We start from the raw sequence: 102,375 nt of genomic DNA, 5'->3' as shown, positions 1-102,375 counted from the left end.
TTGCTTGCTGAGACTTCATTGCCTTGCTGCTCACTGGGACTGTCTATGTTCACTTTAGAAAACTTAGAAACTTGTGTCAGGCTTATTATTATTATTTTAAATATATATATATATATTTACCTTTCTTATCTCATTAGCATTACCCAAGTCTTATATTCCAGACTCAAGTTAAGCCCACATAACCCACATCAGCAACTGCATTTTCTGTTCCAGAAAGCTTACAGAAAGCTTTAACTTCTGCAGCCATGAAGAATCTTCATTTAAGGACTTTGACAGAAGGGCGAGTGGCAAGCTGAAATACCTTGCTGACCCAGCCCCAAGGTTCACAGCTGCATGCAGAACTTTCATCACTAAAGACAACTTTTTAAAAATCATTTTTATTATTTATTTATCTCACGATGAGCAAGAAGTTAGAGGTGACCCACAAGGATCATCAAATCCAACTCCTGGCTCCACGCAACCAAAAAATTGGACCATGTGTCTGATAGCATTGTCCAAACACTTCTTGAACTCCTTCAGGCTCTGTGATGTGACCACTGCACTGGGGAGCCTGTCCCAGTGCCTGACCACCCTCTGGGTGCAGAACCTTTACCTAACCCCTAGCCTGACCCTCCCCTGTCCCAGCTCCATGTGGTTCCCTCGGGTCCTATCGCTGTCCCCAGAGAGCAGAGCTCAGCGCCTGCCCTTCTGCTCCCCTCATGAGGGAGTTGCAGGCTGCCATGAAGCCTCCCCTCAGCCTGCTCTGCTCTGGGATGAACAAACCAAGGGACCCTAGCTATTGCTCATATGTCTTGCCCTCCACACTCTTCACCATCTTCATTTGGACACTATTCTACCTCCTTTGGACACTAATTTGTGTCCTTAAATTGTGGCACCCAAAACTGCACACAGTACTTGAGGTGAGGCTGCACCAGCACAGAGTAGGGTTCACTTTTCAAAGCCTTGTTATCAGTCATTCACACACAGTAGCACTGAAGCGTCAACTAGCATTCAGATCCATTGCTTTATGCACTGCATGCCTGGTAGAAGAAAGTCTCAGATCTCCCCAGCTTAGAAAATACAGACTCAAAAGGGTGTGAAAATAATGAGGGCAAACATCTCATAGTACAATGAAGAGAATCACAGGGTGTTGCAAGGAAAGTTATTTCCTCCTTTGACCTCCCCACTCCCTTTATAGTTCTTCCTTCAGGAGTGATATTAAACCCCAAAGGGAGTTAGACATAGACCCCAAACACAAACAAAAGAAAGAAAGAAAGAAAGAAAGAAAGAAAGAAAGAAAGAAAGAAAGAAAGAAAGAAAGAAAGAAAGAAAGAAAGAAAGAAAGAAAGAAAGAAAGAAAGAAGCAAACAAACAAACAAAACCCTTACCAACCACAACAATCAACCAACCAGATAAGGAGTAGCCTCTTAGCAAGAACCTTCATCCAGTCTACTGAGCAACATGGACTCCTTCCTCACTGAAGTATAAAAACAGTAAAATACTCTTTGTTTCAATCAAAAATAAGTCAGCATAATTTGCCTTTTTTTTTTTTTTTTTCCAGAAGCAGAAGTTCCGCACTAAAATCTGCAGATGTCAAGGATAAAATAGTCCAGTTTATAGAGAATGGCAAGGAAGTAATGCAAGAGCTGGCAGTTTGTAGTAATGCCTCTGTAACTTTTTTGGGGACTGGTACAATAAAATATCATATGTGATTTGGAGGTGAAATACTGTTTTCTGTTTTATCCAAAAATATTTTTTTAACTTCAGAAAACACCTGCTACATCTGAAAAACTCCCTTCTAATCAAAACAGAGTGTATGATTCTATGCATTTGGTTGATATGTCCAGAACAGCTAGTAACAGGAATTGAAGGAATAAACACAATCAAGTAGCATTAATTAATACCTTCCATAACTGAATTAACTAGAAGAGATACCTACTCTGAAGATCTATTAATCAGAATCACAGCATAATTAAAAACAAATAGAAAAACAAAACAACACCAAAAATTGCCCCAAAGCACAGGCTGGAAACAAGAATTAATGTCTTTAGCAAAACAGTAGTACTAATGAGAATGCAATGCATGGTATGTGAAAGCAGAAGACACCCAATTTTACTGGAACACCTCCTCAAAATAATAATCAAACAGAAAGAAGGTGTATTGCATTTTACAAGCATTGTAACAACTTATTGCTTTTCAACTTTTGCAACAGCCCAGAAGAACATCAGTAAGACACCCCCTCTGCACCCATGAGCTGCATATGGTCAGTCATGGGTGGTATTTGATTCATTACCTTAATTGTAGCTGATCTCTTACCCCTCCTATGTAGCTGGGTCATAATTAGCAGGATGGAGCTATAAAAGGCTTTATCTTTCCTTACTGCTATTTGGAATAGTTGTTTTGTGATTCTTGCATCTTTGTTATGCCTGTGATTCAGCCAGAAAAGACTTGCCATAGTCAATTAAAATATATATTTATATTTTATATATTTATATACATATATATATGATATAATATTATATAAATATATACACACATATATATGAGATATAATATTATATAAATATATACATATTTATATAATGTATATAGATATTAAATATATTTATATACATTTTTATATATAAAAATAAATCTGTTTTCATTCTTATTTCTCAGAAATATGACTAAAATGGAATGCATGATGATGCAGGTACTTTAGGCTTTATGGATTAGTCACAATCAACTCCCACATTTCTACAGCAGTACAGAGGAACTCTAATTGTTCTCATGTTCAACAGTAATATTATTAATAACCAGTAGTAATAGTTGTAATCATGTCACAGTACTTGCAGCCTCACTCTGGAACAAGATCATATTTTGGTGAGCATATAAAGAATAGCTCATTATTCCTAAACTTTTCTCTGAATTCACTGGGTAATACATTATTTATTTTGGCTGTTAGGGTTATGAATATGGAACGTAAGAGTATATCCTACATAGTTAACTTTTGTCAATGTATGTGAAAATTAACATAAAGAATCTGTGTAATCTTAATTTAAGTCTTCAGAGGGAAGGTATCATTTTCTGTGTCACCATCTGACGGATCGAGGTTGTTCTGTACAAACCTGCAGTACCAAATACCCACAGAAATGAAAAGGACTCTGTTGTGGAGCATTTCTGGGCTTCTGTGTCTTTTAGAGGATGCCCTTTTTTCCCCCATTCTCTGTTACTGTGGTCCATACTAAACCTAGCTGGGGTAGTACAAAACAGAAAGCCCACCGTTTAATACCAGCTTGGGCAAAGAGTTGGGGTAAAGTCTGTTGACTAAGATAAACTTTAAGCTTAGTAAAGTTAAACTAGTTAAGCTTAAGCTGGTTTAAGCTAGTTAACTATGGTTATAAATACAAAAGGAAAGCCTCACCTCTTGACAGCACTTTGATTACTTCATTATTTTTCTGTTGCCATGAAATGTTCTATAATGACTGAATGTATGAGGTAGTCCTGTAGCTGCATTGCTACCAAGTTGCTCCTAAATATTAAATCAAAAGGTTTGGGGATATTTATCACATTTGAAAACTGAAAGTTAAGAAGTTTTCTTTATACGGAGCAGCTGATTAAAATGCTACAATTGTCCAAACCAAAACCAAGCCTTACATATACTCTTACGGTATTTGCAACTGCAAAGCTCTCAGGTTTGATGCAATGAATGGAGGGACATAGAAAGTCTAAGTACAGGTGAGTGTTGGAGAAAGAAAAAATCAGGTAGAGTAGAGGTAGGAAATAGGTCACAACACTTCCTGAATGTTCTGAAAAAGACTGAGCTATGTTGTCCAAAAGTCATAATGCCGTGACAAAGGAAAACAATCATTTGTGGTGTTTCTGGAACTGGGGAGTGGGAACATATCTGATTGTTTTAGCTAAATAGAGTTATGCCAAAGATGTCTCTTTTATCACAATTTCTTTTAACTAGACCAACTTGCAAGAAGTTCAAGGAAAGGTTGGACCTGTTGCTTAGGGACATGGTTTAGTGGGTGATATTGGTAGTAGGGTGACAGTTGGACCAGGTGATCTTGGAGGTCTTTTCCAACCTTAATGATTCTATGATTCTGAGGAAGAAAATTTAGATGAAAGTGATGATGAAATAATGAAGTTCATGATTTTTTAGGGAAAAAAAAAAAGTGGAATGACAACAGAATAATGAAAATAGATTGGAGTATAGGAAGATTATTGCTATTCATCTAAAGGCAGTCTAAGGGCAAAGGGGATAAAAAGAGGAGTTGGCAATTAATACAAACTTGTTATGGAGGTGAAATACAACTGAGAGGCCATTATTTCAAGCAGAAGCAAAGAATAGTATCCATGTATAGGAGTAATCTATCAATAATTAAAGTTAGGGAATGACTATAGGAATTTTTTCTGCACACCAGTATTTAGGAGGTTTATAGGATGAAAACTAAATAGAAGCCAACAATTTCTGTGAAAATAAATAAATAAATAAATAAATAAATAAATCACAGAAGCACAAGAGTCCCATGTGAAACAAATGGAGTAATGTTTGCTCTGCTTAGCAGTGTTAAGCCCTCAGATGGAGTGCTGTGTATAATTTCAGTTATTTAAAGAAAATATGAGTGAAAGGAATTAAGGAAGAAAGCAAAATTAAAGGGGTGTAAAAGACAAGACCAATGAGGAAAGACAGGTGGAATTGGTTTTGATGTAGTGGAAAAAACATGTTACTTTAAAAAGAGAGAAAGAGAAGGAGTATTGCAAAAGCAATGTAATATGGTATCTTCCATATCTACTGTGGTACTGAATTACAGTAAGGAAGTCAAAAGACAGATACTAGGAAAATGTCATTAAATCTATGGATAGTTAAGCACTAGGCCAGATTACTGAGGGAGTTGTTAGAGTCTAGACTGTTTTTTGTTTATTGTAGTTGTTGTTGTTGTTTGTTTGTTTGTTTTTTCAGGTCTAATCAAGCAATTATCTACAAGGAAAAGTTTGGTATAGATGATTTTGCCTTGCGGCTCGAGGAAAGATTAGATCATCTTCTGAGATCCTCATCAGCTCTATTTTCTCTGTTGTGCTGATAAGCATAACAAAGGGCAAAATGGAACAAAGCTGGTACATCTTGTGTTTCAGTGAAGGACGCAAGGTCAGATGTAAAAAGTCTGCTAGCAACAGTCTTGACAAAGGTATCTGCTGGTGAGAGATGTGAAATTGGACAAATGTCAGAGCACTTAGAAAAAGTGATAAAGAGCCCTCAGAGGACATATGGGCCACTGGTGACTTTCAAGAGCAGATTTATAACATCTCTGCACCTTCTTGTAAGCTACATCCTGCTGGTTCCATCTCAAATACTGCTAAATGTCTTAACTTCCTACTCTATACACTGGGGTAGGTCATTGACTTGGCATGCATATTAGATAACTTCCAGGCTTCTTTTTGGAATGAACTAACTCATTTTCAGATGAAGTTGGGGTTTGGTTTTGAGAATAGTTTATTCCTGAGTATGCTGTCAAAACCTAGTTTATGCAGGACAATGTTGGTTCTTTCCATCTTCTGTTGTTCTTGGACATGATCTTTGTGCCCTCATTTCTGCACACTGTCATGCCATATCCTGGAACATGCAATGCATATACTTAATTTTGGACTCTAAAAATATCTCTTGGTGTTTTTGCTTTCTGTGTAACATCACTGTGACACAGCTCAGTCCACAGCACTCTGAACTGTTAAAACACAAAAAAGAATTAATATGTTTTAGGTACACCACATGAGGCACAAAGGAAAACCGATCTATGGTAGACCATAGATATGATATGTTGCTAGTCCTCCCCAGAAGGAAGGTTTTTTTTTTTTTTTTTTTTTTTTGAGCAGAGAGGATAAAAGCTGTTGAAATCTGTAACTTTAGGGCCATAGACCTCTCCTCATGCTGGATGCTTTTATCAGTGTAGACATAACCACTGAAAGGGTTTGTTCACTGGCAGAATTGCTTAGTGTTTTTCTAACATAACCCTGGGTGAATGAAGTCCTGTGGGTAGAAACCACATATCCTGTTTCTGAAAAATCTTTTTCGGGGAATTGGTCCTATCTCACATTAAAAAATTAGGTGATGTAGAATTATCAACACTACACATCTGAAAACGTGGAGGAAATATCAGATGCTTTTATTGCAAGTTTAGCACTAGCCAAGCCTCTTGTTTTGATCTTAAAAACATTCTGAATGTGCTGCAAAGCCCTAGCCAGGGTGCAGGCAACACAGAGAATTTCGGTTCGCTTATTACTTAGTCCCTACTTTTATTAGTTTAGGGACCTACTAAATGACAATTACTTTTCTTTAAATACTTGTATTTCTTAATACAAATCTTTTCAAATCTTGAGAGCAAGGACCTCTCTCTTTTGGTCTAGTTTCTCCTCTAATAATCCACAGTTTTGTAAATTGTGTGTGTGTGTATATATATATAACATTACTGAATCAAGCAGGTGTTATTCGTATAAGTAGAGCATGTTTATGACTGAATAACATTCTGATGGATTGTTTACATGCTCCCAAGGCTCAATGAATGCTGTCCCTTTCTTCTAAACCAGTATAAAAGTTCCTGCTCACTGAGGTTATTTCCATGCACCTCGTGACTTTTATGAGCACATCACTGAATGTTTTCATTGCCAGGACAGACCACAGTGAAAATGGAAATCCAATTTCAAATATTCTTCTATTAAGAAGACAAATAAAAATGAGCTCCCTATTTAAATAACATCAATGGATGCCACGTGGTACAGTAGCACAGCTGTTTCTTAAATCACCTTCTACAGCCCCCCCAAGCAAGTGCTCCAAGCCATAGTTGTCCCCACTCCTGAGAGCTGCAGCACCTCCAAGTTAAATGATTCCTGAGGGCATGAACAGGGAAAGACATCCTAGTATTAATGAGAAATTATCTTGAAACAGGGGGGATGGAGCAAGTTACTGAAAGTAGCTGCCTTCTTCTAAGATGTACAAAGTACTATGGATCAGCAGAAGAAATTAACCTGGTTGTAAACCTTGCTTAAATCTTGAGTTGGAAAAGTTGCTTCTGCTTGTATTGTTGCATTATGTTATCACAGTATTGTTTTCCCTTGGGGTAGCTGTTTTTTTTCTGTGGCAGCCTATTCTCATGTACTTGGCTTTATTCTCCTCTGAAGAAATGTGTTTTGGCACTACAGGCAACAGCTGTAGGATTTCTGCCAATCTGCTGTTTGTGCTTTTCAGACTTCTGTGCTCGTGGTGGTTAATCCTGATCCTGAGTTCTGTGGGACCAAATTCTGGTTAGGATGGAACAGAACTGATTGCCAGGGCTGAGGGGCGGTTTGAAGTATTACTTTTGTTACTGATAGCTTGTGATGAGACGTAGATCAAGAATGCCATGGTCCAAAGCAGATTTATTCAAACCCCAGTGATTAAAAGGAAGACACAGGCATCTTCTAATTATCCACCCCTTTTTATTACTGTGTGGTAGGCCCTCAGTTCCCACTACAGTCTCCTTTTTCTACTTCCTCCTCATTTCATTTGAGTAGTAACAGTATTCACTGACCTTTGTTTCTGATGTCTTCTGCATACTCTTCAGATTGATATCTAACACTGCCTCCTTTTCCCATAAGTTCACAATCCAGTTCTTCAGCTGAGAGGTGAGCAGAGTTTAGAAACAAGTTTTGTCCAGTGTAGTCTTAAATGTATCAGTAATAATTTACCATCAGAGTAGTGAAAGAAGCCCTTCACATGGAATAGGGATTGCTGAGGCAACTCAGGGGGCTGGTGAGATCCAGATCCTGTTTTTTGTCTTGTTCCTGTAAACTCTAGATCAGGACTGTCTGTACAGTTTTCATGCAGTGCTGAACTTTTAGCTCTAAATGTGTTTGCAATATTAAACAAGTTATGTAACTTTGCATTTTTGTATGCATCACTGCACAGTCATGCTTAGGCTTTTACAAAACTTTCCTTCTGTTGTGCTACTTTCTTAACAGATAATGAGAACTCTAAACTACTTCTAGTTGGACCTAAATTAACATAGGCATCATGAAGGTCTAATGAAGGATATTTCCTTTTAAAGAGAAGCTAGTGCTGCCAAGGTATGCACAAGAATATACCTTAAGTTATTTCTTACAAGAAATAACTTTAAAACGACTGTAAGTGGTGCCATATACTTTAAAAAATCTTCTTTATTATTAAAAAAAAAAAAAAAAAAAAAAGATGCCAAATTATCGGGGCTATATGACCAAAATCTATTTGAAGCTTCTAAATCATCTGATAATTGTCTAATGAATGATTTACAGAGGAATGAATCCAAATAGCACATCAGTTAATTAACTGGCCCACAGTAAACTTGTGTTCAGAGAAGCAACAGTCTGTTTTCAGGGATCTTTAGCTGCATTGCAGAATGATGGGAAAATAGAGCTTCTAAAAATAACAATTTGGCATCAGTTACAACAAAAATAAAGAAAAAGAAACAATTCTGTTTTAAAAGTATTGTTGCTCAAATTTTGTTTTGATATATTAATGGGTACAAATTTATTTAGGTCAATAAAAAAGCAGAAGAAAATAAAAGATATTTTTCCTCCTCATTGTCCCTACTACACTCTAAGTTATTCACTAGGACCTACTTGTACTATTCTAATGAACTGATTCTTATGGAAATAATTAGAAAATCCCATCTGCACTAGTCATTACTAGACATCCTTGAAGTCAATATGCACTATTTCCCCTTTTGATGTCATTCAGAAAAAACTTTTAATGAATTACAAGTAAATTCATACCATATGTCCAAGAAAGCAATCAGAAGAAGAGCTTTCAGACAGTATCACTGCATTGGGATTTTTAAAAAACTTTGTTTAAATTGGATGCTGCCTTATACCCAATAAGAAGACACGATCTGAACATTTATCATTTACTTTGCAAGTCAAGCCCATTTGTATAGTAATGCTGTAGAACAGAAACATTCTGCAGTGTTCCTCTACTTATAAACCTAGCAAAAATGAATATAGGCTCAGAACCCAGTTATTTCCCCCGAGAGCTGGAAGATTTATTCATTCTTTAATCAAGAAAGCTATTATTGCCTTTCTTCCAGCCCCAGATTCCAGTGTAAGTTTATGATAACTTTCAGCAGAATCCAAAAGGGAACAATCCCTCCCCAAAAGTACATAAAAGTGCTGCCACGGAATAGGATAAAGCCAAAATACTAAGTGCTTAAAAGGATAGAGAGGGAGAGAAACACTTCTCTGCTGCTAGCTCAGAAGTCACAGCACTCTGACACTGCGGAACACACACCATTTAAATTCATTCTCTGCTGGGCATAGTTCTGGCTCTGAGCCTCCACCAAGAGAAGCATACTGCAGTGCCAGAACACAGGTTCCCTTGTAGCAGGAGAGAGGAGACGAGGTCTTGCTGATGGGATGCCTAGTAGCTGGTAGGGTATTTGAGTCCTGCTTTTCATTCAATTAATGCTGAGTTATGTACACAGCATGAAGTGGTTTTACAGGCAAGATTAGATAACTTGTGATTAGCAAATTCTCTTTGTTAATGGGGTGGTATTAAAATTCTCTCTGGAAAATTATGGAACTGCACTTAACTCTTCTACAGCTTCCACTGGGAAGGGGGTTGAGCTGACAGACTCAGATATCAACCTTTAAATGACTAAGTGTCAATGCTTGCAATTAGCTGTGTGTCCAAATTCCGATTACAGACAAAAGAAATTTAATCAATACTTTAGATATCTACTTTAGGGTGAGCTGACCAGATTTCTACAATCTGGATATCTCATTTATTAGGTCTCCACTGGCAGTGATATGAGTTGAACATCTTGACATGCAGATATCTAAAATGATGTGTCTGAACACGGGAACTGTATCCCACATTAAATGTAACATCATGGCGTTTTCGCAAATGTGAACCCATTTTTTTCTCAGGTGAAGGCCTATAAAGAAGATGGTTCAGAACAATCAAAATGTTCAGTAATCATGTTATTTGCTTAAATAAATCAAACCCAGAATCCACTGAGCTCTAGCACCCTCTTGAAATGATGCACTGGAGGAATCGTAATTGATGTTCTTGTGAAGACCAAAAATTATGTGGACTTCAGATTAACTGCTTCTTGCTGTCTGAGACTCAGCACATAAGGCTCAATGATTCTAAATAAATAAATAAAAAGCATCCAACATGATTAAACCCTGAATGGTGAAAACCTGTACATGCAGTTTTTTCCTTCTGATTACTTTCATTTCACTTGCCAACATGTGTTTTGAAAATATGATAAGAATTTACAGTAAACAGTAATGCTGAAGAAGGGTGGTGACTGGTAAATCCCATATGCTAACATTTATTGATTTGAGTATTTACAAGCAGAGAAATCATGCACTTTACTGTGTCAATGGTCACACACATGAAAATAGTTTAACTAAAACATCCAGTTTTTAAACCATATATATTATTTTATCTTGCTTTCTGGTCTATTTTATATGTATTTGAAGCCAAGAATATTACTGTGGTAGATAAAATACTGCTTTTATTGAAGTCCTTATTAAAATGTCTTCATTGGAGAAGAAAGGCTGCAGTATCATGGGTAAGACCTAACCTACTAATTAAGGCTCATTTAATACAAGAAAATAAAAATGAAATTTATTTATTCCGGTGTTGCATAATTCTACTTTGTTAACTAGCAGGAAAGAGTTACAAGAGAGAAGGAGAGGGAGTCAAAGAGAGACATATATCTTGTTTTCCTTTGCTTTATTTGTAAATGTCACAGTGATGGAACAGGTTGCACGGAGAAGCTGTGGATGCCTCTTCTCTGGAAATGTTCAAGGCCAGGTTGGATGGGGCTTTAAGGAACATGGTCTAGTAGGAAGTGTCCCTGCCATGGAACAGAGGTTGATCTTTAGATCTTTAGATCTGAGATGATCTTTAAGGTCCCTTCCAACCCAAACCATTCCATAATTTGATGATTCTCTGTTGGAAAGGATATGTTTTATTTTTAAAATTCCATATGAATGAATAATAGGAGGGAGAAACCATGAAGTATTTCTAAAATACTGATCTTATGATAGCCTCAGTGTTTCTGTGGTGTTGGATAGAGCTGAGGTTATTTACTGGTGGTTGTCAACTCTATGAAGAAGGAATCTCTTCCCATGGATTTCAGCAGAAAGAGCACTCGACATTAAATATTGCAGTCAGAGGAGTTTTCAAAATGTATTTGAAACTGTTTTGCAGGCAAATTAATATTTTAAATATCTACAAAAAGACAATGGATTTTCATATATAATTTTATTACATAATATTCTCAAAAGAGATAAATTATTTTTATACTCTTCAAAGTATTAAACTCCAAAAGCTTTCTTAAAAATATTACAAAATGAAGGCTCAAAGTAGCTTTCTTAACATATTATTTGAAATTTTAAGTACAGGGGACTTAAATTAAAATAATTTAATTACAGGAATAAATTAAATTTATTCCTGTAATTATGTCACTCCCCTGGGCTTTTAACAATGGGAACTTTGCTATGAATCTTTAGGCTTGTATTCTGCCTTTTTTAAAAATAAATATTACAGATGAGATCTAGAAAGCTAAGATTCATTTTTTTTTTTAAACTCTCATCACTAAATGAATGACCTCGGACAGTTCATTTTCTTCCAAAAAAGAAAAAAAAAAAAAAGTACTTTATTGGAAATATTAAATATTTACCTATTTATGAACTTAAATTTAGACAATTCACCTTTCCTAATCCACAGAGATGCTGTGAGAATACAAAGAAAAGGTGAAATGCTCGAATCTCTCAGGCAGGAAAGTCAGATACATACCTGATACTGAACAGGTCCTCAGGTTCTAAGCATGATCACTTTAAAGACTACAAAGCTGTATGAAGGAAATTCAATGCAGAACAGAGAAAAAAGAAAGAATAGGAAGGAAGGAAGGAAGGAAGGAAGGAAGGAAGGAAGGAAGGAAGGAAGGAAGGAAGGAAGGAAGGAAGGAAGGAAGGAAGACATGAAAATCTAGTAAAAAAATCCAGTAAAGTTTTCTTCTCTTCTGAGAGGGCAAATGTGTGGGTTAAAGGTCTGAAATAAAAATTTTTAATCAAGAATGTCGGTTGACCACAAGAAATAATCCAGCATTTCTGTGATGTTAGCAGACATGTTGAAGCCAAAGTTAACTTTCCCATTGAGCAAAAGAACTTGTTAATATGATGTTACACTTGTTCAGATCTTGCTGATGTTACAGTGTATGGAAGGAGCAGCTGACCTCTCCCATGAAAGCATGGAACCGTAAATGGGCAGGCCAAGAAAATCCTGGGAAATCTAGAAGATTACAGCAGGGTATGTTTTCTGTTAAAGTCTGAGGCATTTTATAAGTCTTGTGTTTACTGTAAATTCCACAAGAGTGACTGTCTATTGCATTTTATGGAAAAGTCACTTTCAATCCTTCACGCGCTTTCTTGTATATTGAATTATTTATTCGAAAGAAAGAGAAAAAATCACAAAAGCTGAAACCGAAAGTGTTTCTACTATAGTAATAACAGTGTCACAATAGTGAAATAGTAAGGACACACCAGTGCAAGCACTGTAAGAAAAACATGAACAAGTTGGTGAATTATCAGTATGCAAGGAGACATGCATATAAGAGCACACTCAGCCTGATGCTGTAGCAGCCAGAATTTCAGTCTGGGCTGTAGCTGAAACATGATAGCAATGTGAAATGTAATCTAATTAAAAAACTCAAAACACTGCACAGAGGTCATTCCTGTTTACCTCCCCACCATAAAAGACTGTCCTTCTGACGCATACTATATAGCAATAAACAACTCTATAGAAAGGCACTGTAGCAAACAGGAGACTTCCTATTCTAATTTCCAGGGCAACTGTTCCTTTCTGCCACCACCAGCCTCTCCAGCTTCCCAGGGCAGCTTGGGGCCAGGCTCAGCTGTGCTTGTCCCTGCTTCATGCCTCCCAAAGGTCAGTGAGGACAGGTGCCCATACTGCTGCTCTGTATGCTGTCAGCGAAGGAGAAGCTGTCGGAGGCCAAATCTTTGCTGTGTAAAAACTTGCAGAACAAACAGAAACATCCCTGGGTGTCAAAGGAAAATCCATTTTCCTTCCCTTGCTGATCACACTCAGTGTTCACTCACTAACTTCTCACAATAGGAATTTTGTTCTTGGAGCTGCTGTTACTTAGCATGCCAAAATTAGTAATATCTCACATTTTGATAATACCTTCATCAAGAAACTGAGGAACAGCATCTGAGTAGACTAACAGTTAGGTCAATCATAATAAGCAAACCTAATTGAGATACAATGAGCCCTAGCATTGAGCTCCAGCTACAAAACCAGACATTAAAATCCAGAAAATTATGGTAAAAATATAACTTGAAATAGACAAGCAAAATTTTGGGATGTCTTGCTCACCACAAGGCCCTTGAGTTTATGGGCTAGGGTGGGATATGCAGATGAGACATATTTGATGGCTGGTTTGACCAATGCTTAGTCTGAACTTTGCTACTAAACCTTGTCTCTATTTAATGTGTTAGATGTTATCAAAATCAAATTACACATGAAACTTTGGATAACAAACTACTAGCAAGAGACTGGGAGTTTACACAGTAGCAGACATAACTGGATAAAACTAGCAACAGAAAGAGAGATAAAATGCCTTCCTCCAATAAAGGGGCCATAAATAGGCAGGAGGAGTCCTACTGACTTGTTAGAGGAGTCAGAAGATTCAAAGAAGACACAATTCCTGTTTCTTCTTATAATTTAGAATTCATAATTATTACACAAGATATGGTACCTCACACTTTTTATTATCTCTCCTATAAACTAATTTTTTATACACGGAGCAGGAACTTCCCACGAGTCAGAGAGAAAAGTTGAAGTCAGGTTTCTTAACTCTTATCTGTTCTATAACTCTCTTGCAAAATGCACTCTCTCCGCTTATCAGAGGGTGGTTTATGTTTAACATTTTCAAGAGGTAAAAAGGTTATGAACCAGGAACCTGGCTGTGACATTCACACGAGATCTCAGAAACAGGAGAAGTGAATTTCAGCTTACCTTTCATTATAGAAAAGATACCTTTTGCTTTCCATGTTGTACAACAATAAGCAGTCATAGCGAGGTATCAGGATGAGTAGGACACTTCACTTTCTCATGTTAACTCACTAATCCAAGCAAATAGCATTGGCATAGAAACCAGTCAAGCTTTTGTGCAGAAGGTGGAAGAGTCACCCTGATGCACAAGATGAATATCTAAACTGGTAATTACTGGGTAAAGGTCAGCAGATCTTGTATTTTACGAGGTTGATGTATACTAACAAGCAAAAAACTCAGAACAGTCTGAAGACTGTTTTTACATCATATTTGATTTTGCTATATTGTAAGTCATCTGTTTATCTTGTATGCCACAAGGAAGTATGCTATAGCTTTGTAAGCAGAACAAGGTCTAAAACATCATAAAAAGATGTCTTAAGAGGATTTGCTATGACATAAGGATGTCATAAATTGAGAGGTATAATTCTGTCTGTCCCAGTTATTTTCTTTCTAAAAGCACTTTTCTAAGTTTGTGCTCATCTTAGTCCACAGTTTTAGCTGACACAAGCACACTCTTGTCCAGGAGCAAGCATGGGTAGGGGCTTTGGGAAGTGGTGAAATCAACATTTCAATTTTTATTCTGGAATGATGTCTAATTTCTTGAAAGTTAAAAGAAAAGAAAAGAAAACAAAACTTCCTAAGGTAACTCTGAAAGACGATGATTTTCTTCTTACCAAAATTATACTGCTTTCAAGGGAGGTCATAAATAAAATTGGTAAGTTGCCATGCATTTCATACCAAAAAATATTTATTATTCCCTATAGAATATGGATCATTTTCAGCCTGAGTGATAGCTTTTTTTCTGGGGGTAGAAAAACACTGTAAGTTATAAATTACTCTCCGATTAATTGACCCGCCACAACAATTAACTTTGCCAGATGTTTTAATATCTATAAAGATAATGATTCTTATTTACTTCTTCATGAACAAATATTCTATATGTTCCTATTTGATTGTGCTCAAGAAATGGGAGTCTGAAATACATAATAAATACAAGTTCTCTATGATTTCCTAAAACCTGGGGATCCAAGGCCAGAAAAGTTGGAATTGTTCTGTGTTGGCCTAGAAGGGATCCAAAAAGCTGTCTTCCACTCCTTAAAAAAATAAAAAGTCAGTTTCTCTAGTAGTCCTTCTGACCTATCTTCACTGATAGAAAATCAGTGATCTTCTATCTCTACCAGATTCCAGCCAAATTTGACGTCTGCTTTATAACATTCAAAACATTTTTCCTATCAGTGTAGCATTTCTGTTGGAGTTTTCCAAAAAATGTTAACATTCCTTTCTCAAATTATCCCAATGGCTAATCTCCTTGTAATTTCAAGTGTCTGTGTTGGCAGGTTCTTACCTGTAAGACAGTAATTTTGACCTCGCTGTCAAAACAACTCTTAAACAATATGATTGATAAACAGAGGGTTTCTGAGATGCATGTTGCTTCTTGAAAAAGCAGATATCAACAAAGGCAGGTTTATTATTTTCACCTCATAAAACAGAAAGACATCTTTTTAAAGTTCATGGCTTTTCTCAGCTGGACTACTGATTTCTTATGTGAGGAAGATGTATTAGTTCCAGAGTACCCCTTATCGCTTAATGCATTTGCTAAGACACTACATGGAGAAATACAAGTCAGACTGATTCAGATTTGCACAAATGTTTTGAAGCAGTAACTGTGCAAGCAAAGGGGATCAGCGTGAGGTTTTGTTGAAAGGAGAAAGTTTACTGTGAAGTGAAAATATTCTCTGGGATCAGTTTTGCTTTACGGAAGCAGCTGTTCCCCAAAACTACCACCCTGACCTAAACATGGCTGAATTACATATTGACTTTACGTCATGTGTAGTTTGGGTGAATGTTTGCTTGCTGGTCAGCAACTTGCTGTTGCTTTAACATCCTTTTCTAGGTATCTCTTTAAGAAAAATATATATATATATTTATGGAAGAGTATGGCTTTAGCTATAACTTTTAACTGTACTTATCAGAAGTACTGTAACAGCTCTAAATACCAGTGAAACTCAGCAAGTACCCAATATCTGCTGAGTCCAGCTTGCTGGACTAATGGAGGTAGTCTTGATGTGTAAGTGAAACAGAATGGTCCACCTTTTAAAATAAGCTTGAAACTAACATATTTGACTTTAAGTAGAAAAGGACTGTAAGTCTTTTTCTTTCCCAAACATGTAGTTTGAAGTTTTGTAAGCTGTTATCAGCAATTGGCATTAGTGTATTTATCATTTTCAGCATAGAAACCAAAATAATAAAATATTCATGTACCCTTAGGAAAACAAAGCAGAACCATTCATATAAAGCATTAAAACATGGTTTGCTTCATTTACCGCGTACAGTTCCTGTCTCGTGGAACATTTGTTTCTTAGGGTTTTGTGCACTGCTCAGCAGGTTAATCACATGAGAGTTCACTGGCACTGAAAACAAAACAAAACAAAACAAAACAAAAAAACAACCACATACCTTTCTAATTTTGTATTTATTGTATGTGTAATATCCAAAAGAAGATAACAACCATAGAAAATAGTCTCAACTGTGTATGTCATATGAAGGAGAGATAGACAATTCAGAGAACTTTCAGACACACTGCACACTTTCAGGAAACTAATAAAAAACTTACGTAATCATAGGAGGGAAAAAAGAAATAAATAAAGGGAAACAAATCAAAACCAATGGTCCAGAAATGCAGAAATGCTAAAGCAGATAGTGCTTTTCCTGAAAGTTAACTATTTACTGCTGTTGCCTTCACTAAAATGCTGTTTTTTTTTTTTTGTTGTTTGTTTGTTTTCTTTTTTTCTTTTTCTGATACACCATTCAAATGTCACATAATAAAACTGGCTGACATAAAAGAATGGTTTTGTCCCAGACTCAGTTTCCAGCATCTTTGGAGGTTTTTTCAAGTTGGCTCAAGTTAACAAAGTTTATTTTTCATATCTGCTTATCTCAGAATTGAAGGACCCAGCTGGGACTGCAAGTAGAAAAGCCAAAATTCTGTCCGAAAAAATTATGCTCATAGTATTTCAAAATCAGGGAGTACAATTAAACCTCTAAAGAAAGATTGATTTGGAAAAGTATAGCCTCCATTTCTGTCTTGAAGATACGCAGTTAGAAGTGAACAACTGAACAGGAACAGAAAAAAATATAAAATATTCTTAAAAAATGAAAAGGCTTTTCTTCCTTCTTCAAATTTTCCAAGCCATTATAGTTCCTGCTGGGCTTCTCGTTACATATTTCTGAAAGGAAGAGAAAACCAGCTCTGCTATCCCCAGGAAGCACCTTGCTAAAAGTTCCTGGGTAGCTCAGTCTAGCAATCCTGCCATAGGAGTTGCACCTGAAGAGACAACTGAATCCAAATCACATTTTTATCTTTTTTTTAATTAAATCAAATTAACAAATAAAATGGCATAGTACATTTCAGCCAAATGCCAGTGTTGCCTCTGTTACTGTAGAAAAAATGATAAACCTACTTGCACTTGCACAGTGGTCCATCTGAGAGCAATAGGGGTATTGAAGGATACTGTACGCTATATGATCAATAAAAAGTTATTAATACTATTGGAAAATATTTTGTTAGTCAATGAGCATTTATGAATATTTCATAAGCACATTGTCTAGACTTCTGCTTCTGTAATTTTTTTTTTTTTTTAAGGAAACCACTTAATCCAACAAACATGTAGGGAGCTAGTACCATGTCTAGGTGGGCATTGCAGCTGAAAGGGAGAGGAGAGGAGCACTACTTCTGTGCAGAGAGAAGAACTACGTAGTTTCCAGGACAGTGGCAGAAGGTCAGTATAGCAGCTGTGCTGGGGCAGCCTTTTGATAGTCTTGTCAAGTTATGCATTTTGTTTTACAGACAGAAGATGCTTGGGTACTCTACCTTATTTAGTGTAGCTTGAGTCTTTCCAAATGCATGCTTCATAAATTTTTCCTTATATTTATGAAACCTCATTAAGTTGACCAAAAATGTACAAAATGCTGTGATCTGATGGCTTTCAGAGCTTGCTCAGCCCAAGATATTATTTAGTCCATGCTATCTGATCTGATACAGATCTTTTGATCAAATCAGTTTGTCTAGTACCTACTGAAAGGTTCCTGGAGGATCCCCAGAAATATAGGAGAAAAATAAGGTTTGCCATAATAGAAGGTTTATCTTTTCATGTTGAGTTAAGAACTCAAGAAATACAGACTACATAGTATGTACAAAATATAGAATTAACTAGTTTCTCATGTTGACTAGACCTTAGCTTGTAAAAAATTGTCCTATAATTCACTGAAAAAGCGTACAGAGTATTACAGAAATAGGCAGGCTGCTTAATGTAGCTTGTGCTAGATGAATAAGATAGTAAAAAAATGGAAGGTCTTGGGAGAAATTGTCCAGCACACTCACTGTGTAAAGTTCAGAAAGCAAACATATTTTCAGTCGGGATTTCCAGTGCTGTATGAATAAACCCACTGCAATAACCAGGCACTGTGACTTGAAAAGGTGAATGGGACTACATTTGAAAAGGAGCAACACAACTTTTTACCTGTTGTGGTCATTTGTACTTTTGCATGGAGTGAATATTCATGGCATGAAGCTTGGAGTTTTCCCAAAGCCTGCCCTTTCCTCCAATCCATGTCAGGCCTTGTTCTCTTTGATGGATTTGTTTCAAAAGCACAGCTGAGACTTGAGAGGAGAAAGCCTTGAGTAGGTCAGGACTGGGTGCTAGGTGGCACTGAAGCACTGGAGTTTTGCTGTTTCAGTGTCTTCCTATATTTCATCTATTGATTGAACTTAAAGTACAAATGCAGTGCTGAAAGTAGAGCATATCCTCTAAGACTCTCTTCTTATATACCCTGGTGGTACAGCTGGAGATGATGGTCTTGTTGCAAGCTGTAGTTCACATGTTCCTCTTACCAGCAGGGCTGGCCAGGCAGCTCCCTCAGCTGGGATCACATCCAGATTGAAAACAACCTTACCCTTCCAGGGAAAAATGTAGCTTCTTGCTGGCCAGTTTGCAAGCTTTTAACAAAAACTATGCATACTTCTGACAAAAGAAAAAGAAAGAGAAAAAGAAAGAGAAAAATAAGACCAGAAGGGGAAGGGGAAAGAACAAAGAAGAAGAAAAGTTCCACCACTTTGTGGATTCGTTCTAAAATAACTTATCAACAGTTTATTCACTAGTTGTGGAGAGCAAGGATGGGAATCAATTTGTTGTTGAATAAAGCATTTATTTATTTATTCGTTTTTTTATTTTGAAGTGCCCTTTGACTACTAGGGTGATGAATGTTTGAGAACCTGACCTTATATTTGTGAGCAGACACATTTATCAACATTGTCATTAGTACCTGCAAATGCACAATAAACTGTACTGGTGTGTATGGCTGAAGTTTTTTTTAGAGTTCATAAATTCAGTGTTGGTGGGGCAGGAGGACAGGGCTTCTTGCAGGGCAGGGTTTCTATTCCTACAAAATGAAGCACTTTCAACTCTGCAAATATCTGCAATAAGAAACATCAGTGATGTGGGAATAAGCTCCATGTCCACTTGCACTCAGCATTTTGCAAAGTCATAAATCATAGAATGATTTGGATTGGAAGGGACGTTAAAAGTAATCTAATTCCAACCCCCTCCCATGGACAGAGACACCTCCCACCAGACCAGGTTGCTCAAAACCCCATCCAGCCTGGCCTTGAGCACCTCCAGGGATGGGTCAGCCACCACTTTTATGAGCAACCTGTTCCAGTGCCTCACTGAGTGTCCCATTCTTTACCCTCTGAGTAAAGAGTTTCTTCCTGATATTTAATTTAAATCTACCTTCTTTTAGTTTAAAGCCATTACTCCTTGTCCTATCCGTACACCCCCCGACAAAGAGTCCCTCCCCATCTTTCCTGTAGGCCTTTAGGTACTGGAAGGCCACTATAAGGTCTCCCCAGAGCCTTCTCTTCTCCAGTCTGAACAACCCCAGATCCCTCTGCCTGTCTTCAAAGGAGAGATGCTTCAGCCCTTTGATCATCTTTGTGGCTCTCTTCTGGACTGGTTCTAATACATTCTTTTCTTTCTTGTGCTGGGGGTCCCAGAGCTGAATGCAGCACTCCAGGTGGGGTCTCACAAGACCAGAGGGGGAGAATAACCTTCCTCACCCTGCTGACCACACTTGTTTTGACACAGCTGAGGATAGAGTTGGCTTTCTGCACTGCAAGTGCACATGTTGGCTCATGTTGAGCTACTTGTCAACCGACACCCCCAGGCCCTTCTCCTCAGGGCTGCCCTCAGTAAATTATTATAGAAAACTTAAATCTAAATAAATATTTTAACTCACCTTGAGGCAGGCAGGAACACATCTAGTCACTGCCAGCAAAGCCACATCCATGAAGCTAAGCTTAGAGAAGTGTTAGTTCTTGAGTACATTTCCATTGCTCAAGTCACAACTTCATTGCTGCCTTGCCCTAATTTCCGTATATCCTCTCCCTAAAATTAAGCATATCCTTTTCCTACCCTTTGTTGACAGAATTATTTAAGCCATACAGCTTCATGCATTACATCTGACATAAAAGGCTGGATGTCAGCTAAGGCTTCTTGGTGCCACTTGAAGAGAAATAAAGAAAATACAGTAACACAATTCTATTGTCCTCAACAAAAGACAACTGGATTGCTAAGCAGCAGCATTTGATCTGGTGCTGCCAGTTTCTAGAGGCTGCCAGCAAACACTCAGCAGAAGCCTTTGTTCTAGATTTTTGGAAAGAAATTAAGGCAGCCTGTTAAAAAATAATAAAAAAAAAGTAAATGAATGACCAATAAAGTCGCCACAAGTTTCTAAGTATGAGATTTTATCTTGGAAAAATCTGGCAATGGTTTTATGACTATTTTATTTTCAAAAAGGAATTTGGAATTAAAAACTCCTTTAGAATTTACACAATTGATTTGTGCGGGGAGCAAGCTTTCAGCCAAATTTTGTGCAACCTACTCATGCACGTGCATTTTGTTCATGCTAACAGCTCCAAGAAATCACATGCAAACTGAACCCATAATGCTGCTATGCCCTGAAGCTTTGTTTTACTGTCCCAGTGCTGGCCACGAGGTCATGGCTAGCAATTTGACTGTGGCCAATGTTAATTTACAGGGTCAGGGTGAAAAGTCTATCTGGACAGAGGAGCTCCCTGTGATTTAGAAGGGAGTTGCAGAGAGTGTGGCCTCTCTTTCCCACCAGTAATCCAGCTTGCACAGCCACCACCTGGCTCCATTCACAGTGGCTCGTGCCAGTGCACATCTGCTCTACAGCTGGGCTCTGTCCCAGCACGCTGCTGCCCACCACGAACCACACCACTTGCCTGTGGTTTTCCTATTTCTTGGTGCTTTTATGCTCTTCCTTTCTCAAACTGCCATTGGCATATGCCTTGTCCTTCCCTCATTCTTGATTTTATTTCCCAAAACCTCAGGGGAAAGGGACTGCAAGTAACATGCTCATTTTCATGTCGTCACTTCCATTTTAACAGGGTACAGCCCTAGGAACTGCTACTTTACAGGGAGAGAGTGACACCAACTACTCTTTGTCACTGGACACCAGCCAGAGGAAAATACCCTCTCCTCACCTCTATTTTGAGTACCCAGTTGCCTTGGTGCTGACACATTTTTGCTGCCAGGCATTCAGTTCACTGAGCCCATGACTCTGCTCCCAGGTGGCCACAGAAACCCCATGTCCACTTTGCTCATCTGAGCACAGGGGCCTTGTGGAAGGTCATCTCCAAGTGGGACAAACTGTTTCCACACAGCTCTCCCATAAGAATCATATGAAATTGTAGAAACTCCCTGAGAACAAAAGACAAGTCACACCCACCTAAATCAGTATTTATTCATTAAATCAACCAACATCAGGCTGAAGGGAACTCTGTGCGCTTTCAGCTGGAGGAGTTCTTTCAGAAGGCATGAATGCTACAGCAGAGCTGGAGCTACTCTGATCTGTAATTTGCACAATGTGCAGTTGTTATTAACATTGACTTAGCATGATCTCTTCCAATTAGATTTTATGCCTCTTGCAATCTTTTATAATCGGTTGCCTTATTAGTAACACCACTTGTAACAAGGAAATGTATATTTATGACGCACTGTGGTTAGATATGTACAAATACACGCCCTGAGCCAACACTTACACACCAGAGGTTATCAGGAACAGAAGAAGAATTTTAAGGAAAACCATTTTAAAATCTCCTTCTCATGCCAGAAGAATGCCAATGATGCCAGAAGTGATGGAAAAAAGCCTATACCTTTCAACACTCTTAATATTTTAATAGTTCACAGGTTGTCTACTTAATCATTCTGCTTCCCCACCAGAACGTTAGTGATACTGCAGATGTGGATGAAGACAAAGAGTGAGTGAACATTAAGTTACAGAAGCAAATTCATGAAAGATTGCAGTTGGGCAGCCTCTTACAAATTAGGACTGTCCTGCAGGTAGTCTGCTTTTCTTCATGGTTACAATGCACGATAAATTAGCAATCACAATGAGAGAAATAATTCTAAGAAAATAGGAACATTGGAAAGAATCTGAGGAGCTGTGACATCTGTGAGTCCACACCAGCACTGAAAGTGGGCAGTAATGCTGACTGGCTCCTGAGTTTTGGATGCAACATATTACTGAAGACATTTAAAGTAAAACCATAACTTTTCTAAAAATGAACATCAATTCCTATGGCAAGGTAGTTAGATATGAAAAGTCCACTGGAAAACACAGTGGAAAACTGACACATAGGACCACAGTACTACAGAGGAGGAAAAAATCTGTTTACCGTAACCTCAAGTGATGAGAAAAGATGAGCGCACACAGGTTACCAAGTAGTTGTAGGTCTGGATGTGGACATGAAACAGCACAGCCAAAAGTAAACTTGTTGCCGGATTCTGGTAGTTTATTCCTGATGCTGCCACTGTGCCTGAAGTTTCAGAAATTGGAGTTGCAATTTCTACATGTGCTCATTACTTGTGACTAATGAGACAGCAGAAAAGGAGGTTGGACACCCTCCTCTGGGTGGTAACCACTCAGGCTAAGAGTGGAATTAATTATCGAGAGCAATTAGTGTCAGAGTAGCTCACAAATACTACTGCTGCAGAAGGATTTGTAGCCAGAATGCAGAGAATCTTCTCCGACAATTTCGTTTAACAGAGTTTTCCTTACAAACTCGATATCACAGTGATTGTTTTTCCTAATAAATGAAAATGCTGTACTAATAAATGTGTCCTAAGAAAAGGTGAGGCTTGGTTGTTTTCTTTTGCTATAGATAAGCCATTGGTGGGACAAACATACAGTCCTGCAAGGCATGACTCATTCTTTCTGCTTTTACAAAGCAGATTCTGAAAGATGGCCAGGACATACAAAAACTATCAGAGTTTAACTTTAACAGGAGTTCATGCCTGCATGGCCCAGAGTGCCCTGGGGAGAGCAGAGGAGCTGCCAGGAGCAGAGGAGTTGTATATTTTATGTCTGAACTGACATCTATCATAGGTGCTGTTGCCTCAAATCTGGCTCTGTACACACGTTGCAGTGTGGCAGGATGTATCTTGCCATGGTCTTGCCATGAAAAGTGCTGGGTTTCTGGGGTGTGGGTGGCTTGTTCCTATGAAATGGAGCAAAAGACTTACCACAGATGGTTTGCAATCACTAGGCGTTGACCGATGTTAAGGAACTGAATTGAATGAACTGCTCTGGAGGTGTAAGGCTTTGAAAACCACCAACTATCACTGAGGGACCAGCTTTGAGTTTCTTCTGTTTAGCAGATACCATAGGGAAATTTCCCAAACTCCAAAACCCCTCATATGCCTTTGAAAAAATCTTCCCCACCAAATCTACTGCTCAGGAGTTTATGCGAATTGGAAAGCTACTGTAACAGCCTCTGGGATGGAGACCTGATCTATCATAACTCATCATGGCCTGTTCTCCTTCCTGCTCAGATTTGATTCAAAAAGCTGTGATAACACCCCTGGCGATATACTGAGAACAGAAAATCCCTACCATCACCTCTCTTCATTTGGCTCAGTAGTAACTACATGGCCAGAGTATTAACATTGCTAACTACTGCATGTTAAAATACTAATACTGCTTTCTTCTCTTAGTGTTAAATATGAGGACTGCAGCTTACTACAAACTCCAAAAATATCCATTTAGGCTGTAAGAGAGAGTTAAGCTTTCCCAGAACACATTAGGTAATCTATCCACTAAAAATTCTTCAGTAAAAAATCAAAATTGTTTCTCCAAGAGGGCTCAAACTGATCACTTTTCTCCTTTGATCAGAACCATGGCCATCTTAGCACCACTGATCTCAGCCACAAATTTGTATCCACACCTGCCCCCAACTTCAGATGGATTCAGTCAATACGACCTCTGCAGGAGGGCTGGTAGAGATTTACCAGGCAGATATATGTTCTGTGGGAGTGAAATAAAGATGATGGTTAGCACTTCCCTTCTTCAGAGAGCCTCAGGACACTGTATTCTTGATCTGGCTTGGGCATCTGGGTCTTGCTCTTGGGGGGGAATTATCTGTCACTCATCCTCAAAAGTCTCATTTGTGCTCCTTGAGATAGAATTTTGCTGCAGAGGAAGTGAGAGAAATTTGGCTTGGGAAGTCCTTGCTTCTCTATCCTTGATCTCTTGATGCCAGGCTTTGTTTGCTTCTTTTGGAAATGCATTATTTTTTTATAAAATATTTCAGAAAGAAAAGAAATCAACTAGCAGAATTCTTCTGCATTTAGCTGTAATTCATCTCTATTCTAAGAACTAATTTATCTATATAATAAATATAATAACGTATAATACATAACAGTACATTATAATATTTGATACATTTGGTATATAATAATATACTCTGTATAGAGAATTTTTGAAGAGATGATGGTACCTTAGATAAAAATAGTGTGAATGGTCTTTCCAGGCATGAAGGCATAGCGTGGACTAACATTATTTTGTGAATGTGAGCTGTGTACACCATGGACAAAATATCTCAACCAACATTTTCAGATGTGACCAGTGATTTTGCTGCCTTGATTATAAGTTTGCAAAATGTTGGATTTTTTCCAGGTGAAATACTGTTTTAGGTCCCCCTGAGACTGGCCTCTAGGAATCGAGACACTCTCTAAATCTTTAGCCACCTTCTAAACTTCAGGCCAAGATACAATTTAATTTAGATCAAAGAGTTTCCTTATGTGAGAGCCTTCCTCTGTCTCTGTAGCAAAAGGATTGTCAGTGTGCTAACCAGTCCCTCATATCACAACATGACCCAGAACGTAAGGCAACAGTGTGCAGTGATTTACCTCCCTGAAAGGCAGTGCAGAATTTCAGAGATTTCCCGGGAAGCCCTACTTGGCATAGGGGAAGTTGCTGCCTGTGTTCAAGAAAATATCTATTAAATTGCCTGGGAAATTCTCCTCAAGGAATACCACTGAGATATAGTCAGTAACACACATGTTGGGAATGCAGGGCAGAAGGGAGATGGAGAAGGCATGCCAGGATGGGAGCTGCGTTGGCTGCTTTACCTGCAGGAGAGTTCTCTATGTGGGATAACAGTGTATGGCTATGCTCCTGGAAAGGCTCTGTAGCTGGACTGTGTGCAGAACCTAAGAAGATGAAAAGCTGTAATTAAACCCAAGTGAAAATAAACAGATGGTCTTTCTGTTAAGAGTGAGGCTGTTGGGCATTCCCCTCTCACTTATTGCCAGGGTCATGAGAGTGCAGGGCTCTTGTACAATAAATAACCAGGCTATAACTGTAAGATGGGATTGTGAGATTTCCCTCAGTGAGCCATACCCACAGCACAAGGCCCTGAGCCTAACAATGCACTTTATCTCCAGGTGACAGTCCCTTGGATATGGAACTTCATCTGCATCTGGATCGTGTCTCAGTTCTCAAACCACAGAAATAGGCAAAAGAGCTAGAATAGTCCATGAAAATTAGTTGTTCCATTTCCTCAAGAATGGATTTTAATAACTGTATTAAGCATATATGGGCCTCTTCCCTTGCATTGCTTCTCCCCTGAGCACCTTCTATTTGAATTGTTTTTGTCCAAACTGGAGACTTGGATTCCAGAAACTTAATCGGTGTTGTGAAGCTTTCCCTAAAGGACATTTGTGATTCAACAATAAATGTTGCTCTTGGGAAAATGTTTCTTCCTCAGAAGTGATCACAGTTGGATGTTGGTCTGGAGATGAGGAGACCTTCTTATTCTGAAGGTCTCATTTCCCATTCTGCTCAGCATGCAAGGAAGACCAGATCTCATGTTGTGTTCCAGAGCATTACTGTAGAAATTATAGTGGTGAAAGTAATGAGACTAGTTATAAAAGAATGTAATCATACTGTATGATTTTAAAAAATCATTCAGTCTATCCCTTCTGAAAAAGAATAAATATATATATATATATAACATATATATATAATAAATATATATTCAATCACAGAGATGTTTCAGAAACCAATTTATAAACTTAATTCCAGTTGTTATTAGACAAAGTTATATTAGGGACGCTTCTTCAAATCCTCTGCCATGGTTCATGGGCATGTAGGCAAACTGAGATCAAGAGCTATGTTTTTTTTGGGGCACCATAGTCAAAGGTGTCATGGAAACAGTAACAGAAGCCAACTAAACAGTAAAGTAAAGCTGAAAGCAGAAATCAGTCCAGCATATGTTGTAAAATAATTGCCTAGGACCATTGTTTCAAAAAGATTGGACTGCTGATTAATGACATGACAGATGATGATAGGATGTGCAGTAACCTGTAATTTATCTGTAATTAATCCATAATGATTTATCTGTGGAACACCTTTCTTCTTTTGTGTGCCTCCTGTTTGAATACAATATCAGAAAAAAAGTTTTGAACTGCATTAACATTTATTACATGTATTAATGGGATATAGTAATGGAATAAACACTGAACATTACAATAATTACATATTTTAAAATAAGAAACAAAAAATACCCAAATGATCATATGGAAAGAGAAAAGATAACCTAGCTAGCCACTGGATGGCAGAATTGCTCTATTTAACTATAGCATAAATAGGTTCTTTATTCTTCAGATGCAAGAGAATAAACAAATCAATCTGGATGAAAAGTAGCTACCTTATATGCAGTCTAGTAAACACAAGTAATCAAAATCTTACACCAAATAGGAAGCATGGTTTATTGTTACATAATTTATGACATCCCTCAACCACTGCTAATTAAACAGATCAAATAACCAAAACAATTATTTGAGAAATTACCACAATAACAAACTTTGCTTTCATTTCTGTTTATGCAGCTCCATTATCTTTAAATTCATAAAAAAATATAATAAAAAAAAATAAAAACACCTGAGAAAGTAGAAAAATAAAGGTCTAACAAAATGAAATTAAGCTTCTTGCCGAAATGCTTTCAGTTTTTTTAAAATAAGTAATAGCTCCAAACAGTCAAGTTTTTCAGAAATTTTGCTCAGTTTGCTTTGAGGTCTCTGGTTCATGGCACATGGCATCAAATGTATTTAATTACTTGATATTTTTTTTCTGATGTTTTTTGGGTCTGTGCTTTTTCTCTTCCATTGGGGGAAAATTGGGAAAGTTTTAATGCCACAGCCCAGAAGGCTATGACATATAATGTTTGCCTCCAATGAGGTACAGTTATGGAAGTATTCAAAGGAAAGAGACATCATATAAGGCTGATATACAACCTTGGTAGTACCATAATAATACAGCAACAGCAGCAGTATCCTTTTGATAGGCTTTACTGTTTGCTTATTAGTGACCTCTGATCAGGACTCAATTTTCAGCTGTGATTTTGACTTGTTTTTCAGGGACAGATATACACCCAGTGACAGCTGCAAAGTGGGTGGTCACCATTGTTTGCCCAAATCAAAGAAGGAAGAAAGCTTAAGAACTGCTGATTTAACTTATTGCGGTTTCTTAAAACAAACAAACAAAAAACAACCAACCTACCACCACCACCACCAACAAAAAAAACAACAAACAAAACAACGACAACAATATTAGTAATAAAAACACAATAACAGGAAGAGAGATTTGCTCAATCACATTGTTTTACAGTTGGCCACTTGGCTTTAATAACTCTGAAAGATGACAGCAGCCTACAGTTCTTAAACAAAGACATTTCTCCAAGTTTTAGGTGGAATAAAACAGTATGTGGGTTCACAGGACATGGAAAGAGTGGTGTCCTGTTGCCCTGTCCAAAAGCTGCCTGTTGCTGTTTGGGACACCAGTCTGCCGATGTGCACATGCATTGCTTCAGCCTCTGATCTGCCAACCAGCCACACGGGGACATAAGAGAGGGTTTGTCACAGAAATATTGGGAGGCTTGAGGGGGATGGAGAGCAATAGTCTGCAGACAACCAGACTTCATCAGATCCATGACTCCTTTTTTTTTTTTTTTTTTTTTAAATTTTCTTTAAAGTCTGAAAGGTGCAATCATTTTTCAGACATACACAAAAAAAAAAAAAAAAAAAAAAAAAAGGATTGTAAAACTAAATAAATAATGATGCCCATGTAGGCTGTAGAAACCTAGAGCCCATAGAGCCATGATGGAAAGGCTGACAGCAGTAGATCCAGGGATTTGCATGTGGAAAAAGTGGCAAAGGGCCAGTACCGAATCCCAGAGATGCTGCTCTCCCAGCAAAGCAAATTCTTTAATAGGCATAATTCAAAAACAGAGGAATAAACAGTATTTGTATGAATAGCTGACCAGTTCATGTGTGGAGGAGGGATCCCCTTGATGGGGAAAAGCAGTAGTACCCTTGAGACCTAAAACCACTGGATGAAACTGAAAAAATGCATGTACTTAATGTTACCAAAGACTCCTACACACACACAAGGCAAGAGCACAAAGAAAGAGCTTGCTTTTTTGTTAGGAGATGAGAAATCCTGGCACACCACTGGTAACTAGAAGACATTTAGGGGATCCTAATTTTTTTCTCCTCTAAGTGGTGAGAAAGAGGTAAAGGAGAGTATGATTCACTGACAGAGAAGGCTGCAGCTGCGCCATGTGAACCCCAGTACCATAGAGCAGAGGGCTGCGATGTTGGGGCACAGGACACAATGCCCAAATCCTGAGTAGGATCTGGGCTCATCCTGAGCTGGCCCCAGCTTGCCCTGGCTCCCAGGGATGGTGGCCCCACAGGAGTTTTGTTTGGGGCTTTCCTTGCCTGTGGCACAATGGGTGAGTAAATTCTGGCTACTTTTGCAGGGTAACAAATAACCCCGTTTTGAACCCAGTTACAGATACATGTGGGATTACTTGGATCTATTGAATCCACAGGCAAAATCAGAAAATTTTTGGTGTCTCTGAAATAAAAGCTTTGAGGATAAAAGCCTTCCATTCTGTACATTTAGGGCTTATTTCTCATAAAGAATGTAAAGCAATTGTCAAGAGAATAGAGCACATAGAATAAATATACTGTAGGCCTCTAATTTATTCTCAGAGCTTTATTGATGCCACAAAACCACAAACAGCAACAGATCCCTTCGTGTGAATTAAAGCTTATATTCAGTTACAACCATCTGTTCACAATGCATAGTTTTGAGGCCAGATTCATTATGGCCTAACTCCAAAGTTATAAATGGCATTTACATTAGAGTAACGTTAGAACAATGCTTGGATGAATCTGGCTGTTTAATGTTTTAAAAGTTTATTTTTCTTTAACTATCTGCGTTATTACCTGTTGGAAAAGTAAGAGTTGAATGCAACTCTCACTGCCATGACTCCACTAGAGGTAATGTGCTGTACAGCTGTCTAAGGAAAAGACTGTGACTGTGGGCTAACAATTGGAGTATGTTATAAAATACTACTGTTGGGCAACATATTTAGGGGGAATTAATGTTTTTCTTGGTGTGCTAATCTGTCATGTGAAAACTCAACCATGTGGTAGCTTTGTGGGATGTAAATATGGCATGTGTAGGAAATTTATGTGTACATCTCTACTGGCAAGCTTGTGTCTTTCATGTTTGGCTCTCAAGTTTTATTCTTCTGGTCACCCAGAGGGCACATGCCCACCTAAAACAAGCCATGGAGCTCACCGGGAGGGGAGACAGAGCCTTGCTCATTGTACACTTTTTTTGTCCTTCCTGCAGCACCAAAAGGTCTGTGCTACACGTTTTATGCACTAGTGACCCTCATGTCTTGGGCTGAAGGGCAAAGGGCTCTTCTGACATGGACAAGGACAACAAAACAGAGTAAAGGAAAACAGTCTGAGCTGTCCTTAAGGTGGCTGCCTGCCTGGGTTGCAACATTGACCAAGTTTCCTGTAACCATGATGAAAGCACAGTGTTATTGATATAAGCAATCTGCTATTGATTTAAGGCCTTCCAGATTTTGCCTACCCCTTTTATTATTCTGATGCAAAATGAACAGTGCAAATAGCAGAACCTTGCTAATGCAAAGAATGCTGGCCTCAGGAACCTGTTGTTCCCATGTTAGTACATAACCTACAACAGAATTAAGTTGTAAGTATTCTTTTTTCATTTATCTTTTATACATGTATATATACCATCCTATCTCCAAGTATTTCTTGCAATCTTGCTGATAACAGACTGTGAGCATGTGGCTTGCCATCCTCATGACCTGCTGGGAAAGATGTAGGCCACTGTTTAGCTATCTAAGTCTCATACCTGTGGACCTTGCCCAAGAAAGCATACATTGATTCAGTAGCCAGGAGCAAAAAAGACTGAGTTCTTGTTGCAAAGAGACTGAGCTCTTTAAGATGTAGCTGTTTCACTCATGCTTGAAAATGTGGGAAGACATAAGTCAGTAAGTGAATAATATGCTTCTATAAATATATAACTCATAAAGTAACTGAAAGCAATTCTGTTTATTTTAGCTTTAAACATTGTAAAGTTAATTGTAACTCTAATTGTAACTCTATTTTTTTTTTAATTATTATTTTATTTTGTTTGCTTGATTAAGTTCCTACAGGTATATACTGTACTGTACCTTGAATTTCAAGGAAGTTTAAATGCTTATGCTTATGCTTATGTTTTAGAATTTATTTTAAAGATTCAAATAACACTTTTTTTTTTTTTTTTTTTTTTTTTTTTTTTTTTTCTCAGAGCCATAGAAATACATCCTTTACTAATCAAACTAATAAGGAATATATTTGGAACACATTCAGCTTCTGTCTAAATCTTGGTTTTCAACCTTTCTCTTTGTTTATTAAGCAAGTTAAAAAGCAATCTAAAGCCATCAGAGAAGGCACAGATGAAAAAGCTAAGTTAAACTCAGCTCATTCTTGATATTTTTGGTACATAAAATAGCAAATTAACATCAGATTGAGGAACCTTTTTTTCTTCTATATATCAAAATTAGTGCAGTCTCACTTTAGACTGTCAAATGGCCCATTTTTTGGGGGGGCTGGAAAAGAAAACCATTAATAAAAATGTACATATATTGTCTTTTTTACTTTTTTTTTTTTTTCTTCTCCTATGAAATCAATCTACCTTCACTGCTGTAGAAAGAGTCTGCCTTCCTAAAGTTACTGTGAGTGGCATTATATTCAACCTTGTTTATATAATCCCTTTGTTATATTCTTTTGTTAATATTTAAAATAGCTTCAAGCCTGCAATTTGATTCTGAAATGTAATAAAATATTTGACAGTGGATTAAGCTTTCTCATAACGATATTTTTCCCTGCCAAACTCTATTTTTTTTTATAAACTATCAGTCAGTAGTTAAGGGTTCAAGCCTCTCCCTTGGTTATAGCTATCCATGCAGTTGTTTTCACCTCAAAAATTTATGAGAAGGGTTTTCCCTTCAGGATTCCAGTTTAATAAGAAAAATGTTACTGCTCCATCACCATAGTTTAGGCGATATTATAGAAACCCAGAAGGGGAAAATCAAAGAAAACAAAAGCAAAAACATTTTTGCATGACCTTGAGCAACACGCATACCCGGTTTATGGTTTCTATTGTGTTGGTTCAAGGTTTTTGCATGAAAAACTAAACTGCTTTTTTTCCTGGTCTGCTCAGTGCGTGTTAGTAACAGCTTGTGGCCATACAACTCCAGGCTACTTTCTCATAATATCTTAATGGGTTCATGCCTGCTCAGTGCGTCAGTGTGAAACTTACAAGGAAAATGAGGATTTGGGAGGAGGTGGCCCTGGGGTTGGTGCAGCCTGGTCCCATCCCTGGCTAAGCAACAGGGACAGTGCAGAGAGGACATGAACTAAGCATTTGTCACTGGCGCTGGGTCACCTTGTCCTCTGCTTGGTTTTTAAAGCTGGCATGTCTAGCTTCATATGGTGGACATCAGTCAGTTGTGATGTTTTTCACACGTGCAGTAAATCCCCCTTTAAATTTACTCTGAATTAACAATAGCCTACACCGTATTCTAAAGTACAGTGAACCAAGTTATGTTTTACAGCTTTGTGGACATAAATGATTGCCCTGGTGTGATGGACAGACTTCAGCTTAATAGGGGAAAGGGAAGAGAAGGGACATTTTCCATAGGAAATGTGAATATAAACTATACGAGGAACATTTGACACTTCTCTAATATGTCATATATGTTCCCCAAACTTTTCAAATCCAATTCTTGAGTGGAAAGAGAGCATGAATTACAGTAAAAATGCGTAATATTTGCTCTATTATTGCTGCGTGACACTTTTGGCCTGAAGTGATCTTGTGAATTTCTATTTCAGATTACTATGGTCTTTCTCAAGAAATCTAATTAGACTTCAAAGATGTTCCCACTAAAGTAAATGAAGTCTATAATTGCAGCAGCAGGAATGACATCAGAACCTTTGGAAAGGAAAAAGATGAATACTACAAGGAAAAAAATGCAGGGAAAAAAAATAGGAGAATGTTGACCATGGGCCAAACCATGCCCTCAGCTGTGTGTATTATTCCCAGCTAGGGGATCTGTACATGCCTCAGAGCAGGATATAGTCCCTTGCTTTAGATGGCAAAACTCTTCCATGGCCATATAAGAAAGACACTTTCAAAAATCAAGGTCTGCAATAAATTTCACTGTACTGAATTTCTGTATATAGCTATTTGTTTAGTGAAGAAGATCCATCTGCTTTGTATAGCAGCTTGAAAATGGCAGCTTTTCCTTCCCAGCAGACTCTAAGCAGATTCGTTGCTAGCAGTACAGTTTTTCCCTTGCATACAGCAGGCCTCTTGAAGTAAACGCAGGTAATATGGAAGAAGAGAAGAACCAGGTTCCACATTTATAACAGACTCACAGACCTATTAAGGTTGGAAGAGATCTTGCAAAGTGTCTAGTACAACCTCCTGCTCAAAAGAGGGTCAACGTTGTATCAGATAGGGTTGCTCAGAAACTTGTCCATCTGTATTTTGAAAACACTGAAGAACAGAGATCCAACGGGAAACTTCCTTCAAAGCTTAATTACCCTCAGAATGAATATTTTTACTTATATCCAGATTGAAACTCTCATTTCAACTTATGTCCATTATCCACCATGCACTATGGAGTGCTTGTGCTCTTGATAACCTCCCAATAGGCCATTGCAAGCTACTTTTCAGCCCCCTGAAGCCTTTTCTAAGCTGAAGAAACCCTCATCCCTCAGTCCCTCCTCCCTAAGCAAATGCTCTGGTCCCAACAATCTTGGTGGCTCTTCACTGAACTTGCTTCAGGTTATCAGTCTTTCTTGTACAGAGGCCCCCAGACTGGATGCAGTGTCTAGATGTGGTCTAATGGGTGCCAATTAAAGAGGTGCAATCACTTCCATCATTTTCCCAGCTATGTTCCTGTTACTACAGCAAAGAATGCTACTGGCTTTCCTTGATGCCAGGGCTCACAGCTGGCTCACTCTCAAATTGTGTCCACCAGGACTCCCATATCCTATCCAACAGAGCTGCTCCCTAACAGGGAAGACCCCAGCCTGGATCAGTGCAAGGGTTTAGTCCACCTCAGGTGTGGGACTTGGCATTTGTCCTTGACAAATTTCACAAGGTTCCTGTTGGCCCATTCCTCCAGCCTGTCAAGATGTCTTCCTTAATCCAAATACTTACCCCATGTGGAAAAGCCTGAGAGATTCATGCTGTGGAAAATATCTTAATAGATTTCTGCTGTGCTGAGTCTTACTTTCAGAGCTATCCCTATAGTCTTTTCTTGTTTTTAAAATTTCCACTTCTTAGGATTCAACAAACGTAGGAGTGCATTTGGGCCTGCCCTGTGCCAAAAGGAATCTCTTCCAAAATTTTTAAGTTCAGAACTTCAGACCTTGAATGAAGTTTAGGAGTAAAATCATGATTTCCTACCCCAAAAGACCATTTTTAAGGTGTTCCTATAGCAGAGAACATGATAACGAGGACATGGTAATCTTTTTATAACTGTTTTCAGGTATACTCTTGTTTCTGTCTCTTTTTAATTTTTGTCTTAGAAACAATCCTTTTCTTTGTTATAGCTGCATCTAATTAAAAAATCAGTTTATTTATAATTCTGAGATCTTCATCTACCAAATGACCTGGTTATCAGATTATATCTTTGGCAGTAGGAAAGCATAGGGACCTAATACAACAGCTTCATCTTTTGTGTGACTCAAGCATACTCCCTTAACTCTGGCCCCCAAACTTTGAAATCACCTCAGATTTCTAGGCCCTTTATAAGTTACCCAACCACAGAATCAGGTGTTTATTTATTTATTTATTTGACCTCCTAAAAATACTTTTTCAGAAGCTCTGAAGATAGGAAGGTACAAAACCTTAATGAAGCAGAGACTGTATGTATGAATCCAGGTTTAGATACTGAAGAAACTCTCCTGTGAAGCACAGGGAATGGAAAGAAATTTAGTGAAGACATAGCAGATTTTCTGAGAAACTGTTGGGATGCTGTAGGTACCTTTCCCACTGTGGGAAGTTGTGGATTAGCTGGTAGGCAGAAAAGCTAAAATGAAACAGGAGGCTAAGCAAGGAGCTGAGCTTTCTGTTATAGGAAAATTAAAAGCATTACAGTTCTTTCAGTTATAAATTTTATCATCTCCTTAAACATCTGTTCCCATATCCATCTTATATCCCATTTACAATGTTTTTTCCCTTTTCTAGGACCCTCTATATACAGCCAAGATGCTAATTAGCCAATCAAGTAACCAAACAAGGGCATTCAAGGACAACAACCCATCTGGGAAGAGTTTGGGGTGGGACGAGTGGGAGGAGGCCACCCACCCACAGGTATAAAACCAGGGGCAAGGGAATGATGCCTTTCTTAATTAAGGCCAGCTCTAGCATGGAGTGAGTAGGAGTCTAGAAGTAAATAGCTAGGCAAGATTTTTTGCTCTTATAGACAAGACAGTAACAGGAGTTGGTGACTCTATTTTTATGCCTATTTTGTGGTGTACACACTTAGGGAGACTAATGGGAGAAAGAGCAGCTGACAAAAGGGACTGCTTTAGGAATTGCTCTTGCTCCTGTTCAAAAGGATGAAAGGAAGAAAGAACTCTAGAAATGCTGTTCTTGGGGGTAGAGAGGGACGCTTATGAGTACCCACCTTGTGGGGAAACCAGTGTCTGCATGTAAGGATGTTATGGTAAGTTGGCTGAACCAGAGAAGACAGACTGATGGAGATGTTCACTGAGGAAACCTTATGTAGCTGAGCAGTTTGGTCTTCTAAAAAGCAACTTACTGCTTTTTAAACTCTCTCTGCTGAGAGCTAGGCTTACAGAGGAAATCTCTAAGGATGTAATATTAACAAGTGAAAGGAGATCACAGAATCACAGAATTTCTAGGTTGGAAGAGACCTCAAGATCATCGAGTCCAACCTCTAACCTAACAATAACAGTCCCTGCTAAACCATATCCCTAAGCTCTACATCTAAACGTCTTTTAAAGACTTCCAGGGATGGTGACTCCACCACCTCCCTGGGCAGCCTGTTCCAGTGCCTCACAACCCTTTCAGTAAAGAAGTTCTTCCTAACATCTAACCTAAAACTCCCCTGGCGCAACTTTAGCCCATTCCCCCTCGTCCTGTCACCAGGCACGTGGGAGAACAGGCCAACCCCCACCTCACTACAGCCTCCTTTAAGGTATCTGTAGAGAGTGATAAGGTCGCCCCTGAGCCTCCTCTTCTCCAGGCTGAACAAGCCCAGCTCCTTCAGCCGCTCCTCGTAGGACTTGTTCTCCAGGCCCCTCACCAGCTTCGTCGCCCTTCTCTGGACCCGCTCAAGCATCTCCATGTCCTTCTTGTAGAGAGGGGCCCAAAACTGAACACAGTACTCAAGGTGCGGCCTCACCAGAGCCGAGTACAGGGGGACGATCACCTCCCTAGCCCTGCTGGTCACAGTGTTTCTGATACAAGCCAGGATGCCGTTGGCCTTCTTGGCCACCTGAGCACACTGCTGGCTCATATTCAGCCGACTGTCCACCATCACTCCCAGGTCCTTCTCTGCCTGGCAGCTCTCCAGCCACTCATCTCCCAGCCTGTAGCTCTGCTTGGGGTTGTTGCGTCCCAGGTGCAGGACCCGGCACTTGGCCTTGTTGAACTTCGTACAGTTGACCTTAGCCCATCGGTGCAGCCTATCCAGATCCTCCTGCAGAGCCTTCCTACCCTCGAGCAGATCGACACACACACCTAACTTGGTGTCATCTGAGAACTTACTGAGGGTGCACTCAATGCCCTCGTCCAGATCATTGATGAAGATATTAAAGAGGACCGGCCCCAGCACCGAGCCCTGGGGGATGCCACTAGTGACTGGCCTCCAACTGGACTTGGCTCCATTTACCACGACTCTTTGGGCCTGGCTATCCAGCCAGTTTCTAACCCAACGAAGCGTGCGCCAGTCCAAAAAAGATGTGACTATAGCATCGGGTTTCCCTCAACTAGATTATAAGTATGTGTCCTTTCTTAATGAGGATGTCGTTCTGGGTGTAGAATGTAGAGAAAGGAAGATGCTCTCATCCAGAAAAACAGACTTCTTCCTCTGGGGGGGAAAAAAACAAAACAAAACAAAAAAAACCAAATAACAAAAATCAAACAAACAAAACAAACAAACAAACAAAAAAAAAAAACAAAAAACAAAAAACACCACAGATGGAGACCTGGACTCTGGGAACTTTCTCTGAAAGTCTCTGAAACATTCACTGAACCCTATGCAGAACTGAAGACAGAAGAAAGGCAAAGTTGTAGTGGTAGGAGGGTAAGATCTAGAGAAAATTTCTGATTCTCTGAACCATGGATACGTGCAGACTAAGCAGAAACTATGAAGGAAAGAGATTGCTTCAAGGAATATTTCAACAGAATTCAAATCTCAGGAAAAAAATTGTTATAATAACCCTTAATTAGCAAGATTTCAGGTATGTAGCTGCATATGAATGTTGCTATAAATTTATATCCTATAAAACTGCAATAATGCAGGTGATGGTATTATAATTCTGCTATGATTACAACCTCTTTGCCGAAGCTTGCTCAAGAATAACATTTCCCTTATCTTGTTAGTTTAAAGGACATTGCAGACTTAATTTTGTTGGCAAGCACCTGCATTGGCCTGGAGAAGCAGTAGTAATGGGGAACTAACCAAGTAGGGAGTAAAATTTGGCAAGATAAAAGTACATGAATTCCATATGAACTAGGTCACCAAATGTATCAAATAGCTTAAATGATAGCAATTATTCAGTAACACATTTTCCTTCAAGGTATTTCAAATAATGGTGACAGCCATTTGTTATTTTTTTCTTTATGAAATAACAGTAAACTTTTCATTTACATATTTGACAAAAAGCCAGCTACCTAGACAAAATTTCTGGGCAGTACAGTGAATTCTACATTGCATGCTTTTTCATGTAGTGGAAATCTGAATAACTTTTTCAGTCAGTGGAAAGTAACGGAAGAAGTAAGAATACAATAGTTGTTTGCATAAATACTCTGTGATCTGACAGGGAACATCAACTAAGACAAAAGCTTTTTATGTTCTGGCTAACAAAACGTCCTGTAAAATACCAGGTTTTGAAGAAGGGAGACATGTTACAAACATTAACTGTCTTGATCTGTTATACCTGATAAGCTCACAGGGGAGCTTAAGGAGTTGATATTCAAGTATGCACTAACACATTCTTTGGCTGAAGCACGTGGGCCCAGCAATTTCACAGTATTGAACCTCAGAAAAAAACATTCCTTATATATATTTTTGTCTGGAAATTAACCTGATTGCTTTTCATTTTAAACAACATGAAGCATTCTTTGTCATATGACATGAATTGTCCTTTGGAGACTGACACTATTTTTGTTTTGCAAAATTATTTGTTATGTTATCTTTTTTTTTTTGACCTAATGATTCTGTTCTTATTTAAAGTCAAGACCTTACTCTCATAAGCAAGGAATAAAGTGGATAGAGAAATATGATGTTACAAATGTAGGTGAATGATTAGAACCCAGTTATCAACCAAGAGTTCACTGTGTAAAAGGTGCTCTGTCTGTCTTCCATGATGTAGTTTTAATGTGTAGGACAGCAGCTAAAAAATATAACCAGGAAAACACAAGGAGTCAAGGAGATTAATATTGGGGAATACTTCAAGTCACATTTTCAGCATGATAGCAGCCTAGTCATCAAGGGAAATTTGGATAAGTATAGGAATTTTTAAAGGAAGACCCTGCTATGCATGAGAAACTAGGGGAGAAATCCCATTTCAAATGTATGTATATAAAGAAGTATGTGAGACTGTTCTGTATTTATAGTTCATCCATTTGTATAGCATATATATGTATGGTCTTGTCTGACAGGATATTGAGCAATCAGAAATGAACTTGATACTGAAGAAACTTGATTTCAATGGAATTTTCAGTCATATAAAGGTATACATGAATAAATATTTACAAATAGTTAATGTAATAAAAATGATGGTACTTAAAGGAAAATGACTGTGTGTGTGTTATTTATAGCTTTAAACCTTGTCAGGTTTAAAGGTTATAGTTAGAGAATGTGTGATTATTTTGGGACTGGCTAGTTCACTGAGGAACAGACCTGACTTCCTAGCACTGGAAAGGAGCAGAGGAATGTGAGTGCATCTGATCAGGTTGAGAGGTGCTCTGTTTAGTTTTGCTCTACAGACTAGAACTTGTTCCTGTCTGCCCAAAAAAGCTTTCCTCATGATATATCAGCTGCTTGCTGATGAAGCCCTATGATTTAGTGTCTGCAATTTTCAAGGAAGGCATGGTGAGGAAAATTTTTCAGCCCAATTTAGAGAGAAGTCTGGGAAGTATTTTTTCTGGCTTTTTTTTTTTTTTTTTTCTCCCCACAGGAGCCTGAGCACAGATGCAGGACAATTCAAGGACAGGAGACAACCACAAGCTGTACACCTTAAACATGAAGATAAGGATGATCTTGGTAGAAAGAACCATGTTTAAATTGGAGAAGTCTTTAAAATTCCTGTTTCTCATAAAGGAGAGTAAAGCAAAGATGTGTCTAAAAATTCCACAGAAAACTTATCTGTTGGCTTGTCCCCTGTCTCCACAGCTGTTAAACCACATATCATGCACCCTCAGTGATATTCTCAAGAATGGATGTGTTAAGGCCATGGCAAAAGAGTCAGAAGAGGATTTTTAGGGAATGGCTGCTCCTGTGAGCAGTTTTGGGAGCACAGGAATCCCAGCCAGGAGCAGGTCTTGCACTCTCCAGATTGCGGAGGCATAAACAGAGTTTTGGGATGAAATGTTGGTTAGGGGCTTAAAAGGGGAACTTGGCAAGCTGAATAGCTGAAAGAAATACATCACATGCCTTGATTTCAATAAACATAATGTGACATAACTTGGCAATACTGTGTTTCTGTGGTTAATCATTTAGTTTTATCAGCTTGCATACACGTCGTCTTTATTAAACAGTAACTGTCCTTCATGAATCATCCCGTTCAAGGCCAAGAAAATAGCCAGAGGCCATGCTATGCTCTGGGCTGAGCAGATGATGAATGGTATGAAGAAAGGAACGCTGCTTTCTGCCACCCAACACCACTTCCTCAGAAGGAAGGACAAGGAGATGATAATGTTGGGCCTCTCTAGAACTAATAAATCGGACTTGCATCCCTCTAGAGCAATCAGACTTACCTAAGTCTATGTCATGTGAATTCTGAACAGTCAGAATTGACCAACCCAAGACTTCCAAGCATAAGACAAGCAGTCAGAAACCCATGAACTGCAGTGAGCATACCCGTGCTTTAAACACAGCTCCAGACAATTTTGGTTTCTGTAAAACTAGTTTTTTTATTTAATTCATACAATATATTTAAACTCTTTGGTTTTAAACCCAGGGTAGCAGGAATGTGTTTCCAAGGTTCTTGTCTTTGTTGTAGACCTAGAAGGAGAACAAACCACCCACATTAACTCCTCACTAGTTAAAATCTCTATTAACAAAGTTTTTATTCATGATATTAATAGTTGACTTTGGCTTTCATCATGCATATTCAGATCTTCACTCAATCCTCTGTGCTGAGCAGATAACTTACAGCAGTCCCTAACCCAGAACTTTCTTCCTCCCATCCTCTCTGTATATTACATCAAATTCTGCACCTACCACAATGGGAAGCATGCAGGCAGAGAAATTTTGTAATAGTGTGCACCTACATGACTGGTGTCAAAAAAGTGGCTGAAATCAGGATCTCTGTCCTCCTCCGGCTTTAGAGGCTGTAACTTAGGTTTCTTTCCTCTTTGAAGTGCTTGAGCAGCAAGCCTTTTTCTTGCCAATGGTATCTGCAACAAAATAGCAGTTGCATTACATTACAGCCAAACTAGAGCACTGTCATGCCCTGACTGACAGCTTCATGGACGTGAATGGAAATTGGATAAATACAACGAGGCCTGTGTCAAAACCCTACCGTTACCTGGATGTTTTAAAATATACAGGTATGTTTTGATTACCAGATTTCACAGGAAGGAAGACTTCATACAGATCACTTAGCAGCATTCCACAATATATAAGGTGTGCAGCACTGTTTGGTGCCAATCTATCAGAGACTTAAGGTTGGTGTTAACACTGACTTTGAGCTTACATATCAAATGGAAAAAACGAACACCATGTCTGTAGCTCAAGATACGTGCTTAAATTCTATGTCTGATATAGGCTGATGTTCACTGCAAGTTGCTGACAGCATTCATTCCTTCCATAAAGAGCTGCTGTGGAAAATGTGTATTTCTCTGTGGGACTGCTTGCTCTTTGTGTTAGGAAATGCTTATGTATCTCTTTCCTCTGTGAAAGGAAATTCCTTAGCCTTCATCTCATCAGGTCTATATTGGGATTATGTTCGTTGCTTCAACAGAAAAAGTAACCAAGATGCACAGATTGCCATCTATCTATCATATAGATATATGTGTGTATATAATATATACGTATCTATCTATTTTTTCTTTCTAGGTTTGCTGTACACCTTTTCCCAATGTTTTCTGTTCTATTGTATATTATGGTGTGGCCACTAAGTGGCTTAATGACTGGGAACATATCAGTCATCTCTTGATTCCACTTCTCTCTTGCTCTCCAGAGCAAAACCTGGGTCTTCTTAGAAGCATGAGCTTTCCTTCACATGAGAGAAGTCCTACAACTGGTTTTACCAGTGGTGTTGTCAGGTGGTTTAGTGTCACAGCTGTCTCTGATGCATCATATATCTTGCAGCACAAATTTTGATTGTCAGAATGTCTGAAGTTCTTTTTATTAGAAATTTTATGGCATTGTGTAAAGCATACACTATTACCAATTCCGCAGAAGAACAGAAGGTGTGTAACCCTTCCAAAACTTAAGCGTTTTCACCAGTACTCGTAAAGCAACTTAGGTCTGTAGTGAGTGGCATAGATGAGGCATCTACAAGAAACTGCCATTTCTATGGCAGTAACACCTCTACCACCAAGGCACTGCAAAGCAGAAGGATGCTGTAACTGTCTACTAATAACATATAGATCACATTTCTCCATGCAGTATTTTCTTGTCTCCAATAGGCTGGAAACACCTCCTGGTAAATTCATATTTCAGTTGAGTGGGGCAAGGCAAACCAGCTGCACTCCCAAACTGCTGACTCCCCAGATTCTCAAAGCCCATCCCAATTGTGCATTCATCTGTTTGTCTGCAACTGATAAACTGGTATTCCTTGTATTTAGACTGATCTCTCCTGACCCAGTATTATTCCATTTAAAAACACTGTAATCATATAATTCCTCTTCTGGACATGTACATACATCTTAATGAAAATGCTTTACTTCTTAAAGAGGTGAGGATCTCTTTCTTATCACAAATATCCTAGGCATTAAAAATATGAAAATTCTGTATGGATTAAATATTGATTTTATTTTTTAGAGAGCAAGTACAATGATGTTGCATTAAAATAATGCTATGTCATAGTTGTTACAGCTCTGATAGAAAAATAAACATCTCAATATACTACAGTGTCAACTCATTAATAAATATCAAAATAGAAGTTAGTAGTCAACTGAAATTAATAAACAGCTATAAAAGTATACTATTTTAAATAATAAAATATTCAGTATATTTCCAGACAAACAAAAGTAGTGATTTAAAGTATCATTTAAAAGTATCATTTAAAATGGAAAATGGACAGTAAGAAGTTACAAATTTATTTAAAACCTTTTCCCTTACTAACATTCTCTATGCATAAAATCTAGAGAAACATTATTTATCTGTATATATTTTTTACAAAAGGTAGTATATGTTAAATAGAAAGTTTAAAACTGTAGTATTTTTAATAGTTGTCACACCATTGCTAAATAAGACACTTTAACATATCTTTAGGTTCTGAAGCAGTAGTAGGTAAAAGTGAAGATGTTAGCACACTGAATTCTTCTAACACAAATGACTTTCCAAACAAATCTCTCATCTTTCAACGTCTCCCTTCAAAATATAACTGGAACAGCTCAAACACAGTATAGGTATAAGGATGAGAAGTTAGCATTTGGATAGAGATATCATTTTAATGAATGCCAGATTTCAAAACTTTTTTCTTTTAAAGGAGGTATACTTTTTTTTTAACAGTACGTGCAGAAAAGGAAACAGAGAAAATGCATTCCAGAGCAGCATTTCTTAAACTGAAGAATTTACTACTTTTATGTATTTATTTTGTTTCAACTTTTATTTACATATTTGTTTTCAGAAAGACCAATCATTCTGAGCTGGCTTGCACTCAGTGAAATCCCACTGATTTGATTCACTATAAAATACATTCACATTGGCTACTTTTAACTGTTTTTTCCTCTCCGTGAATTTCAACTCTGTGCTATCCATGAGATTCTGTGCACTGAGCAGTGTCAAGATCATCATTGAAAAGTAGTGTTGTTCTTAACTATTGCTCCATTCCTGCTTAAATAAATCTTGCTCTTCTGTTTCAAGTGGACAGCGAGAACACTGGCACTATGTTTCCCTCATAGAGCAGAGTAAACATCACCCAGCACTCATTCAGCATTAATGTCTCTATGAGAAGTGCCCTTTCCTGGCTACAGAAAACTTGACTTAAGGCTGGCAAGTGCAGATCTTGGGGCTGGGCTGAAGTCAACGGGTAGATGCCCAAAGCATTCTCAGAAGCTCTCAAGGAGGCCTGAAGCATCCATGTTTACAGTACTTACTGGTACCAGTTGTCTCTTTCTAGATTAAATGCAAGCATTTTTTGATGAGTAAAGATGTAAAAAGCCTGTAGAGCTGAGGATTGCAGACTGTACACTATGTATTTCCAATGCGTGGACAAGCGTTGGAAATACAGGACAGAAACAGTGTCACCCCTGCCCAGCCAGCCTGCTCTGAAAAGGCTTCCTGCCGTGACATGTGGAGCAGCGTGGTCTCAGAGCACCATCTCTGTAGGGATGCTATGGGAAACTGTAAGGTGCCTTGTGTCTGCTTGGGATGCCCACTGCAAAAGCAGTAGGACCTCTCTGTCCTGGGCTTCACTATTCCTTATGGACTAAGGGTTGCTTGAAGCTGCTTCACATGTTCACTCCCCGTTTGCAACACGTGTGCATTTAAGTATGCACACTAAACAGGAAACAAATATATATGATCAGACTGGGAAAATAATTTTTTCCACTGCAGTCTGAAGAATACTTTACATAGCAGGTTTTCATGACACCATAGAGAGGAAAAAATAAATCCAGTTGATTATAATGGATAAAATGTAAACTATGCCTATACAAATGTCCTTCCTTTTTAAGGTCCACTTGAAACACTGCTTGTGAACGTAAGGGAATTTCAGCTGGGCACAATGAAAATTCCTCACATACCATATGCACGTTTTCTGGATGAAACAGCTATTTTCCCACACACATCTACAGTGATGTTACTAACATGCTCATGATGCTTGGAAATAATGCATAGTATTTCTTCATTTTAGAGTCTAAAAAAAATCTGAAGATGCATGTTTTAATTGCATAATAGTGTCACTTCTAAAATGTTATACAATTGATAAACGGTAAAAATAATGTGGAATTATAATTAAAAATTATACACACAGATTTTTACCATTAACAAATCTGCTTTGAAGAGTCACGCAGATGCTCTGTCTCAGAGGAAATCTAAAAGCAATCGTGCTAACCAGTTATGAGGTGCCACAGTATCTGTCTGTATATTTTTGGGTATAGGCATGCGGTCAAATCATTTGACCTTTTTTTCATTTTTTAAAGCATTGTAGTATATGAAGTTTTATTTAAAAAGTTTGAAATGTGCTATTCTGAGGATAGATTTTTCCCACCTATTTTTACTAGCATCTTTGATGCACAATACATTGAAAACTAATCTGAATTAATTTGTCTGTAATATCTAAGCACTATAGGAAGCACAGGCCTTCTGCAATTGCTGAGGAAATTCCTTGTGAATTACAGGCTGCTTTCTCATTTAAGGTCATGTGCTGAGGGAACACAGCTCCCTAAATAGTGAGGCTTTTGTTGGGCTATTCATCTCCCGCAGCAGCTCTTCTGAAAAACATGGTCAAAGGCAGAGCGAAACAAGTACCAAGTAAAGCCAGAGTTTCTCATGGATAGATTCCATCCCCAGAAACAAAGCCTCCTCCCAAGGATCCTGCTCTATATAGGCTCCCCATGGGCTTTATAAAAGCCTTGACCTGTCACATTAGCAGCAGCTTATTCTTTTTCACTAGCTCCCTCCACAATACAGCAAAACACTGAGTGAGATGCAAGAAAAGGCCTTAAAAATTATATATATTCAATATATATATATTTTTTGCCTTAGGACAGCAAGCAGTTTACATTGCAATTTTGTCTTGCAAGCCTGCTCAATGCAACCAGAGCACATGAAACATTCAGGCAGGTGTGTGATAAGGAAATACTGGCCATGCCCCTTCACAGGCAGCACTGCAATGCCAACAAAGTGCTACAGGAGAAGACTGGCAGCTATGTGACGTCTGGATGATGGGTGATACAGATCAGATCTTTCTACCCCAAAGACCCCAGTTCCATTGTCCCCTACCCACACAATTAACTCCCTCTAACAGAGAAAAAATAATTTCTAGAGAAAAAAAACAAAACAATAGCTAACACTTCAGTAAGTAGCTTAAGAGCTGTAATGAGAAACGTATGCTGAGGAATCTTTTCTGTTCAAAAAAACTGTATCACATTGTTTAAAGAACATAACCATGTTAGCCTTTTGTTAAACACTCAGATATTCCTGAGTGAGGTTGTATTTCTTTGCTTTTTTTTGCTAAGTGAAACAGAAAATCAGAGATTTTGTTTCTTACTTGCCTAAAAATACTACCAAATTGTGACAAGGACAATAGTAAGCAAACCTTTGCAGATCTTTTATCTTAATTCCACTGATACCAATGGCTCAGAGTCTGTTAACTTACATGGGAGGAAAATGGTTCTATGCATTTTAAAAAGAAAAGGAAAGTTCAAGGTATAGTTAATACATTACAGAGCAAATCTTCAGACAGAATTAATTTATAACTAAGATGTTACAATGAAGCAATCAGTAAAACCAGGGTCAGTGTAAGGATGACCTTTACTTTTAGCTGAATGGTCGGAAGTTCGGGGACTACTTTGGGGATTGCTTCAGAAACATCAGAAACATTTCATATGTTAGTTCACAACTATTAAAAAAAAAAAAAACAAAAAAAAACAACCTAAAATCTAAACCTTTTATGACAGTTTAATTGAAAGACCACTGCTCTTGTTTTTATTTTTCTCAGTCCCTCACTTGACACATGACCCAAGAAATTCATTGTGAACACTCACATAATATTAATTTGTTTTGCATCCTACCCTCCTGTCACCTCTATATTACTCAGATTTCAGTAGGAATTTAAGAAATATTGAATATGAAATATTAATACATACTAATTTCTACCAAACTGCATAGAAAGTGGTCCTGTTTTGTTTGTGTTACTCTTATCTATGGCGATTACAGATTAATATTTCAGTAATTAATATTGCTAAAATGACTGCATAATACCTTATGAGATGATTTTTTTTTTTCTTTCCAGCAAGATTTTAGTGCACATTTCACAGACAATGACCAGAATTTCTTAGGGTCTTGGAGAGTAATTAAGGCAAGTAAAGGTTAGCTGACTCTTCCAATTAGCATACAGCCATAACGCGTTTTCTACTGCTACAGCCAGTTTCAAGGGTAAGAAAATGCTTCAGTTTGACCTTGTAGCTCAAATTCTGCACTCAGATCAGCTTATATTGGTCCCACTATGTTTAGAAGAGTTTTGCCCATCTCTGAAGGCAGAATCTAATCATACATTTATTAAGTCAATTAATGTGTTCTCTTGAGAAAATGACTCCTGTCTTCCTCACCTTCTTTCAAACTGCAGATTATTTTTCACATCACACTGGACACATTTCTCAATGCACAGTCACAAAAATTGAAGTGGTTAAGTAAGAATTCAAGAAAACTAATCCCGCCAACTAATTTACTTAGAAAAAAGAGCACGTATGTAAAATCAGACTTATGTCTGACATACAAAAAGAACAAAGCCCTCATTTGGCAAAACACTGACATGTAGCTAGCAAACCAAACACATCTCTGGTGCAGTTTATCTGATTGCAATGGAGTTGATGCTGCTGACTCCAAAGGCCAAGTGAGGCCATCAGTGATGCCATGTAGGCATCACTGTAGCATGACACTGGTGGACAGAGGAGCTCTCATTTTCTGTATCCACTTAGTTTTTCAAATATCTTAAAATTCATACAAAAGTTTTTATGTTGAAACAAATAAAAAAGCTAAAAATTTCTCTCTATCAGATATAAATTATCTTTAAGTGACATAATGCATAAAAAACTATATATATATATTTATCTGTGTGTGCACGTGTGTATACACACACAACTATGCACACACACCAGTAACTAAGCACTCATTTAATCCAGTCATTTTTATTAAGTAACGAGGAAAAGCTAAGAGGCTAAAGCAGACAAATCAGTGGAATTTAGTCAACTGAGAGAACTATAAAAGTACCATTTACTCTATTTAAGAGCATTTGAATAGTTTCACCTATTGCTATAACATACAGCAATGTTAATATTTCAGTCACAGCTTTGTCCATTCTTACAGAGCATATCAGTACTAGCTACATGTACAGCGAGATCAGTGCTTTGTCAGACCTGTTCATATCTACATTCTATGCCAGAACTAAATAAATTAGAATACATTAAAGTGCTACATCAACACTAATGTTCCTGAACAGTAGTAACGCACATTCCTCTTCCAAAAAATAAAAAAATAAAAAAATACAGCAGCTATAGTTCAAACATAGTCACATTATGTGAATATGCTTACATGTCACTTTGTTACAGTATCCAACAAAATGCATGACACAAAAACAAACAGCAACAGTCAAGACTCTGACAGAGTGGTAACTTTTAAAAAATAAAGAATGATGAAAATAGAAATTTGCAGAAAACACACAGTCTTCAGAATTCACACTTGAAAGTTTCGTTTAATCGTAACTTGCTGATGTCGATATTTATTTCCTCTGGTTTGTCTCGTCTGTATGTTACTGTTCTTGTACAAACAGTAGGCAAAAACATCTTATCCTTGAAGGAGAAGATACAATTTTTATCAACAATTAGCTAACTTTTATGTGCAAGAAAATATTACTGAATAGGATGGCTCGGAAATCAATTACCTTCTTTGTTGCAGACACTCTGTAATCAGCTGAAGATTTAACTTTATTGCTATTCCCCTGCAGAATTATCTGCCTGATGATAAGTACAACAAGCAACCCAATCAGAAATGTAACTATAAAGATTATGGAAAACACTCTGAAGTAGCTTCGTCCAGAGAAACATTCTGCAATGAAAGGAAAACACAAGTGAAAAGCCAAGCACAAGGAATCTGCACATTCCTCAAGCACGTTTATGCCTGCTGCATATTAAAAGGGCATAAATGTAACACAAGTCTGATAAAAAGTAAAGGGAAAATAAGTTGCCATACACAAACTATTAAAACAAAGCACATCAAGACCAAATGGTCAAGTATTATTTTTTGAATCTATAAAAGTAAGAGTAAGGCTTCACTGTGTTGGCCACCATAAATTCTCTGCCAACTGATGAGTTTACAGCTGAAACAGAGAAGATGAATTTGTGGAGGCGTGCGATGCCAAAACAGTTTAATTTTCACAAGATTAGAGCACATATAATCGGCAAAATATGAAAGAAAACACAGTTTCTTGATTACTTGTCCAGTACTCTTTTCACTGGCCAACTTCTCTCACACAGTTGGCTTTCTTCTAATTAATATGAAGCCCAAGAGAAAAGTGTTCTCAATTAGTTTTCTCATTTATGAACCTTAAAAGAGAAAAATGTGAAGTGACAAAATAGCCATTTATATCCTTTTTTCTTGCAGTGTGGACCGTTTAAGCTTTACAATATTTTATCAAAAAATATTTTAGTCTTTCAAAGTCCTCATAACTATATATATATATTTTGTACTTGAACACATTTTCTTGAACAATAAAAATACTTGAACAGTATTTAAACATTGCTGAAAGTGAGGTAGGCATTATTTAATTATTCTTAATTTCTGGTAATTTCAAATTATGTATACATATCTGAAGTAATAAAACACCCAAATGCCATTATGGATATTTATAAATATTTCTTTAAGCATTACTCAGGCAGGATTCGTTATTATTAGATGTAACTTCTCATGGAGTTGGGAAGTCTATTTAGCAATGCTTGCCAGTTACATTTCCTGTTATTATTTATCTTTTATTTTCCCTGAAGCTAGGAGTGATTGCTCCCTTTTTCCTGCTTTGTTATTACAATAATACTGACACACTTTTGAAAGACATTGTAACAGTGGTGAATTCAATTATTAATCCTGACAGATTTTCATCTCTTACCAAAATTACCTAGAAAATACCACATACCTGAAGTTTGGTCAATGTAATGCAACAGGTAAGCACATGAGGTTTTACACTGGTCAAGTTTAGCTTGAGATGCATTGTTAGAATGATGGCACTGAACACAATTCCTATGAAAGAGAAATATCATTAAAACCTATGTCTTCCTCTGCATTCCCCTTACAGAGATTGTATCAACAAGCTGATGCATCACTTGCACATAATGTTTCCCTGTTGTTAGTAAAAACATTGCGACATTTACTATTATTTTTTTGAAATGTGATGATGCATTTTATCCCTGTGATACTTCTCAGAACTGACCAGACAGATGTAATTAAGTAAAGCATCTCACTGGCCTCAAGCCACTTCCATCCGGCCCCTGCTCTGCACTTTGTGATGTGTGTTCTTCAGGAGGGTAGCTGAGGGTCTAGCACCATCTCTTCCCATTACAGACTCTAGTTCAGTCTTAGTCTTTCTTACCTATCAGTCTCATTGGGACACATGCTTGACTTTGGACAAATTTCAGCCAGCAGGGCTAACTGCATTTTACCTAGCAGTCACCTTTTCACACATGGCTCAGCTTGTCCCTCCAGCTGAGCTATTATTCAAATGAACGTACATACACAATCATTTCTACTGCATTTCCCTTTCCAACAGAGGCCTACGGGTCACTTTCTTATCCACTGTGGGATGCAGCATGGTTACATGTGCTAACAGGAGAGCCTAAGGACAGGGTTTAATTTACTCTTTAAGTCAGCCCCAGTCTGTGTGTCACCAACAGGATGGTCTAAATTCTTCCCTCCTCTGGCTGCTGATTTTGACTTCCTTCCCTTCCTTAAATGGATAGGGAAAAATGACATGGCTTAGAATTAGCACACCAAAACCAAGCGTAGTGGGGAATGCCGTTCTCTGGGTAAGACCAGCCCTGCTCTGCTGAGCGATGATGGTGACAGTGCACAGGTACAGCTCTTTTTCCACACCTCTATCCTTCATCAGGGAAGCACAAGGATTTCTGATTGAGTTTCCTACAGCCTAACATCTAAGAAAAACAGCACACATCTAGCCAAGCAAAAATATTCCTCCTGGTTTCAACGTTACAGTTAAACATCAAGTCTAGCATAAGAGACGTACCAGTTTTCTTCACAGGCTTTGTTACAAGCAGGGCAATATTCACAGAAACGGCCAAAGCTTCTTGGGTCAGTGCACTCACACTTTCCACATACACAATTTCCTCTTCCACTGCAAATCTGGCCCTTTGAATTCAGGCACTGTTTTGCTGATTGTAATGAACACTGGCAACGGTCCCCTTCCCAGCCAGCAAAGCATTTACATTTACCAGCTTCACATTCACCATTACCTACAACATCAGATAATCTTGAGTCATACACTTTTATGAAAACAGAAAGTCAGTTTTTACATGCATACGTTTGTATTGCTGATGCCTTGCTGATAAGTTTTTTAAGTTAACAAATCCGGCTGAAATTGTCACCATGATATGTATTTATGACTGTTGTTTGTTGCTTATTTGAGAAAAATATTATTTCTACCTTCATCTCATCCTAAAATATTTTACTAGGATTTTCCCTGTTGCCTTGGATGAAAGCAGCAGTGATTAAAAATTACACAACTTTCAGGAACGTAGTCTTCAAGCCAAATAAATAAACTTCTCTGTAGCAATAAAGCATTCAATTCATATAAAGGGCAAGCTTTTGGGAGGAAGGAATATCAAGTTCATGTGCACATGCCATTATTTTTTACTTTTTCTTTTCAGAAGCATCCATTACAACAATGCTTTTCTGACTTTCTAGAGGACAGATGACTGAGCAGGAGAGGTGGCTATGCTCTATTTATGAACTGTGGGTTGTGTAATAAGAACTTAAAATGCACACCCTCAAGGACTCAAAGGCTACAAAGAACCTCTGGTGGCCTTTATAATTTTCCAGGCAAAGAAGTGAGAGCTTTAGGGCAAAATCTACATGTTTTTCATGTTGCAATACACTTAGGCAGGTGTACAATTGACACGCTGGCAATGTTTAGTCACAGTTTTACAGTGTGGGAAAACACCTTTACGAAATACAGAAACAGCACATAAAGCACTTGCAGGTCTAGCAAATCTCTTGAGATCTCCCCAGCTATGCCTCAGCAGTATGTGTTTCACACACACTGCAATAGCCTTTCTTGTGATCCAGGGACCCATACACACAAGCTACGGGGAGATGGTTGCATGGGATCCCCAAAGAGGCAGTGAGGATAGAGGATAGACTGCCCCTTCATCTGCCTGGGCTGGGCAAAAGGCAGGTAAAGGAATCATAGGGCATCTCAGTGCAAGGCTTTGCATTCCAGCAAGGGGCATACTCCTTGGACAGGAGACTCCATCACACATGAGAGACCCCAACACCTCTTAGATAAAAATTTCCCTGTTTCTTCTTCCACCACATCTCAGGCTTTGTGAGCTCACAAATTTGAGAGGTCTGCTTAGGTTAAGAAATAAATTCACAAAGTTTTTGGGCTACAGAAGAAGGTTGAGAACACGAACCATAATTCTTTGTGTTGAAATGAAGTATTTAAAGAATTAGGTAACATTATTTCTCTCCATTTTATGTAAAGTTCACAGTCACCAACAGAGCAAAACCAAAGAAACTGTGCCAAAGCCCCTAGTATTTCTCTCTATTTATCCTACCGTAGCAGAAAAAATTGGTCCCTCAGTTCACAAATTGGTCAGCATAGAGTGAAATGAAAGGAGGCAGGACAGCAGAACAGATTTAAAAATACTTCAAAAATTACTTTTGAGGGGAAATAATATATTCTGGTAGAGACAGTGATACTGATTAAATCACATTTTTCCATAATAAGATTAACTTAAATGTCTCAGAAAACAAAACAAAAGAGAAACAAAGCACAGACTTAAATTCAACAGCTTACCAGAACATAAGTTTCCCTGGTGATACGGGCAGGAAAAGTCATCCATTTCGCAGTACTTGCCATACACCTTGCCTAGCTTGTTTTTGTAGCAGAAACATTTTCCATCTATGCAATTTCCTTGACCACTGCAGATTGGCTGGTTCGGGTGTTGCCTGCACCTCTCAGAATGAACCGTATCCCCATGAGAGCTACAGTCGTTGTCACTGCAATCGGGCTGTCTGCCATCAGGAAAAGTTTCATCAGCCCACACTCTTTTCTGCCTTGCACTATCTCCACTCTGACACGCACAGCTTTTCTGTACATGAATGATGGTGGTTTCATTGAAACCAATAGGCTTAAGTATTGCATATTTTCTTCCTCCGGTTGTGTCACATCCTTTCATTGTAACTGATACATTGAAAAGAACCTAAGAAGAAATACAGATATATTTTACATCATTACAATTTCCTATAAACTGCTTACATTTTTTAACAAACAAATAAAGCAGAATCTCACATTATATGTGCACTAGCTGGTAATAAGAAAAGATACAGTGCCCATTTGTGAAATATATTAGCAAAGATAGGCATCACAAATACAGTTAAACCATAGCAGCAGTCTACTTCTCCTACTGCAGAAGACAAGTTTAATACAAGTTAAATACCCATAGAAGTACCACAGTCCTCCTTTTATTTAAAGTGTTCATTCTGTGTAAATTATAGAAACATTCAAGATAGCTTGAGCAAGATAAACACAAACAGAAACAGCGATACTCATCATAAAAACAATCTATAATAAATGTCCTTGTTGCAGAAAGTGCCTTCTGTGGAAACAGAAAATATACAGACTTTTTCTTTGGGAGGCCCTACCTACTCCAGCTAAAACACAAAAATGGCTCACACATTAGCAGCAGCTTATTTTTTCCTTTCCTGTGATGGGGATGAAACAAGAGAGTATTGCTGCTCTTGCTGTGGTCCTGGGCAGACCAAGTGCAGCTTTGGGATGGACCCAGCACCCATCTGCTGCCCATGGCATGCCCTCACCACCATGCCCTGCGTCCTTGCCTCTGGTAGAGCTCTGTGCAGCATCAGGCCCTGTGGCTTTCCAGAGCTTTGGCACAGGGCCCTGGCTCATTTTGGTGGCTGGTAACTGCCACGGAGTCGGCATCAGTGGCTACCAAATTTCTGACAGCTTTGATATCTGTGATAGTTTCACCATAGCAGTCTTTGTATTTCACAGCTACCTTTATTTTTCTTTTTTTGCCCGGTGGGCTCCTGACAGGGTATTCTCACTAAGGCTGCATAGCCTGCTGGCTGTGAACAACTCTTTCTGGCCTCCTTGCAGAGAAAGCACCACCAAGAAGACAAGGTGAAACAAGGGCCTGACAGACACAAGTACCTTTACTTTTTACCACCAAAGAACAAAGATTTCCAGCTCAAAAGAACTGAAAATGTAAGAAACTGATTACATGGGAGGCTGAAAGCATCCACAGAGACTGTGAGCATTCATTTCTTGGCGGTCCCCCTCTCCCGCTGCGCCCCCACCCTGCTTGACAATGGCAGCTTTGTGGCCAGCCAGGCTGCGGCTGCCTACACGAACAGGAGAAGAATGCAATCCAGAGCATGCACTTCTTAACTGTCCCATCCAGGGTGCATAAAGGCTTTGTCTCTCTCTTTTTGCTTTTCTTCTTCTTTTTTTTTTCAAGTGCACTATTGCGCGTGTAACCCCTCAGCTGCCTGCAGCCTCTGTGCTTGAGGCTTCTTCCATTAGAAAGTGTGGATATACCCGAAGGATTCACACGGCAGGTGCAGATTGTGTGGGGGGAGGAAAGGCTGCAGCTAGAGAACGTGCTTTGTGTTCGACACAGAGCCCTGCTGGAAAACATGATCTTCACGTACACCGCTGGAGGATCAGCGAGGAGATGGGAGGGAAGCACAAACCATGTCTGGCTTGTGAGTCATTAAATGTGATGGGTCTGAACACAGCAGCAGAAAGATTAAACTTATTACAACTAAATAATTATGGCACCGTGAACACTGACGCTCACTAATTGCCAAAGTTAGTTTTGCACCCTGAAGAGGCCATAGGATTCTTCCCAAATATAATACACTTTTGTGTTTTGGTAAGAAAAGGAAGGAAGAAGGATTAGACAATGAAAGGAATGTGAGAATTAAGGAAAAGCATTTAGCCTGTAAACAAATACTGAAAGGAGGATTTATGGTTAAAAATAAATTAATCTCTTGAGGATGGCTCATTTTCAACCGCAGTAAGCTTTAAGACCACATGCAATCTTTTACAATCAACTGGCTCAGCTTTTTATTAAAAAGAACCAGATATAAATATTTTTCTTTTCATTAAACAGAACAAATTCCAATCCTATTTCTTATGACATACACAGGGAACAACACTGTAGAGGAGTTAAGAAGAAAAACATATCATATCTCCCTTAAAGAGTAGCATCTATTCAGCAGCAAATTATTCAGACAAAATACAGAATAGTATAAAACACATTTAAATGAACATATTTAAAACTCCCATGTTTAATCTACTGTTTTGCTTTGCTATTTCTACACACAGACACAATCAAATCCCATCAGCTGAGCTGTGTGTACATTGCAAGAAGGAAAGAACTCCTTGACCCCACTCTCCAGAAACACAGACCTCTTCCTGGCAAGCTACTGGTCCAAGCAATCAAATAAATATATCAAGGCACAGAGAAGTCGTTCTCGGAAGAAAATTGTGTTCCTTATATAAGCCAGACATCTTCCCCTGCATTTTCACAATGCATGATGCTCCAGTTTTAAAAGCCATTTCATTCAGTAGGTGGCACCAATCCAAATGGGGATAAATCATTTCATTAATTTAATTTATAAAATAAACTAGTTACCCATGACTCTGAGTGTGCAAGAAGGCTAGCAGAGCAAGGAGAGGGAAAGGTGGCATCTCCTACAGATCCAAGTAGCACAAATTCCAATGATTCTTTTCCATTGGGTGATTATCTTTCAACCTCTTTAAGTACAAATTTCATCACAATGAACACAGCCATTGTGTCCAGCAAAGGACAAAGAAGGATAGTTTTAATAGACATTAGCTTTCAGGAAAAGCTTTCAGCCTTAGTCTCATGAGATTAGTGAGAATTGAAATAAGATTCAGGAAAAATAAAACCCAAGAATAATAGAGAGTCTGTGATAATTAATCAGTAAAATCCAGTTTCAGTTTGAGTAAATCGCTAGAAGATTTCACACCATTGAAACCCAACCAAACAGAAAAATAAGTATTCCAGATCGTTGAAGAAAGAGAACTATAAACATACTTCTTCATTATATCCCACATTTTTACATCCTTCCATGCCAGTTTTTTTACTTCCATCAGGACAGATTGCAGTGATATTGAAATTAAGATCCTGGATCTGGTTATCCACTTGGATTTTCACTTCAGAGATTAGTTTCTGTAACCAGAAAACAACTTTTAGTTGCATTGCATCTCAATATATAATGTGTACTAGTGACTAATACCAAGTACTGCTACTATGACTAACTAAAAATGAAGAAAGCTTGTCTGTATGAATAAAGGAATGAATTAAAGCATTGTTTCCCATATAAAGACTTGATTACGTTTTCCAGATAAAAAATGTTGTCAGCTTTTCTAAAATGGTTTTGAGGCTGTATTTTTGGCAATTTGAAAATCTATTCCAGCAACCATGTGTAACAAAAAACAATTATTTTTTGAGAGATTATTCTGTATTTTAGCTAGACATTCAAAATAAAACAATAGACATACATACAGTCATTATTATTCAGCAGAAAAAGTTACTAATGAAATTGATGCTTTAAACTTCGGATGTTTTGCGTTTGTCTCAGCAATGTTTCCTCTGAGCAAAGCTTAGGGTGATACAAAGGCTACCGGGTTTGATTTATTTGGGTCAGCTAGGTCTATGTAAGTCAACAACTGGTTGATTCCCATTAGAGCTTTTTACAATATAAAATAATGAAAAAGCCAGCTACTTCGTAACTAGTATTTACTGCAACTTCTAAAATCTTAGTAATTATAAAAAGAATATTACTTCTTTTCCCTTCTGCAATTATATTAAAACTCTATACAATTCTATGAGATTAAAATTGCACAAAAAGATTATTAAAATTCATTGCATTTTACTATTTTTAAAATAGGATATTTTATTGTTACAAATAGAAATTTAATTACATGAATATGAACATATGCTTATCTTAGTGACTTTTTGAAAATTAGTGACTCATCCTTGGCTTTTTAGACAGGGATTTTCACCCAGGGTTTTCCACAACTAAGCCTAAGGCTTCCCTGCTTAGAAAAAGAGTGCAAGAGGCTCACTGCCATCAAACATCAACACTAAATTTATTTTCTTATGTAAGTACTTTTGCTATCAAGAAAGCAAAACATTCAAGCCCTGTTCACTGTGTGTTTGTATATTACAAGCCACTAAAAACATGATAAAAAACCTCAGAAGTATCAAGTCCAATGGAGTTAGAATGCGAAGGAAAATACTGTCAAAAAAATGAAAATAAAGTAAGAACAAACTGGGGGTGGCTGGAGCAGGAAAGTCCCACAGAATCTTCTATTTAAATAAAAGGATTATTTTGTAAATTTTTATTTCCTCTCCTTGAATATTTGCCCTGTAGTATACTGTAAAAACTCTGATTCACTTTAGGATGGACAGTCTAAAAGGGGCAAAAGAACCATGAGTTTCAATACTATTTTTTTTGCCAGCAGTATTTTACAGTTTTCTGCAAGCCTTTATATTCAAAATGAAATTTCTTGATTTCATAAGAGAAAGTATAATACCAGAGAGAACTTTTATGCAATTTGATTATACTTCCTCTGCTTTTGACTGTCTTTGACTTCTGCACAACATTTCCAACATGAGACTGAAAAATGAGCACAAACCCACTCTATTGCTAGTAACAGACATGGGACTTGGCTCTTCACTAAAGCCAATGGCTGCTGAAAGCAACCAAATAGCCTAATTTACATTGTTAACCTAGTACAATGGATGATTCTATTCCATCTCCAAATAATTAATGTGATGCACATAAATACCTTGCATACAGGCTTGTAGCTGATTTTTCAGCTTTTGAATCTTGCATGTTTATGTAACTTGCACACCTTGACAGAATTCAACTGTCTAATCCATTACTTTTATTTTGCTGCTGCTCTGTGGGCTCCCTTTATTACATCAAATATATACTACATGTGTTTTTTTTTTTCAAACCTGTTTATCCCCCTTCCCACTCACTACCAAGATGACAGTCTCCACTTTCACGCTGCCATTTCCTGCCAAGCATTTATGAAAAAATAACTTAATGCTCTTTCCCATACTATGATTTCCAGCGGAGAACTCCTCCCAGAAGTTCACAAAACCATTTCCATTGTTTTCCCTCAAATCCCTATCAAAACTCTTCTTCGCTGCAATGCCTTAAAACCCTGAGTCATCACACTGCTTTGTGCAAAGCACATGCTGCTTTCCACAATACCCTGTTGTCAAACTGCATCCTTGTAAATTCCCACCTGTTGTCCATTTGCTAAGAATTCATGATGTAAAACCCCCTACATACCACTGCATCTTTTTGTTCTGAATTTATATGATGCCCAGATAGCAGTGCCAGGTTTATAACTAAAGATCTGAGATTCCAAAATGCAAATGAGACCGACTTTTCTTTTGAAGTAGCATGGCAAGAGGTGAAAAGAATCAAACATCATATTACGGAGTATCCTTAGTAAAGAAAAAGTGCCAGCCCTTGGCTTTGAGACCCAAACATCCTTTGAGATTGGAATTGTTATTGTGGGGCACTATCACCCACCACCAACCTGGACATTCAGAAAATTAGGAAACTTATCCTGGTGGACTTCAGATAGGAGTCAACATTCTGGAAATTCCAACTTTAGGCTCTAGACTCTGAAAGGTGAAAAAATCCTATACAAATACAGCATCCAACACCGTCATTCTGATCATACCTGATAGGCTTCTACCACCAAATCATTGAGATTTGCTGCTTGTGATTCTATTTGTCTTGCAACAGTACCAGGCAACAGAGGTAACAGATCCTGTGAAAAATACAATAATTTATGCACAGTTTTAACATTTAATATAAATACTGTGTTTTCAAATTTGGAAAAAGAATTTGTTTTCTAACCTACTTTATACCAATGGAACTGGCTTCCTTGAACTGCAAAAATAACATTGATGTTATTGTCAATCAATTTTTCAGAGAGTTGCCCAAGAGATGGATGCTCCTACAAAATACAACAGAAAAAAAAAAAAGAAGTTTAGTAGGGGAAACCTTACATTTTATATATGACACAATACAGGACTCCAAAGCCACTCTCATTCTTATTTCTAAATGTACAAATGAATGCTAGGCCTACAGCCAAAAGAAGGTGGGACTACCCAAATTAACAGACCGTGACAGAAAAAAACAAATCACCAGCACATCAAGTCAGCTGTGACAGGCTTCTCTGTTGTCAGCTAGGCAGTGGTGCTGCACACTGGGAGGACCAACTGGACCCTTCACACAGCACCATTTTGCTGGTTTGAGCCTGATGCTCATGAAACAGCAGCTGAATATGGTGTTGTCTGGAAGAACAGGATTCCTGAGAACAACATGTGGGTTCTTGTGCAAAAGTCAGGGAGGAGGAATGACATCAGATGAGGTATGCTTTTGGGGGTTGCAAGGTGAGTCATTAAGTTTGTTTCTCAGAAAGGTGTTTTGGCACCAGGAATCAGACACATCAGCTAAATAGGTCAGGTTCTGGCAACATCAATATCCTATACCTATCTTACAGCTGACACCTTTCTCCAAGACTTGCCTTAGGAGTGATGCCTCCAGCCATCACTGCAATGGCCTGCTACAGTTTCTGAACCATGCTGGTGCTTGAAGGTTTCATGAGTTTCACATCTCTCCTCCATGTTGACATTGTTCTACTTGGTGAACTGACTATTATAGCATGTCCTGTGCTGTGACCTGCCCTCCTATACTTTTTGTTGAAAGATCTGTTGTGGATTTGGGAACAAGAGATGTGTGGCTATCCCTCCATCCAAGAAACAGGGAACCACAGAGGTGTTCGTGCGGTCTCAGTAGGCTTCATACATTTGTGCTGCGTGGCATTCCTCCAGTTCCAGTACTCTAAAACAAACTGTATCTGAAAGTCACTGCTGATTTACCATATATGTGTCTGTGAATGCTTCCTAAGAGATAATTTCAACATTTAAAATTCATGACTAAAAATAGGGAAGTGACTGGGGCTTTTGCCTGTGTTTACCTTCCCCGAGTTTTCCTCAGGAGAGCAATAGACATACGTCAGGTTTTTCAATGTCTTTCACCCACATATTTCTGCTCTTTCTCTTCCTAACATTTTTCATCATCTGTCCCATATTCTTTCTCTCTGTCCCTCTCTCCTACACAAACACACTCTCCCTGTTTTCATGCACAATTCATTACTCCTCGGAGTGCCACTTGTTATTCAAGGCACCCTGCAAGTCAACTGCTATCCTAACAGTAATTTGAAAGCCAGGACAGCAGAGAAAAAGTTATGCAAGGGGGTAAAATCCATTTTCCACCACATTGCACTACTATAAATAGCCTTGTATAGAAAGAACAAAGGAATTCCTTGCTGCAGTTTGATCTTAGCAAGGATCTCAACTTATTTATTCTTGATAAGAGATTATATTTTTTAAGATAAGTGATGTATGTTAGGTAATACAGCAATAAACAGGCCTTCCTACAGCTGCAGCTGTGGAGCATGCCATATATGAGGGTCCAGAGAGCATAAATACCAGTACACAGCACATTTACATGTGAAGTGCAGCAGCAGTGGCCATGTTGCCATTTTCACAACACAGCATTAAGGCCTCTTCCCTTCTCTGTGACCACAGACCACAGGGACAGGGCCTCCATTGTCCTGCACAAACCAACATGCCACATGCACCAGGCTGGCAGATCACAGATGCACCAAGTGGTCCCAGGACATGTCCTAGCAAAGGAGATGTTCTACAAACACCTCCTGCACCGTGGGGCAGTGGTGAGGGATCATGAGAGGGTGCTCAAATGAGTCAGTCTGCTGGTTAACATATGACACTAGACATGTCCAAATGCCAGCAAAGTGCACCTTCAACATCTCTGCAACTAATGGCAAAAGTTTGAGATTGGTGGCATCAGAAATGGGTTTCCAACCCCTGATGAAACAAAAGCTTATTCAGATGGAGTTTACTGAAGTCAAGAGATGATACGCATAGACATGTGAAAGTTGTAGGGACTGGATCCCCAAACCACACAGCATGCTTACAAGTAATACTGGACTTCTGTCTGTTTCTTAGCTCTAACTCATTACAGTGTCCAGTTTGGTTAACAGTACATTAAATTCTCACTTCAGATTAGAAAGAAAAATTTCCTTCTTATTAGATTGTGTTTTTTTTTAAGCATCAGAAGAACCATACTATCTTCTTCATTTTAAGCATGTAAGGAGATGACATAAGGGACTATTGGTCACTTAAGGAGCCTCATATTGCTTGCTGTAAAAAAAACCTTGGTGTACATTTTTATCTTATCTACTCCTGCTACTGCTTAGGAGAATGTATTCTCATTTTAGATCTTCTTTCTTGTTCCAATTCCATCATTCGTTTTATTATTTTAACCTACTATATTAAGTCTAGAAGATAACTAATACAGACATTAAGTATTTGAGAAAGAGAGTGAACCAAGCACGTATCTAATTAAAATGGTCTAGATTTCTTTCTTACACTCTTTCTGACCTCTGCGTAACTACTTAAAAAAAGTTAGAAAGAAATAGGCAGAAAAATTAATAACTGGAAAGATATTTTTTTTTTGAAAATACATAAAGCAAAGTCATCTTAATTTCAACAAGAATAAAATAAAGTATGCCAGAATTCAGTCTTCTCTAGACTACCAGGCACTAAGAATGAAAGCAGGAGCACCATGTTATTACAGATGACTCTTAAAATTAACATTTCATATCATAATTGCACTGAGAAGGAAAAAAAAAAAAAGTAAAACTATCACAGAATCACAGAATCACAGAATCACAGAATTTCTAGGTTGGAAGAGACCTCAAGATCATCGAATCCAACCTCTAACCTAACACTAACAGTCCCCACTAAACCATATCCCTAAGCTCTACAAATGTTCTACTATGTTTCTTCTTTAATTTTTTTTTGACAACCTTTCAAGACACCTCATTTAAATATTACTTACAGAGATATCCTTTTTCGGGTTTTACTTGTTCATTTGAAGTTTCTTCCTGTTTCTTTATGGATCTCTGGCTAAGGACAATATGACTAAAATAATATATACTATTATAGGCTAATACTATTATAGCAGTGAGAAGAAAAAAAAAGGCAAGAAACTACCTGCCCTTATAGACACTATTGTGTGTTATCATCTCAAATCTATTCTAGAAAATATCTGACACTGAGAAAGATTTCCATTCTAGACCTTTTCTATCACTAAACTTTATACGTGGGTCTGCAAGAATTAGCCAGTGGTTGAAAAAATATATGGGCCAGAAGCCAGAAGCCATGGGTCAAAATGTGCCAGGTCTTTCAAGGTCTTTTCATATGGCTGGCAAAAGAAAGACAACCTAATTTCACAAAAAGCATGAATAGCATCAAAAATCACAGAGATTTCGTACTCTATATAGGACAATAAAATCATGATTCTTCAGCCCAGAATTCAGAAAATCATTTAAAACCCATTCTTCAGTCAGCCATCAATCTGTCACTGAAAGAAATTAATTAATTTTGTCTCTATTTTATATTGGTGAGGTTTTACAGGCTACAAAGAAGTTAATTTGCCAAATTGGATAGATTTTTTTTTTTTGAAACTGAAAATATCTATATTAACAAAGAAATCCTGAATCCCACAGAAAGATTTTTATCTATAGCAATTGTGTAATAAAGTCGATGAAAAATAGAGATAGGGACGTCATAACAAATAAATATGCTCTCCTTTCCGGAAGGAAAATTTCTGGATTCTTTGCTTTGAGCAGAATAACGGAAGGGGTTGTTTTTATCCCAAGGACGCTGTAAAAATAATGAAACCGAACAGACTAGCAAAAGGAAAATAAATAATCCTGACATCAGTGAGGGAATATCCAAAAGGTGACAGAGGGAGTGCATTGAGGGAGTGCATTAATGCAAGAACATCAGATAATCGGAAATCCAGATGGCCTTCCTGCCAGCACATGCTTAGTTGCCTCCTCCGTTCAGCAAGGTCCCAAACACCCACCTATTCCTGGAAACCTCCCACATTTCACGATCGCACACCATACAGCTGGCCGCTACCTCCTGCTGCCTCGCAGTAAACACCCTGCACTGGGACTAAATTCAGGGCTAGCCTGGCCTACACCGAGCCCTCACTGATCTCCTGGCTGGGAACACAGGCTGGATGCTTCAGCTAAGTGCATAGAGCACTGAGAAGAAAACCCTGATGTGCTCTGTACCACAGTTCATATTTCCATTTTCTGATACTTACATAACAATTAAGCAATGACTCAAATAATTCACATTTCTTAAATGAATGAATTACATTCATAAAAGAAAACCATGCAATTAAATAGTAAAAATCATAGAGAAAAAAATCTTGTATCTCTATAGCTATCTTATACTTGAAGAAATCTTTTTGAAAGCTAAAAATATCTGCTGAAGTCTTATTGTTTGTTACAGTGAATTTGAAGCAACTTTTTACACAGGTATTTTTTTACCTGTGTAATATTGGTTTTATACTGTGAGACTCAGAGAATGTTACATTAACACAACAAAGCTTTGTGGCACCAAAATGTTTTCTAGTCCATCAAGGTTGGATTAGCTCATTGGTGCTGTACATCTTCAGTTTCACTTTTACAAAGCTTTCTCAGTCAATGCAACTATGAATCTTCTGACCATAAGGCATGACCACCACCCTTGTCTTATTAGTACAAACATGCAATTTATACCTACTGCTTCTCCTGCTAAATATTGCAGAAACTTCCTATTTATACTTTACAGAAAATGTGTGCCATTCTAATGAGATAGTAATAAAATAAAAATAAAAATTAAAAAAACAACACATTAAAACAACAGTAATATATTCTTCTCTGCTCTGTACTGTTAACTCAGACTGAACAATACTTAATCCTAGATACAAAGGATGTCAATATTTCCATGTGACGTATTCTTTATTTTACATCTTGTCTACCTGGGAAAAAATTTAATAATTAAATTAAAAGCAATGCTTTGCACTGATCTAAAAACCTCGTTTACACCACTTCCCTGAAGGTAGAATGTATGACATATACCTTACCATACTCGTAGCTTTGACGTACACATTATCTTTCAAATGACAGTTTCCATCATGAGGAATTACAATCCCTGCTAATTTACTATCAAGGGCCAGATGGGAAGTTTGATCTGTCATCACAAGAAGTAGTCGCTTGGCTTCTTTGCGCCATCCAATGTGGCTCTGAAAAGAAAACAAAATTGAACATAAGAAAGTGATACCTACTTTCTAAAATGTTAAATAGCAAAATGAAAGATGAACATAGAAGTCTACTTCCTGGTATTACACTACTCAGCAGCAGTGAGTTTAAACCAGGATATTTAATGCATTCAATCTGCTTTTGTGTGGAAAGATTTTTCACATCCTATGTCTGAAAACTACTTCTGGGAGTCAAAGCTCCACTTATCACTTACTTTCTTTTTTGAAAGAAAATTCCTCAAAACATAAACAAGCTATGCATTATACAGTGGGCTTCAGTAACAGCTGCCACATTGTTATTACATACAAATGCATATGCATAACATCCGTATAATTCTCTGGGATCCCAAAAGCATTACAACCAACAAATATGCATTAATTGGTATTGGTACTTGGAACCAATAGAAGCCCTCTTCTATTTTTACTTTCTATTTATTTGCTTGATATTCTAGTCATTCTCTAATTTCCTTTTCCTACACTGCTTTCCAGAAAGGACTTTTGCATATTATCATCCAATCATTAAACACACAGCTTGTGTGTCTTCATGCACCTGCAAATTGATAAAATCGTCATTATGCACAAAAATACTACAAATACCAATATCTCAGAGGATTATCAGCAAAGCAGTATCTGCAAAGGTGAATTGAATGTGCTTTAGGAATTCAGTGATGTGAAGGTTTGCAGGGCAAGCTTGTATCTGGGTTGGGTGCCAGTTTTTATTTTTCCAGAACATTTATTTTTCTGCAAATAATAATGTCTGCTTTAAATCAATTTTTGGAGAGGCAGACACAAATCACTTTATATTCTTCTTCATTCTCCCTCTCTATTATTTTGTTTCCTTTTTCACTAATTCCATTTTTTCCTCCCTTTTCCTTCTTCTTTGCTCCTTCTTCCTACAACTCTCTTGTCTCTGCCACTTCCCTTAACACTGCCAGGTATCATCCATCTCATGTGAAACCTATCTGCAACAGTCCGTGCATTCAGCCAGGGTTCAAGATTTATTCTCTCTTTCCTTTCTTTGCTTTGCAGAGAGGGATTTAGGCCTCTTCTCACACTTTTTCACTGCCAGCTCTGAACAGGGAATAAGTACCTAATAACAGTAGGGATAATAAGTGCAGATTACACTTATTATTAAGCTTACTGCTTACATGCAGGCACCAGCCTCACTCAGACAATCCTAGACAGCATTCCCCTAAACAAAGGTATTAAATTGTTTTTATAAACAACTTATATCTTAAAAAAATCCCAAATTTTCCTCCAACAGCATAGAACCTCCTTGCTCCTAAGACTCCATCACTTCACTTTGTCAGTTCAAGACTCCTACATTCATACATCACAGCAACCAAAATTTCAAAGTTGCTCCATGTACTAACCTGATACTGCTTGCAACAGGGATGTATGGGTTACAGCAAGTTGGAGCAAGTTATAAAGTTCCTTTGTGGGCAAAAGGAGCACACATTAATATAAATTATGGTAGTTATGAATTGTACATTGTTCTCATCCATTTTCGTTCACTACTCAATTAGCACGAAAGCCTCTCCATTCTCACGAATGTTTTCGTTTATTGTTTTTGGAAGCATAGATTATTCTAAAACTCACACGTCCTAAATGTGGAATGTATCCAGTGAGAAACACTGAATTTTAAAGATTTTTTCCAAAGTTTCAGAATATTTTTTAACAGCTGTAATAACAGTTTCCATGAAGAGTGGATTTATTTACCTGTGTTACATCTCATAAAAATCTGAAAATAACATTGAAGCCAAACTATTCATTTTTAGCACAGTTTGCATTTCTTTTTGGCCTTGACTCCTTCTACTGTTCCAAAAGAGAATGTGAAAATTAAAAAAATAAAAGAATTACTCTGACATCATCTGCAGAGACAAGAACCACACCAAAAGCCTGTGATTTGGGCAGGAGCTGAATTACTTTCTGTAAGAGGACCAGAAAGAGTTTTAGAGTAACCCCCCAAATCAGCCAACTTTCAAAATTTCTGTTGTACTACTAGGCATACAAGGAAGATAACAAGCAAAAGAACCTTTAAGTGCAAACAAATTACTGTTATTAATAGTCTTAAATCTTGGGAACCACTAATGCAGATCTTTTTGATCCCTTTCTGCATGTAAGAGGTGGTGATGCAATTCTGTTAATATAGAAAATTTTAATTAATTTTTAGTTGATTTGCATTTTGTCAAGTATTAACTCATCAAAAGCTGAGGTAATACTGAAGTGCATTTGTTCTTTGTTTCTATACAAGATGTGTAACTGATTCTTCAGTTTTCAGATACATTCCTGAGAAGAAATGTCAAATGGTATGTCTTTAACTGGGAACTAAAGGAAGTCTTCAATGATTTTTAAAACTGATTTTGTGATTGACCAAAAGTAATTTGTGTCTGTCCAAACAAGAAGCAGTTGCTTTCACTGTCCATCCTGTGCTGTCTAGACTGTTTAAAGCCATACTTAAAGAACATCATTAGCTAATACTGATAAACATCTCCTTATGCTATCCTTTATCAATTTCAGCTGGAAAAAAGGGAAAAAGGGAAATAACGGAGAAGGAGGAAGAAGTTTTCAGGCCTAGAACTGACAGTCTGAATTCAGGAACACTGAGCACAGTTGCACCTACATATATATATATATATATATACATATATATATATATGTATTTATATATATATACTTGTTTGAACTGCCATTTGGTCTTTTGTTGATAACGCTCCTTACCTGGCACACAGCTGCTTGGAGCATCGCATCAAAGCCCCCTTCAGGTGTATCAATATTCCCAGAAATTTTTTGTTTATTCACTGCATTTCTGAATTCTGCTATATTGTCAGTCAGGGACAGAACGTGAATATAACCATGAGGCGGCATACAATCTAAATTATAATCACTGTGCAAAACAAAACAAAACAAAACAAGATTTAGAAAAAAGTCTACCACAGTTGTCCACATTTTCCATTTGAAAGAGATGTAAATATTCCTTATCAATCCACATAAAATCTTGTTACTCGTGAAAATGTATATATGAATGGTAAAAGAAATTAGTAAAGAAAAATAACTCCACGTGAGATTAAGTTCAGTTGGATCTTGCTCTAATTTAAAATGAACAACAGATTTTTTTTAGTATTTTATGTAAATGTATATAATACAATACAAGTGAGACCTCACTTAGATAAGTGTTGAATGGCAGGTATAAAAGGTTGAATGCTTGAGAAAAGAAATTCAAGCCAGAGCACCTTTCTCATTTATAACGGGAATTAGTTCACATTACTACTGTGGAATTGGATAACAGGATTGGTTTTGATCCTTTAATGAGCTAAAAGAAAGAAACTGCATCACATTGACTAAAGTAGACATTTTCAAAAGAGAGCTAATGAATGCAGGACCATACAGCAGAAGATAAGTCCTAGGTTAGAAAGTACAAACCTCTTTAATGAATCTAGGCAACATACATCCAAACTCACTGAGAAAACAACAGTTGGCTATAAACACAAAACATATTCAAATAGACTAAAAAGATGTTGTTTGGCTCCTTTTTACAAACAAAAAGAAATGCACTTTTTTTTTTTTTTTGTTTTGATACAACAAACTTTTAAAAAAATCACTTACCACATATTTCAGAAGTAATCATTGTATAATGATTCTCAGCATTTTCTTAGGAACCAAGGCATAATGAAATAGAGACAGATTCTAAAGAGCTTTTAAAATACATATTCATAATGCATATTTGCATAATTAAATCATGTATTCGTTCTACAGTAAATACAGAAAGATTACATACCTGCATTGGTTATGGATTCTACCTGGATGAATGCTAATATAGGGTGACACAGTTTTATCCACATAGGATCCAAATCCAAGTCGAAAATCAAGAGAAATATTTGCCATCTTTTTAGATAAAGCAAATCCAACGGAATTGAGTTTCTCTATATTGTTGTGCATAGAAGCTGAGACATCAACTAAATAGTAAAGGTCCACAGGATACTTCTCCAGAGGACGAACTTTTAATATAAAGTTTGCTTCACTTCCTGATTCAAAGGAAAATAATAAGTTTACTTACTTTGCTTATTTTTGAATGTACACTCTTAAAAATGTATCAATTTTGCAGCAACCTCAGCACAAAGTTCTTTATGTCAGCAAACAGAAAAATGAACAAACAAACAAGAAAACCTCCCAAGAGTAAATGAAACCTTGAAGCATAGCTCAAAAATAAGCTATAAAGGAGTTCTTTGTAGAACATCTTGCATTTCTTTTCTCACAGGAGTATTTTTGTGAAAATCTGACTTCTCCCCATTTTCTTTTAAACTCTGGGTTATGCAATCCCTTTGGCATGGTACCAAAAAGCAGTTACGACTCAAAAAGGACACAGATTTGCATACAAATTGTGGCCAGTCACTTCAAGGCTGATACTTGGAACCATATTAGCATATCCTGCAGTCTGTCATGTGTATCTAAAACTACACGTTTCATAAAGTGAGCACAACCTGAAAAACTCACGTAAATTAGGGATCAAACCAATTCAGTTCCAAAGATTTGAAGAGAATACTCAGTAGAATCCAAATAAAAATAAACAAAAAGGTTTTAATGTTAAAAAAAAAAAGTAAAAACTGACCTCTGTTTATCACAAGATAACAAATGTCTGCCTTTCCTGCAGAACTGCATCACAGATGTAATAAAAGTGGGGCCTTGGAAGCCCCTAAAAGATCGTACCTACATTGTTTCTCATCTATTTTCTGTGACTGTGTGACTATTCTGTGATTGTGCAATGCCAGTAGAGAGTGATGGGACTTTCACTACAGGCAGTGGAGATATTTCAGTGGAAATTTCAGTGGAGAGTCATTCAATGCAATGAATTCAAATTCATTATTTGATGAATGAATTTATTTATTATTATTTAATGAATTCATTATTTAATGACAACCGAAGTGTCAGCTATCTTCAAGAAGAAATAAAAGAGTAGGGCCTTTGCATGATGAGTGACTCAATGAAGATACAGCAAAGGACAGGAAGAAATGATACACTACCAAAAATTATGCAGCTGTTCAATAAAGCTATCTTAACACATTCTGAAATAGATTTACTTTAAAAAAAAAAAAAGAAATTCAACCTGTTTATGTCATTAACTAGTGCATATGACATTGCTAGATAGTGTAATAAAAGTACGTGTAAGTGAACTGTGTCAAATTCTATCACAGATCTGACTCAAAAACGTTGAATATGCAAAGTAGTTTTCAAATGGGCTAACTAAAAATATTTTTGCTTCCAATGTTCTTTGAACATAATCCACCTGAATTTTTCAGGATTTGTCTGTATGAGGTCTCACATTAAGAAAATAGAATTTCAGCTTGCTATGTTTCCTCATTGCCATTTTTTTTTTTTTTTTGCAAATAACCTTACAGTATTTGTTTTGCATACAGAGAGTGTAGCCTATATTTTCTCCCAAGTAAATCATGACAGTTTCAATTCATGTAAACAGTGATGAAAAAAAATGGAATCAAAACAAAAACATCTTTGGTCTGCCTGGTCAAATTTATGCTTGCCCCACTATGGCTGTATATCTGTGTATTTCCTTGTGGATTAAAATACAGGCAGAATGTCTATATAATAAAAGTTACTCTCTCTCTGTAGTTCCAGGAATTTCAGTCTTCCTCCTTCAAGCAAAAGCTTCAGCAAAGCATACGGAACCCCAAACTTAATTTCAGTACTGGCAAAATGGTTCATTAAGCCAATGTTTAGAAAGTGAAGTGTTTTCTATGAATCCAGTAAGTGTCAAAGCCTTCGTAACTAAATGCAATTACAGACTTTTCTATAGCTATCTCAGTTCCTGAGACCATTTATCAGTATAAAGCAGTCACTTCTTTGAAAGAAGAGTAGGGAAAGGAGAAGAAGGGTGATGCTGCTTTTTCAGTTTTATTATAAAGCTGGTAAACCAGATTTCCTTTGCACTTTACACTCCTGCAGTTCCTTTCTTCTTCCTCATAATTGACAGACAATTACTTTTATACAAAGGGAGATACAGTGAAGATCAGTGAGATATTATAGTACTTCGCACATTTCTTACTGTTTTTTTACCAGCAATTGATCACTTCAGTAGAGGGCAAATTGAGGTATATTAAAAATCCCTCAGATCAATAAAGAGATGTAGATACTGTTATGGCCAGGTGTGTCATGTTAAGAACTGAATACCTAAGTCTTCTTTATGAATCCATCCCTTTCTTTCATATTGGCTGTGGTGCCTTCACAGTTGTCTAATCTTTGCACTTAAAAGTAACCAAATTATTAAGAAGCTTATCAAATGATGAATATAGGAATTAGAAATTTTAGCCCGATATACCTCCTGTAAGGAATACGTTTTATACACATGTAAGGGAAAATTATTTTGAAAGGAAAAATAATCAAGAAATCACAAGAGAAAACAGAAAAGACTATCTAAAATCCCTTTTCCACTTGATACTTGCATTATTCTGACCTTCAGATATGTTTGACAGAAACACTTCTTGCTTAAGACCATACTTTAATATGGGAGCAACACCATCACAGTCCTACAATGCAATGTTACAGCATCATTCTTCAAAATAGTGATTCCAGCTGCTTCTTAACAAAATATCTGTATTAAATATTATTGTATTGTATTATCCATGTGTTATAGATAACCCAACCTGGACGCAGTTGGACTGAAACTTTTCCTGGTGTCACTTGTGTATTTGTTTCTTGATCACTGGGTATTGTTACACGAACTGTGGGATTTTCTACAAGATCTGATTGGCAGCCTCTTTTCATTAAGTTGGAAACAGTGTCACAGCGTCCCTTCTGTGTTCCATCGGCCATGAAATCCTGTTTTATAAAAGACCAAAACAACATAGCAATCTGAACTGAAAAAAATAACAGTAGTATCTTCAAAGGAAAGAGAAAAACAAAATAATAGTATTTGAAACAATAAAATATGCTACTATAATTGCATAAATTGTAGAACTAGTTTATGAAGGCCATATGTTTTACATAAGTGCAATGGCAAAATATTTAACTTAGATGTTAACCTAATTGCTACATTGACTATTTTTCTACAAAGAACAAAATTTCTGTGTGTGAGAAAGAGGATCTTGCACAACGAGAACAAGATGACTTTGGAGAAAAAGGAAACTATGTACTGTCACTATGTCACTAAAAATATTCTGTGCTATGCTATGAATTAGTTCTACCAAGAAAATGTCATTCACATAATTTCTAAACATGTCGGTTTTCAGAGGAAAGCAACAGTTATCTTAGGGTAGTATTAAAAAGTATAAGCAAAAGTCGGATTTAGGTTTGCCTAACCTGCATTTATCTGTCACAGATGTTTAAGCTTTAACCCATAGCCTGCACAAAAGCCAAAGACCAGCTGGACTACATCATTCCATTCCTCAGAAAGAGAAAGCTGAATTCTACCGGACTGGAGAGTTTAAGATGCCACCAACATGAAAAAAGCCTCGGTAACAACAGAAAAATGGTTTGTAGTAGAATGGTGTCAGAAGCAGTGTGTCCTTTCTTGCAGTAAAAGGGCAAAGTTGCCAAGACTGTGGCAACATGATACAGTGCGAAATTCCTGACAACAAATCTGATGATTAGTATGATCCTGATCATGCAAGTGACAAAAAAGGCTTGACAAGATTCTTTGTACTCTTTCAAAGCATTAATCCATCTCAGCCACAGCTGGAGACCAAACAATGGACAATCTCTGATATTTCAGAGGCAGATGGGGAAAATAAACAATCAAAAAGTGCATAGAGCCAACTGTGTATTAGAGAATAAGTTGTCATTCAGATCCTGAAAAGACCAGAGAAAGCCCCTGAAGAATGAGACTTTTAAGTAATGTATCTTGTTTTCTAAGTTCCTACTCATTTTTGTAGTTTACATCCGCTACTGTTTTTTCACAATCTTATTTAGACAACAGAGAATTATTTTATTTTTTTAGGTTACTGCTATTTATACAGTCTTTTTGATTTATATAACTTCAGAGAGGTAGATTTTTAAATATACAAAGAACTTATCTACTCTCACTCTTATCACTGGTGATTGACAGATATGTTCTGAAGTTCACCATGTGGGGGTATAAAATCAAAGCATTTGAAGTGTTTTTCATGGCTGCTTTTATTATTAAAAACATAGTTAGGTGAAGCAGCCACACTAAGCTGAAAATTGCTCCTGTAACTTTATTCTGGGAAATTTCTATCTGAAATAATATGAGTTTTACCACTCCACAAACACAGACAGTGTGTAGGTGAGTGATCTATCAAAGCATGGTACAAGAGCGTTTGACAAACCCCTGCCTTTGATGAATGGCTCTCAGGATTGACATGAGAAGCAAGGTAAGAGAAGCACATCAGAAGTCAAACCCCGTCAAATCTGGGCATCTGGTTAGAAGGAACCCTCCTACAGCTCCATATCACTGGAATGCTAAGAAGCACTGTTCTGTGACAAACACAGATGTTGCAGGGTAAAATTGTGTCCTCTGCTAAGGGAGGATATCAGGTCACAGTAATGGACCACTCCACACTGTAATCCATGGTGCCATGTATATATGCCCTGAAACAGCTCTTGGACAACAAGTTCTCCTTGCCTCCATTCATCCTCACATTACCTATACTTGCATCACCCTAAGTTAATCATTCCAAGACACAGTATCTCTGATAAACTAATGCCAGTGCCTTATGCTCTCTTATCTCTTCCGTATATCTGCCCTAGGAATTTATCTACCTTCTATGCTAACCGGAAAGCTACCAGAGTGAATATTTATGTGACCTTCAAGACCATATAAACTTGCAAGTGCCAGCAATATTCTTAAAAACCTTGCTCCCCTGAAGTAATTAAAATGGTCCATCCTTACTTGAAATAACATAATCATCTGATTTTCTCTTAAACATATCCAGAAACAAACAAACAAACAAACAAAAACATATTTTTACAGTTGTCAAGGAAATAATAATTTCAGAACAATTCTCTGTATCTGAGATCTGTCTTCTGTGACAAGTCTCAGAACTGATAGTTTCAAGTGTCAAAACAGAAAAGTATCATTTTTTCCATTTGTGACGGGGGACATAAAATACGGTAAAATCAAAGTTAACTCCACTATTGCTAGCTATTGCTAAATGCAATAGGCATATATATAGACTTGCTCTGATATATAATAAGGACTTAATACAAATTACTGATAACTAATTTTACTTTTGAAGCCAAAAACTGTTGAACTCTCAAAGTTACTATAAATCTGCCAAACCCATCTACAAAGCAGATGGAACGCATTAGAAAGTTCTCACTTTATTTAAAATTACTGCAATTTTCCAAATAAAAGATTGCATTTTCTCCTTTGGAAACTAAATATATTTCACATGATTTCTCAGGTGCTGTCTCCAGAGGTCATTTAAAGATTTTCCTGCTATTTCTCACTGTAATTTTAACAGTTTAGAAGTCTTTTATCTTTATAAAGATCAGAAGCAGCTAAAATTTAAAGTAAAAAATAAATAAGAAAAATGCCATACCTCTTGAGCACACCATCCACACTCTGGACCCAAAGCAAGACACTTTGTACATGTTACTGCATTTGAAGTGGCACATCTGTTTTCCGCTGCAATGAAATACAAAACCAAACATTCATGATTTATGAAGGTATGTGGGAATTGTAAAATACCTAATTTTAAACCAAGATTTCAAAAATTACTTCACCAGATTAGCAGTGATGACAACATATCCAAACAGAAGTAAAACAGAACAAAGGCAGCCCAGTGAGGGAATACTTGGAGCATTTTTGGTATCTACAGTCTAGAACTGTATGTATGGATAGAATAAAATCCATTCTCAAGGCCGCATTTTTAAAACTCCAATTTAGAATAATTTTGAAGTGAAAGTATATCTTTGGCATGTACCTTGCTGATTTACTGTCTAACAGAAAACATTTACCAGGTAGCTTATCTCTTCATAGACATTTTCCTCTTAAGTCATTTACACTTGACTGAGTTATTCATTATTCACTCTGCATGGAACCCAAAATATTTTCTCACCTTCTATAAATATACCCTCTGCATTTTCTGGAGTGAATAGTTTCCCAGAAGAGGCATATTTTTATTTTTATTTTTTCAGAAGCCAGTACAAATTTATCCAATATTAAGTATGTCACAGATTGAAGAAATAATTCTGCACTAACAACTGCAGAAAGCTGTGCCTACTAACAGGCAAAACACCTCTCTTTTTAGAGTAATGAGAGTGACTTCTCACAGTGAAAAGCATCATTAGGAACATATTTACTAAAATATCTTTCCATCTTTGTTTGATTGATTTCAGCTATGTATTCAAAGATGAGATCCCCTGTCACATGAACAGCAAGTGCTAGTAGATCCCTCTGAATAACAAGTGATCCAAGGAACTAATCACAGCTTGCAAGTTATTAGCATCAGCAACATATATACCATTATCAGTATTAGCAAGACTGAAAAGCTTAATACAGCACAATTGCAGCATTATACTGATAACGGGTTAGCATTGATTTCAAAGGTCAGACCTACATTTCACATAATCTGCTGTTTACAATTTTCGCAATGTAGTCAATGCAAGAAAAGAAACATATATGAAAGGGAGGAAAGTTGTTACAGATGTGAACAAAACAACAAGCTGGAAAGCAGCCTGAAAAGGTGGTAGAAGAGAGGAAAAAGTGCTTGAAGGAAGAGGTGGGCAGGAACAGATAAAGGAGAAGTTGCTGAGGAGAGAGAAAAGAGCAAGACAAAATCCCAAAGGTTTTTGTATGTTTGTTATAAAAACCAATGCAACACATTTGGCTTGGATAGGAAATGAGAGCAAGCTCATTCGGCACCAACACAAGAAAACTTCTCTGCATGTATAAGAAGACAACTGCACTTGATGTTCTGGAGTCAGAAAGAGCAGAGCTGGGGGCTACAGAAAGAACTACCAGAAACCACAGGAGAGGAGGCAGTGAGGACTCCAGGTAGGTACAAGCAGGCACATGGCTGCAGAGCTTAATGCAGATCTACTTCTGGCCAGAACTGGGAAAGCACAAATATGCAGGAAGAAAAGCTGTTGATGGAGTACAACTAAAAGGAATGTAACTGTTCTTGGCTTAGAGACATCTCTTCCACCTTCAGCTGTATACCACAGACAGCAGAGATGAAAGACAGCACAAGAGAAAGTAACATGATGCATTCAGTAGAAGCGACAAGGAAAGACTGGAAATGCTGATTTGCAGTACAGTGGTGGCTAAAGACCACCATGAGTCAAAACAGTGAGGAGATGACACGAACTTTAAGGTTACTAATCAAGCAATGATCCATCTTAGAAGACAGAACTATTCTGATAAGAATAAATAGTTGGCAGGACAAAATGAGGGGCTTCTGGATCTAGTTAAAAAGATACAGAATAAGATAAATTAATTTCTGGTCATCAACACGGGTAAACCAAAATAAACCAAATAATGAGTTTGGCCTAATTCATTTCCTACAATAGTTTCTGAGCCTCTCCTTGCTTAAAATATATAGTCTCATCCACATAACACAGGCATTGTACTCTCCCAGATTTTCACATTTCCAAAAATTAAATGCTATTGAACATGTAAAAGTCATTCATGTCCTACTATAAGGTACACATGCTAAAAATAATAAAAAGTGTCTAAGACTAGAACAACAGTATGGTATTTCCAGATGCATCAGAAAAACGGTTGAAAAATAATTGTCCCAGATTTTTTTTTGGTGTGGTTAGCTTAGGTATCAAATCTACTAAGGTCTGATTTAGTTTGTTAATACATGCTGCTAAAACAGGTGTCCTTTGTGTCTCTCTAAACTGCTACAGCATAAGAAGTGATCTTAAAATCCAGTTTGGGTTTTCAGTGTGATCATGGCAGACTAAATGCTTTAATAAATGAGACACACAGTATTGCTGGATGCAAACCCCTCTGCTGATAACTCTCCAGTCTCATGAGCTCCATTTTCACAACATGAAGTCACGCATTGGCAATTGACAAGCTTGGTACCATTGGTTCAAAAATTTGATTTTTTTTGGAATAGAGAGAAACTTGAAGAAGGTTTATTAATGCCCAAGACACATTTTGGCTACATAACTACTGTAGTTCCTAAGTACACAGTCCCTTATAGCAGTAACATTTACGGACATGCTTTCATTCACCAAATATTTATTATTTAGTTATAAATGTACTCTAAAACCTTAACTGATTTAGTATGAACTTTTCAGTTTCTTTTAAAAATCATACGTTAAAACAAGAAACATTTTTTTATGAGTTGGCTCAACAAAGAACTGAGATTTTTCCTGCCACTTCACCAAAAACTGAGTCCAGACAAGAATGCGTTACTGCTCAGCCAAAGCTAAGGGCAAGTTTCTACTGGCTTCGTTATAACTGATGTATGCCAAAAGGTATTTTCAACAAGGGCCAAATTTTGTGCTGGGAACTGTGCAGGCATATGCATGTAATAAAAAATGAGTGCTGCAGGTTAAACTACACTTTTCCAGCCTCCCCCACAAAATACAACTGGGCTCCAACTACTGAGCACAGGTGTGGCAAGCCTAAACCTTCAGCAACAAGAGGGATCCAGGCTAGATGAAGATCCTGTATGTTATAATCATATCCTGCCTTCCTATTGTGAAAATAACTTTATCATGATCAGAGTATTTATCTGAGAGATGGAATAATAATAATGCACGCTAGGGTTGGAGAGTGCATGTTAAACAGCCATTTATTTTTTTTAACAGACAGCACGTTGTTCAAGTACAGCCAGGAATTTGGACTTACATTGACTTTGCTGTTGGTACACGTTTGTGCTGTTTTTGGAGGGTGCACCCTTTGTTATCTTAAAGCAAAAAGCCAAAACATAGAAGCTTATACTCCCTGATCATGGTCCTCAGACTGCTGTGCACTACTTAAGGCAAGATACAACATTATGTAGCCTCAGTGGTGTTTTTTTTTTGTTTGCTTCTTTGTTTCCCCCCCCCTTAAATTCTGCATCCAATCTTGTCCTGCAGCAGCATTTAACCAGGCTGTCCCTCTCCGTTGATAATGTAGCCTTTGACAAAGTGCATGTAGCATTGCTTCTGAAGAAAGCTGCAGCTCTCCTGCAGTATTCTGCAGCTGCCATCACCTTTCTGCTTTCCTTCAGAGGCTGTACAACGTGATCCCTGCAGAGGGGACAGCCAGAATCTGTCCCAGCAAACGCGCAGCTTCTCCATTCACTTTGGCTGAATGTGCAGATACAATGAAAAGCATTGTAAAAATGTTACAGAGGGGGAATTTTTTCCATGATTATTGTGTCTGACACTTACTTGCTCAGATTACAAGGAAAAAATGAGAGCCTGTGCTTTCACTGCCAATCCTAAAACCTAATCCTGGAATTAGGGCTTTCTCCCCCCCTTTTTCCAAGCAAAGTCTCTTTACCCCTTGTGCACAATGGCATACTTCAAAAACATGCTTTGTCACCACTTGTTTTTCCAAGAGGGTTACAAGGTACACCTCTGAATAAACTCTTCCAGGTCCTCTCCCTTGTCCAAAAAAAGGGGATTTCAATTTGAAAATTGTGCATCTATTATGCTGCAGAACAAATTCCTAAGATTACTTGAACAAAATTACCAGACAATTTCTCTGCTTTTCTCCCTCTCCCATTTCTTACAGTACAGACTTGTTAATTTCACTGCTGTATTAGTGGTTGTCCACATTAGGTTCACTACTCAAATAGGAGCTAAACTGTACACCGATTTGGAAATATATTTTATAAGCAAGAGAAGCAGCAGTATTCTAAAACTGAGCATGTAAGAGATGTATATTCTATAAGAAAAAGAAGGTGTTTAAAAGAAAGGTGCGAAAGATGATTGGCAACATTAAATCCTGAGCACTGGAAAAAACTTCTGTAAACATGTAAACAAGTCAGTAAAAACACCTTTCCATTTGTCAGTCAGTCAATCAGACAAATAGAGAAACACCCCACCCCAGGTATCCTTTTCCATTCAAAAAAAATTTTTTTTAAATCAGGAGTTACAGTATTCCTTAAAAGAAAAGCAGAATATACTGAAAGATAAATACATGATGTGGTTATAAAGAAGATAGATAAATGAGACATAAATAAGATGTATACATATATGTCCAGATAAATGCAGTGAAAAGCACTACTGATGACCAAGTCCTGATGACCACTATGGGCTCCCATTCCTAACTCTGCCAGTATCCTACTGGTAGTTCTTGATTTCCTCAATCACTCTGCATTGCCATACAATCACATTGCTCTATGAGCCTGAAGGGCATTAATGAAAACCACACAAATGATTTTAAAAGTCATCAAAATGTCAAGTGATGCAGCAGTCTGCCTCAGTACAGCAAAGTTCATGTCTTTGACTATGCAGTGACTTAACCGAGAGTTTCCTTTTTTTTTTTTTTTTTTCACATTGTGCGAGCTCTAAGTCACACTTCAGAGAACTGATGCTGGATGTCTGGTGAACAAAGCAAAGGGGGAAGAGGAAAAGGGAAGAAGAAAAGGAGGAGAACTTGGGCCACACTGGATTAGGACAGTTTGGACAGAAAAGTACATTATTGCTGATGCTGGGATTTGTAATGCTGATGCTGGATGCTGTGCATTACAAATGGCACATGGAATAGAGATCCCCAGAAGTGTTAGGAGAGTGCACACTTCCATAACTAAGGAATGATGCAAGGCTTCAGGGAGGTACTCCTGACACCTCCCTGAACCCACATGTATATCTTTCTTAGCTTCATCTCTCTGGTAAATTCAATTATATGAATATTGCACTTCATTCTAAAGGAAAAAAACTTGAGAGCAGAAGCCTCAGATTCAAATAACTCCAGTTTTTCAGGGTAACGTATCAATTTTGAGGATTTTTTTTTTTTTTTTCTATCAGAAAGTCGCACATAGCATTTTGGAGAAGGTACTGCCTAAACTAGCTACTGGTGCAGTAGTTAGGACTCACAAACACAACATTCAAACTGCAGTCTCAAACACAACCTTGAATGTGGGAGACAGAGCTATTGACTACTCCAGACTGACTTTGTTCCCAAGTCACAATATAGAATGAAAACAAGCAATGTGACCTTGGAAGTTTTCACAACATGCAATTTTTGTTTCTTGTCCAACTCTACTTGTAGCCTCTCCTTTCCATGAAGCTCCCTGCTTTTACAGGAGATGGTTAAATTTTGTTGCTGCAATCCATTGCCTGCAAACAATGAGTCAAAGATTATTCGGTTTCTGAAGCCAACCTATTCTGTCTCTTGCAAATAAAAACACACAGGACAATTTACTCTGATTATATCATTAGAAGGGACTCATTTCCCACAGCCATTAGCTTTTATGGCACAGGTTTGATGGCCCTGTTTGCACAGCTTTGCACCAGTAAAAATGTAAAGCATATGGAACCAAAGGGTTTAAATCTTTTTTTTTTTAATATTTATTTATTTATTATTATTATTATTATTAAATCTCTTGATTTAAAGGGAACTTCAGGATGGATGGAGCTGTGTTAATTCCCGTGTTTTCTAAGAGAGAACATAGGCATGGGAATCATTATACTCTAGTCATTTCCAGCTGCTAGGATCTCCCTAGGAGTTGGCCAGCTTGGCTACAGTCACGCTGCTATAGTGAAGCCCTGAATGGCTACTGCCGTACCTCATGGCTGATTTCATTTCTTTTGTGTTTGCAAGCACGACCAGCAGTAACACAAGTGCAACCCAGAATGGTTAGTACATTCCCGTGTATACTATATAGGAATATAAAACTAGACCCAAGCTACTTTTTTTTTTTTTTTCCAAAGCATCTTCTATAGCTTCAGATCCTTTGACCCCAAATCACCTCCCTAAGTTGCCTTTCTATTTTCTACCTAGTACGCACCAAATTCTTGCTTTCCACCCCATAAAAACACTACGTCTTCCTGCTTCTGCACTTGCATTCACAAAGCTAGGAACAGTGCAGAGGATTGGCAACAGCTCAGAGCTGTTTCTTCACCAGGGGCATCAGCATGGACTACCTGCTCCACAGGTTCTTCCTCCATAGCAATGCAAACAACTACCTTGACTAACTACTATCTGTATGCATTGTGGATTGGAACAAGTTTATTCTCTGTTCCAGACTGTAATTCTCAAAGCTGAATATCTAGAGGAACCAGTCCCTCAATCCTGAACACAATAAACTAAATTTTGCTTTACAGAAGTTTTACCTGAAACAAAACAAAAGCCCCAAACCACTGCATGCTTACATATAAACATGAAAAGCTGTGTGTATGGGTATAAAAGGATGAAATGTCAGGGTTAAAAGAAAACACTGAACTCATAATACAGAGATTATACTCACAATTAGAAAACCTCAAGAGTACCAAGTTAAAAGTAAGACTGATATCAAAGAGGGTAACCACTACTCTTTATGGATTTGTAGTGTGGAGTGCACAAGTTCTGGAGGGAGATATATTCAGCAGCTCTATTTCAAAAATGCTAATGCCTTCTGGACTACCAAATGTTAGCTATTTGTTATTTCAGTAATTTGCTTTTCAATCGAGTTTTGCATATTCCAACACAGTCATTGGCCATGAGAACAACAGAATGTAGTAAAAACTTTCTGGGATTTTCTTTTATTATATTGTTGTTGTTACTTTTATTCTATATGAATGCAGAAAGTTATACGATGTTGTATTTTAATAAATGTGTGATAACACAGCACAAGACTTTTAAGATACAATTTGACCGTTAACAGCTGAAGCATGAGTCCTTCAAATTTGAGTGCAACTGCAGTGCTCTTCTGAATATACACATCAAAACTGGATGAACACAAAGATCTTCTACAAGAATAATGAGACATGGAGTTTCTAACATAGGAGACATATGCATTCATCAAAAACATTCAAAAAATTGAAAAAAAATAGCAATTATAGTTACCTAGGAACAGGCACTACCCAAGCTCCATATAAGCCTGTTCGGTTTTTGTAACATGGGGGTGAAGACTACATAAAACATGACTGCAGGCTGTAAAATATGCAGACTCATATACTAACTCCAACTACTGGTGCACATACGCTATTTGAATGCAAACTTCTGCTTGTGTTTCTGCAAGTAAGTACTCACATATGTGCATGTTTTGCAGGTGCAGTTTAAATGCTCTGTAGGGGACAGCCTTCAAATATGCAGCTTCAAGACTTTAAACAGGTAGTGATTTATATAATATTCTGAAGTCATGTCACAGCATTTTTGACAGAAAAATGCAATTCAACAGCTTTGCTTAGATTGGAAGAGCATGCTTGCTTATGTCATTAGTTGTATTTAGGTCATCATTCATGCCAAAGTGTAAGTTGTCTCATGTTTTCTTATTTCCTGGGAGTCTTGTTTATACAAGAAAATGGGATCTTGCCATGTTTAACCTCCTGCTTTCCAGCAAGAAGCACCCATCTCAAAGAAACAAGTTGTCCTCGGCACAGTACTAACCCCTGTCACCCTGCAGAGGTGAAGTGGAAATAAATCATACTTAATTACAGTACAGCAAGTGGAATTCACTTAGCCCAACTCACTTGAACACCAATAAGGAAAAGAATTTATTTTGGAAAGGGGAGGTACTGGTTTAATCAGATTTGGACGACTTTTGTGATGCCACCATACATCATGAGGCTCTATTCATAACACAGCTACAACAACAGCAAAATACCAAAAATACTGAAGTTTTTAAGATTTGAACTCAAAAACACCGTGTCACTAACAATTCCCAAGTCAGTGGGTAGAGAAGGGGCCCTAAGAAAAATAAAAATCCAGCATCCAGGAGCACTGTCCCACCTGCCTGAAGCTACAGATTTTCCCTCCTCCAATAATTACAGTTAAAATCTCTCTTATGTCTTTTGATAATTACAAATACTTCAGACTCATTACTGTCACCACGGGTAACAGCAGGCAGAAATTACTGCAGGCATATGACAACAATGCCATGGGAAGCATAAAAACATATGAAGAAAAAAGACAATTATGAACTTTGCACATTTTTGAATTTAGGCAAACATAGACTCAGCTAGAAGTTGCCTTTTTGGCAGCTTTCTAACGCTGTAAATTCCTATCATCCTGAAGCACTTACATTATGCTCAAGGGGTTATGCTTTCTCTGCCACCAGAACAAGAGGGAATCCTGAATGGCTGGCAAGAGGCTTACTCTTCTTCTTGAAGAAAAGTTCCATTACAGTGGACAGTGAACTGATTCATTAGAGCCCTACATCATTCCCCAAAACTAAATAGCCCAAGTCCATTTATGCAAGCTGCCAAAGAAAAAAAAGTTTTTATTTGTTAATAAAGTTCAAGTGCCTAGAGAAGAATAACAGACCATAATCTATTTCGTCCATCAAAAATTATGCCAATTTAAGCAGATTAAAAAGAAGAAGTATTACATCTATTTCATTGGTTAGACAAAAGTCAACAATTAGTAATGGACACATACAGTTGAAGACAGATTTTGTTGGAAAGAAGACATAAGTAGAAACACTGAGGCCTTAAGAATTTGACTTTAAAAAGTATATTAACAGAAAGGACTTGATGTTCTTTTCCAGATTTTTGTTTCCAGTACATTCAACTTGAGAAGCTATTTTTTACACCAAAATGTCTGCACCATTAGCTACTGTAAAAGGAGAGTTCACATCCATACTTCCTGAAAATATATGATTTTAGCGTCATGAATGTATTTTAAGATCACTGAGCAACTTTTCAATCTCAAGACAAAGCCATTCTGCTTGTCCTTCTTGGCAGACCCCATTAAGCCACTGCCTGAGCAACACCTGCCCCAATACTGAAAAAAGCACGTTTTTGCTATGGGTAGTTTTTAGATGCATATTGGTCATAAACAAAATAACTCATGTATATAGCATAAATTTTATTTGTAAAATGAAATTAATGTTTCTTACCTCACATCTATTTCAAAGGCATGAGAACTCTAGCTTATACTAAGAACTTACTCTCAAGTATACTAATGATGAATCTGACTTTTTGAAGTCTTGATAAACATCAGCAGCCATTTTCACATTACGCAATTTGTAAATGATATATTTCTCTTCTCACACCTCCTACTGTAGATTAGCAATACCAACTGATCCAAATCCAAGACTGAATTAACACATACATCTCATTGTTTTTATTATTTCCATTTTAAAATTATCTTAGTTTGGTAGCTCTCTGTTGTACTACACTAATACCTGGAACTGATACGGTTTTGTCTTCAGGAGTCATTCATGTAAAAAGTTCCTATATGTTCTTATTTTGTGACTGAGTTCTTTTTAGGAAATTGAAAAATGTTGCTGGCACTTTGTGAAGCATATGGGAGGTTACAAGACTCACTAACGTTTTCATGTCCTGTTTATGTATGTTGAACATACAAACAGATTTATTTGATGAATAAACAAACAGTTTATTTGATGAAGATTTTCTTAAGCTTCCATAAATTCAAGCTTTCTAATATCTTACTGATGCTCTGAGGAAGTAAATCAAACTTAGACTGTTTTTAATGGAAAATCAAATTTATTCATTCAGGCATCTTGACTAGTGGAGTATAATTCCTGCTTGCTCAGTTGTTATTGCAGCTCCAGCCCTTGAAAGCTTAAGTACCAGAGAAGAAGCTACTGCCTATTCAAACTGTTCTGAAGAGCGTTCCTGTTGCATGCAGTCTTCAAGCTGCAGCAACATGTTCATAATGACATACAGCCAACCTTCCTGGTGTGCCAACAATTTTATTTTCTTTTTGTATTGCTCCTCTAGTTTGTGAATTGCCCATCTCTTTTCTCACAATCACCCCATCTTAAACATCTGTAGTATGGAAACATTGCAAATGTTATACTTGCAACCACCTATTTCATTCAACTTGCAAAAAACATAAAATAAAGAACTACTGCATAACCCTCCCTCCCCCCAAGAAACATATGAAATTGCAACAGATTATGAGAAGTATGCAATCTGCAAAGTAAACGTATGCATACCTTTGGCATAATAGCTCCACAGGCAACACACAGATAAGCAAACTTCCCCACAGCTATTCCTCAGAAGTGCAACCCACTGCTATATTCCCTCTCAAACACTCAGGTTGGCTTTCCCAAAGATGATCTAACACCCTGAGGGAGCAGATCACCCACACAGGCTCAGGAAATTATAAATGGGCTTTCTCTTCTCCTTGGATTGCTTCAAGACTTAGGAAAGGCAGAACAGCCTCCGTGCTCAATATCCCACGCAACACAGCTTCCACTGCGCCCTAAACAGAAATGGGCTGGCACAGAAGAGAAATCAAGAGACAAACTCAAAGCTATGAAGATTTACCATTTATTTCAGTTTTGTTTGTTTGTTTTGTTTATGCAAGGACATTTCCTGACCACTTTGCATGGGTGGTTTGAATAGCTTTTCATAGTCCTTTGAGAAGTGACACAGTAATGATTTATGAAACTTTCTAACTAGAGGGAACACACATGAGAATATAATGTGACAAAACTGGCAAACCACCAACAAACCAGATGAGAGAACATTAGTGAATTATGTTTGGCATCAGAAGTCCTGCTGTTGGGATAAATCAATGAACAGTTGTCCCTGCTATCATCACAGATCCTCTCCTTTCCCCAACCCCCTAGCTGGTCTTCCCAAGTGGTACTCTAAAGAAGACTGGAAATACCAACTTTTAAAATGTCAAGAGATTTGTCAACCATGGCAATGTACTAGAATTGTCATATGACAGTTCTTTAATTCTGAAACTGGAGATATAGACTTTCATGCCATCCAACCCCTGTGTGTACATCACATGTAAACTCTGCTTGCTTGAGTTTCATACAAGAATGACTCTGTAGGTATTTTGAAAGCACCACCTTAGCATTCAAATTTCAAAAATTCAATATGCTTAAAAACTGCATTTTAAGACAATACTGGGATTTGAACCAATGTCCTCTGTTAACCCAGACCAGTCAGTTATGATACAGTATTTTAACCCCAGGTATTCCATGTGGTTATACAGCAGATACAAACTAAAGACTTTTATAAGTTTAGTTTCTGAGTGAGCCAAGTGAACTGACTCTCTCTGCACCTCAGTGCAGAAGTTACACAATGGATTAACAAAATGCACGCATGTGCTCTTGCTGTAGAATTCAGCTTTTATTCACTTCACTGCTTTACGTCCTTAGGAGTTTGTCAGTTTTCAGTGTTCCATAATAAATTCAGGATCTGTGTAAATCACTACAACACAATTTCATTTTGAATTAGTCTCATTCTTACATCAGGTATTTGTTTTAGTTGGCTTAGTGAACTGCAAACTTCCCTTGGTAAGACTTACTGAACAAGGGACCCTTTGTAGAACAGAGCAACACTAACCTTTTATCTGAGCTTACAGAACCTTTAATTTGGGACTTGTGGCTTTACAGTGTTGTGAGATTTCCTTCTGCACTCCTCTTAACTGCAAACTCGAGGTCAAGTTGTACCTTTACTTACACCCAGGCAGTAAACTCACATCCCAAACTGTAGTTTGCGGAACAAACACTTCAGGTAGCATCAAACTGCACTTTTTTTTCAGTTAGAAGAGCAGCAAATGCTCCAATAAGAATGAATAAATTACAGTCCCATGTACATTTTATATTCATTCCAGCTTCTTTCAGAACTGGAGACTCAATGCAACAGATACGTGGTTTCTGCCAAATCCGCACATAAATAAACTAAACTTGCTGATGGCACGGGAACAGCATGATGCTCTTCTCCATGCCCAGCACTGTCAAGGCAGAAGCAAAGAGGAGTGGCTGCTTCAACAAAGCTGCTGCGCTGCCAAGTAGCTGTACATGGAGCTGCTGCTCCGCATTTCTCCAGCAGCAGCCTGCAGAAGTTCAAGGAACTCAGGTGGTGCTGCGCTGGCTGAAGGAGCTAACACAACCAAAATTAAAAAGCAATGAGAAGTAAAGAATTACAACCATAATCAGCATCCAAACCCCTACCATTTATGTGCTTGCTCAAAGAAAAACAAACCAAAATACTCTTCTTGCTTCTACTGTGGCTCTCGCCTGTAAAGTGATTATGTATGAAGGAAAGAATTCAGTGTGACTTTCAGCTTTCATGAATTAGCAGAGGTTTCAAATAAAGAGGAGAAAAAAAAAAAAACAACAAAAAAAACAACAAGATCTATCTGAGTTACAGACTGCCTGATCTGGTAGCTGTTGTCACAATAAACACGTAACCCATGACTTACCATCCATGTGTATTTTCACTACCAAGCACAACAAAGAAAGTAAGCACCTTTTGCAGCCAAAGCCCCAAGTACAATCTTCACCTATGTCACACTGTTCTCAAGTATTCTTTGCACTATTGCACCCAGGAGCTACACTCATAAGCAGGCACACCACTGCACTAAGGCACAGCACTCTCCTCTCCATAAAGTTTCAATTAGCCTTTAAACTCAATTATACTGCACAGAAAAGAATCTGGAATGCTGGATGCAAGCTGTCATGTTTCATAAGCCATTTAATAATATTATATTTTATTTTTTCCTATTGACATTTAGTTTGGTTTTGAACTCAAAATATGAAGCCAAAAGAGCAAAATAAATTATCCTGTGAAAGTTAACAAATTATTCCATTGTTTTTAACAGCACTGGGCAAATCCCACTGAATTAGGCATGAATTTGTCACATATGCAGCAAGGAACTTAAAACTAATACATTGTTCCCATTGCAAATCTTATTTTTAGAGGTTAGAAGTTCTAAACTCGCTCCAGGCTTAAGCATGGGATACGCATTTATTCCAGAAGGGGAAAAAGAGAAGGAGAGAGAGAAGGAGAGAGAGAAGAAAGGAGGAAAGGAGGAAAGGAAGGTGACTGACAACTTGCTCTGCGTTTCTGATCACGACCAGCTGGATGAGGGAGACCCTTTGTGGACTACCGGACTAACCTGATGGCTCCGTCTGACAAACTGCATGACCTGAGGGACACTTGCACAGCCTCCTCGCCCGAGACGAACCTGATACCAGGGTTATTTTTGGGAAGCCGTGCCACAGCCCGAGGTGCTGCCCGCCTCGGCCAGCGCCCTCTCTGCCCGCAGCAGCACCCCGGGCAGGGGCAGGCGCCCTCCCCACACCTCCACCCCTTTCACCGCGACCCCCAGCAGTGCCCCCCCGACACCGCCGCCGCCCGGCCGCCCGCTGTCCCCCCCGGGACTCGGCGATCCCCGGGAGGCACCCCGCTAGGTGAGCCGAGCCGCTCGGCGACTTACGGCGCTGGCAGAGTCCCGGCACGGCCGCCAGCAGCCGGGCCGCCCCGAGGAGGGCCCCGGGGCCGCGCTGGCACTTGGGCACGGAGACGATCCCCGCGGTGAGGCACGCCAGCAGCGGCACCCACATCGTGCGGCGCGCTCGGCCCCGCTCCCGGTCCCGCTGCCTCTCCTCGGGGCCGCGGCTCGGCGGCGCGGCGCTCTCAGTCCCGGCCCCCGCGGGGGCGGCGGCGGCGGCGGCGGGGCCGGGGGAGGAGCGGCGGCGGCGGCGGCGGCGACGGGCCCGGCACAGGTAGGGCGCGGGGCGGCGGCACCTCAAGGGCAGCGCCCGCCGCTCCCCGCGAGGGGCTGCCCCCCCCGGCGGCGGCGGCAGCGGCGGCGGCGGGGCGGCCCCGGGCGGGCGCGGAGGACGGCTGCCTCCATCCGCCTCCAGCCCGAGCGCCCTGCCCTGCCCTGCCCTGCCCGGCCCGGCTCGGCCCCGCGGCTCCCGCAACGAAACGACCGCCGCCGCCGCTGCCCCCGCCCGCCCCCGCCCCGCCGCCGGTGCGCCTCGGGCCCGCGGGTGTCCCCCCCTCTCCGCTTGCCGGGAGGCTGCAGCGGGGCAGGGCGAGGGCGGGCGGAGGCGGGGCGGCGGCGGGCGGTGAAGTCACGGCGCCCGCCCGCGCCGCTTTGTTCGGCGGAGGATGGCGGAGACCGTGGGGAGCGCCCCTCGCCACCGCCTCGGGACCCCCCCCACATCGTACACAGACCGCAATCACCCCGCCGCCCTCCCCTCGCGGTTTGTGTGTGCCCGGAGTTTCCGCCCCTCCGGGCGAAGTGGGAATAACGCAAAGGTTAGAGCCGTGCCCTGGGCGGCGCGGAAAGTACCTCGCCGTGCGGGCACGGAAACCCCCGGCCCGGGCTAGGTGCGCGGCCTCTCGGCCTCCTGTCACCGCCTCCCCGGCCAGGGCGCCGCTCCCGGAGCTGCCGTGGCGTCCCCCAGGCAGGTGACACGCACCTGTGCCGGCCTGACGGGCCCGGGTCCTGTGGCCGTCACCGTGTCACCGCCTCGTTTGTAGCATTACCGAGCAGGTGGCACAGCGAGCCGTATCCTCAAATAATGCCTCAACGTGATGTGCCAGTGTGTCAGCGCAGGGCACAGCATTAAAAAGTCATTCCAGTGCATATGGCATTAAATGAACTGTGGTCAGCTTTGGGCCCCTCACTACAAGAAGGACATCGAGGCCCTGGAGCGTGCCGAGAGACGGACTGTGAAGCTGGTGAAGGGTCTGGAACACAAGTCCTGTGAGAAGCAGCTGAGGGAAATGGGGTTGTTCAGTCTGGAGAAGAGGAGGTTCGGGGGAGACCTTATTGCTCTCTGCAACTGCCTGAAAGGAAGGTGTGGGGAGCTGGGGGTCAGCCTCTTCTCCCAGATAAACAGTGTTAGGACTAGAGAGAATGGCCTCAAGTTACGCCAAGGGAGGTTTAGGTTGGAAATGAGGAGACATTTCTCCTCAGAAAAAGCAGTCAGGCATTGGGACAGGTTGCCCAGGGATGTGGTGGGGTCACTGTCCCAGAGGGTGTTCAAGGAAAGGTTGGACGTGGTGCTTTGGGTCATGGTTTAGTGAGTGACATTGGCAGTACGGTGATGGTTGAAGGTCTCCTCCAACCTTAATGATAGTACGATTCTAACACTGTGCTCTCTTACAGTCCTTACAAATAAAAGGCTGTCAAAGCATTTTCGGACCCTGTGCCAAACCTTGTGGCACTGAGATCAGGATGGCTTGTCGACTGCATGTCAAAGGTCAGAAACTGAAGATGCACTGGGTTTGTGCAAAGTCACTGAGGAGGGGATGGCAAAGGAGCAGTCCTATACTCCCACTCCAGGGATTTTTAAATGCTGTATCATTGTTCTGCTTCATTTTGGAAAAATCCCCTCTTTCAGACCTTGAGTGTCATTCTTAAAGCTGCCACAGCTCGAATGGGGATATGGTGTGTGACAAAACCATACACAGTGATGGTCACATAAAAGGGTAGCATCCACATGACTTCAGATGTGGTGGCATTCTTGGTCTAATCACTCTATGGTTTCAGAGATCACAGTTTTAACACTATACAATGATGAGCAACTTGTCTCATGAGGACTCAGATTGGTGTAGTTCTTTGAAATGACACATTCGTGGCAGGCAAGCTAAACTCAATTGACTCCTGTTCATGTTCACCATGATGTCTAAATCACACCTCATGATGTTGCAGATTCATGATGATTCAAGTTTATCTTGAAAAGGGTCCAGAATAAGACAAACAAGTTCAAGGAAATGTCTTAATAAAAAAAAAAATAAAAAAATCCAAGCAGAAGCAAAAGTTGCAGATAGAAAACTGGGATTTTTGCCTACAGAGTCTAAATAGTGTTGAAGGGAGGAAGAATATGCCTAATACTCCATATTATGTATTTTGTATGAACATTGTTGTCAGATCAGAATTTGAATGCTCATAGAAGCATCATGAAGAAAATGGTTCTGTCATCAACAGCATGAGTTGTCTTGTGAATTTCTAGTCATAACCTAGTCATTTCATCATACAAATAGGAAATTGAGTCCTTACATGTACCGCTTCTCGAGAGAATGATATGCAAGGATTTGGCATTTGGGCAGACAGGCAATATCTACAGTGTAACATGGAAAAAATAGACAACTTTCATATAAAGTCTGAGAATAAGGTAACTAAAATGAACACTGAGAACATAACTAAAAGGGCTGATCAATAATGGTTGAGAACTATTCACCATGAATACTGAAAGACATGGGTATCAACAGTAAAAAAGAAGCCAAGAGTTGAAGGTGCCAATAGTTGAGGCCACTGTAACTGTTCGGAGTAGTCTGTTGGTTTATGTAAAATGTGTCTTTCCCTTACTTCTTTACCTTCATTCCTCACATAGTGGGAGACAAAGACTTCAGAAGATATATTCTGTAGTGATGGCATCTTTAAATACACTGCTGGTTAGTGTTTGGAATGCAGTAATATAAGCTGCATCTCAGAAGATGTTACGCAGATTTGGATAGCAATTCAAGTTTTACAAATTGACAAACCTAATCGTATAATGTCACGTAGGAGACTTGGAACAAGGAACTTAAGACGACTGGAACTGGATGTAAGCATCAGTCTGTTGTTCTACCCACAGGACCATGAATGCTTGAGAAAATGTCATTGTGGAATCTCCGTCCTTGAAGATAACTGAAACTCAGCTGAACAAGTTCATGGGCAACCTGATCTTATTGGTCATGTGTTGAGCAGAGGGCTGGTTGGGCCTCTTGGAGTTTTTTCTAGCCTAAGTTACTCTGAATTTCTATGGTGAAAGCTGTTTAATACTCTGTTATTATATTGCACGTATACCTTATTTCATGAAGTTTTAAAAGGGTGCTTTCTTTATGGTACTTACCTTTGTTTTCCTGCAAAGAGGATATAATTGTCTGTTACAGCATTAGCCCACAGCCTCTCTTTTCAGGAAACAGTTTTGAAAATGTTGAATCTGCAATGAATGTTCAGTAAAGCTGGTCAAAAAACCCAAAACATTTCTTACAAAAACCATGTTCCTTTTTTGGTTGAATAATCCCGACCATCTTTCATGTGCCATTTCATGGGGGAGAATCCAAACCAAGATTGCAAAGGGGAGAGTGATGGTGTTTTACAACTTCTAATACCAAAACTTTTTAAAATGAAAAATGTGATAGGTGTTCATTAGCTGGTCATGTGATTTCTTAGATTATCATGACATCTTCAATACTGTTAAAAACCCCATAGAAAGCATTTCAGTATACTTAAATTGATTGCATTTCCCTCCAACTTCTCTACTTTTTTCACATTCCTATGAGACCTCACTTTGAATTGCTACTTTTTTAGTTAATAATTCAAAACTTTGCTGGGGCACAGTAATTTTTCTGAATTTGGTGGCTTCACTTGATGTTACTGACATTAATGTGCAAATTCAATTTTTTTTGCTATATAACTAAATAAAAGGATCACATGCTTGTCTGTCAGATACAATTATATTCGCTATAGCTTGGGTTCTTTTAAACAATATTTGAATCTAAACTGCATCTGTTTCGTATAAAGAAGTCAGTGTATTTTTCAAATCTTCTGTAAGCCATCAGTTTAAAATGATGGAGGAATTCAAATTCAATTGCTGTTCCCAAGAAACTGATTGCCAAGAAGTCATAGACCTCTCTTCCAGCAATGTGGACTGTGAACAATCCACCTATGCTGATTTTTTTTATATTCAGTAAAATTCTATATAAAATTCCAACTTCCCTGTACAATACATAATCATATTTTTAAATAATATGTACATCTTTTCAATTTGGCAAGGTTGTTATGCATATTCATGTAGGATGTTAAAACTATGCACATTTTTTCTCATTTCTTGTTTCAGTCCTCAGTGTGAAAACTGGCAATGTCATCATTTAAAATAGAATACGTACCCCCCAAAATAGTACTTTTCATCATACATGTATTGTGCATTAATACCTACCTTAATTACCCATCCATGCTATTGGACCTCCTGATGCACATGCAACAAAGAAAAAATGGTGTGTTATAAGGAAAAGCAGTAGCCTGAAGCAAACAAACAAACAAACAAAAAACCCACTAATATTTAGAGTGTATTCTGAAGTTTCCATTGATTTCACATAGCCATCTTGTGGGCTTACAAATCTTGCTTGGGTATGTGACTTCAGTGGCTTCAATAGGCCTGCATGAGATGATCTAGCAACATTTGAAGTCTTTCTGAATTTAGCTCCTTGACACTTACAGTTTGGACAACATTATGCAGAGATAGGTGGGATAACATCTTCGGTTTTCGATACATTCCAGCCTAATTGCATTTGCGTATAGTATGTCTAACTGTTGTTCTTATTCACCGTTTACTTGCATGGGTTTAAGTGTAAGGTGAAGCTTTTTCTGGGCTGTATGCCAGCAAAATTCTCTCCCTTCCACTTTTCTATATACAATTACTTGCAATACCCCAGCAGTACATTTCTCTTCCTTTCTTACATCACCAATTTTAATATTAAGAATTCAGTTAGTAGTACTCCGGAAATCCCAAGTATTGATCTTGTGTGCTTCAGTGCTTGCCAGAAGCATACTAAAGCAGATGTGTCTAATAAAACAATAAACCTGAGATATTTCACACCATTTCAAGAATTTCAAAGCAGTTGGATTCTCAGCCAAAGTGGTCAGTGCACAGTTGTGATCTCACCTTATACTCCATGAGACAGAGACAGCAGTGAGTCCTTGGGTGAGAAGGTATCATTTTGTTAAGGGTTCACTAGGTCAAAAACAGTGATTTAAGCTCTACGCAGACACTTGTTTTCTAGGACATCTGTAGTACAGAGGGCTGATCTGTAAATTAATATTCAGGGGGCCTGAGTGAAGATGCCATTGTCCTCTGTTTAAAAAAGAGTAAGAGGATTTTGCTAGAGACAAGCAAGCAGAAGAAATTATCAATACAGTCCAACAAAGATGCTCAGAAGCATAAAAACATTTGTTGCAATGAATGGTCAAAGTTTAGGACTGTTTATTGAAATCTTTTAATAATCTCTTTCTGGAAGTATTTACTGGGAAAAAAGAAAAAAAAAAAAAAAAAAAGAGCACAACAGCAGTATAGTCAGCTGAGCAGATGTATTCCGAAACAAGAACATTTTAATTGTTGTCACATGCAAAGTTTTAAAGAACACTTACACTGAGATGTTTCGGTACTTCCACTATGCTTTTTTGTGGGACGGAACTTTCAGATAGAAGTATTTTCTTCCTTTTGACAAATAACCATATGGCGTGCTTTGAGAGCCTTTCTCCTTTCTGATTGCAGACAGAAACACTCCTCTGTGGCCTATCATTAAAGTATGAAATTTACCTGGGGTTCTTCTAGATGCTGTCATTAATTTTCTCCTGATACTACATCTTAGATTTACAGGCATTGCAACTTGATTTCTGGAAGGAACAGGACAGAAGGGCAGAAAGCCGCTGGGTAAATTATTTCATTAACTTTCAGTGGGACTTTTGTCTAAGGACTGAAGACCTGTCCCTGTGACACAGATCTTTGTGACATTTTCCTGTTTTCCTTCATGGACTAAGAGAAAACTAAAAATACAGAGTTCTATTTAGTTTTTTTATCCACAGTATCCACAGAGGATTGCAACCCACCCTGCAAAAATCAATGCAGTTTTGAGATTAACTGCATGTTTTTCCAACTCCACAGAGGATGGACAAGAGCTAGATTTCCTCTTGTTACATGGAGGTGTAGATCCACAGGCACTAAGGCTGCTGAACTCTGAAAACACACATTTCAAAGGACAGCTCGTGAAGTAGAAAAATAACATTGTAATTTCTACAAAGGAGCAGCAGACACCCTGAAGTTCAGTAATTTTATATATATATATATATATATATATATATATATATATATATATTTAATATTACAAACTAGAACTACATTTACACTGACACTCTACACATTTTTCTTTCTTTCACCCCCACCCTCCTGTTGACTGTCCTTGCCTTTCTCTCTGGTACTTGATAAAGGTATGCAATCACCACTTGCTGCTGAGGACCAATTAGGTGCCAATCAAGTGATGGTGTTACATTTTCTTATTTATTTTTATTTTCCTTCTTCCCCAAATTTTATTTTCCCCCCTTTTCACATTGAGGGCAATTACTCCCATTTTGCCTCCCTCCTCACCTGCATTAAAACTATTTTCACTCTTCCATGTCATGGTTGTTTCTTTTTCAAGTACTTTGGGCAGACCTTCAGATGTTTTGCAGGCCCCTTGCTTTCCCCATCTTCCCCCCTCTGCTTCTCTCACTTCCCCAGTGGAGAAGTCGATTTCTGACGTAGCAGCTATCTCAGTGTTGCAGTGCTGCAGTTTCACCTTCATCCTCAAACCACTATGATTTCATCCCTTCTCTGCCCCCAGGATTTAAGATATTGGGTTACCAAAAGGGGGAGGATGAGATATTCCATAATAACTCAGAAGGCCTGACAAAATTTTGGAAACTTTCAGAGAAAATTTCCAGATAAGTCCTTGTCACCATTAGCTCACTCGTTTTTCCCAGAGGTTTCCTATGTAATGTTCTACAAGGAACTGGTAGAAAGAAAAAGGTAAGACACTGGTAAAATAGCAGGAAATATTTTTTTTGGATTTCTGAAAGATAAATTCCCTTGTGAGAAACTATTGAGGAAATTAAGTGTTAGAGGTTGAAAGGGAAAGTTAAGTTGTGGTTTAGAAACAGAAGTAGTATTGTTTAACAGAAAATTAAAGTGCATTTTTTAGCACAGCATAGCCTTTTTAGATCAGACTTTAGAGTATCATACAGTTACAAATCCAAGGTTTGTAACTGGGTGATCGATGACTACAAATCATTTCTCCTGTCCATAGCTAAGCTGCTAAATCTGGTGCATTGAGCAGTGGCCAATGAGTGGAAAAATCCCAAAGGCAAACTGTGTGTGCGTGGCAGAGGGGAAGTGGGAGGGGTGGGGAACAGGGACAGGGAGGGTATGTTTTTCCAGAATTATCAGAGGTTTTGAGCCTCTCTGATAGGATTTCATCTGCTCTTGTCCTCAGTCTTGAAATGTGGTGTGCACATTACAGCCAGGATGCTCTCCGGGAAATCTTTATCAGGATATCCCCACTCTCTCACTCACTGCTACCATGACAACTCAAATAAATCAAGAAATGTTTAATGGCCAAAAGGAGAAAGAATGGAGGCAGATGGGGGCATTTAGAAAACAAAACAAAAAAAACAACAAAATACAACAACAGAACATTACTGTTTTTTGTAATTTTTTAAAATATGGGTCTGTATACATCTCCTGACCTCTCATATCCTTCTTACCCATAGATTGTTAGCACTTTGGCATAGGGAGATGTATGTTTGGGCAGCACCTAACACAAGACATCCCTGCTTCTGAAAAAAGAAAAAAAAAAAAAAGTTAAAAAAGTTAATCCATAACGATAAATCTTTCCTTGTCTGATTCCAGGATCCAGTAGAGCTGGAGTTACTGGTTTTACTGCTTTTTTTTTTTTTTTTTTAATGCTATAGTAAAACTAAAATTCTTTTTAAAATAATGTATAATTAACTTGTGGAATTTGTTGGCTCAGGATAAGAACTTCTTAGGATTTAAAAATAGATTAGATAGTTATAAGAGTTTTATGTGCCTTTACACTAGCCAGGATAAAAGTTCATAAAGGAGGCAAGCTTTCATACTGCAGAACAAAAACCAACTGCTGTCAGAGCCTGCAGGGAAATTTCCCCTGCAGCTGTATAGTGGTCCTTTAAAGATGATTTCTACCTTTGCTGAAGCATTTAGGTGGTGGAGTCTCCCTGGAGATGATCCTAAGCAAGCTGCTCTAGGTGGCCCTGCTTGAGCAGGGGATTGGACCAGATGGCCTCCAGAGGTCCCTTCCACCCTCAGCTGTTCTCATCTGATCTAGGACTGAAATCAGTGAAATCAGGATAAGGCATGAAAGGGATCACGGCATTTATATGTTGCTAAAGCACAGATGTTACTTTGTTTGGGATGGGCACTTCCAGCCACAGTTGAGACAGTCTAGGCATAATTAAGTTGTTCAGCAACATATAAGGAGTCAGTATAAATTGAGGACAAAAATTAAGGTCAGGCTGGTAGCATATACTTGGCTTATACTTGGCATATACTTGGCTGGAGCATCTTAGGATTTGGCCAGACCTTATCTTTTTATCTCAAAAAAAAAAAATGTTTTACATAATTAATGTACAGCCCAAACTAGTAATTTCTTCCTCTAGAATTTAGTTAATGTGTTACTAACACATTAACATACATACATATTAGTGTGTGACACACTAATGAACATGAAGATGAGGGGAGATAAAGGTTGCAGAGTAATTTAGTAAGCCTTAATTGTGCTTGAAGAACAATGTTTCTGATTAGTCTTCTTCTTTGGCACTGTTTCCCATCACCTGTGGTCTTTAATTTAAAACTGGTTGTATTAGAAACAGCCTATAGATCAAACAGAAGCATTAAGATTAATGGATACATTGCTAGGTGAAGTTGCATACCCTATGTAACATAGGAGGTCAGAAATGATGATGATTATAATTCATTATCAATTTAAATTCTATCAATCTTCTAAGTGTCCACTCTTCTACAAGCAATTAATTCAGCTGTCTAAAAGCTTATGAGGTACAGTGAGTCCCACAGCTCTTGCGGTAACTCTTGAGTCTGGATGTATGCTAGATAAAATTTTAGGGGAAAAATACATTTTAGCAGTGGGGGAAAACTACTGTAGTACAACAAAATTATGATCTGGGCCTGGAAGAAAAAATGGAACACAAAATATTATTTTGCAGATGTATTCTGTCTGACTCTGAAACAAGTGAGGATTACATTACATTACATCAAATGAAGCTAAACACTGAACAGAAAAATACAGGTGTAAAACAGAAGTAAAAGAGAGAAGAGCCAGCACCAAAAGCAGTGGTGACATGCACCTTACCTATGCACAAGCTGTCATAAGGATAAATGCCATGAAAGGCCATGATCTCCAGCAATGTGATCAAGGTAATAAGCTCAAATATATCTGTGTGTGCTACAGAAGATGTAGACACATGGACCATTCAAAGGGACAAAAGAGAATAACTGGACATTTTGCTCTTAGCCATTAGCTGTCTTCTGAGGAACACTGCAAAGACACTATGAACACAGCTTGAAAATGCAGAGTTATGAGTTTACTGATGACTTGTGGGTTTTCATTTTTACAATGGGGGCCAAAATGAGGCTGTCACTAAGCTTCTTCCCATGTGTGGGTGGAAACCACTAGTTCTCTGTAGACTCTTGGTTTATTTTTCAGTGCATCATTGTCAGTTGGTCAGTCCATTTCCCTATAAGAATATGGGAGGCGTCTTTCCTGTAGGAGGAGAGGGTAAACTGAAAATAAAACACATCAGATCCCGTGGGAAGTCAAAATAGAGTTGGATGTGTGAATCAAGATTAAGTTTTAAAACCAAAAATAGCAGAATTACAGTTCTTTGTTATCCAGAAATTCTTTAACCTTCTGGCAATATAGTTTTTGTTTGTTTGTTTGTTTGTTTGTTTTCACTTGAGGTATTTCTTACTCATACTGTTTCAAGGTTTGCTGTTTGCAAATTTTTCATCACAGGATGAGATTTTTCTCATCATATGGGAAACTGTAAAAAAAAAAAGACTATTAATACTACTCTAACACTAAAAAGTCGAGTACAATTATCTTTAAAGCTGTTTTTCTGGTAATTTTACATTATGCTGTGTGACTGCAGCTCTTCAGAGCCTTCTTTCTCCTTACTCACTCTTCTTTCTCCTTGCTCTAACTTCTACAGTGTACCCAAAAGTATCAACAAGTTTGCACTTCCACAAGGAAAAAAATAGTGTTCATCATGTAATTCTGTGATACATACGTACATACATTAGAAAAAGGTTTCCTAATATATGATTTCATTATATACATTTGATGTTTTATTGAAATTCAATTTTCAAGACATTCAAAATAGCAGTGAAAGCTGTATTACCTACCTAGTGCAGACACTGTGAATGAGAAAAAATGATTTGAAGTGATTTGATGGAAACTATAGGTAGATGTAGCCAGATAGAGAGTTGAGGCAGAATTCTGCCTGTAGTGCAAAAAGGAATCTGTGGCTAGGGTTTTCTTCTCCGCCTTCTCCTGCTGTTTCCAAGTGCCGTGAATTTCTGAAGAGCACCGAGAGAAAGCAACCACTCCTCTGCAGAGGGCATAAGACCTACACAAACTGCTGGCGGCCTCCACTGTGTTACCCAAATGCTGGCTGGGCACACAACCCAGTTTTACTTTGGAACCATCCATAGCTCAGCATGTGCTTTTTTGTTGGTGTTGTCATTTTGTTTGTTTCTGTATTGTTTCTTCATTCTGGATTTTTTTCTTTTACTGAAACGAAGTAATTTAAATTCATTTTTATATTTTTTTCACTAATATTTAGATTGGTTTTCAAATCCAAAGCATATGCAGGAAGAATAAGTCCTTTTTGTTGTTGTTTGTTTGCTATTTTATTTTATTTATTTTATTTTTTTATTTATTTTATTTTTATTTCCAGGGAAATATATTTTCTCCTTTAATCTCTTTCAGCAATAGCAACTGCTGTAGAGACTGTTTGTAACAATAGTAGGCAAGCATTTTTCCATTCCAAACATAGGAATGTAGTCTGATGGTATCCCTTTAGAGGAGTGTATGAAACCTTTAGGTGGCAGCCAAGGGCTACAGTTCCAATCCCCAGATTTATTAGCTGTGTGGTTTATGGCATCTGCTTTGAGTGGCAAAGAGGATATCTAAAAGAAGAGTGACTTTCTAACTCATCCAAAAGCAAAGTGGGAGAAATTTCACATAGGTGCTTTGTTGTTACTATTACTATTACTATTATTCTTTATTCTTTATTATTATTATTTTATTTTATTATTACTGTTATTAGTAGTAGTAGTAGTAGTAGTATCAATGTGGATATATCTGGATATATGGGAATGCAGCTGGGAATGGAACTGGGAATGAAACTCTTTTTGTGGTCTGTTGCCCTCCTGCCACCCTCTGCATCTTTCAAAGTACTCTTAAAAACACACTGTAAAGACTCACATCTTACTCCTATTGATAAATCAGTTGTAAAAATGGCATTCAATAGAGTGCCTTTATGTTGTATTCAGAATGTGAATAATACCTTGGGTCTATATCTAGGAGGAGGCTGGAAACAATTGGCAGTCCCCAGACATGTACCTCCTCTGCCCATCACAGCTGCATTTTAGGGACTGCGGATCCCCTTCCCTCCTGGGCACAGAACAGCTCTGCAACAATGCTGGGAAATTTAGGGCATTCCGTAGGAGGCCACGTCTCCATAGGTGTTCATTTGATGTATATCTTCAGGAATTGTATCTTCAGTATTACTGTCCCAGTCTTCCCCCATGCTGCTCTAATACAAAGTTTTCTGAAAGCATTTTTTTCATAAAGTGGTCTTAAGGTATATCCTCACAATACCTGACTAAGATGTCTAGGGATGTCAAAATGTTTGTTAATGAAGATAAACTCTTTTGAAAGAAACTGTCCAATCCAGAGACCTTTTCTTAGGAAAGAAAAAGTGGCTTTTACAAGTAATTTCACAATGTCTTTTATTTTTATTTTTATTATTATTATTTTTTTATTTTTATTTTATTTTTATTTTTATTTTATTATGCTTCTATCTTTTATATGAAGAAAACACAGTCACATTTATATTTTTTTCTATAGTCATATTTCTATGTTGTGGGTTAAAAACACAGAAAATTAGAGGTTTACAAATAGCCTCATGTGTTTATTTTACTGTTTTCAAAGTTCTGCTTTGCATAATTAATGATCACATGCAGCTACAAATCACTTTGTTTACCTCCACAGTATAATGCAGTATGCATCTTCTCACCATCCCACAGATAGGCTGAAGTATTCAACATTGCAGTGCGAGCAGCCTACATACGTGCTGAACAAACATCCAAGTTCAGAAGTGAGACAAGTAATTGTGTACACTGATTACAGACCAGATGTTAAAAATCAAGTAGTTTAACTTAAATGACTAGCAATTCAAAGACAAACAAGGTCAGTTTACATCAAGATTTGCATTAGAAAATATAATTTTCCTGGAACAGCTTGTAAATGTGTATGGCCTGACTGAGTATGTGGATAAGGAGATTTGTTTTCTGCCTGCTTTTTCTTGTTTCTTTCACATTCTCAATTTTGCAAACATACATAATTATGGGACAGGCATAAGTTTTATTCCCACTATTTCTGAATGTTCAGGTACAAGCAAGGCTCTCTCCTGAAGACTTACTGCTGTTGTAAAATACACCTGGACTGATGATAATACATCTGCCTCCTTGCAGAGCCTGTTAACTGGCTTGTGCCTAGTTAGCTCCAAGTGGAAGCAAAGAGATGTGAGCTTGCCTGTTCCCACCTATGAAGAGGTGCCTCACTTTTCTTAACACTGTTATGCCCTTAATTCCCCATCTTGTTGCATGGTAGATCACCTCCTGTTGCACAAAAAGGGAAGGCATCAGACTTCACAAATTCTTTGCATTTTAATCATTCACTCCTATTATTTGGCCAAAACATCCTTTCATTCAAGCCCATGCTTGATTTGCTATAAGATGTCTTTTCTTTACGCTGCCTGCATTTGTCTCCAGGAAGCACTGAACAGGGCCTCTAGTTCATGGGGTTGAAATTTCTTAGTAAACAGAATGGTCTGAGTTGATGTGGAATGCAGCCAGAATATTACAAAAGATGTCCTTGTTCATTCAAAAGGCATCAATAGATGTTTACATGGCAAGAAAAGGTAAAGACAAAAGTCTTCCACCCAAACAATACACACTCCTCTTGTGTGTGTATTTGTTAATACTGGCAAGTTGTTTGTTCGTATAACAAAACACTGGAGAATGACTTACCAGAAACAGAGTTACTAAGTGGTCCACTTTCTTTTTTACTTAAATAATTTATTACTGCATAAACATTCTTTTTAATTTAGAAATGTCCATCCACTGCCTATTCAGCTGTGCAGTCTTTCCTGTGGTAACATTTCTTTGGAGGCTCTGTGTAACAGTGACCAGCCAGGCATTTATGTTCTGTCTAGTGCTGAGCTAAACCAAGTTCTTTTGTGATACATTTCCCTACCAAGGGAATATTTGGGATTTCAGGTTAGTTGGAAAGTGTTTGTTTGGGAAACAGGTTAGAAATGATCTCACAAATTGCTGGAAACTAGGGGCTTACTGCAATGGGAGGTAAGAGAGGACGTGTCCAGGATGGTGAAGAAGGAACTATGCATTAGCTCACATAAATCATAATAGCAGGTGTGGATAATTACACTTTAGTAAAACTGTATTTGAAAGCAGTTAAGTTGTAGTTTCTTAGCAACTGCTGCTGACAGCTACATTTTAAGTGGTCAAAGCTTTCAGATTAGGTAACACCCATAGCTTGTTATACACCCATAGCATTGAATGGAGAAAAACAATAAGCAGAAGTGTTTCTCCCCTCTAAAAAGAAATACAGCAGAAGGCCAGAGTCACAGAGGAGGTGATTAAATAGAAAAAGCAGAAATTGCTTTTACATTTCTAGATAAGCATTTTCAGGAAGAACTTCTTAGGAAGAACTGTTACTGAGAAGGGTGTGACCCATATCTACTGAGTGTAATGGATGGATTTTAGGGAATGTTAGCAGGTCCGTAATTTGTTAATAGGTAACTTTGTTATTTCATTAACACATTTTGTTATGTCTTTTCATACATTTTTTGTGTTTCAAATTTATATGTGTATTTTAGAGTGTATGTAAAGAATATTCTATGGGGATGAATGTATCTATATTTAGTATGAAATGTAAATGTTGTAAGCACTGTTCATCACTTAGGACCACACTGCTAGCAAGGTATTTTGGGGTGTAGGATAAGAACATTTCATTGAAGAAGACTGTGCTAAAGCCAATTAAGAAGTAAAGAATAGTTAAGGAGAATGAGTCTGAAGGGCTCATCTTTTTGACTAGGTGATGCAAATTTGTATTTGGCTATTTCATTTTGTAGTGTCTGAGTCATCTTTAATTCCTTAAAGGTGCTCCACAGAAAGTCCTACTTCTGACTGTTAATAATATCCCTCTGTTAGCTAGGTCCTATCCTAGGTCCAAAGAACAGTTGATATCATACTCTTAATTCATTATACATAGAGCCAGCAAAAACTTTTTTTTTTTTTTTTTTTTTTTTTATCATTTTGAAGACAAACTATTTTCTAGCTACATGGATATATTGGCTTGGATATATTACCCTGGAAAAATTCTTCAACCCGAGACAGAAAGGCAAATGTGTTAGTTAGTTAATTAGTTAGTAAAAACCTTCACATTCTGGGCAAGTGTCCTAAAATCTGGTTTATTATTTTGGATGCGAATGTCAATCTGTCTGTTACATGAATGCCAGGTATATGCTGTGTCCTTATTCCAGCTCAGTAGAAGTGTTCTTACTTTTTAAAGTTAAACTTATGTACATGTATGTCTTTTAGAACAGTGGAATTGCCTTCTATGGGTGTTAAAACACCTTAGACATTTCCATATTTTGTTTTAAGTGTAAATCATATTCATATGGCCTGGCTTTTTTTTTAACACAGGTATATATTAAAAAAAAATATATATATATCAAAAAGACCCTATTCTAACATGATGTGCCACTGTGTCCTTCCTGATGGAAAAAGGATGTACTCTGTACTCTGTAATGTAAAGTAGTACTCTATAATACCGTAATGAGGACGGCATAGTGTTTATTGAGAACGACACATTACACAAAATATACACAGTGCCAATGACTGATAAAAGTAACATGGTTCATTTTATTCAGTTCACTAGACTTTTATCTGGTCGAGCTTTTACTTTTATCCTATGTATCCTCATACAACCTCTAGTATGACATGGATTCTAATATAAC

The 102,375-nt window shown here is 38.2% G+C and overlaps 1 protein-coding gene and 3 long non-coding RNA genes across 5 annotated transcripts; 2 read left to right on the top strand and 2 right to left on the bottom strand.

Annotated features, from left to right (window-relative positions):
* Positions 1-29,918: 29,918 nt before the first annotated feature.
* LOC137852421 (uncharacterized) lies at positions 29,919-40,066 on the top strand. The gene is made up of 3 exons (XR_011093817.1): positions 29,919-30,800; positions 35,054-35,179; positions 39,238-40,066. It is a non-coding gene; the product is annotated as an uncharacterized lncRNA (long non-coding RNA).
* Positions 40,067-40,166: 100 nt separating this feature from the next.
* On the bottom strand, positions 40,167-87,412 carry ITGB8 (integrin subunit beta 8). Of its 2 annotated transcripts, XM_068674150.1 has the most exons (15): positions 86,896-87,412; positions 73,190-73,275; positions 70,334-70,508; positions 67,456-67,702; positions 66,399-66,564; positions 63,504-63,662; positions 58,348-58,443; positions 58,165-58,254; positions 55,490-55,624; positions 52,198-52,603; positions 50,407-50,632; positions 49,303-49,406; positions 48,058-48,221; positions 40,553-40,678; positions 40,167-40,283 (listed from the first exon to the last, which is right to left on the bottom strand). In XM_068674150.1, exons 1-15 carry the CDS (start codon positions 87,020-87,022, stop codon positions 40,230-40,232), a joined length of 2,361 nt encoding a protein of 786 aa, XP_068530251.1. In that variant the 5' UTR covers positions 87,023-87,412; the 3' UTR covers positions 40,167-40,229. The 2 variants fall into 2 exon arrangements, with proteins under 2 accessions (XP_068530251.1, XP_068530252.1); XM_068674151.1 differs by lacking the exons at positions 40,167-40,283; positions 40,553-40,678 and adding an exon at positions 42,233-47,965.
* A 291-nt stretch (positions 87,413-87,703) lies between these two features.
* Positions 87,704-90,441, top strand: LOC137852420 (uncharacterized). Its single transcript, XR_011093816.1, has 2 exons — positions 87,704-88,675; positions 90,053-90,441. It is a non-coding gene; the product is annotated as an uncharacterized lncRNA (long non-coding RNA).
* Positions 90,311-102,035, bottom strand: LOC137852419 (uncharacterized). The gene is made up of 3 exons (XR_011093814.1): positions 92,126-102,035; positions 91,400-91,429; positions 90,311-90,400 (listed from the first exon to the last, which is right to left on the bottom strand). It is a non-coding gene; the product is annotated as an uncharacterized lncRNA (long non-coding RNA).
* Between the last annotated feature and the right edge of the window lie 340 nt (positions 102,036-102,375).

This window comes from Anas acuta, chromosome 2 (assembly GCF_963932015.1).
Source record: "Anas acuta chromosome 2, bAnaAcu1.1, whole genome shotgun sequence".
Taxonomy (NCBI): Eukaryota; Metazoa; Chordata; class Aves; order Anseriformes; family Anatidae; genus Anas; species Anas acuta.
This window is presented reverse-complemented; position numbering and strand designations above follow the sequence as displayed.

What these genes read in the sequence shown, in the direction of transcription:
- ITGB8 (XM_068674150.1), bottom strand. Translation starts at nt 87,022, where the DNA reads ATGTGGGTGCCGCTGCTGGCGTGCCTCACCGCGGGGATCGTCTCCGTG. An exon ending in GCCGGGACTCTGCCAGCGCC is followed by an intron (nt 73,276 to 86,895) that starts GTAAGTCGCCGA and finishes ATTTCATTGCAG; the next exon opens with CGGAAAACAGATGTGCCACT. An exon ending in AAAGCCTGTGAAGAAAACTG is followed by an intron (nt 49,407 to 50,406) that starts GTACGTCTCTTA and finishes TCTCTTTCATAG; the next exon opens with GAATTGTGTTCAGTGCCATC.